The 144,179-nt window shown below is 40.5% G+C and overlaps 1 protein-coding gene and 3 pseudogenes across 2 annotated transcripts; all 4 read left to right on the top strand.

The window, feature by feature from the left end:
• Positions 1 to 14,748: 14,748 nt before the first annotated feature.
• Positions 14,749 to 81,641, top strand: ATP2A2 (ATPase sarcoplasmic/endoplasmic reticulum Ca2+ transporting 2). Of its 2 annotated transcripts, none has more exons than XR_011646492.1 (21): positions 14,749 to 14,975; positions 15,718 to 15,735; positions 15,819 to 15,901; positions 23,601 to 23,705; positions 28,911 to 29,049; positions 49,800 to 49,880; positions 52,102 to 52,187; positions 53,306 to 53,770; positions 62,833 to 62,921; positions 64,208 to 64,310; positions 65,033 to 65,164; positions 70,608 to 70,730; positions 70,824 to 71,042; positions 71,861 to 72,196; positions 73,301 to 73,521; positions 74,005 to 74,207; positions 75,584 to 75,669; positions 75,906 to 76,039; positions 76,699 to 76,816; positions 76,922 to 78,486; positions 80,823 to 81,641. XR_011646492.1 is itself a non-coding variant. In XM_004475486.5 (21 exons), exons 1-21 carry the CDS (start codon positions 14,858 to 14,860, stop codon positions 80,834 to 80,836), a joined length of 2,994 nt encoding a protein of 997 aa, XP_004475543.1. In that variant the 5' UTR covers positions 14,759 to 14,857; the 3' UTR covers positions 80,837 to 81,641. The 2 variants fall into 2 exon arrangements, 1 of the variants encoding a protein (XP_004475543.1); XM_004475486.5 differs by having other exon boundaries at positions 14,759 to 14,975; positions 76,922 to 77,042.
• Positions 81,642 to 88,010: 6,369 nt separating this feature from the next.
• LOC101412472 (ras-related protein Rap-1A pseudogene) lies at positions 88,011 to 88,651 on the top strand (annotated as a pseudogene).
• A 21,076-nt stretch (positions 88,652 to 109,727) lies between these two features.
• Positions 109,728 to 111,852, top strand: LOC101412906 (calcium uptake protein 3, mitochondrial-like; annotated as a pseudogene).
• Positions 111,853 to 133,763: 21,911 nt separating this feature from the next.
• Positions 133,764 to 134,862, top strand: LOC101413330 (mitoferrin-2 pseudogene; annotated as a pseudogene).
• The last annotated feature ends 9,317 nt before the right edge of the window (positions 134,863 to 144,179 follow it).

A 144,179-nucleotide genomic window follows, 5' to 3' on the forward strand; every position in this document is an offset into this window, starting at 1 on the left:
CAGGGCCAGCGGGGAGCCAGCTTCCCTACTGGTGCCAAGGCTGTACAGAAGGAAAGGCTAGAGCTTTATTTTCTGAGGCGAGCTTAAGGGGTGAGCTGAGCGAGGACACCAGCCTTCTGGGACTTAGGACTTGGATTGTGCCTTTCCCTTTAAGAGCTTGGCGCTCTCAAACCCTTGGAACCACAGGGGACCCTGAGGAGTGAGGGAACTGGGAAGAAGGTTCTACTAAAGATGGAGCTCCTGTGCACCAGGGCCCTCTGAGCACCCCACCCGCCCCTGTCATCCCCTGCCGTGGCCTCCAGGGTACAAGAATGACAGAATGAGGCCGGCAACTCCTGGAAACTACATCTTCCTCCCTAGAAGAAAGGAGAATAAGAACAAGCGGCAAAGCTTCCTAGATTTAGGAAGTGAAAAATAGTGGCTATGGAATCTGAGCTGGCTCTGTGACTGGGGACCCTCATTCTTTAACAGCAGGGGCTGAGCCCCAAGGGGGCCAGGCAGAGCCCAGAGCACCTGGTGTAGCTGGAGAGTGGAATCAGCAGGGTGGAGGGCAAGCAGTGGAAGGAGGGCTCACCAACAGAGAGGAGCACACCCAAGGGGCAACGCAGGATGTTACACAAGGATCACAATGAGGTGAGCCATGGTAAGAGAGCCCAGCAATGAATCTTGGGCTGGAAGCCTATGCACTGTGGCAGTATACCCCAGCCATGTGGGCTGGACAGGCCTTTAGCAGGCCACCGGAGCACATGACCTAGAAGGCCCAAAGTGTCGTGAACATGGCCATTTCCTGTGATGCCCCTGATGTGATTGTGTTCTTCTAATATACTTGCAAATCAGCTTTGCACTTCGTCTCTTTAATAATAATAACTAGCATTTATTGAGCATTTGCTACAAAGGAATTACTTCAAACCTGACAAGTAAGGTGAAAATTAACTAGAGTCAAAACAACCCTGAAAGTCCCTTAAATTACCAGCAAAATACAGAATATATGATTTAGTGGAGACAACCCCAAACAGTAATTCTCAGGCAAACTGAAGTCTTAGAGTGACGAGGTAACTCAGAGGAAGGACCAAAAGGAAAGTTCAAATGCAGATGCCTGGGCATTCTGACCCTTCTGCCTTTAAGACAAAATGGAATATTCCTACAGGGGGTGGGGAGTGGATGAAAAAGCCCTCCTGACCTGCAGGTTTTACTCCACTCTCTTACAATATTAAGGCTCTATCAAAAATCTGACAATTGGGAAATTGTCACCAGCCAGTACCCCCCACAGTGCCAGCCCCCGTGGCACTGCCAGCCTCAGCATCCTTCAAGTCAGAGCAGCAGTGAAGTCTGGCTAAGAACCAGGACCTGAATGACACACGAAGATCAAGCCCGTGGAGTGCAAGCCAGACAACCTGTTACAGGTGCCTGCAACCCTAAAAGACAAATAGAAGACTATGATTGCGGGGCATGGGGAGTCAGTGCTTAGTGGGTACAGGGTGTCTGTTTGGGGAGATGGAAAAGCCTCGGTAATGGATGGTGGTGAGGGAAGCAGGACATTGTGACTATAATTAACGCCACTGACTTGTATACCTGAAAGTGGTGAAAATGGGATTTTTTTTGGTATATATGTTGCCCCAATAAAAAAATTAAACAAAAATACAGCCAAGTCTTTGAGGGAAGAGAGAGAAAATGAAATCCTATCTTTGATTCTATCTGGGAAACCCAACATGGTAAGGTGGTTAAAACATAGACTACAGAAGGAAGAAAACAATCAGGATTTCAGCCTTTTCTGTTGTTTTTTACTTATTCACTTTTAAAATATATGTAAATGGTTAGCAACAAAAGGAATTAACTAGAACTAACTACCTGTGTTCCCGTAGATAAATCTTTTTAAAAGCACCTAAAGGATAGTGGTGAGTAAAAAAGGTAAGATGTGGGATATGCACAGAATTGGTGCTGTTTATATAAAGCTAGAAAAATGCAAAACAATAGTTTGTGAAATTTTTTATGGATCTGTACATAACGGAGTAAAAATCTACATAAGAATGATAAGCCCCAAATTCAGGATGGAGGGAAAGAAGGGAAGGGAAGGAAATCAAGGAATTTCAATTGTACCAGGAATGTTTTTTTCTCTGGGGTTAGATGGTGGGTATGAGCAGTTATTTTATCCTTATTGTACGTTTTTCTATGCCTGAAATGTTTCTTACTGAAAAAAGGGGGGTAGGGAGTATGAAACTTCCGTATCCTCAAGATGTGTTTGTTGCTGGGAGAGGAAACCAATGCCTTAAGTTTCAGGGGGCTGGGCTCAGCCTAAAATAAAGATAAACCTCTGTCTCTACTTCTGTGAAGGATTGCACAGGATTGCAAAAGTGCTTCTCTGGTGCCTTATCTCATTTAACCCTGAGGTAATTTACATGGGGTAGATTCTGATACCTCCATTTTACAGATGAGAAAACCCGGAAGCCCGGAAGTTGCTTGCCTAAGGTCCTGCAGTCATTACCTGGTGACTGTAATTCTCTGAATTTTTTTCCCAGCCCTTTCCAAAAGGCAACATTTTGAAGAGCCGTGATAACTTCGAATCAGGTAGCTGGAAGAACAGGGCACATCACAGGTTAAAAACGCACCTAAAATCTAGCATGTGGAGAGCACTCCCTAGGGAGTAGCAATAGCCTGAGGTCTAGCTCTGAGGCCCTAAATCCTTTCCCTTCCCTCCGGGCTCAGTCCGTCTCTAATTGACTTTGACCTGCCGGCAGTCAGGTTTCTTTCAATCCCTTTGCCGCCGGCGCCTGATCTTGGGGGAATCTCGGCGCTAGACCTGTCTTTCCCTAGACTCCCACTGCCTTGTCACTAAGCTGTCACTCCTTGTGGTGATGGACTCCATTCCTGTCTCCTTTATTTCCCTTTTAGTGTGCACACCCAGTTAACTGGGCAGTCCTCTCTCCCAGTGTCATTGGTGGGGAAGTAAATAATCAAGCTCTCCATTTTAAACTTTGCGAAGATGAGGTCAGCAAGACTGTGCGGTATTGAGATGGCACCCCGCGAAGGAAAACGACTCGCAGTAGCTCACGTTGTTTTGTGGCTTGTTTGCGTTGCCGTGCAGTTGTAATGGAAAACGAATAAAAATAAAAATCCCGGGGCCCATTTTGGCTAGCGCTGTGGAAGTTAATCCCACTGTCCTGGCAGGATTCCAGCTCAGGTCACCGCAGTCTGCAGGCGAAAATCGCCTCTTGCAGTTTCCAGTGGCTCTAACTTTCTGCTTTGCCTCTTGCTCTCTGCTCCACGTCCAGGAAAGTAAACAGCTGCTCCTTTCTCACCCTGGGGAGGGCTCCCTGTCGGTGGGACTCAGAGCAGCCCTCTCTCGACCAGCCACAGTGGGGAATAGGGACGGATCCGGGACCAGGAAATTACCGGGCTCCAAAGCCAGAGAGCTGTTTGCTCTACTCCAGATCTACGTGCATGTGTCTGTCAGTGCTTTAGGTGACCGTAGAATCCCAAGCACCTAGCATTAGAAGTGTTTTTCAGGAATCATCTAGTTTGTTTCCAAAACTCTCTGCATTTTCCCCCTCTCCGTTTGTTTTGTAATATTTTGTTATGCAAATGAAGAATGTTTCTTTTTCCGAAGTACTTAGAAATTTATCTCCCCTTCATCACACCTCTGCTTTTGTTGATTCTTTTGTTTTAAAGGCACATGTTTTTTGTTTGGTTTTGTCCTTTTTATGTTTAACTCTTTCCCATACAGAATCTATTGCATTTTAAGCTACAGAGGATCTACTTTTCCCATTAAAAACATTTATTTTTGAATAGTGATTTCTAATTGTGTGACTTCGGCAAATGACTTAATCTCTCCCTGGAATCAGTTTTCTGTATCTGGAAAAATAGGACCGATGATGATGATATCTACCAGACAGGTTTATCCAAGGATGGAATGAGACAACACACGAAGAGTGCCCAGCACATTGTTTGCATGGCAAATAAGTGTTTAATAAGTGTCTTCCGCACCCCCATCTTCCTTTTTATCTCCATCAGCCTATTTTTTCTAGAACCCTTTTTTGTACCATTGAAATCAAAGCCCAGCTGAAATGACCCAGAAGTTGTCTATCCCATCCCAGGTTTTTTTGCTTTTGTTTTTTGAGGTATTGGTGCCAGCGATTGGACCCGGGACCTTGTCTGTGGGAATCTGTCACTCAGCCACATCATCTCCCCTGAGTTGGTTTTTTTATCTGTTTTGCTTGTTTGTTTGTTTTTAGGAGGCACTGGGAACTGAACCCGGGGCTTCCCATGTGAGAAGCAGGCACTCAACCGCTTGAGCCACATCCACTTCCATCATCCCAGGTTTTAAATAAGAAAGCTACTAAGTAGAAAGGTGGAGGAAGAGAGGGAGCTGAAGTGCTTTTCTTGAAGACCCGTCCTAACACAGCCCCTTTCTTGGGGAATAACTCAGCTCTTTCTGCAGCCCCCTTTCTACCCAGGCCAGAAAATGCTCTTAGAGATTCTTTTTTCTGTGGCCTCAAAATGCTCCCCTCCCCAACTCGTCACATCAGACCTTATGGGGGCATTTGATTTTTGAGGACAAAGCTCTATGTATGGGTTGTTTTATTTGGGGGGGGGGGGAGGGGTGCTTGGCAGGAGTTGACAATGGGTTTGCTGCATTCCAGGAAGAGGGAGGACTCTTCAGCAACCCTCTGATGAGTCATGGAAGAGAAACGTCTAATGTTTGCAAATATCCCCAGCCAAACCTCTGCTTTCTTGTACTCCAGCCATCCCCCATCTGTGCAGATTGAACCCACCTGAGAAGATTAAAATGTTCAGCCTGAAGTCTAAACGAAAGGCCTTGGGCTCTGCCACCTTTTAAGATGGAAAGTGGCTGAGAGAAGGGGAGACAGTTGTCCTGTACCTCTGGCCTCAGCGCGTGAGTGCCAGGACGGGACCTTAGAATGTGAATGTCTGCCTCCAGATCCGGGTGCTGCCTGCCAGGCAGGCGCAGAGGCTCGAGGAGGCGCAGGAGCGCTGAGGGGAAGAACAGGGCTTTCCCAAGGCTTGGGAGAGAGAGGGACCCTGCCCTGGGGCACTTTCTATCAAACTTCCCCCCCCCCCGCCCCACGTCTGCAGAGACCGAGGAGCCGAGGGGGCTGAGGGAAAGACGACAAAGGCCGGGCGTCCAGTGGTTGAGCTGCTGTTTTCAGGGGAAGCTGGAGGCTGAGTGGGCTCAAGAGGCCCCGGGCGGGGCGTGCCGGGAGGGGACCCCGGGAGGCCCCGCAGACGGCCAGAGCCAGGTTGGGGCGCAGAGGCGTCCTCCCAGAGGGAAGGGATCGGGATGTCAGGCATGCTTCTGGTAGGATACACAGTGTTCCCCACCCCACCACCGGCCCAGCTCAGCAGAGAATCACAAGGTGACTTGGGAGGGCAGCCAACCTCCTGGGATCTTTTGTCACCTATCAGGTAACTACAGCAGGATCACAATAGGAGACCTAAACATGCCTCCACCCCCTTACCCCCACTGTTTTCTATTGTGGGACATCAAGGGAGCGCCCTGTCAGCTTGGGAACAAAGATCCTGTTCTAGGAATTCGTCCACTGCAACCCTACCCTTTGCATTCACAGTCCTTGGATTTCTGCCCCACTGAAACCCTACCTGCTCCCACTGTTACCGCCACAGCTAGAGCAACAAGCTGGTCCCCCGCAGGGAAGGAAAAATCTGAGCAACTCGTCATTTAAAATTAAAATCACACTTAATCACTGTTAATTTTTGTAGTAGGCTCACAAGGCCATGTTAGCTCTGCATTTTAAGTATTTCACTGTGAAAGGCCTAAGCACCTTGGGGGGTGAAGAAGGAGGGCAGTGGAGAAGAACTTTTGAAATCTTTCCACAAAAATCAAAGAACAAACCGACTGGGAAAAATAGCTGCTATATTTAAACTACATTATCCCATCAGGGAGCTATGGCTTTGAAAACCATTCCACAGTACTTTGCTTGACACTGCAAAAGGGGGTTCATTTTCTTTTTCTTTTTCTTCTTTAAGGTGAAGTTACCATAGCTTGGCAGCATTTTTTTTTTCAAAGGAGTAATTGCAAAGGGAGTAAAGGGCTTCATTAATTAATTGGGTTGATATTTACCGAGTACCTAATGAGGACCCAGCACTGTGCTAGATACAGGGACACAAAGTAAATAAGGGAGCCCTCTTGGTGCCCGGTGCAAGTAAATATCACACCTCCATTCAGTCACTTTCTATTGCATAGGATCCCTGTTCTCTGGGAGTTTATAATCTGGTGGCAGAAGACAGACAATAAGCAAGTGACTTCTGGGGCTAAGGGCCCATTTGCTGTTCCTTCTGCGCAACAGGTTCAGCTCTTTGAATATTTAAATTGCTCTCCAGCATTCTTGGCTCACTTTCTTCAGAGGGCTGTAACCACCCTGCTGTGCCCCCACTGGTCATTCCTACCTGATGTGAGCATCCAGGACACACTCCCGTGGTGACGTCAGGAGGGCAGTTGGGTGTATGAGTCTGGCCATGTAAATGTGCGTGGCATCAATGTTTAGGTGGTGTTTAACGCACTGCCTCAGGAAGAATGGAGGTAGGCAAGAACTTGGAATCCTGGGCCCTGGGATGCTCCACATTTCAAATTTGAGCACAAGAGCCAGACGTGCCTGCAAACTAGACTTGTAAAGGATCAGCCAGAGAAGTAGCAGGAAAACATGAGCTACTGAACTGTAGTGGGGTAATACACAAAGTGCTGTGGGCACAGAAGAAAGAGCAACTAATCTCTTGAGTGGTGGGGATGGCAGTGATGGGGAAGGCCGTTATCAGGGAAGGTTTCCAACATGGGATGGAATATGAGCCTTTATGTTGAAGGATGATTAAGAGTTCACCAGGCAGATTCAAACAGAAGGAAGCACCTGAACAAAAGCACTGAGGCGTGGATGATGGCTCATTGAGGCAACTGTTTAGAAATGGAGGGAGAGTTGGGTAGCTACTAATATATGGCAGGTGAGACTGAAAACAACAATGGAGGAGTCCAAGGCATCGCCAAACTTTCCTGTGTTTATTGCTTCCTCCAAACCAGGTTGGATCTTTGACTTTCCTCCGTAAAGTGGAAATCTGTTGTTTTGCTGGCCCAATATTCATCCCATTTTTTTCTGGTAATACAGCACCATGATTTTCCTTTGGGGCATTATTTTCCCGGACTAACTGAATCAACATCATCTGGGAACTTGTTAGAAATGCAAATTCTTGGGCTTCTCCCTAGACCTCCTGAATCAGGATTCCGGAAGCAGAGCCCAGCAAACTGTTTTCACAAGCCCTCCAGGTGTTTTTTTAAAAAAGGCATTTGGTATAATCATCACTTCAATCAATGTTAGAGCATTTTCATTACTCCACAAAAAAAAAGAAAAGAAAAGAAAAAGAAGGAAAACACAAAAAACAACCAAAAACCCTACCCCTTAGTAGTCAACTCCCAATCTCTCAATCTGTCCTTCTGCATGATTGCTAATCTGTTTCCTTCTCTATAATTTATTTTAACATTTTGTATAAGTGGAGTCAAACAATATGCAGTATTTTTTGTCTAGCTTCTTAGCATAGTTCCTTGTTGTTTTATTAACCACTGCTGGGAGATTATTAATATATTACTACACACTACTGTCCATAGTTTGCTTTGGTTGTATTTTTGCCCTGATGTTAATATCTTGTAACATTAATGTACATTACCGTTATGTACATTTGTTCTGTTTCAGAGAAGAACATTCTTATATATGCACTATTAACTGTACTCATTTTTCAGAAGAGGGTTCACTACGCTATATAGTCCCATGTTTCATTTTTCAGCTTTCCTTTTTTTATTTTTAATTTTTTAAAGCTTTATTGAGATATAATTCACATATCATACAATTCACCCATTTAAAATGTACAATTCAGTGTTTTTAAAATAAATTCACAGGACTGTATAACCATCAACACAATCAAATTTTAAAACATTTTTGTGCCCCTCAAAAAAACCCTTTACCCATTGGCAATCACTCTTCAGTCCTTCTGCCCCCAGGTCCTAAGCAACCACTAATATATTTTCTGTTTAACTGTCCTTCTAATGATATACTCGACCTTAGACTTTCCCTTTCAACTTCTATCATACCCAAATATTAGCACTGCTAATTACAAACACTATAATGTGCTTTCACCATTTCTATTCATTTCCAAATAGCCTTTTTACCAATTCCACACAGATTAAACATCAGATTTCCATTCTCTAACATCCTTCTGTTTTCTAGTGACGTATATTGTAGCTATTAACTCCATGAGTGTGCTCATTTTATTCCATTTGTAATAGCAAACTCATACAATAGTTGTTCTTTTGTGTCTGGCTTGCTTCACTCAACATAATGTCCACCAGGTTCATCCATGTTGTCTTGCTTCACAACTTCATTTCTTCTTACAGCTGCATAATATTCCATCATGTGTATACAACACAATTTGTTTATCCATTCACCAGTTGATGGACACCTGGGTTGTTTCCATCTTTTGGCAAATGTGAATAATGCCATTATGAACATTGGTGAGCAGATGTCTGTTCATGTCACTGCTTTTGGTTCTGGGTATATACCCAGTAGTGGTATTGCTGGGTTACATCCTCCAGGAGATTTTGATGTAAGTGGAAGTTTGAAAACCACAGCTTTGAAGAACCACTCCCCACCCCCACCTCCTTGGTCAGGACTGACCACAGTCCCTATTTGCGGGGCGGGCCCAAGGCCCTGGTAAAATCTTGGGCTTTTTATAGGAATTGTTGTGAAAGAAGCTCTCTCCATTGGAATGGAGAAACTAGTAGATTGTAAAGGAGAGATGTGGAAGACCGTGTTTGCCTGCTCCAGAATGAAAAGCAAAGGAGAGATGCAGAACCAAGAGATGGAGAGACTTTTCAACTAACTTTGCTTGAGCACCTGGATCAAGCTGTTCTGCATTTGGAGTGTCCTCCAAAAAGTCCCTTTTCTGTGTAAGCTAGTGAGTTGGGTTTGACACTTTATCCTTACAAAGAGTACTTACTAATTGGGGACAGGGGGAGGGGACAAATTCTGGAAAAAGACATTCTGTTGAGTTTGGCAAATTCTCGGATAAAGTTATAGTTTGTCTGGGGAGTGGGTAAAACTCAAGTGGTTGAGTGCCTCCTTCCCATGTACAAGGTCCTGGGTTCAATCCCGGTAACTCCTTAAAAAAAAAAGTAATAGATTTGGGGCATGTAGGAAAAGCACTGGTTATCAGATTCTGGCAAGTGTCCAGTGACACAAGCCATATCAAATGGAACATATTTTTGTGAAAAGAAATCACTAGAATGTGGATTTAGAGATTTGTAGACAATGTATTTGGATCTTAGCACTGCATTTGATGGAATCTTCCCATTACATTCTTATAGGTAAAGTAGACACAAGTGGACTAGATAATAGTACAGTGGACTGGCATCTGCATAATCACCCTGAAGTGACTTAATTTATATGGCAAAGAATTTAAATAATACAGGCAAATCTGCCTATCATTCCATTCACCCAAGCATGTGCCTCAGAGTAAGAGATGGTGGATGTTAGTTGGATGCCCTTAGTTCCCACCCGCCTCTGAGTATAAACATCTTACTGTCCCAATTCTGATTCTACTGCGTAAATAAGTATTTTTGATATAACATGACCCTTAAGTCAAAGTGACTACATCAAGTGCTCAACTATAATGCTGTATAATGAAGTGTTATGGAAGGTTGTGTGGGAGTAGGGAGTGCATTTTAAAAGATTTTTCACTTTACTGACTTTGGAACCTGTAGTCAAGTTGATTTATAGCAGTTCACAATTAAATTCAGTTGATTAGTTATTTTTCAGTCTGGAACGACTCTAGATGTTCTATTGGATAAAGACATAGAAGTCAGGCTTATTCATCCCAGGGTCCTCAGGATGGAGGAATAAAATATGGATTAGAGTGGACTTACTGGTATTCTACTACAGAATTATTGCGACTCTAGCAATACAAGAAATTATATCATTGATGTGAGACAGTGGTTGTGGGATTTGCTGAAGGCAGGGAGAGGGAAAAAGAGGTGTGATATTGGGGCATTTTCAGGACTTGGAGTTATCCTCAATGATATTGCAGGGACAGATGCAGGACATTATATATCCTGCCATAACCCACTAAATGGATTGGGAGAGAGTGTAAACTACAACATAAAGTATAATCCATGCTGTGTAGCAGTGCTCCAAAATGTACTCATCAAATGCAATGAATGTACCATGCTAATGAAAGAAGTTGTTGATGTAGAAGGAGTGGGGGGTGTGGATAGGGGTATATGGGACCCTCTTATATTTTTTAATGTAACATTTTGTGTGATTTATGTATCTTTAAAGAAAAAGTCACGCTTCTCAAATTTGGATAACTCACAGCTGGGCAAGATAGCTAAAGCATCACTTGACACATGAAGACTCCAAAAGACTACCACAGACTGCAAAGATGGGCCAATATGAACCCACTAACATTCAATTACAGGCAAAGTGCAGTGTCTGGGTTAAAAAGAATCGGTGCAAGTACGTAATGGGAAGATTTAACTTGACTGCAGCTTACTTATAAAAGACTCAGTTTTTAGTTGACTGTTGACACAAATCATCAATATGCAGGGGGAAAGATCCAGAACAAAGGTGGACAGTGATAATCCTACTATAAGACCATGCCCAGAGTTCTGTGTTCCATATCAAGTAGCCTCCAAAATTGGATGCAAGGATGCTGACGTTTTGCAAAATCATGCTATAGGAGAATCAGCTCAGAGACCAAGCTGTTCTTTCCAGCTGGGAAAAGAAACTAAAACAATAAATATCTTTAAATACTTATCGTGGTTTGGAGTTATATACCCCAGAAAAATCATGTCCTTAATCCATTCCTGTGGGTGTGAACTCGTTGTAAATAGGCCCTTTTGATGAGGTTGCTTCAGTTAAGGTATGGCCCTACTGAATCAAGGTGGGTCTTAATCCTGTTACTGGAGGCCTTATAGAGAAGGCCACAGAGCAGCCACAGAGAGAAGAAGCTAGAAGTCACCGGACCCTGGAAGATAATGGAGAAGATGCCACCATGTCAATCGCCATGCAATGGAAAAGCCAAGGACCAAGGACCAAGGACTACAGGCAGTCAACCCCAGCATGTCACAGTCTTCCGGGAGAAAGCATCACTTTGCTGACACCTAAGTTTTGGGTTTCACCAAGCCTCAAAACTGAGAGCCAATAAATTCCTGTTTTGAAGCCAACCCATTGTATGGCATTTGTTTTAGCAGCTAGGAAACTAAAACAATACTCAAAAGAGTTATCACACAGAAGGGGGCTTAAAATTATTCAGAGAGGCTCCAGAGGGGAAAATAAGGGCCAGTGTCTAGAAGAAGTTAATGGGAGGTGGATTCAGCACCAATGAGACTGCTTTAATGATTAGAGCTTTCCAAAGATGGATCTGGCTGCCTTTTGCAATCTCCGTCGCTATACTGGAGGGCTGGCAGAGAGTTGCGAAGTTGGCTGGGGCCTATTTTGCAAGTCACTCTTTTCTACTGGACCTTTTTAGTCTGCTTCATTTTTTTGTGTTGTTGTTTTTAATCAGCCTGCCTTTACCAGCTAATGTTCTCCTTATTGATGCCTTTAGTCAAATCATGCATCTTTCTGAATCACAGTTTTTCTTCCTTTTCTCTCTCTGTCCTCAATTGAATATAGTTGCAATCCTTGGAGAAAGATAAAACCCATTCTTGCTTCTAACAAGAAGCAAGTGTAGTTTAATACATAAAATAGATTGAGCACAACTTTATTTCTACTTAAGAGAAACTAGATCCTTCTGCCTTTGGGAGGCTGGGTTTATGGTAAATTTTGGCAGCTATAAGCAACATGTTTCAGTATTTCCAATGCAGAGACATGAACAGGCTGAGGAAACTTGGGCATAATTGGTATGGTAATATAAAACGGGCTAACCCCGGGTTAAAAATCACAGTTTCAATAGAAAGATTGCAAAGAACAGTCAAGGAGGATGACAGCAAGGTGGTAGCAGCATCTTGTGAACTTGTACTTTATTCATCTCTGAGCAACCTCTCATGCTGTTTTTGTGTGCTTTAAACCTGACTAAATCTTCACAACCATTCCCGTGAGTCAAATAGTTCAGAGATTCTTCCTGTTTATTTCATCAATTGGAAATCAATGAACATCAATTCAGCAAAGATTGATTGAGGTCCTCCCATGGGCAAGGCCCATTGCAAGTCTCTGATAGGTTGGGGGTGGTGGGACCCATTCATTCGTTCAAAAAGAAGGCTTTGAATAAATAGTGTATACCAGAGACTGTTCTACACACTATGAATGGGCAAGATAGACAAGAACCTTGTTCTCCTGGAACTTATATCCTAACAGAGGGGTGGGGAAAAGGGAGGGGATCAGGCAGTAAACAGCTAAACAAAGATACAATATCAGGAAAAAAAATACAATATCAGAGGTAAGTGCTGTTGAGAAAACAAAACTGAACAGTGATTAGCCCTGAGGAATGAGAAGATGGAACTAGGTAGTGAAGATCTGGGGACAAGCACTCAGGCTCTTCCTTAAGTACAAAGACCTAAGGTCTGAAACCTCTTTGAAAGCTCGTAATTGCACCCGGGGGTGCTTACTACCCCAAGCAGAGGGGCGGGGGTGGGGGGGTGGGGGACACAGAACAGAGATGTAAAGTCAACTTCCTAGGATAATTTCCAGGCTGGGAAGGAAACAATATCCCTGCCTACAGTGCTTGTATCTGTGCTGAAAGAGATGAGGTGAGGCAAAATTGTTAAGAAATGGCGCAGACTTGGTCTAGGAAAAGAACCATTACCACACTCACAGGAAGCTGCCCGTGTGTGCCCCTACTGGAAGAGGCACCCATCCTGTGACCCAATCATTTTCCACCTTGCTTCTCAGTGCGTTGCCATACATTAGAGGTTTTTTTTTCTTCTTTGGTTCTTTTCCAAGTAGCAATCAAAACTGCATGCCAACCTCCACTCCTTGGAAATAATTAAATGACGTGCCTGATTTTTTTCGGCTGGGTAATACACTGTGATTTGCATCTGCTAAAGGGATGTATCTTAAATCCTGAGGCTGAGCATTCTGGGGCAACTGAAGTGGTTTGTGCTCTGCTTTTGCTCTTGTGAATGGTATACTATTGCCAAAACACTGAAGTGGACTAAATAATTCGTTCTGCAAAATGCTTCCTTAAGAAAGCTGCTCTTTGTGAAGCTAATATGCTCAGGTTTTGTTCATGAATTCAACGCAAAGGTCGTTGACCTGTTAAGTAGTGTAACTCTATATTGGCGAAATTTCCTTTATCTTATCTGTTATCTGGTGGGGTTTGTACAGACCAGGAGCAAAGTATCTGTGGTTTCAGAATAGGTTTAGGACTAAAGTCCCTCCTCCTATTGGGGAAACTGGGAGTCTAGAAAATAGGCTTCATCATCTTAATACAGAGCAAAGTCCCCTATGCAGTTTTAGCTGCTATTTAGCAGTTACAGTAGCAAACATAACCCGTGGCCTCTAGCAGACATGTGTTACAGCCTATGTGGCTCTTAAAAATGAAATAAAAGCTACTCCTCCCTCCCCACTACCCCACCCCGCAGACTGGGATTCCCTCAGTCAGGGCACGGAGTGCGCTGCGGAAGGGCTGACGTTTGCGTGCAATGGCGCTCTCGGCTGGGGTGTGGGATGCGGCGTTCCTGAGGCGACAGATGAGGGATTTGGGCGGTGTGGGAAGAGAACTGCGGAATTCCTCCCCTTGTTTCCTAATGGGGACTCTGAAAGAGAGAAATTAGGATGCAGAGTGCAGTACTGGAGACAGGGCGAGGAGCGAAGCCAAGGACACCGACCCGAGGGCGCTTGGGGGAAGCCCTGGTGGACTGAGCGCCTCGGTTCTTCGGCCTCGCCCTCGCGGCCACCCACCCCGGCTCGAGGCAGACACCAAAGGGCAGCTCTCTTGGGGTCGCGAGTGCAGGGGGCCCGCGGTGACCCCAGTCACGCGCCCCACTCCGGTTTCTCCCGGGACAGCGGGGACGGGGAACAGCTGCAGCTGCCGAGCCAGCCTAACACCGCCCGCGGGGCCTAGCGCGCTTTGCGCGGGCGCGACGCGCGCCGGCCTCGATCCGGGTTCCTCCGGGCGGCGCGCGGGAGGGGGCGGGGCCTGCGCGGCGGCGTGGGCGCGAGTCGCGCGGGAGGGCGGAGGGAGCCGGGGGGCGGGGGCGGGGGCGGGGCCGCGCCGCCCGCGCCGCGCTGGGCCCTCTCGGCCAATGAGCGGCGTCCACATGCCGCGGCGGCGGCGAGAGGGGAGGCAGCGGCCGATAAATGCTATTAGAGCAGCCGCCGCGGAGCCGTGCCCGACGCCACCTTCTCCGCCGCAGTTTCCCCCGCTGCTGTCGGGGGCGCGGAGCTGAGGGAGCAGGGCGAGCGCGCCGCGCACCACCCCGCCGGCTTGCCTTCCCCGCTCCGCTCTGAGGGGTCGACCCAGCGCCCCCTCCTCGGGCCCGGCGGGGCCGCGGATCACCTCAGGAGAGCGGAGAGGGGACTCCGGCGCCGCGGCCTGCGCTCCCGGCGGGCAGTTAAGGGCGAAGGAGGCCCTCCCTTCTGCCGAGGGGCGGGAGGGTCGGGCGCCCCCCACCCCGCCCAGCGGAGCCCGGGGCGGGCGCCGGCGAGGGCCGGGCAGCAAGAGGGGCGGTTGTCCGGGGGAGGGGGCGCGGGGTGATTCAGCGCCCGGCGAGGCGGAAGCGGCTGGAGGCGGCGACCGGCCAGTGCGCGCCTGGGCGCCCGGGTGGCACGAGCCCGCGGCCCGGGGGCGAGGCCGAGGCGAGGAGGCCGCGGGGACGGGAGGCGAGGCCGGCCGGACCCCCGCAGCCATGGAAAACGCGCACACAAAGACGGTGGAGGAGGTGCTGGGTCACTTCGGCGTCAACGAGAGCACGGGGCTGAGCCTGGAGCAGGTCAAGAAGCTCAAGGAGAGATGGGGCTCCAACGGTAGGTGTCCCGGGCTGCAGGGGCGCCGCGCCGCGCGGGCGCGAGAGCAGGGAAGATGGCTGACCGGGCTCCACCTCGTGGGGCTCGGCTCGGCGCCCGCCGACGGCTGCTGGCGCCGGGGTCCAGCCCGCGTGCTCGCCCCTCGGGTGCGGGTTGCCTGCGGGGGCCGCCAGGGTGGGACCGCGCCGCGTGAAGGGTCCGAGTCCCCGCGCGACCCTGGGCGTCTTAAGCCCTTGACCTTCCCTGCACGCAGCTTGCTCGGGGGCTTCTCAGCAGCAGCTGACCGTGGCGGAGGGAGGGACGAGGCGAGGCTCCTGCAGTAGGGTTGAGTCCTCCGAGACGTTTTTTTTTTTCCGTCCCCAGCCGGTTTGTGAGGCATCGTTGTAATTGTGAAAGCTTCTCCTTCTGACCATTCTTGTACTACCCAAACTTACACATCGGGGAGAAGTGATGACATAGCTGAAATGCCTCCTTATTTTAGGAACCCAGTTTAGGTTAGAGGACAGATGATTTTCGTCTTCGGGGTAGATGTGTAAGGTAATTGATTTTAAAAGTGGTGCATGGTGCATGGGGTACCATTTTAGTATGCTTTTTATTAAAAGACTGATGAATGGTCCGTACAGCTAAGTCTTGCTTTCAAAGACTGCTGCTTATAATTTTGGCAATTCTCTTTAGAAGGGCAGAGTGCTAAATTTTTTTTTTTCTCTCGACACGTTGCCTGGCGAATTTCTACATCCTACAGAGTTACCGGCTGAGGAAGGTAAGTAGTCTTAAGATTTTTTTTGCTCCTTTTTTGTGTTGATGTTAATATGGCAATTGCTACAAACTGTTTGTTTCTAACAGGAAAAACCTTGCTGGAACTTGTGATTGAGCAGTTTGAAGACTTACTAGTTAGAATTTTATTGCTGGCAGCATGTATATCTTTTGTAAGTATAAAGAAATTTACTTTCTCTCTCTCAAAAAAAAAAAAACTGGGAATGTTCCATGGATGAAAACCCAGAAAATAAATGGGGTTGGACCATTAGATAAAAACATTCTTTTTGGAGATTGTTGCTGTGTCCATGTTAGAAATACAAACACCAAACAACCTAGGTATTTTCAAATTAAAGCAAAGCACTGGAAGACATTTTTATTCAAAAAATGAATGACTGACATTTACAGTACAATTAGAAATTATTCCTTTATGCTGCAGGGCTTTTACAAATTAATGTGGTTTAGTCAGCTTTTAGAACCAGAAAGTTCTTCATTGGGAGATCTTTGCTGTCTTGTGTTCTTCATTTTGTAAGATCATAGATGATTTTGGGCTCTCTGTAGTCTGTAAATAGAACTTACAAAAGGAATATTCCAGCTGATTTCCCTTCCTGGTAATGGCAAGGTGACAGTTGTTCCTGACAGTGACAAGAATGATGACGGCCATGATGGCACCACAGTTGACCAAATTTGGTCACTGACCTTTAGGGTGGTATATTTATCTAAATTGGACCCCTGTCTTGAGTGACTCGTAGGTTGAGAGAACAAGGTGCAATACAGTTGATTCTGTATCTTAAGAAAAAACCCAGCAATATTGTATGTTTTTTCTGTTATGTTCCTATCTGAGCCCTTTATGGTTGCTAAGAAACTGGTGAAATGTAAAGAACTATAGCAGAAGAAAGGTGATGGGGAGGAGTGAGGAGGTGAGGATATTTCTAGGTTATTAAAATTTTTTTCAGTTCAGAACTAATTTTTCATGATTTTTCTCCCTTTTTGGTGGAGTTCCTAAAAATGGTTGTGAATAGGACACAGATGTTCTTAATCCTAATAGAATTGGAAATGCCTTTTGTTCTAGAGTATTTTATTACAAAAACCATGATGGGAAACGAAATTCATCTAGTGCAATACTTTTTCTAGGCTTGTAAAATTGCTACAGCGTTAGGGTTTTCTTTTTGTATGTTTGTATGCAAGCCCCAGGGATCTATCTCACTCAGTCTTAAGACAACTTTACCATAGAGGGCTATTTTGAGAACTAAATAAACCAAGTAATTCGGGTAAGAGAAAAGATTAATTTTATGCCTATCTTTTAAGTAGATAGTGTGGCAAGAGATGAACATTTGGTGTAATTTTGTGCAAAAGTTCTTCCATGAGACTTTAATACATCATACCAAGTGATATGAAGCCATTTATCAGTCTCCAATACAAGATTTTTTTCTCTGAATTACATTGAATGCAATTAGAGTGTGTCACATAGCAAATCATTCGGCATACTGAATCACTTAGTACTACTGACATTTCTTTCCTTGATTTAATCTTTTAAAAAATTTCCCTAGCCAGTAAATGGCTGTTTCTTTACTAACCAGTTAAGATTAATGAGTAGAACCATTTGATAGACTAGAGTTTCGATACATTGCCTTGGGACAAAACAAATGTTATTTTTAGATTAGTGTAATATTTCTGTCTATGCTGGCTACATAATTCATTCTGAAATAGTCTGTTTGCTTTGACTGGCAAGCCCTGGGGTCCGGTAAGAGCATCAGGGTCTCCTTAGAAGTTAATCTGCTGGTATATACAAACCAGAGATAAAATAAATTTTACTAAGTTAGTCTGTGTTGTAACTGCAAGCAGTGTTGGAAATAGTGATGTCACAATAAACAGGCTGTTGGCTTTTTTGGATTGTGTTGAGTCTCTTTGGCCAATTTGAGTGACACATTAGTTTGGAATTAATGATGTATGTGATTTTTTACTTTGAAATAATTGAGAGTTTGTAGTTTATAGGCATTTTCAAATATGTTTTAAAATGCTTTAATTTTGCTGTAAGGTAGGACATTGGCTTTTTAGAGCTTTATATAGCTTTATTTTGAAGTCAAAAATTTGAGGTACCTTTGTGGTAACTACCTGGAGTTATTACTCAGGAAATGAGCTACGTTACAGTTTTAGTTCTGTGGGTTGATAGATAGCAAAAGTGATAAGTGTTTAGGAAGTAGTTTTATAATAGAAATCACTTATTTTGCTTTGGTTTGATCAAGAAGTTGTAGATAGAAAACCCTGTTTTATTATTTTCTTCATGCAGGGTTGGCATCGCTACAGCGTACTTCACTTTTTCATTTCTCATTTCTTTATCTTTTGAAGGAGCACAGTCTTTTTTATGGTAGTCTATTCCTGTTTAACAGGAAAACAGAATATTCAGGTTCTTTTGGAGAAATGAATAGGCAGCTCTGTTCATACGTGATACATCCTCAGGTATACTCAAGCTAAAAAGAAATAGGCTTCAGTGATTTATTTCAAATCTCAAACTCAGTAGTAAACTGTTAACCATAGTTAATATTTTGCTGTAGCAGAAGGTAGGAAGCTACATTAATGTTTCACACTTGTGACCCGTGGGGATAAACTTTAATTTGTAATATTCCCCAAAATAGTTTTTAAAAAGATCATTTGAGTTGAAAAAAGTGAGATATCCATTTTGTTGAATATGCAGTAATATTAGAAATCTTAATTTGACATCATTTCACTTGGTCTTTCCACCCTTTTCTCGAAGGTTACTAACTTTGCCCTTCATCTGACACATCATGTTAGTTGATTAACTGGAGGGTCTGTCCTCCATCCCTCCTTCCTGCTTTGTCAGGTATTTATTGAGCACCTATTTATACAGCATAGGCACTGAGGCTACAACAGCGAACAGTGTGGACTGAGTCACTGACCTAGAACTTACATGCTAGTGGAGACAGGTGATAAGCGAGTAAAATATATAATCTTGTAGGTGGTGAGTGTTATGGAGGAAAAGCTGGGATGGGGATAAAGTCATAGGGAGGAGAGTATAGTTTTTAATGAAGGGTGATCAGGAAAGTCCTCGGAGGTGGCATTTGAGAAAAGACCTGAAAGAGGTGAACAGTAGGGCCATACTTGCTTTACTCCCGTCTGTCTGCATCTCAAGGCCCTCTCTGATAATGGTTTGAACATGTTTTCTCTACTCTCCACTCCTCTTCCCCAAACTCCACCACTTAGATTGACCTTAAAATGTTAATAAACCTTTTCTAGATTTTGGCTTTTTTCTTGACTTATATTTGAATAATTTATATGTCCTACTGAATCCCTTGAAAGGGATTCTTTATTCTTTATAGAGCCTAGGTTAGTACTTTCGATGTAACAGGCACTTAAATGTTCGGATGAGTTTGTGTAGATAGTGTTTTCAAAATATACAGGACCCATTTATTTTGTTTTCTCAGAACTATATTCAGGAAGCATTGATGTTACTGTGTAGTGCATCTAAAATTTATCTTTACTGTGTTTCAATTTTTTTTTAAGGGATAATGGGCAATTTACAAATTAGCTTTCCTAATTTATTTAGAACCTTCCTTAAAGTATGGTTTGAAGAGAAATGTATTTTGCTTTTTTTTTTTTTTAGGATTGCATTTTTAAGTCTGAAAAAATTCAAGAGTTAATTTTGACATAAGTATTTGGTCTCTGCATCAGAAAAGAATGAAGTAATTCATAATGTTCTTTTTTTTATTTTCATGGCTTAAAGAATTTTTGTTTCTTTAAACCAGGTAATTTCTATAACACTTCTTGGTGATCTATTTTTTATTTTTGTAAAGTGTTTGATTTCTGTTTCTTAATTATTTTTCAGTGACTTTTTTCATTCATTGAACAAATGTTTGAGTGCACAAAGGTACCAAGCAAGTTTCTGAGGCTAGTGGGGAGCAAGATGTGGTGCTCTCATTCTCACAAATAGGCTTACAATCTCAGTTTCACTTCTTTGGTATTTCTTAAGAGTTCATTCCATTGTCCCAACCTGTAAAGAAGGAAACTGAGTCACAGTATCATGACTTTCTTCCAGTTTACACCAGAACACATCTTTTACCTTGAATTAAAATTTGCCTTATTCATGAAACTCTACTAACCTGACTCTCCTGTTAGACATTAAGTGCTGTATTGAGATCAGGCTTAGGGATAGCCGTTGGAAGATAACCCTACCTAAGCTGTTTAAATTGTAGTTTAGTGTTCACTTCGCATATGGTTACTTTGAATACAGTTGGCAAGTGTGAAACTTTGAAGTTGCTGGTTAAGGGAAGCTCCAGTAACAATAACTGTTGTTACTGTATTAATTGTGCAAAGAGAAGAAGTAACTGTTTAATTTGTGCTTAAAATTATACTACAGAAATATTTTCCTTTGATATTGTTTATGAAGTTGTTAACCTAACAAGTTCATAAACTGCCACTTAGGGTTTTATACCTTAGAGAGTGTATGAGATCTTGTTTTATTCTTTCATGCATTCAGTAAATACATATTAAACATCAGCTATATGCTAGAAACTCTTCTGGCTTCCTAGGGATACAGTAGTGAAAAAAACAAAACAGTTAATCTTTATGTTCAACCTGTTCTCATTAAAGTCCTTTAGAAGCACTGTCCTGTTCCTCCCCTCTCCATAAACTTAACCTAACTTCTGCTAAGCTAATATTATGAACTGACTGTACTGTAATGCTAATAAGGCATCTTGCATTTTGGTAATAATGTGTCACACCCAATTTCCCTCCCTATTTGACTGCCTCCCCATCTCATGGAGTCTAATTTATTAGCATCTTTGTACCTATACAACACAAGAGAAGTGTTCTTATCAATAAAACAAAACTGAAGGATTGTAAAATTGATCTGAACATACCCGATTGCTTTGTTTTTTTGTTGGTATTGTTTTCTGTTTGTTTTGAGGTACCGGTACTGGGGATTGAACCCAGGACCTCTTATATGAGGAGCCAGTGCTCAACCACTGAGCCACTTCAGCTCCCCTGAGTTGTTTTTTTCATTTGTTTGCTTGCTTGTTTTTGTTTTAAGGAGTCACCAGGAACCAATCCTAGGACCTCCCTTATGGGAAGCACAGCTCAAATGCTTCAGGCACATCCACTCCCTGATTGGTTCTTCCCAGTTAAAGATTGGTTGACCTTCATTTAGGCTATAACATTTTAATTCTTGGCTATGTTTTTGGTTTCAAAACAGGCATTTTAAAAAATATTCAAGAAATTGGTGGTTGTCCATTTTAAATAGGTTCAGACTGTCCTTCCATCTTAAAAGGTTTGTCCACAGTAGTTTCTCATCAGGCAGTATTTAGTAGATTATATATCACTATAGAAACTTTAAATAAAAATATGAATGCTTGTGTTTATTGCACATAAATGTTTGAAGTCATATAGTAGAAGAAAAGACCAGATCATTGTACACATTAGGATTATTACATTATTAATAAATACCATTTGTGAAAAGGAAACATATGTTTCTGAAAGGTTGAGGTTTACTCCGATAGTCCCGTTGCTGCTTGCCTTAGTCTTTTTCTATGTCCTGGCTCTTCTGGGATATTGCTCTGAGTTTGTTCCTTGTGCCTAGCTGCCAAGAGGAAAATTCATACCAGCTTTAACAAGGTGTGAAGCTTATCTTACAGTTGCTAATGCTTCACTGACCTTTTGGAAAGGTCATTGTTATTCTTGAAGTTGAGCAATTTTTCTCCCCTAAGAGCTAATTAAGTTTCTTATTTCTGATATGCTCTCATTGGCAAATGTTTGAAAAGCTAGTTTCAGAACAGCTGTGATCTTGCTTCTATCAAAATTTATAACTTCCTAGAGAAGTTTTCATTCTGGCATTAGGCCTGGCCTTAATATTAACACCAGGAATGTCCTGTTGAAAGCTTACAGCTGCATTACCATATTCATTCTGGTTTTCTGCCTGCCCTAGTTTACTAGAGGTCAGTGGTGGGCATCTGTCAGAAAGCCCCTATGTCCTGGTGCCTCCTGGTTGGTATTTGTCATTAATTCATTGCTATTCTTTTAATTGCAAAATGTTTATTTTTAATTTTTTAATTAGCTTTGATTACATAAATGTTATATCAAAAATATAGGAGAGGGAGCTGATGTGGCTTAGTGGTTGAGTGCTTCCCACATACTAGATCCCTGGTTCAGTCCCTGGCCCTGGTGCCTCACAAAAGTGTGTGTGTGTGTGTGTGTGTATAGGGGTTTCTCATATACTGCACTCCTCCCCCACTTTCTCCCATTAACATCTTTCATTAGCGTGGTACATTTGTTAAAATTGATAAATACATATTGAAGCCTTGCTACCCATGGTCTGTAGTTTACATTATAGTTTATACTTTGCACTGCACAATTTTATATGTTTTGACAAAATGTATAATGGCCTCTATCATTGCAGTGTCATGCAGGATAATTGTGATCTTCCAAATATGTCCCATGTGACACCTATTCTTCCCCCTCCCTCCCCTCAGAACTTCTGGTGGCCACTGCTTTTATATCAATGGTAGAACTTCTTCCATTGCTAGAATAATAATAAAAAGTCTACTTTAGTCCATAGTTGCATTCCCCACTTATGTTTGTTCATTCCTCAATCTTGAGGATGTTGGGGTGGTGATGCTTACCCTGTTTCTGATAGGGGGCACAAAATAAGATTTTCCTGGTGTTTGCTATTTCTGTAAGACTATTCATAGTATTCTTCTAGGTACAAAGTTACATAGCGTGTAGTAAGATAGTTTCATTTTCCCATAAAAACATATCTGAGAACAAACAAAGGTATATCTAAGAAGAATGTATTCACTGTTCACTAAATCTTCTAAAGAAAAGACATTTTCTTGTGAAATACGTAAACATTAAAAAAAAACCAAAACTCACAAACCCCACCAACCAGATTGAATCAATAGATCTTTTTAACACCTTTTCTGTATTGGCAGTTATTCCACAAAAAATTGGTTGTTAAATTTTTAGCATTTAGACTCACTCTATTATTATTATAAGATTCATTGTGTTGGATTCTCTTTTTATCACCTTATGGTGCTCAATTATGAAATACAGTGTTGTTCATTTTATTTGCAGCTTTTAAATCTTAACAGGGTTGTGGTTACAAACTAAAACTCTAATCCTCTGCTCATTTTTGGGTGGACAGTGCTTTGCCCATTTATAATATTTTTGGACTTAGGTAATCTCTGAAGTGCTGCTTTAATGTAATGGATGTCATATGGAGGATAACCTTTAAAATACATACCTGATTGCAGAACAGCCTTGCAGTAACTTGGAGGACCTTCAGTAATGCAGCTGAGAATAAGCTGGGGATTAACAGTTAAAATACTCTAAAATTTGAGTCAGGTATCAGTGTGTACTATTAGGCGACATATGACTATTATTTGGTATAAATATGAAGCAAGTTAACCTAGTTGATGATAAAATCAAGAATTTAAGTTTTATTTCTTCTGAATACATGAAAAATGAATGGGATTTATTTCCCCCACAAAAGTATTTTATGTGGATTATAGTGTGGAATTATTATGAAACCAAAAAATAAAGTAAGGCTTTTGTTAAGTAAGAGATTGTATAGTTTTGACTCCTCAGAATTCTTTTGAGGTACCAGCGCCAGGGCTTGAACCTGTGACCTCCTATGTGGGAAGCCAGCACTCAAACTGCTGAGCCACATTCACTTCCCTCCTCAGAATTATTATGAACAAGATGTAAGTTTATTTATATCATTACATTCTGCCATCATTTGTTTCTAGGGAAGGTAAGAAGAAAAGAGATTTCATATATTGTAATTCATTTAGTGCCAGCCACTTTAGTAAAACTAAGCCTAAAAACAAAAAACAATTTTGACACCTGCCATTTCTCTTTTAGGTTTTGGCTTGGTTTGAAGAAGGTGAAGAAACAATTACAGCCTTTGTAGAGCCCTTTGTAATTTTACTTATATTAGTAGCCAATGCAATTGTGGGTGTGTGGCAGGTAAGCAAAAATTCTTGTACTGCTGAATTTTAGTAATGATATAATCAATATAAAACTGTGTTAATCTTTCTGGTATATTTTTTTCCTGGTGTACTATACTGAGTAGAAATATCTGTGGAACGTCTACATGTAATTTTTTTGTTTTGTTTTATTTTTTTGGTCCATTCTTAAATGGCAAAATTTCACATCTCATGCCTATATTCTTTGCTGTTAAAATCATTCATCCTTCTTGGTAGCATGGGGTTGAAGAATAATGGGTGGGGAAAGCTACTTAACAGAAACCAGAAGACCTGAGAACCAGAATCTGTCTTTGTATTTTCTGGCTGCTTCCTGAGACAAATTTCATAAATTCAGTATCATGTTTATTTTTGGATTTTGTGTGTGGGGTGGGTCTAGCTATGAATATTGTTAAAATCCTAAATTGTTCCCCCTGCAGAGCATACTTCTGGCTACTTTCCCTCAGAAAGGCCTTTCTTACAGAACGGAAGCTAATTTTACTACAGAAACATAGAGGGATTTCTTTTTCCCCACTCACATAATTGTTCTACTGTGGATAACTAGTCCAAGACTTTTTTTATGCTGTTGATTTGTTTGATTTTTGGATAGACTGTAACAGACTTTGAGACCAATACTTCGAATTCATCTTGAGTAGTGATCTTAAGTTTAGGTTTTTGATGAATATAGTTACCCTTTTTTTTTTTTTTTTAAGATTTATTTATTTATTTAATTTCCCCCCTCCCCCGGTTGTCTGTTCTCTGTGTCCATTCGCTGGTTCTTGTTTCTTTGTCCGCTTCTGTTGTCGTCAGCAGCACGGGAAGTGCGGGCGGGAAGTGCGGGCGGCGCCATTCCTGGGCAGGCTGCACTTCCTTTGGCGCTGGACGGCTCTCCTCACGGGCGCACTCCTTGCGCGTGGGGCTCCCCCACGCGGGGGACACCCCTGCGTGGCACGGCACTCCTTGCGCGCATCAGCACTGCGCATGGGCCAGCTCCACACGGGTCAAGGAGGCCCGGGGCCCGAACTGCGGACCTCTCATGTGGTAGACAGACACCCTAACCACTGGGCCAAAGTCCGTTTCCCAGGTTTTTGATGAATATAGTCACTCTTTGAGGACTAAAATATATTTATCATTTGTACATCTGGACAAACCTACTTTGCCCAATCAGTTGTAAATTTCTAATCTTGTTAGTCAACTTGAAGACCTTGTGGGGGGCCATATAGAAAGTTAGCCTACTTGGAAGATCTTCATTGTGCTTTATTTCCTCACTTTTTTCTACAAAAGATAAATTTTATATTTAAGTGAAAATAATCCTTTTTAATCTTTTTAATTAAGGCAGGTGATAATCCCCTTTATTAGGTGTGACATTGAGGTTCACAGCAATTCAGTGCCTTTATCAAGGGCCATATAGCTTGGTACATAAAAGTGATTTGAACCCAGGTCCAGATTTGTCTTAGCACCTTTTTTTTTTAAAAACCTCTGCGGTCCATGGTTTACAGTTTACATTAGGGTTCCTCCTTGTGTTGCATAGTCCTATGGTGTTTTGTTCGTTTGTTTGTTTTTGAGAAGTGTGTGAGTTAACAGAATAATTATGCATACCATACAGGATTCCCTTTACTTTACCCCCCTACCACCTTACATTGTTGTGACACAAATGTTACAAATGATGAAAGAACATCTTCCTAACATTACTGCTGTCTGTAGTCTATAGCTTACATTTGGTGTGTGTTTCTCACAAACCATCCCATTTCCAAAGTATGCAGAATGGTATGAGCAATACCTGAATGTTTTTGCCTTTTGGAATTAAGGGAAATTATAATTGTAATGTAAGATAGCATTGGGTTGGGATAGGTATTGTTTCTGAACAGTGTTGTCAAGGAAAGCTCCTTAAAGGAGGTGGCAAGATGGGCCTGTAGAGAAATGGAGTTTTGGGGAGGCTGGGGAGAATACTCCAGAGTGAGTGGCATGAGCAGGAAAGTACAAGGTGTGTTTGAGGGAAGACATTTACAACAATTTGGCTAGAAGCTTTGAGTAGGAGATATAAGTGGAAGGGGTGGAGATTATAAAATATTAGAACTAAACAAAGCTTAGTAATCCTCTAAGTTATCCTCTTGTTTCTAGCAAGGTAGGTATGTTGGTATTTTCCCAAGCTGACCTGTTTTTGGTGTAGCATATTTGAATCATTCATTTTTCTTTCCTGCTCCCTACAGTAAATATTTCTTTTGATAGTTCGAATCAGGGGAGGGGGTTGGTTTTGTTTGTTTTAATTAGAGAAGTAAGTTTATGAAAAAATCATGCAGAAAATAGAGTTCCCATATACTTAACACCCACAGTTTTCCCTATAATTTCCCTATAATTAACAGTTTGAATTGGTGTGGCACCTTTGTTACAATTGATGAAACAGCGTTATAATAATTAAACACTATTAACTGTAGTCCATAGTTTACATTGGGGTTCAAAGGTTGTGTTTTACAGTTCTATGGTTTGTTTTTTTAATTTTTCATTCTAGTAGCATACAACCTAAAATGTCCCCTTTTAACCACTTTCACATGTATCATACTTCGTTGGTAATTATGTTCACAGTATTGTGATGCCATCAGTGCACCATCTATAACTAAAACTTTTCTATCACCCCAAACAGAAACTCTACCAATTAGGGGAGACTTAAAGTGATTTTGATTGGCCATCATTGTCCTCAGTGTCTGAGGTACTTTATCTTTTAAGTGTATGCTGTTAATGTAAATGTCTTTGCTAATTTTTGGTAGGAGCAAAATAGTTTCCTTTGTGAGTTAGTGCTCTTGGGACATCTTCCTAACCTTGAGCAATGCAGGAAAACTACCTGATCTGAACTTGAAGGGGCGAAAAGGAAGTAAAATTGCCACAATTCCTAAATTTGGGGGGGAAATTCTGTGAAAAAAAGTAAGTTTCAAATTTGAATAGCAATAACCTTAGAATTCAAAAAGATGACAGGCCATCAGTGACCTTTGAGAGCAGTTTAGATGATAAAAGAAGTGGTAGAGGGAAGCAGAAATGAGATTACTGGGCTACAAGAGAGAGTGGGTGGGAAAAATGGCAAAGCAGCAGTAGAGCCTGCTTTTTGGAGATAACAACAGTAAAAAGTCTGCACTGTTGATAACATTTGAACTTAATCCGAAGGACTTTTATACCAGTGAGATTAATTACGTTTAAATATTTTAGCAATTCTGTGTCAGGCATACCTCAGACATACTGTGGGTTTGGATCCAGACCACCACATTAAAGCAAATATTGCATTAAAAAGCAAGTCACACTCATTTTTAGGTTTCCCAGTACACATGAAAGTTATGTTTATACCATACTGTAGTCTATTAAGTGCGCAATAAATAACATATTTTAGAAAAATGCACATACATTAATTAGAATGTGGCATAGAGATATAAAGTGAGTGCATGCTGTTGGAAAAATGGTGCCCATAGACCTGCTCATTGGAGAGTTGTCACAAACTTTCAACTTGTTTTAAAAAAAAAACAAAAAACAATATCAGCAAGGCACAATAAAACAAAATATCCTTGTACGAGGCTATGCAGACATACTTATTGTCTAAGAATATTTGATATGGGGTTGAAATTATGTTAATTATGAATTTTCCAAATTTAAGGTTTCCTTTATTTTTCACGGATGCACTCTGAAAAAGTGAGGCACATGCTATTAGCCATCAATTTTGTATCATTTAATTCACTTTAAGTAGGTTTAGGGATTTTTTAGTAACATAATTTTAGCAAAATGAAAAAAATGAGAACACATAGTATTGACCATAAATTCTATCCCAGTAAAGGTTGAATTAAAGAACTTGTGACTGAAAGGCAAAAACGTGAGAAAAAGTGTAAGATTCCTTTTCCAATGAATAACCTCTCCTGGGTGTGTACTTTGTAGCTTCACTCTATGGCTTCTAGTTGATTAATCTCTAAAAAGGAGAGAAGATAAATTTGTCACATAAACTTTTCTTTTCTTCCTTTCTGGCATCTTTTTATTTTTCTTTAAAGATTTATTTATTTCTCTCCCCTTCCCTCCCCCCAGTTGTCTGCTCTCTGTGTCCGTTCGCTGTGTGTTCTTCTGTGACCACTTCTCTCCTTTTCAACAGCACCAAGAATCTGTTTCTTTTTTGTTGTTGTTGCGTCATCTTGTGTTAGCTCTCCGTGTGTGCAGCACCATTCTTGGGCAGGCTGCACTTCCTTCCGCGCTGGGTGGCTATCCTTATGGGGCGCACTCCTTGCGCATGGGGCTCCCCTATGCGGGGGGCACCCCTGCGTGGCACAGCACTCCTTGCGCGCATCAGCACTGCACATGGGCCAGCTCCACACGGGTCAAGGAGGCCCGGCGTTTGAACCGTGGACCTCCCATGTGGTAGGCGGATGCCCTATCCATTTTGCCAAGTCCGCTTCCCTCAACTCGTTTCATTTTGATTCTACCTCTTTCATTTTGAAATTAGGAATGAAAAACTTTGCATGACTAAGTCTCTCATATATTTATTTTCATATATTAATATCATATATTTATGGTATTACAGTACACATGGTATATGGCTGCCAGTGCTATGATGAGATTCCAAACTAACCAATGATATCTACCACTGGAGGAAATAGTCTTAGAACTTGTGAGACATAACTTATTATCTTAATATGCCACTCGTAGTATTGTGAGTGATATATATTTACTCTGTGCCAAACACAGTTCTAAGTGTTTTAGATTAACTTGTAATTCTTAACAAAACTTGAGCATATGTGCTATTCTTAATCTTGTATTGAGGCATTAAACCTGTGTCTTGTGTAACTTATCCACAGTCACCTAGCTGTTAAGTGGAGAGCTTGGATTGAACCCAGGAAATCTAGCCCCAGACCATTATTCTTTACTCTCTGTCATGTGAGACAGTATCAACTTAATTGGTGTGGGTATGGATGAATGGAGGTGAGGGCCATGTTTTACATTGTGCTTACGGACAGGAGATTTTTATATGATTTTATTACCTTATTTTTCTTGGGGTGTTTTATCCAAGTGTATTTGGACCATGCTTATTACCTTAAAATGTGAATTATTTGACCCTACAAATGTCATTCTCTTGTGTCTTTTTTAGTTTAGATTAGAACTCTAAAATTTGATTCTTTGGACTAGAAATACTTGCAGTGGCAGATAGATGTTTTAATACTTTTGTTTTCTATTTGCTTTTTCACAGGAAAGAAATGCTGAAAATGCAATTGAAGCCCTTAAAGAGTATGAACCTGAAATGGGCAAAGTGTATCGACAGGACAGAAAGAGTGTACAGCGGATTAAAGCTAAAGACATTGTTCCTGGTGATATTGTGGAAATTGCTGGTGAGTTTGGTTTGTCATCTTATTTTATTCTAGGTCATATATTTGAATTGTCATTTTCTCAAGGCCCATTACTTAAAATAATTGTCTTCTTATGTATAAATTATATTAACATTTGATTTTAGTTCCATGCAAACAAATGGTGTTTTTCTGTAAAATTATTTTGAAGTGTTTGGGCATCTCCCTTTATGTATGTTTGTTTTTCAGCAAGATGTTTTGAATTACTGTATTTACTAGTCTCTTTACCAGTGAGAATGCTAGCACTAGAGGGGTGATGACTTTAATCTTGACTTGACTTTTACTTGTAAAAAGCAGTTTGTTAGGATACTAGTTTAATGACTTACAGAGTATTTTATTTTGGTTCTTGGCATGTATGTTTAGTCATATTTCTAACAAATTAAGTTGATGGTTAAGGGTAATTTCATGACTCTTAACTAAAGCTATGCTTAAAAATACTTTCCAGCAATGTACTGTGCCATGGGTCTTAGCCTGGGCTTTATAGATGAACTTCAAAAATTCAGTGAATCCCTTGCAAATTTAGAGCCCTCAACAAATCTCAAAGGGTCAGTATTCTCACTGCTGTAGATCAGTGCCTACTTTCAGAAAGTGCAGAATGCCCACTGGAACCAACCAGACCCATCTTTTTTTTCTTTTTCCCTTGCAGGGAGTCATTAAGTTGGACTGTAGTGTTCATGTCTTCATAGCTTTTCACACCCTCCTGAGCGCAGAAATTTTTTTTAATTTTCTTTCTTTCTTGTTTTTTTTCTAAGATTTATTCCCCCTTGTCTGCTCTCTATGTCCATTCTTTATTTCTTTTTGTGAATTGTCTCATAATAACCCTGTTAACAACTGTAGGGAAGTGTGCTTTGTCTTTATTGTCTTAATTATTACAACGACGAGAATTCAAAGAACTGCCTGTCTTGGCTTGTGCACAAGATTTGGCTTCTGAAAGAAAAGTGCCTGTGTTGTAGGTATTCTCAGTAATTTTTGTTGTCCTTCAAGAAAAAATAGTGTTGCATACACACCAATAAATTGATGGCCCAGGATGGCAAAGTGTGTGTGTATAAATGATATAATAGTTTAAGAATATTGTAACAGAAATACAAGTCAGAATGAAGTGTTTTAGCCATTGGATTTTTTTAACTTTTTATTAATATAATTTCAGACTTAAAGTTAGAAGAATAGTAAGAGAATTCCCCTGTAGCCTTTACCTAGATTCTACTCATGTTAACATTTTATCAAATGTGCATTATCATCTGTCTATCTGTACCTAACATTTTAGTCTGAACTATTTTAAGGTTGCAGACATGATACCTTTTTTACTCCAAAATACAGTGCTTATTACCTAAAATTGAGAACAGTCTCTTATATAACTCCAGTACAATGATTAAAATCAGGAAATTGATATACTATAATCTAACTTATAGACCTTATTCATATTTTCCCAATCTTCCCAGTGTTTCCTTTTTTTAAACTTTGAAATGATTTCATTGTTACAGGAAACTTGCAAAAATAATGCAAAACCAATATAGAAAACTCCATTGTACCCCTACCTACCATTTACCAACTTTTTAACATTCTGCCACATTTGTTTTCTCTTTCTATCAGTTCATCTATCCATTTTCGGAACATTTGAATATAGGTTGTATATGTCATGTTCCTTGAATACTTTAATATACTGTCATATATATTTCTGAAACATATATGTAATCACATTCAGTACAGCTGTCAAGGTCAGGAAATTTAGCATTGATTATGAAGCATACAATCTATATTCTAAAGTATTTTTTTGTTTTTTAAATTTCTCATCCCACCCGACTCGCGTTGTCTGCTCTCTGTGTCCATTCGCTGTGTGTTCTTCTGTGTCCGTTTGCATTCTTGTCAACGGCACTGGTAATCTGTGTCTCTTTTTGTTGCTTCATCTTGCTGTGTTAGCTTGCTCTCTCTGTGTGTGGTGCCACTCCTGGGCAGGCTGCACTTTTTTCACGCAGGGCGGCTCTCCTTGCACGTGGGGCTCTCCTGTGGTACTCCTTGTGTGCGTCAGCCCTGTGCATGCACCAGCTCACCACAGGGGTCAGGAGGCCCTTGGTTTGAACCCTGGACCTCCTATATGGTAGATGGACACTTTTATCAGTTGAGCCAAATCCGCTTCCCTCTACAGTGTTTTTTATCACAAAGAATATTTGTGTCAGAATTCTGGCAGTGATGTAGAAAATAGGTCTGAATGGGGATGACTCAAGATAGGGAGACTATTTTGATAGTTCAAACAAAAGAGGCTTGCCTTTCCTTTGACTTGTAGTTAATTTGCTGGAGAATGTACAGTGTACTTAATAAATGTATAGCTAGCATGTGTATCAATCAGTCTTTTTTCAGACCTTGGAGACCCAGGTCACAAATTTTTTTTTGAAACATTGCTTTATTGAGATATACATAAAATATACCCTTTTAAGGTGTACAATTCAATGGCTTTTAGTGCAGTCATCACTGCTGTATAATTCCAGAACATTTTCAACCCCCCTTCCCCCATCCAAAGAAATCTCATACCCGCTCGTAGTCACTTCCCACTGCACCCTCCAGCCAGACCCTGATCACTACTAATCTAGTTTCTTTCTCTATGGATTTGCCTCTTCTGGTCATTACATATGAATGCAATCATAAAATACGTGACCTTTTGAATTGGCTTCTTTCACTTAGCATACATTAAAGGTTGATCCATGTTATAGAATGTATCAGTATTTCATTCTGTTTTTTATAGCTGAATATAAACCTGTCCTACAAAGATCATGTATGATGTACCATATTTCATTTATCTATTCATCAGTTCATGAATATTTGGATTGTTTCCACTTTTCGGCTATTAATGAGTAATGCTGCTATGAACATTAATGCATAGATTTTTGGGTGGACATGTTTTCATTTCTCTTGTGTTCATACTTAGGTATGGAGTTGCTGGAATGAATGGTGACTCTTTAACTTTTTTTTTTTTTTTTAAAGATTTTATTATTTATTTATTTAATTCCCTCCCCTCCCCCGGTTGTCTGTTCTCTGTGTCTATTTGCTGCGTCTTGTTTCTTTGTCCGCTTCTGTTGTCATTAGCATCAGTAGCACGGGAAGTGTGGGCGGCGCCATTCCTGGGCAGGCTGCACTTTCTTTCGCACTGGGTGGCTCTCCTTACTGGGCGCGCCGGGGACACCCCTGGGTGGCAGGCACTCCTTGCACGCATCAGCGCTGCGCGTGGGCCAGCTCCACACGGGTCAAGGAGGCCCGGGGTTTGAACCGCGGACCTCCCATGTGGTAGACGGACGCCCTAACCACTGGGCCAAGTCCGTTTCCCTCTTTAACGTTTGAATGAACTGCCAAACTGTTTTCTAAAGTGGTTGACTCCTTTTACATTTCTACCAGCATGTATGAGGGTTCCAGATTTCTCCACATTCTTGTCAACACTTACTAGTCCTTTCTTTTTTTGAAAAGTACATTTATAGAACGATCATGCATGAAATACAGGATTGCCATTTGCCCACCCTATTATTAACACCTTGCATTGGTGTGGAACATTTTTTTCAGTTGATGATAACACATGTTTATAATTGTACTTTTTTTTTTTTTTTTTTTTTTTTTTAATAAAGAAGGCATGGGAACCAAACCTGGGACCTCCCGATGTGGAAAGCAGGCACTCAACTGCTTCAGCCACATCCATTCCCTATAATTATACTATCAACTCTAGTCCATGGTTTAATTTAGAGTTCAATTTGTTTAGTTATATGGATTTTTTTTATTATCATACTGTCTAACATTTCTCCTTTTAATTACATTCAGATGTATATTTAAGTGCAATTAGTTACATTCTCAATGTATATCAACATTACCAAAACCTTCCATCATTCTAAATGTGTCTTTTTTTTTTTTTTAAGATTTATTTATTTCTCTCCCCTCCCCTCCCCGCCACGTTGTCTGTTCTGTGTCCGTTTCCTGTGCGGTGTTCTTTGTCCACTTCTGTTGTTGTCAGCGGCACGGGAATCTGTGTCTCTTTTTGTTGCGTCATCTTGCTGCGTCAGTTCTCTGTGTGTGCGGTGCCATTCCTTGGCAGGCTGCACTTTATTTCGTGCTCGGTGGCTCTCCATACGGGGTGCAGTCCTTGCACATGGGGCTCCCCTATGCGGGGACACCCCTGTGTGGCACGGCACTCCTTGTGCACATCAGCACTGCACATGGGCCAGCTGCACACGGGTCAAGGAGGCCCGAGGTTTGAACCACAGACCTCCCATGTGGTAGACGGATGCCCTAACCACTGGGCCAAGTCCTCTTCCCAGTGTGTTTCTTTTTATTTTAGCCATCAACTGGTACCTCATTATGGTTTTGAGTTCCCCAATTTCCTAATGATGAGCATCTTTTCATGTGCTTATTGGCTATTTGTGTGTCATCTTTGTAGAAATGGCTATTGAAATTCATTACCTATTTTAGGTTGTCTTTTTAATGTTGAGTTGTAAAAATTCTTTTATCTATATCCTGGCTGTAAGTCCCTTATCAGATATCTCATTTGCAAAAATTTCCTCCCATTCTGTTAACTGTCTTTTCATTTTCTTTCTGGTGATCTTTGTAGCACAACAGGTTTTAATTTTGATTAATTTGTTTGTTTATTCTTTGTTGCTTGTGCTTGTAGTATCATATCTAAGAAACTGTTTCCTACTCTTAGCACATGAAGATTTTATATATGGCCTGAGGTTAGGGATCCAGTTTCATTCTTTCTGCAGTTTCTCAACATCATTTGTTGAGAAGACTGTTCTTTCTTCATTGAATTTTCCTAGCATCCATGTCAAATCAAATAACCATAAAAGTATTTCTAGATTCTAAATTGTTGCATTTACCTGCATTTCTGACCTTATGCCAGTACCATCCTGTCTTGATTACTGAAGATGGTGTGTAGTAAGTTTTGAAACCTGGAAAAATAACTTCCCAATATTTTTCTTTTTCATGATTGCTTTGGCTGTTGTGGGTCCCTTTCATTTCCACATGAATTTTAAAGTTAGCATGTCAACCTCTGCAGGGAAAAAAATCAGCTAGGATTTTGGTAAGAATTGTGGGGAACTGATGGGCTCAAATGGTTGAGCACCTGCTTCCCACATGGGACATCCCAGTTTCTGTTCCCAGTGCCTCCTTAAAACGAAAAAAAGCAACTCGGGAGCTGGTGTGGCTTGGTGGTTGAGCACCAGCTTCCCACTTAATGAGGTCCCCAGATTCAGTCCTCGGCCCCTGTACCTAAAAAAAAAAGGAAGTATTGAATCTGTAGATCAGTTTGGGTAATATTGCCACCATAATATCTTAATGATGTCTTCTGATTCATGAACATGGGATATCTTTCCACTTACTTAGATCTGTCATTTTTTCCTACAGTTTTTGTTGTTTTCAGTGTACAAGTCTTGTACTTTTGCGAAATGTATTCCTAAGTATTTTTTCCTCAATTTTGCTGATTTTGAAACTTGTAAATAGAATTATTTTCTTGATTTCATTTTTGGAATGTTGTATGCTAGTGTATAGAAATACAGTTGATTTCCTTGCACTGATTTTTTTGTATCCTGTAGTCTTTGCTGAACGCATTTATTCAAAGTTTTTTTGTGGATTCCTTAGGATCCTGTTTTCTATGTGCATGATCATATTATTTGCAGATAGAAGTAGTTCTTCTACTTCTTTCCAATCTGGATGCCTTTTATTTTTATTGCATAATTGTCCTGACTAAAATCTTTAGTATAGGGTTGAAGAGAAGTGGGGAGAGTGGACAGCCTTGTTTTGTTTTTGATTTTAGTGGGGAAAGCATTCATTCTTTGATTTACTATTACATATGATGTTAGCTGTGGGTTCCATTAATGCCCTTTATTATGATGAGGAACCTGGGTCACAATTTAAATTTTCAGGTTGTCAGTATGTTCTGTGCGGTCTGTTTTTTTTGGCTCATCATGGTGATTGTAAATTTATATACAAGTATAGATTACCAGTAGGTCATTGAATTGGATAAGATACAATGCTTAAGGCATTTACAGTGAAATTTTATGCAACTCTTGGGGGAAAATATACTGTGATTATGTGACCTGGACCAGATAAATGGGTGTTTATTAAGATTTTTTAAGATTATGTGTGTTGAGGTTTTTCATTTAGATTCCACTTATATTAGGATTCATAATCTAATTAACCCAATAATTCAATTCTGTGAAACTATAGGCATGAGCTTCAATTCTAAATCAGATTTTTTTTTTGTCAGTAGAATTCTTATTCTCTACACAGCCCAAGGGATAATTAAATAGTATGAACTGTGCTTTTTAGATCTATAACTTATATTTTTATTTAAATTATGAAGTGGGGGTGGGGAGGTCTTTCTGAGAGCTAGAAAAATGGTAGAATATTGTGCATTTTTTTAAAAAATGGAAACAAATATTGATTTCCTATTTTGACACTTAGAGAAAGGGACAGACTTTTTGTAGTCATTGTTTGGGATATAAGGGTCAATTTCTGATTTTAGATGATAAAGTTCTTTTTGTCAGCATTTTGAAAGCATGGTTTCTGATATGATGTTCTACCGAATTTCTTGAAGGCTAGACTGGATTGGATGTTTTGTGTTTTTTGAGGGGGTGGCAATACAGGGAGTTAAGCAAATTAAATTTTAGGTGTTGCTCTACCAGCTAAAACCTTTCCAAGGGGCAAGCGTGCACAGCAAATGCTATGTAAACCTTGGAATTGGTAGAACTCAGGAGCCTAATAAAATTGATTTGACAAATAAAAATATAGAGACAGTGACCCACATGTTTATCTTTCAAGCTGTGGTAATTTTGCATTATCTTAATCCCAAGAAAATATTTCTCTGGTTGCATGAAAACCTAAAATAGTAAAATTAGTTATAATTTTATGAGAAATGAACATCATCATTTTAAGCTTTCTGGATTATCTGCTGATACTATAAAAGTAAATCCAGAGAGTGGATGTAGCTCAAGTGGTCTGAGCACCTGTTTCCTGTGTATGAGGTACCAGGTTTGATCCTTGTTACCTCCTAAAAACAAATAATAAAACCAGCTCTCATTGAGGAGCAGATGTATGTAGCTCAAGTGGTTGAGCACTTGCTTCCCATAAACAAGGTCCTGGGTTCATTCTCTACCCAGTATCTCAAAAAAAAAAAAAAAGTAAATCAATCTATGATAGCCTTTAAGAGTCCAATTTTAGAATTTTGGAAGTTTTGGTATACGCCCCAGGGGGTTATTTACTGATTTCTCAAGGGCATGGTTCTCAGGATTGTGTAAAACAAACTTCATGTATCTTGGTAACCCAGAGTTGAATAACATGAGGACATAAATATCCTCAAATGACTTTTGTCCTGTAGTATACTCTGGAACAAATCATATTTTAAGAGTATATAAGTGATGGAGGTGACACAAAAATTTTGCTTATTGTTTTTTATTAGAGAAGGTGTAGGTTTACAGAAAAATCATACAGAATTCCTTTGTACCTGCCCCCTTTATTGACATTTGGCATTAGTGTGTTCCCTTTATTACAATTGATAAGAGAATGTTATAGTTGTACTACTATGGTCCATATTTTATATTAGAGTTCATTGTGTTGTACAGTCCTATGCATTTGATTTTGTTTTTTAATTTTTATTCTAGTAATATATACAACCTAAAATGTCCTGTTTGAGCCACTTTCAAGTATACAATTCAGTGGTGCTGATTGTATATTCACAGTGTTGTGCTCCTGTCACCACCATCCATCACCCCAAATAAAAATTCTGTACCAATTAAGCATTAACTCCACATTCTTGACTCCTGCCTGGGCCACTGATAATCCGTATTCTAGTTTCTGATTCTATGAATTTCCTTGTTATAATTTTTTCATATCCATGAGATCATTTAATATTTGTCCCCTTGTGCCTGCCTTTTTTCACGTGACACGATGTCTTCATCATGTTCTGATAGTCAACTTGCCATAATGAGATTTAGTAACATACGTGAAGTTGAACTAGCTTTTCCAAGCAGTTGTGGACTAGGAAGAGGAAAGACAAAGCTGTGAAATAGAAGGAAGACGCAATTCATTTGGGAAAACCCGGATTGTTACTCTAATTCTGCATGACACGGGACAAGTAAATTAGCCACCACAGAATCGGATAATTGGACTAGACTCTCTCAAGGAGCTTTCCAGAAGATGTCACATACAAATAATGTGGCCATATGTCATTTATTTGTTTTTAGAAAACTGTTGTGATTGGAGAGGCTTAGTTTTCAGCATTCCGCATTTAATCCATACCTGCCAGCCTCCCTCACAATATTTAAGAAGTCATTTCTGTGTTGTAGAGCAGGGGTCTGTATACTCTTTCTGTCCTGGGCCAGCAAGTAAGTATTTTCTTTTTTTAAATATATTTATTTCTCTCCCCTCATTCCCCCCCCCCCCAATTGTCTGCTCTCTCTGTCCATTTGCTGTGTGTTCTTCTGTGTGTGCTTGAATTCTTGTCAGCAGCACTGGGAATCTGTGTCTCTTTTTGTTGCGTTGTCTTGCTATGTCAGCTCTCTGTGTGTATGGCACCACTCGCGGGCAGGCTGCGCTTTTCTCCCTGTGGGGCGGCTCTCCTTGCAGGGTGCACTTCTTGCACGTGGGGCTTCCCTATGCAGGAGACACCCCTGTGTGGCATGACACTCCTTGCGTGCGGCAGCACCGCATGTGGGCCAGCTCACCACATGGGTCAGGTGGCCCTGGTTTGAACCCTGGACCTCCCATATGGTAGGTGGACGCTCTAGCAGTTGAGCCAAATCCACTTCCCAACAAGTATTTTCATTCTCAGTAGTTCTAGGAATGTTTAAAACAACACAAATGAAAAACAGGCCTCAGATTTGCCTTGTAGATTTGGCCCTCTAGCCACTGTAGTTTGTCAGCTAGTTTAGAGCACTGCTTCTATAATTTCATGTCCCTAGGAAGCCCCCTGGGAATCTTGTTAAAGTGCAGATTTTGGTTCTTTAGGTCTGGGATTGGGTCTGAGATCCTGCATTGTTAAACTTCTAGGTAGAATAATATTGAAAGTATCAAGGTTCTCAAGCAATAGTTCTAAATCATTTCTAGATCTCAGACCCTTTAAGGTTTAATGAAATCCAAGGACCCTCCCCAAAGACATTCAAAAATTTTTATACAGTTTGAGGGGTTTGTTTCATTTGTCCTCTTCCTCAGAAGTTAGGCTTCTGGTTTTTTGTTTTTCTTTAATGCAGTATAGCTGAACAGTGTAATTTAGTTTAAAAAAAATTCTGGTTTAATCATTTTCCATAGTGTTCATACTATGTCACTACAGTTTTCACCTGTTCTTAAAATAAGTGTATTAGTTAGCCGAAGGGGTGCTGATGCAAAATACTAGAAATCTGTTGACTTTTATAAAGGATTGAAGCTTACAGTTACCAGGCCATAAAGCATAAGTTACTTCTCTCATCAAAGTCTTTTGCCATGTGTCGGGGCAAGATGACTGCCAACATCTGCCAAGAGTTCGGGCTTCTTAGGTTCTTCTCTTCCTGGGGCTCCTTTTCCCTCCAGGCTCAGCTGCTGTGCTCTCTCCACAAGGCCACCTGTAGACTATCAAGCAAATGGCTCTGCCTTTTTCCCTGGGGCCTCATGTCTAAGGAGCTGTCTCTGTTCCTCTGTGTTCTTCTCCTGTGTGTTCACTTCCTGGGCTCCAGCTCAGAACTCCCAACTCTGTCCTTTGCCATGTCTTTTCTTTGTGAGTCCCCTCCCGCCAATCAAAGTCCTAATCATAATTTAATCAATTAAAGTGATAACTGACAGACCAGTTTACAAACATAATCTAATAACTATTATTGGAATTCATAAACAAAGCCAAACTGCTACAATAAACGTAGACTAGAAAAGTGGAAGCAAAAAGGAATGACCAGATATGGTGTTGAGCATGTTTTTTCTTTTCTTCCTTCTCACTGTGTGGAGTTGTTTCTCAATGGGAAAGACAGGAGAGTAGGGCTAGTTAGAAAGGCATGTCTAAGACTAACAGAGGTCATTATTTTAGTTGAGTTCCTGGAAGTTCATGTAGAAAACAGAACAGAAATATAAGTTCTTAAACTTAAGAACTTCCTTATAAGTGGAAAAATTCTGTGTGGGTATATTAAAAACCGAAGTTTTGAGACTAGGGCCATTCAGCTTTGCCGGGTAGCTAAGAACCATGAGAAATGAACTCTGGGAGGTCTCCCCAACCATTAGGTCATGATGGACCAGTTGATCTTAAAACCTGATCTGATATTCAAAGGACTGGCATTTCATAATCTCCTGGAATCACCGCTTTTCCCCATAATTATTGTCACAGTACCAGTAAGTACCAATCCTTACATCCATGCCACTGTGATTTAAGATTTTGGAATGACTAGAAGAGACCTCATTGAAATATCGGACTGTAAAAATCTAAAATGACTGATGTTGAAGGTGATAGAAAAATTAAATAAAACTTGTACATCAAAGGACAGTGTATTTATTTGGAGAAAATATTTGAAGACCACATCCAATAAGGTTGTTTTTTAAAAGATAGATTTATTTATTTCCCCCCATGCCCTTGTTGTTTGCACTTGCCATGTCTGTTCATCCTCCTTGTTTTTCAGGGAGGCACTGGCTACCAAACCTAGACCTCTAATGTGGGAGGGAAGTGCCTAACTGCTTGAGCCACCACTGCTCCCTGCCTTGTTTTGCCTCTCATTTTGTTTTCCTCCTTGTGTCTCTGTTGCATCATCTTTTTGCACCAGCTTGCCATGCCTCCCCATTGTGTCAGCTTGCTGTTCTGCTTGTCTCCTTTAGGAAGAACAGGGAACTGAACCTAGGACTTCCCATATGGTAGGCGGAAGCTCAATCACTTGATTTACATCCACTTTCCGTGTTGTTTTTTGGGAAGTTGTATGTGGGAAGCTGGCATTCAACTGAGCCACATAAGCCCCCCTAAGTTGGTTTTTTCTTTTGTTTGCTTGTTATTGGTTGTTTCTGGAGGAAAATGGAACCAAAACCCAACCTCTTATGTGGGAAGCAGGGACTCAACCATTTATCAGCATCTTCAGATATGGTTTTTATTCCCTCCTGAGATGGCTTCCTTCTCTGTTTGCTTGTTATTTTTGCTCCTTATTTTATTTATTTATTTTTATTCATTGCTTATTTGGTTTGCAGGTTTGTTTTTTGGGTTTTGTTTTTGTTTTTGTTTTTGTTTTTTGGTTTTTTTTTGCTAGTTGTCAGATTTTTTTTCTTTAGGAGACACTGGAACCCACCGCCCATGTGGGAAGCGGGCACTCATCTGCTTGGGCCACATCTGTTCCCCTCCAATAAGTTTTTTTTTTTTCCCCTAAAGATTTATTTTATTTCTGCCCCCCTTCATTGTTTGTGCTTGCCGTGTGCTCTTCGTTGGCTATTTGCACTCTGTCTGTGTCTGCTCATCATCTTTTAGGAGGTACCGAGAACCAAACCTGGGACCTCCCTTGTAGGTGGGAGGCATCTAGTTGCTTGAGCCACATCAGCTCCCTATTGTTGTCTTCTAGGTGTGTCGTCTAGTTGTATCATCTAGTTATGCCAGCTTGCTGTGTCAGTCTGTCGCATCAACTTGCTGTCTTGCTCATCTTTTTTTTTTTTTTAAAGGCTTATTTCCTTCCCCCTCCCTCGTTGTTTTGTGCTTGCTGTGTGTTCTTCTGTGTCTGCTTGTCTTCTGTTTAGGTGGCACCAGGAACCAACCCTGGGACATCCTAGAGTGGGAGAGAGGCGCTTAATCTCTTACACCACCTCATCTCCCTGGTCTGCTGGGTCTCTTATTGTCTCTCCTGTGTGTCTCTCTCTGTTGCATCATCTTGTTGCACCAGCTTTCCATGTGGGCCAGCACTCCTGCATGGGCCAGCTTGTCTTCACCGGGAGACCCTGGGAATCGAACCCTGGACCTCCTATTGCCCATTTTCTTTAGGAGTGCTGGGAACTGGACCTGGGACCTTCCTTGTGGTAGCCAGATGCCCAACTGCTTGAGCCTCACCTGTTACCCTCTAATAAGGTTTTAATATTTAGAATATATAAACTTGCCAATAAAAAAGATAACCCATTTTTAAAATGGGCAAAAGTCTTGAATAGGGAGCGGATGTGGCTCAAGTGGCTAGGCACCCGCCTCCCACATGAAAGATTCCGGGTTCAGTTCCTCATGGTGCCTCCTGAGAATACAAAAGCAGGTTGCAGATGTGGTTCAGTGGTTGAGCACCAGCTTCCCATATGCAACAGCCCAGTTTCATTACCCAGCTCTGGTACTTCAAAAAAATTCATGGGAACCAAATCAGGGAAACTGATGTCGCTTGGCGGTTGGTTGCTGGCTTCCCACATGCGACGTCCTGGGTTCATTTTCCAGCCCCTGGTACCTCAAAATAAAAAATAAAGACTTAAATAGACATTTCTTCAAAGAAAAAGCACAAATGGCCTTAAAGCATATGGAATAGATGTTCAACATCACTAGTTATTAGGGAATGCAAAATAAAACCACAAAGAGATAACATCTCACATCCACTAGAATGAACTACTATGAATAAAACAAGTGTAGGAGAGGATTTGGAGAAATAGGAACTCTCATTCATTGCTGGTGGCAAGGTAAATCATGCAGCCACTGTGGAAGACAGTTTGGCAATTCCTCAGAAAGTTAAGTTTGGAATTACTGTATGACCAGCAATACCACTTCCTAGTATATATCCAAACTAATTGAAAGCAGGGATTCAAACAGATATATGCACACCAATGTTCACAGCAGCAGCATTCACAATTGCCGAAAGATGGAAGCAACCTAAGTGTCCTTTAGCAGATAAGTGGAAAAAAGAAATGTGTTCTACATATACAATGGAATGCTATTTAGCTGTAAAATGAAATGATGTTCTGATGCATGTGACAACATGGATGAACCTTGAAGACATCAATCTGAGTAAAATTAAGCTGGACACAGAAGTACAAATACTATCATTGTAATGAAATATGAAAGAATAACCAAACTCAGAGTTGGAATCTGGAATGTAGGTTACCAGTGGCCAGGATGGGGGTAAGGAATGGGGACTTATTCTTGACTTGTATAGAGTTTCTGTATGGGTAGATTGTAAAGTTTTAATTATGAATGGTGGTGACGATAGCACAACATTGTGAGCATAATTAACTGCACTGAGTTATATGTGAGTGTGGTTAAATGGGGATATTTTAGGGTATATGTATATTACTAGAATAAAGAATAAGGCAGGACTGTACAATTGAAACAGTGAACCCTATTTAAATGATGGGATATTTAGTTAATAGTATAATTACAAAAATATTCTTTACATGAATTGTAACAAGTGTCCCATGTTAATGCAAGGTGTTAAGAAAAGGGCAGTATATAAGAACTTTGTATCTTATGCATGATTTTTCTGTAAACTACAACTTTGCTAATAAAAGGTATATGTATAAACTTTAAAAATATGTATTACTTTAGTAATCAAAAAAAGACTGCAGTCTGTCTTGGTAGGAATGCCAGGTTCTGTGTCCTCTACCCTAGTTTAATGCCCAGGCTGCCTCTACATCATCTAAGAAGCGATTGACCTGCTACCTCTAGTAACTGGAAACTCACCAACTTTGGCCAGCTGTGTCATTTTTAATCAGTTTTTAAATAAAATAATTGCATATAAGCTAAAATATACTTCTGTTGTATATGTTAGTTTTTTATTTGGAGCCATATAGAAGTCTAATTTCTTTTCAGAAGATGTTCTGTTAGATATTTGAAGGTAAATCAGTTGTTTTAGAGCTGGAGGAAGGACACACAAATCCTTACTTTAGAGCATGGACAAGTCTTGGTAGAACTCAGTATGATGTATCCTAAAATTTTTATGGCCAAATTAGACTTTTACTTGATCTTCTAATTATTTTCAAATCCTTCTTTGGATCCTGATTTTTCTTTGTTCCTAGTTTTTTGACATTCTTCAACTAGATAATTACCATCATAAGTCTTTGATGGCTTGTGTATTAAAGAAAATAAAGCATGCACATCTTCATTCATTGATACATTTTGTTGTGTGCTCATTCTGTGCCAGGCTTGCTGCTAGGGGCTAGGAAAACAGTGGTGATTGAGACGCTTTGCTTTCTGAGTGGAATTTTTGTTCTAGTGGGGGGAAGACAGGTCAAGTAGAATGTTCTGAGTGTCAAAAGGCAATCCTTTGTAAACAGTTGTAAGGGATACACAAATCTGATCTCGGAGTTGAAGGAGAGCCTTCCTATATGGAGAGGGAGGAGAAGTGAGTATGGGAAGAAATTTGAGGATTTTGAGGAACTGAAGGACATTGTGTCTGAAGTTTGGAGGGGAGAAGAGTGGTGAGCTGCAGTTAGTTGGTTCTTGGAGGGCATTAACCATGGCAGGGAGATCAGATGTTATCTCAAGTCTAGTAGGAGAGGCCATGAAAAGAGTTTAAACTGGAGGATGATATATTTGCATTTTTAAAAGATAAAGAGGGGAGCAGGTGTGGCTCAGTGGTTGAGCACCAGCTGAGAAGGTGTCTCAGGTTCAATCTCTGGTCCCAGTATCCTAAAAAAAAAAAAAAAGGACTATTAAAGATAATACTCCCCAAAATAGATTGGGAAAAAATGTACTGTACTATGGCAATCTGTAATATCCCTTCCCTGCTCACCCTGAGGCCTGAAAATAGTTTTAAGTAAGCAATAGGACTTCTCAAGTGAAGAATTTCATTCATTTTGCCTGACTACAAAATTTATGACTCAAATTGGAAATACAGTGAAAATGTTCTGAGTTGCAGTTAAATGTTTAAGTAATTTAGCTTAACTGATTTCTATTATGGTTTACTTTTCCTCGGAAACATTTAAGCTAAAAAACTTTAGTGGTTTTTTGGAGGCAATTTCTATTCTTACATACAGTTTATAGTTTCCATTTAGAGAATAACTCTGGTGGGATTTGCCATGATAAATTAGATTTAAAAAATTTTTTTTAACTACAACTTGCACTCTTCCCCCACCCTCTCCCCTCTTGTATGTGGCTCCCTCGTCTTCTATTTGTTTGTTGTCTGTTTTTTCTTTAGGAGGCTTAGAGAACTGAACCCACAGCCTCCATTGTGGGAGGCAGGCATTCATTTGCTTGAGCCACATCTGCTCCCTCTTCTTGCACTCTTCGTAACCCCTAAAGTTTTACTCTGAGGATTTTGTTCAAAGTCTAAATAATCTGTTTATTGTGATACCAGGTTAAAGAGCTCTGGACTTAAAAGAGCCAACAGATAAGTTTGGAAAGTGTCAGATATCATCCAGATATAGTAGAGTATAACTCTTATTACACCTGACTAAACCCAAAGAGACAGTGAAAAAATTTTTTTGGAGTAAGAAATTGCAAAGCATTGCCTTAGCAAGAGAAAGAATTTTCCACTATCATTTACCCTCAGGGCAATGACACGCCCTGTTAGGGAACTATTACTGGATGTGATCATGAGAACAGTGCGACCTGCTCCTTGTGCACAAAACCACTATCTGGAATTCACTGAAGCCTGCAGACAAAGGAACATTGTTAATGCCTTAGCATAAAAGGTATTGCAGGGAAGCGAATTTGGCTCAACGGATAGAGTGTCTGCCTACCATATGGGAGGTCCAGGGTTCAAACCCAGGGCCTCCTGACCCATGTGACGAACTGGCCTATGCGCAGTGCTGATGTACGCAAGGAGCGCTGTGCCACGCAGAGGTGTCCTCCATGTAAGGGAGCCCTACATGCAAGGAGTGTGCCCCGTAAGGAGATCTGCCCAGCACGAAAAAAGTGCAGCCTGCCCATGAGTGGCGCCATACACGTGGACAGCTGACGCAGCAAGATGATGCAACAAAAAGAGACACAGATTTCCTGGTGCCACTGACAAGAACGCAAGCGGATACAGAAGAACACATAGCGAATGAACACACAGAGCAGACAACTGGAGGGGGGAGGGCGGGGCAGAGGAGAGAAATAAAAATTTTTTAAAAAGGTGTTGTGTAGATCTTTACTTTCATGAATCGTGTATTAGAGAGTGCTGCCTAATAGATTGAAATCTTAAGTTGAATCTTAGAAATAAAAAATATTAAGTAGAGGCACACAGCAAATTAAGTCTTTCATTCATTGAGGATGCCGAGGCAGACTCCTTTTACTCTCTAGTTTTAATTTCCTGTCTGTAAAGTGAGGATATAGTTGGTCAAGATGATAGGAGGGTCCCTTTAGCAAAGAGAATACTGTATATAATACGGCAGGTTTTTAAAGCCATTTTGGATATGCTTTTAATGCCTTTCTATAAAGAGATCAGTTTCTAGGAAGCACATGAAAGGTAAAATCTTAAGGTACATTTCAGTGTTGTGAGGCTTAGGGGTCCTCTTGACCAGGTGTGGCAGCTTGGTAAAGGCTATTCTAATTGACTAAGCCCTTCACAGGATCTAGGGCCCTCATTGTCAGGGAGTTTTTCCTTGTATTGAATTTTTTAAAAAATTTTAAATTGTGGTAGCGTATATACAACATAACATTTCCCATTTTAACATAAGATTTAATGTAATGATATCCACAATGTTGTACTACCATCACCATTATCCATTACCCCAAACAAAGTCTTTATTCACCTTTCATCCCCTCATTTCCCTTTCTCCCTTAGTAACCTATAATCTCTTTTCTGTCCCTATGAATTTGTCTATTCTAATTATTTCATACATGTGAAATTATACAAATCTGTTCTTTTGTGTCTGACTTCTTTCATTCAACATGATGTGTTCCAGGTTCATCCATGTATTAGTTTCACTTTTTATTATGGCTTAGTAATATTCCATTGTTTGGATATACCACATTTTGTTTATCCATTCATCTGGTGTTTTGTTTTTTTTTTCTTTCTGTATTTTCTTTATTTTCTACCTATCATTTGTTGATGGATACTTGGGTAGCTTCTACCTTTTAGCTATTGTGAATACTGCCATGGACATTGGTATACAGCTATCTCTTGACTTCCTGCTTTCAGAAAGTTCTTTTGAGTATACACCTAAGAGTGAGTGTATTAATTCTTTTAGAACATTGGGGGGACTTTTAAAAATGGATTCCTAGGGAAATGGACTTGGCCCAGTGGTTAGGGCGTCTGTCTACCACATGGGAGGTCCGCAGTTCAAACCCCGGGCCTCCTTGACCCCTGTGGAGCTGGCCCATGCGCAGTGCTGATGCGCGCAAGGAGTGCCGTGCCACGCAGGGGTGTCCCCCGCGTAGGGGAGCCCCACGCGCAAGGAGTGTGCCTGTAAGGAGAGCCGCCCAGCGCGAAAGAAAGTGGAGCCTGCCCAGGAATGGTGCCGCCCACACTTCCGGTGCTGCTGAGGACAACAGAAGCGGACAAAAGAAACAAGACACAGCAAATAGACACAAAGAACAGACAACCGGGGGAGGGGAGGGGATTAAATAAAATAAAAATAAATCTTTAAAAAAAAAAATGAATTCCTAGATCCCACCTCAAATATACTGAACCAGACTCTCGTTATTATGAGAATCTGTATATTTAAAAGGCCCCCAGATTAACTTTTCTTTTTAATTTCCTTCCAATTATAGAATGACAGTTTTAAAACAAGGAGAGCTGAAGAGAGCTTGAAGTCAGTTTTTAAGGACTTTTTCCAAGTCATTTGCTTAACTAGCATTTTATATTTGAAACATTACCTATTAGCTGACCAAATATTAAATGTGTAGCCATAAAATTTCTATATGACCAGGAGAGAACCCTCATAGATTCATATAGACTTTTAAGTATTTAAAAAGTAGTTGGTTTTTTAGAATTTTTAATGTAGCCCATGTATAGTATGGTCTCAAATAGCTAGTATATTAGTTGTGTTTACCTAGAAACAAAGTAGGCTTGATATTTATTGCATCAAAATACATTTTCCATCAATTTCAAATCCTCCGAGCTTCTACTGAAACACAGCAAAATAAATGCCAATACATTGCTTTTGTATCATCTTGTAGTTTGTCCTCATTTGTATGCAAATACGAGCTATAATTTATATATGGAATTAAGTAGATAAATCAGTATAAAATCAGACCTCGTATTGCTTTAGAATTGCTGGTATAAGCTCATCTGAAGTGCCACCGTGTGATAGTGTTTATAGATTGTGGAGACCTCTTTACTGGACAGAAATCTTGTCTTCTGCTCCTGTAGGATTGTGACCTAAATCTCCTCAAACATCAGATATAAATGTTGAAGTAATTTTTCCATTTATCTTGTTCTATTTTCTTTTCATGTTCAGGGACTCACAAGATCAGGCTAATTGTGACAAGCAAAAAGAATAAACTTTTTTTTTTAATTTGGGAAAAGATTTAGCTGTTGAAAGCCATTAAAGTTTGGAATATGGTTACTTATTCTATTGTCTGTTAGATATGCTTCTTCATTGTAGTATGAGCAGAATACATTAAAACGAAAGGTTCTGTTTTTTTCAGGTTTGAATATTGCTGTTCATTGCATAAGCATTTCCAGCAGGAATTTTACAACTTAATGTGTCCCTACAGTCAAATGCAAGGATGATCTTTGCCTCTGGAGATTATATGCTGATCATCTCTTTTTCTGTGCTGTCTTGTGACCACATTGTCTACAGGGTTGTTTGATGAACTAGAGTTATAAAAGCAAACCATACTCGCCCTGAAAAGTTCTGAAATGCAGTAAAATGGGAACTAAATTGAAGGTTTAACGAGTGAACTAAATCTGCTGCTTTTGGCAGAATGTCCATTTTGCCAATGTGTATGTAACCAGTGACAGTGTTGTGGCTCAGTGTGTAGTCTAGAAAATGAAGACTTACAGTATCATCTGCAATTCTAGGGAGAATTTACTTTTTATCTACTCTAAATGTTAGCTGTCCTTGCATAAGACTTCCAAAACCACCTTTGTTACCTTTTGGAAAGCTGTGGAAAGTTGTTGTGTGCTTTTTTTAAAAAAAAAAGAAAAAAGACTTATTTATTCTTCCCTCACCCCACCCATTGTTTGCACTTTCTCTGTCTGTTCATTGTGTGCTTGTCTTCCTTTCAGTAGGCACTGGGAACCAAACCTGGGACCTCCTATGTGGGAGGGAGTGTCCTAATTTAATTGCTTGAGCCACCTCTGTTCCCTGCTTTGTTTTGTCTCTCATTGTGTTTTCCTCCTTGTGTCTCTTGTTGCATTAGCTCACCATGTCATCTCGCTGCATCAGTTCACTGTCCTGCTCCTCTTCTTTAGGAGGCACAGGGAACCAAACCCAGGAGCTCTCATGTGGTTTGGTTGCTTGAGCCACATCTGCTTCCTATATACTTAGTTTTAATGTCCAGTTGCTGTGGTACAGGTGTCTGTCCACCCATTCAACGGTATTTGAACACGTACAAGTGAAACTTGGCTCTATCTGTTATCCAGTCTGCATAGGTGGCATTTTATTTCATTCATATCTAGGAAAGGGGCTAAGAAGTAGGCACTTAAAGAGCAATTAAAGTGGGGAGTAGATGTGGCTCAAGCAGTTGAGTGCCTGCTTCCCACATGGGTTCAGGAACTTCCCACAGGTTCAGTTCCTGGTGCCTCCTAGAAACAAGTAAAAAATAAGCAAATGAAAAAACCAACTTAGGGGAGCTGCTTTGGCTCAGTGGTTGAGCGCTGGCTTCCCACTTACGAGGTCCGAGGTTGAATCCCTGGTCCCAGTACCTTAAAAAAAAAAAAAAATCCCATTAAAGGAACTGTTTGGCCTAGAAAAGATCTTCTAGAAATTATGCAAGAATCATTCATTTATTTTGATCATTCATAGTTCAAAGGATTTCAAAAGGTATAAAGTAAAAAGTCTTTCCCACCTGTGCTCCAGCTACCCATTATTACCAGTTTGTGTTATCCCTTCCCAGATGAATTTCTTTCTATAGTATATCATACAGAAAATTTTACTTTAGTATGAAGAGAGATGTTCATTTTTCTGTTAACAAAAAAATATACATGCTGTGAATAACCATATTGTGTGAGCATATCTATAGAATAAGTTTCTCAAAATGGAAATTAATGCTTCCACAATTTTGATAAATACTGCCACAATGCTTCTGGTGAGTTTGTAACAATTTACCTTTATACTCAGCAACATATTCAGGGTGGCTATAAAGACTGGAAGGATAGATGAATTATAAATACTTTTTACAAGGCATGATATGTTTAGTGACATTGCATATATTTATTTAACATTTGTTCCCTTGTTAGCAGCGCATTGACAAAGAATTCTTGTCAATCTCTATACCTGTACCTACCTGATGCAGCCAGTTACTTGCCTCTGCTGATTTTTGCCTTTGATGTTTTTGCTGAATATAAAAGCACCACGTTTTCAGACTATGGTCACCCTGCATAAGAATTTCTCTTTTTAAACATGGGGCATTTTCTCAATCCAGATGTTTGTCGGTTTATTTTGCATCTCTGCCATCTGTTTCCTAGACATTGTTATTTATACTTAATATTGATAAATAGGAAAGTATTATTTAAAGTAAGCATATGTAGCTACACTTTTTAAAATAATGTGTACTGGGAAGTTTTCCTAAGCGTGACATGTTTTTCTTTCCTATACAATTCAGATCTATATTTGTCTAGTCATGAAGGTATAAACCTGAGATAAGTTGACCATCTTGCTTGTTTTAACAAAGTTTGTATATTTATGCTGATACCGGCTTTTCATTTTCTTCAAAAATTGTGTTTGATTTGGAGAAAAGTTCATCTTTTGTATCATCGCTTATTTTAGTTGTGTTTTTTCCCCCTAATTAGTTGGAGACAAAGTTCCTGCTGATATAAGGCTTACTTCCATCAAATCAACAACTCTCAGAGTAGACCAGTCAATTCTCACAGGTAAATATAATATTGGAAGGTCATTGAGTTTCTGAAGCCCCTCTGCTATTGTGAGTAGTAGAGTTGACTACTGTCCTGCTGTCTCTTAATGGTATCCCATCTTAATCTTCTCTAAGATACCTATTTCTTAGAGCTTTTTCAGTTTAGACTTTTTGCCATTATATTGGGTTTAATGCCTTAATGGGGGTGGGGAGACCACGCCCATGAGATTAAAAACAAATCAAACTTGGTCTTGGCCTACATTTCATAAGGCTCCTATTTTTAATTTTTCCTAAAACTAGTTTTGATTTAAAAGAAATAAAACAAACCACCATTGTTTTCTTTTTTTTTTTTTTTAAGATTACAAATTCCTTTATTAGCAAGGGTGGTCATCCTAAGGTTAAAGTGTTAAGTCTTCCCTTTTGTGTAAAAGATAAATTACTTTTTCAGGGTCTTTTTTTGTAGACAGTTATAGGCTCCAGTCTGTAATTTTTTTGAATTGAAAGAATGCTAATTTCATGTCTAGCATACTTTGCAATAATCAAATGTACACTTAAACAAAAGTTAGCTACCAAAAAAAAAAAATGTTGTAACTACCTGGAGTTACACATTTAGATTTGGGATTGTTTGGAACATTTTCCCACCTTTGTTTGATAAAGGCACAGTCTAGGGTGGAGGATGCATATTAACTGGAAGTAAGGTTGTCAGAAGATTAACTTAAGTACAATGCTAACCTGAATAAATAGTGAGTAAATATAAAATTTAAAGGTTATCAAGATTTTCTAGTTGATTATCAGTTTTTTAAAGCAGCTAATGTTACAGTGGTAGTGATGTGAGTCATCTGGGTTCTCTATTTCTTTGTGAATAGCTTGTCTATTAAAACTTCCATTAGCAGCAACAAACTGGAAGCTTATAAAATATTGGGGAAATTAGCAGGGTTTTGTGTGTGTGTGTGTGTGTGAGATTTTCATTGTGTGCCTGCAGAAATAATTGCTACTTTAAAACTCTTCATGAAAGTTCTTGAGTTATATGTTTTGTTTTTTATCATATTGTTTTTTAGGCTAGATTGAAAAATCAGATTATTTCATCAGATATTTAGAGTTTGCTACTTGCAACTTAAAATGAACAGTAGGAAACATTTCAGATAAGTCAAATTCATCCTGTGTATTTCATAAGTGATGTTTAATGAAGTTGAAAACCAAGTTTCAACATTTTAAAGTTTTTAAAAAGTAATCCCATAAAAAACCATGTGATTGTTTCAGTGCAACTGCAGATTGCTTTATTGAAATGGAATGGTCTGATTTTGCTTGCAGATATTCTTAATACTGTGTTTTCATTACTTCATTGGCATTATTGAGCAAAATGGCACTCTATTGCTTAATATTATGTTGTGTATACAATTTGGTTCAGTCTCGGAAAAGTAACTATATTTTCACATCTTACAGCTGTTAGAGTATATATGTATGTCTAGTAATTATATATATACACAACACACCTATTTGTTCAGTGTTTGAGTATAAAAATGATACTGAAAATAAACTAAATTTGAATGGGTTCTCCAGAAAACAAAGATGATTGATAGTGGAGGCAGTAGCTACTGAAGGTTCTTAGGGGAGGGAGAGGGAAAAACAGGTGTAATATGGGGGCGTTTTTGGAACATTGTACTGAATGACATTGCAATGATGGATACACAAGCCATTATGTATTTTGTCATAACTTACAGAATTGTGCAGGACAGAATATAAACTATAATGTAAACTCTAATCCATGCTTAGTGGCAGTGCTCCATTTTGTGTTCATCAATTGTAACAAATGTACCACACTAACAAAGGATGTTGTTAGTGTGGGAAAATGTGGGAGGTGTAGGGAGTGGGGCATATGGGAATCCCCTATATTTTTTATGTAACATTTATGTAATCTAAAGTATTTTTAAAATGTATTTAAAAATTAAATTTAAAAAAAGATAATTCACTAGAATTCTACTTGAAAATTGTTCCTTTATTTTATTTTTCTTTTTTTCCTTTATTTTAAAATTATGTTGATTTCAATCCTGACATTAGTTCTTTGATCTAGAATGAGCTTCTTTAAGGTTTGACAATGGCACCTGCTTTGGATGAGTTGAGTCTTGTCCTTTTTATGATATTTGACAATACACTGAAAGTGGTAATGAGTTGGCATGGATGCGGTTTTAGGTGTGGATAGCCCAACTCTAACCATCCCTTCTATGTTTCAACCTCCTTAGGTGAATCTGTCTCTGTCATCAAGCACACTGACCCTGTCCCTGACCCACGGGCTGTCAATCAAGATAAGAAGAACATGCTCTTTTCTGTAAGTACTTTTTATCAAATGAAGGGTTTTTGTTTTTCATGTAGAAAAGGAAAATTTATTTAACATTTTTTATTAGAGAAAAACAATCATATCTAAAATACATGAGTTTTATTTATGTATTGGCAAGTTTTCAGGACAAAAAAAAAATGACCAGATCAAATATCTTTAAACTCTTATATGTAAACATAGTTGAAAAGCAGATCTGTTTGGAAAAGCCATAGTCTATAATGATGTTTTCAAAAGTGGATGTCTGTCTTTATGTTTCACATACATATGAAAGTATGATTAGAGAAAATAAATATGGCAAAACAATAATTGATGAGTATAGGTGACAGGTATATGGATGTTCATGGTACTGTTTCTTTTCTATTGACATTTTTTAAAATAAAAAATCAGGGAGAGGATTTGTGGAGTTAAATTGTTTAGAGTTAAGAATGCCGTTTCAAATGGTGGGCTTTTATGGGTTAGCATGGGAGCCTTACCATCATAATAGTCCATAAAATGAAGGACTATATAGTTAGAATGATATTGCTTCATTATTTTCATTTTAACACTAGGGATTAATTAATTAAAGCAGAATAAGGGGAGAATATGCTTATATTTAACTTGATTTTCCCCCCCAGTATTGGTACATGAGTAGAGGTCTTCAAAATAGCCCCTGGGGCTGGCTGCTCCTCTTTTTTATAGATGACAAATGTAGGGGAGGTTGAACTATTGGAGCTAGATATGGAGAGGAATGCTTAAGATTGAGGGCTGAATGGAGTTTGAAAAATTGGAGAATGCAGAGTAATTAGAGTTGGTAACATCCAAAGTTGGTCTGCAAGAGAAGCTCAGTGTTGTGAAGCATAGAGTCCAGGGGGTTCAGTGAGTGCTGATGTGGGGTAGGTATCCACATGGAACTGGAGTCAGGGTAGATGCATACCATGTGCCTGCAGTTTTGGGGGGTCAATACCAAAGTTGTACGGCTGGTTGCCTGAATAGTAGCCACTGGAAGGCCCAGTAGACAGAAAATCTGGGTGCCCTAGTCAAAATCCATAAAGCCTGAGCTTATGAGTCCAGCATTTGAGTTGGGATGTGAGGTCAGTCGTATGACCAGTTCTCCTCCACTTTTGTCCTAGGGCACAAACATTGCTGCTGGAAAAGCCATGGGAGTCGTGGTGGCCACAGGAGTTAACACTGAAATTGGCAAGATCCGGGATGAAATGGTGGCAACAGAGCAGGAGAGAACACCACTCCAGCAAAAACTAGATGAGTTTGGGGAGCAGCTTTCCAAAGTCATCTCCCTTATTTGCATTGCAGTCTGGATCATAAATATTGGACATTTTAATGACCCAGTTCATGGAGGCTCCTGGATCAGAGGTGCTATCTACTACTTTAAAATTGCAGTGGCCCTGGCTGTCGCTGCCATTCCTGAAGGTCTGCCTGCTGTTATTACTACCTGCCTGGCTCTTGGAACTCGCAGAATGGCAAAGAAAAATGCCATTGTTCGAAGCCTCCCTTCTGTGGAAACCCTGGGTTGTACTTCTGTTATCTGCTCCGATAAGACTGGTACACTTACGACAAACCAGATGTCAGTCTGTAGGGTAAGAAGGAATAATTTAAGAATTTGTGTGTGTATGTGTGTGTGTGTGTGTTTGGTTTTTGTTTTTCTGTTTTTTTTTTTCTTCCTGGTGGTGTTTTAATTAATTAATCCTAAGAATATGCCCTTATGCCATCAAAACCTTTGCTTTATAATTTGATAACTTTTATGTGCCTTGAACAAATTGGGTATATTTGTGGTAGCCTGAGCCCATGATAATTTCTAGTACTAATGATTCAGGAATGATCATTCCTATTCAAAATCATTTCTTGAATGTGGCTGACATACTTGTATTAGGGAAATAACTATAGGAAATCTGTAAGTGTTTATGTGACTGCTCCCTTTTTTATTTCCCCTGCTCCTCATCTTTGGTATATGTATATAACAGAAAATCTGTAAAGGAAGAGTGTTCTATAAAGCAGCTAGTTACTTCATAACACTTTGAATGAAGCATGCTTGCTTCCTGGTGGAAAAAAGTCAACAGTTGCCTTTAATTTGCCTTATGTCGTTTGTTACTTGGGAGTAAAATTAAAACAATTTAAACCTGCCCTTAGAAAAACAAGAGCCAAGGAGATAATAATAATGCAACTGAATTAAGTCTTTTGTATAACTCAAATCTCCCGAGGTTTTATTTAAACAACTTTGTAGTGAAGTATAATTTTCCAAAAGGTACATATCATTCATCCAAATATAGAGATAACACATGTCAAAGACCTGGCTCACTAATAAGGGAAGCAAGATGTTAAAACTGGTTGGAGGGGGAGTGGATGTAGCTCAGTGGTTTCCATTGACCTCTTTCTCATGTACGAGGTCCCAGGTTCAATCCCTGGTACCTCCAAATGAATGAATGAATTTTTTAAAACATAGAAAGCTATAGGAGATCAGTTTTTTTAAAAAACTGGATGTAGGAATATTCAATAAATTTGGTATTTATAGGCCACAAAAAAATATTAGGATTCCTGGGTTAGATTTACAAAATAAGTTAATATCTTACAGGGCAATGCAATTCTAGGTAACCTTTAATATGAGCCCTTAATAGCACAGTCAAACAGATGTTAAATTTTCCCAGAAAACTAATCTTTGAGCCTGTTAAGCAGTGCTTCTGTCTGACATTGAAGTCCTCTTGACCTTACTTCCAGGTTTTGGATACTTTCTCATCTCTAGAAAGGATTTTGTTTTAATACAGTCAAACCTTCTGAATCTTTATCTTGTCAAGTTTAAATTCATGGTGATTTTGGAGGCACTTCCCTCGCCCCCTACCCCCACCCCCATTCTTTGTCTAGTCCAAAGCCAGATTTAGAATGGACAGACAGGTGTTTGAAAGTTCTCGCCTCTTAGAACCAAAAAAAAACTTAGACCAATTGGCTAAAATAGTTTTGTCATATTGGTTGTTCAGGAAAGAGAAAAGAGATTTTCTTAATGTTTGCTCTTTAATAGTGCCCTTACCCAGTCTCCCCCCCCCACCAGTAAATTGTTTAAACTTGGCCTGAAAGCTTTAATTCCTCACAATAGTCTTCATATCCATGAAACTAAGCCATGTGTAAAATTGTAACAATCTTATTAAAAATTTTAAATTTTAATTCTATAGTTGTGACATCAAATCTGATTTTTCAAACTATGAGAGAAATTGAATTCATTTTTGATAATTCATAGTAAAATCTTGGCTTTTTTTTTTTTCTAGGAGGTACCAGGGATTGAACCCAGGACCTCATACATGGGAAGCATGTGCTCAACCACTTGAGCTACATTGGCTCCCCTCTTATATTCTTTTATTCTCCCTTAAATATTTTTTTAATTTAAAAAAATGTTTTTTAATTTTCCCTCAATTGGTTTAATTTAAAATGTTTTCTTCTGTTAAAGAGAAACCTTGCCTGTTGTTCTACCTCAGCAACAGGAAGCTGGTGCTACTCAGTATTCCACAAGGGGCTTCTTGCAGTGGAATTGCATAACTGCCCTTGACTTAGGAAGACTTTCATCATGCAGACGAAAAGTGCCCACATACATTCAGATACTACCCTTGATCAGGCCAAGAAGCAATTGCATTCAGATTTGTTAGTGTGTATTAGAATTCGGAATGTCTTTTAGAATATTTTGGACTCTTTACTAAAAAAACTTTATGTACTAAAATATCATTAAAGAGATAGTGTTGGTGTAGTAACTAACAGTGCCAGCTTGCTTTGATATTATTTATTGTACCTGATTTGTTTTTTTGTTTTTTAAGATTTTTAAAATTTATTTCCCCCTTCCCCCCAGTCTTCTGTGTCCATTAATTTTGTGTTCTTCTGTGTCCACTTGCATTCTTGTCAGTGGCACCAGGAATCTGTGTCTCTTTTTGTGGTGTCATCTTGCTCCATCAGCTCTCTGTGTGTGCAGCGCCACTCCTGGGCAGGCAGTGCTTTTTTCACGTGGGGCGGCTCTCCTTGAGGGGCACACTCCTTGCATACATCAGCATTGTGCATGGGCCAGCTCACCACACGTCAGGAGGCCCTGGGTTTGAACCTTAGACCTCCCATATAGTAGGCTGACACTCTATTGGTTAAGCCAAATCTGCTTCCCCCTCATTTGTTTTAAGATATAACTTTAATATTATGGAAATATTACTCCAGAGGTAAAAATGACGAAGGATCTGAATCATGCCTGAGGGTCATACAATTTTTTTTTTTGGAGGTTCTGGGGATTGAACCCCAGAAACTCATACATGAAAAGCAGGTGCTCAATCACTGAGCCACATCCACTCTCCAGTAAGAGTTGGTATTTTTATTTGCTTTTAGGAGGTACTGGGGATCAAACCCGGGACCTCATAACGTGGGAAGCAGGCATGCAACCACTTGAGCTTCATGCGCTCCCCAAAACAACTTTTAATAAAAGGAAAAATTGGATTTTCTTAAAAGAAAGATTGGTAAACATGGTCCTCTTTCCTGCTGCAACTCCACATACCCCTGCCTTTTTTTCAACCTCTTTGGTCCTTTGTTTCCTCTTCTATAAAATGCTAAATATCTTTGGAAAGAACATTATTGACCAGTTTCAGTTTTTAGGTATTATGTGTGTTAGAAAAAATCTGTTAATCTTTGTGTCCTTGGACTTGAATCTTTGCCTCATTTGGCACAGTTGTTGTATGTGTTTGAACCAGAACCGTTATGTCAAGAGTCATCACATTTTAAATTCCCTTGTTTTTTATTTTTAGAAAAAAAGGTCTTGTATATCTCACTTAGATTTCATTCACTTCCAAGGTTTAGTTTTAAGGATGCTTTTGAAATGCAGCCTTTGGAGTTTCCATTATTTAAAAAGTATGTGCTATAGAACCAGAAAGATGGCAGAGTAAGGAGCAACTAGAGTCAGCTCTTGCTACAGGGCAGTTAGTATACATCCAGAGCTTTCTGGTGCTAGCTGAAATACCTGTTTGGGGTCCAGGAGACCAGAAGAGTATCCTGCAGCATACTTGAAGGAATGGAGGGAGGCGACTGCCCATCTGCAGAGAAGATTTGTAAGTAGAGTGCCCCATTCCATGGAGGCCAGTGCCCATCCTTCACTGGGGGCACAAGCTGCCTTGGGAGCTGTGCCGTGGCTGGAATTGAAAGCTCCACTTCCCAAAAGGGGGGCAGGGGGAGAGAAGGTTGGGCACCAATTTCAGCTATTGAAGAGTAAACTCAGGGGGCTAAAAAGTATAATCCTAAGAACAGCTAAAGTTTGAGCCTGTCCAAGTCAGAAAGAGGCCAGTAGCCACCATCTTACTCCACACCTGACACGAGGGGAAGCGGGGCAGACTTAAAATCACAGTGTTGGTAGGGACCGGCTTCTTTCCATCCAGATCAGATTGCAGCTCTAACCTAAGCCCCAGCCCCACCTCCAGCAGGAAGGAAGCTGGGGGGCCCTGCGCCAGCCTCTCCAGGAAATTACCAGCCAAGCCACGGAGGCCGGTGATTATCCTACTCTGGCAGCGCAAGCCCTGCCCAGGAGCTATTCTGTGGCTAAAATTGGAAGGTCCATTACCCAAAAACAGGAGAAGACAGTTGGCCACTGTTTTCAGCTACTGATGGTAGACTTGGCTGGCTAAGGTATAACCCTAGAAACAGCTAGGATATGAATCTGTCCAAGTAGGAAAAAGGCCGGTGGCTGCCATTTTGACTCTGCCGCCAGCATGAGGGGAAGCTGGGCTGACTAAAATCAGTGACAGTAGTAACCACTTCTTTCCCCCAGATCATCCTGCAGCCTAGGTTAGGCTTCAGCCCCACCTCTGGCAAGGAGGAGGTTGGTGGAACAGATACAGATGTCCCGGGAACTGCAGGTACCTTTCTGGCTGGCACAGACTGAAAAATTGGAAGTCTAGCGGGGAACTGCAGTCATCTTGAACCCACACTGCATAGATAGCTGCCCACATCTGCAGCTCCATCCCTGCCTGGGTCAGGGGAGAAAGGCATGAAGCTTCATCAGTCTCTCTGGGCAACTAGGCCTGCAGTCTAGGCCTGCACGACTTGGATTATTCCACACAGCTGTGACTCTCTTCCTACCCCTAGCAAAGGAGGACGTTGGGAGAAGCTGTATCAGTCCCTGGGGCAATGAAGGCAGCTTGAGCCTCCACAGTTTATAGGACCAACTACATCCTTGGCTCCTACTGCACTCAGAATAAATGCCGTAGTAAGCTAGATGCCAAAACACCAACAAAAAATTGCAGTCCACACCAAGAAATAGTAAGATTGGGGGCTCAGTTAAAAGAACAAGATAAGCCTCCAGGTGACATAAAGAAGTTAAGATAACTAATTATAGATGTTCGAACAAGTCTTCCTTAATAAATTTAATGAAATAGCTAAAGAGATTAAGGATTTTAAGAAGACACTGGATAAGCACAAAAGAAAAATTTGAAAGCATACATAGAAAAATAGCACATCTTATGGGAATGAAAGATGCAATAAATGAAATTTTAAAACCTTTGGAATCATATAATAGATTTGAGGAGGCAGAAGGAAGGATTGGTGAGCTTGAAGAAGTAGTCTCTGAAAGTCAACATAAGAAGAACAGATGAAAAGAATGGAAAAAATTGAACAAGGTCTCAAGGAACTAAATGACAGCACAAGGTGTATCATGGGTGTCCCAGAAGGAGAAGAGAAGGGAAAAGGGGCAGAAGGAATATTTGAAGAAATAATGGTAGAAAATTTTCCAACCCTATTGAAGGACATAGATATCCATATCCAAGAAGTACAACGTACTCCTAACTGAAAAAATCTGAATAGACCAACCCAATGAGATTAAGTGCTGATTTCTCACCAGAAACCATGGAGGCAAGAAAACAGTGGTATGATATATTTAAGATAGTGTGAGAGAAAAACTTCCAGACAAGAATCTTAAATAAGACTTTTTAAAAAATGAGGGTGAGATTAAAATATTCACAGATAAACAGACCGAGAGAATTTCTAAGCCAAAGACCAGATTTTCAGGAAATACTGAAGGATATGCTAGAGCCTGAAAAGAAGAGACAGGAGAGAGAGGCCTGGAAGAGAGTGTAGAAATGAAGATTATATCAATAAAAGTAACTAAAAGTGTCAAAAGAGTGGTGAAAATAAAATATGACAGATAAAACTCATCAGGAATAAACTTAACCAATGATGGAAAGCACTTGTATTCAGAAAACTGTGACTCAGTGTTAAATCAAAAAAGGCCTAAATAATTGGAAGGACATTCCATGCTCATGGATTGGAAGACTAAATATCATTAATATGTCAGTTTTACTCAAATTGATACACAGATTCAATGCAATCCTGATAAAAATTCCACCGGCATTTTTTTAAAAAATTGAAAACACAATTATCAAATTTATTTGGAAGGGTAATGAATGGGTCCTGAATAGCCAGAAACATCATAAAAAGGGAAAGCAAACCTCATCTCCATACTTTAAATCATATTACCTAGCTATAGTGGTAAAAATGGCATGGTACTGGCATAAAGACAGTCACTAGACCAGTGGAACCAAATTGATTCAGAAACAGACCCTCACATGTATGGTCTAGTGATTTTTTTTTTTTTTTAATTTTTTTTTTTTTTATTGACTTTGTAATAATATTACATTAAAAATATATATGTGAGGTCCCATTCAACCCCACCCCCCCACCCCCCCTCTCCCCCCCCCAGGTCTAGTGATTTTTGACTAGCCTGTCAAACCCACGTAGCTCGGGCAGAACAGTGCATTCAACAGTTGGTGCTGAAAGAACTGGATATCCATAGCCAAAAGAAGGAAAGAGGACCCCTAACCCATACCTTATCCAAAAATTAACTCAAAATGGGTCAAAAACCTAAATATAAAAGCAAGAACCATAAAGCTTCTAGAAGAAATTATAGGAAAATATCTTCAAGCCCTGATGGTAGGTGGTGGATTCTTAAAGGAGATAAGAGGAGGGCTGAGATGGACACTTGTTTAATGTATGTAGAAGTTTTAATTAGCTTTACTATAAAAATGTGCAAATTCTTGGAGTGGATAGTAAGAAATAGTGATTAACAGGTATTTTATAAAAGGGGATATGGCTAATAATGGTAGTCTAGGTATGTAAATGCCAATTGACAGAATGCTAGAGCATAATCTAGGAACTGAATAGCACAGTAAACCAAGAGGTGGATGAGAATTGTGGTTGATTTGGTACAGATGCAAGAGTGTCCTTTGTGAGCTAGTACAAATGTACATCTCTACTGCAGGGTGTTGGGAATGTGGAGAAGCATGGGAAAAATACAACTGGAGTGTATTTACATTATTAGCAGTAATAATGTAATATTCTTGCATCTATGCCAAAGATGTGCTGTGTTGCTAATCGGGCAGTATGGAAAATGTGAGCCAAATGTGGTATGGATGGTGGTAGCAATCAGATGATAGTTCCTTATCTGTAACAAATATTCCGCCACACAGTGTGGTGTGTTGATAGAGGTGTGTTGTTTGGGAATTCTGCACATGTGCCTGATTGTTTTGTGGGTTTACAATTTCTGTCATAAAAAATATATTTAAAAAATAATAGGGTAGATTGGGGGGAAAATAAGATAAGAAACTAAGATAAGGACTACAATTAGTGGTAAGAGTTTGACAATATTCTTTCATAATTTGTAACAAACGTCTCATGACAATGCAAGGTGTTGGTGGAAGGTTGAAGTATGGGACCCCTGTATGATGTTATGCATGTTTGCTTTATAAGTGCACAACTTTTACTATACATTTATTCTTTTTTTTTTTTTAAGATTTATTTATCTCCCCTCCCCCCCCCGGTTGTCTGTTCTCTGTGTCTATTTGCTGCATCTTCTTTGTCCACTTCTGTTGTCAGTGGCACGGGAATCTGTGTTTCTTTTTGTTGCGTCATCTTGTTGTGTCAGCTCTCCGCGTGTGCAGCACCAGTCCTGGGCAGGCTGCACTTTGTTTCACTGTGGGCGGCTCTCCTTCCTGGGTGCATTCCTTGCGTGTGGGGCTCCCCTACGCAGGGGACACCCCTGCGTGGCAGGGCACTCCTTGCGCGCATCAGCACTGCACATGGGCCAGCTCCACAGGGGTCACGGAGGCCCGGGGTTTGAACCGTGAACCTCCCATGTGGTAGACGGATACCCTAACCACTGGGCCAAGTCCGCTTCCCAAGATAGGTTTTTAAAGCATAACATGACCCTTTTTGACTTGGAGTTGGACATTTTTTAAATCCCTCATTGTAGAATGGTTTGATCACATTCTTAAGTGTACATACTTCATAGATTTTGACATGTAAAAGTACAGTTGAGGCATCACTTTTTTTTTTTCTGTTTTTGCAATGAAAACAAATTCTAAATCTTTTTCAAACTGGGCTTCTGCATTTTAATAAATAAATTTGAGAATAAATAAACTTTTTTTTTTTTTTTTTTGAGGTACCAGGGCTAGGGATTGAACGCAGGACTTCTTATGTGGGAAGCTGGTGCTCAACCATCGAGCCACACTGGTTTCCCTGTGTTGTTTTTTTGTTTGTTTGCTGCTTGTTTTGTTTTTATTTTTAAGGAGACATCAGGGTGGAACCCAGTACCTGTTTCCCTTCTCTTATTAAAAAATTTGATCATATCACAGTATATTCTACGCAATTAAGAATTCTTTTCTAAGCATGTTTAATCTGTGCTGTCTTGTGGGCATCAGTTTATTAAGTTGAGGGCTTCTTACTGTATACATGAAGAGATCCAGCTTCAAAGAAAATGAGCTCGTGCCACAAGAAAAAATAAATGGGAAGAGCAGAGAAGCAAATTTTTTTCCTTTATGAGATGTGAGTTCATTTTTCCCAGGATCTGGACTACCTACCATCATTTTCTCTAGCAACCATTTGGAATTTGGAATTTGGAATTCTGAGCATTCTTAGAAGTGATACCGAGTCTTTGAAATTGATGTTTTGCTGACTCAGAATCCTCTAATTGGGAAGCGGACTTGGCCCAATGGATAGGGCGTCCACCTACCACATGGGAGGTCCGCAGTTCAAACCCAGGTGGAGCTGGCCCATGTGCAGTGCTGATGTGCGCAAGGAGTGCCGTGCCGTGCAGGGGTGTCCTCCGCGTGGAGGAGCCCCACGCGCAAGGAGTGCACCCCATAAGGAGAGCCGCCCAGCGCGAAAGAAAGTGCAGCCTGCCCAGGAATGGCGCAGCACACGCAGACAGCTGACACAGCAAGTTGACACAACAAAGGGAAACATGGATTCCCGGTGCCGCTGATAAGGATAGAAGCTGTCACAGAAGAACACACAGCGAATGGACACAGAGAGCAGGCAACTGGGGGTGGAGGGTGGCGGGAAGGGGAGAGAAATAAAAAATAATCATCTTTTTAAAAAATCCTCTAATTCAAGTTTCATGGGGGTTGTCTTCTGTATTTTTGTCACTAATGCTGCTCATTTATTCACATTAAGGCTGTTCTTTCTCCAATTGTTAGACTATTAGGAACAATATTTCTGATGCTGCGCTTCAATTAACAAATTTCATTAAATTAAGTTTTTAAAATAAAGGCTTTTTTACCTTTATCTTAAGCTAGTAAACATGTATTTTTTTTTTCTATCAATATTTTTTATACCTTTTAAATACAGTAATGCTTTTTCTCTGCAGATGTTCATTCTGGATAAAGTTGAAGGTGATACTTGTTCTCTTAATGAGTTTACTATAACTGGATCAACATATGCACCTATTGGAGAAGTGTGAGTAACCTTCTTTAAATGATAAAACATCCACTTTGGCAGCTTTAATATTTGCATAGATTTATAGTGTATCTGAAAAGTTAAAGACCGCTTTCTGAATGTGGCTCATGTTGTCACCCATTAAAGTAGTTCTTTAAAGACAAAATATAGATTTGTATTGCACACTTCAAAAGAGAAACCCAGTTTATAAGTTTTTCCCTATTTAATGTCCTTTTGAAGCCCAGATTTTCATATGGGGTTTCTGTTTGTTCTTCATTGATAAGTGGTGGGAGAATTTTAGTAAGAATTACCGGTCTTCCCCAACCATTAATTCCCGATATTGTTTTGATATTGTCTAATACCAAGTATACTACCAGATTTCTAAGAGCCATCATTCATGTTCTTTTGAAGGCTTTTGCAAGTCTTGTCCCTAAGATTCTATTTATATTATTACATAATTAGAGGGAGTGGGGACTCAACAGAAATGTAACAAAGTGGGGGTGTATATGGGAATGCTCCATTTTTTTCCCAGTAAACCTGCAACTTTAATTATATAATTACATGTATATAAAATGGGTGACCTCAAGGAGGACCATACTGCACAGTTCAAGGAGGTCTTTCAGCTGTTTGAGTGAATAGGTGATGGCGAGATCCTGTACAGCCAGTGTTGGAATGTGATGCGATGAATATGGAGGTGTTGGACTTTGAGCACTCCCTGCCCATGCTGCAGAACGGCCAAGAACAAGGGCCAGGGCACCCCAGAGGAGGCTGAGAAGGAAGTGTGAATGGGTGCTGAAATCTGACATGTCCTATACTGGCGAGAAGATGGCAAAGGAAAAAGTAGAGAGGCTGGTGGCAGGACACAAGGACAGCACTGGTTTGACCAGCTGAATAGCTTGTCCATAAAGTGCTGACAGGATGAGGACGGCCCTTCCCATGTCTTTAGAGCCCATGCCTAAGTGTATGATTATATCTAGCCCTGAAGGCCTCCTAGGCTATCTTGTTCACAACACTTTTCCCATATTGTTTTTCTTGGATAGTATTTGCTCACAGCATTCACCAAGTAAATGTGCTTTCTGTAACACCTCCTCCCTGTCAGAAAGAATATCCATCATGACCAAGTAGAACTCTTGAGGAATACCAGATTGACAGCCAGTGCAATTTATGGATAAAAGAGCAGATTCTAGAGCCAGTGTGTTTGCCACTTCCTAGCTGTGTGTCCTTGGACAATATGTAAAGTACTTAGGGGGGAAATCAATAGAAATTATCCCACTGTGCTCTAAGGATCTGCCTTTTTCTTTTGACAGGCATAAAGATGATAAATCAGTGAAATGTCATCAATATGACGGTCTTGTAGAATTAGCAACAATTTGTGCTCTCTGTAATGACTCCGCTTTGGATTACAATGAGGTATGGTTCTTCTTTAGGAGAAATGAGACCTGGCTGTTTCTATTGAGGGATGGGGTGGGTGGAATGCAAATCCAACTTTCCTTCCTCCCTTTGGAAATTAAGGGTTCCTGATATTATTTTCCCATTCTATTCAGAGTACTATCTACATCAGGGCCAGCATGACCTAGCCAAAGAAAGCTGAGAACTTTTCATACATCTTAACAAAAAGTAGCAATGTACTTGATGCTCTGGTCTTTGTATAGTATGGTTGCTATAGATGAATAAAGCCCAGGATATTTATTATGCTTTTTTAAGATGGGTAGGATTTCATCTTCAGAACAGGCTTAAGGGAAATTTTTTTTTCTTATTATCTGTTTTCTATTATGTTATCATCAAAGCAACCTCTTATCTCAAGAGTCAAGTCAATTTCCATCAGTAACAGAATGTAAGCTCTTTAGAGCAAGAAGCAGTGAGAGTAATGAATATTGTTGTTGAGTATTTTTTAAACTGATTTGTTTCTTACATTTAAAGGAAATGAAAAAACTAAAGAAATGCATACCTGTGCTTATTTTTAATTATATTACATGATATATTCTGTAGTGGAATAAAACTGACCCTTAAAATAATGATGTACTGGAGGACAGGCTGTCCTTTTATGAAACTTCCATTACAAAAAAAGTTGTCTTTTTCTTTTAAAGAGAAATTTATTTCTTTCCCCCTTTCTATACCTTTAACCACTACAGGCAAAGGGTGTATATGAAAAAGTTGGAGAGGCTACAGAGACTGCTCTCACTTGCCTGGTAGAGAAGATGAATGTATTTGACACTGAATTGAAGGGTCTTTCTAAAATAGAACGTGCAAATGCCTGCAACTCGGTCAGTATTTGAGCTTATTGTGCTATTCATGCTGCCCATCAGTCATCCCGTAGCCCTAATTCATTCACTCACTCACTGTCTTAGCTAATTATACCTTATCTTCTTAAAGTTGCAATATCTCCTCACCCATATTCATTCTCAGGTAAAATGACCTTGCTATCTATTTGACCAAGAAAATAAAAGCAATCAATAGGTAATTTCCACAAGCAATTGCCCACAAGGTCTGCTTTCTTCGGTGTTGCTGTGAATGGACTGTACTTGCTCCTAGCAAAAGCCAGCTTCTTGTGCAGTAGGCCCCAACACTATCTCTTCTGGATCTTCATCAGCATAGGAGAAACAATAGTGTGTTTTTATCTTACAGCTTTCTTTTGACTTTATTTCCCCCTTGAGCACCCTACTTCTTTCCCTGCATAGTAAACCTCCTTGAAAGAGCTGTTTTCACACTCTATCTCTATACCTTTTCACTCCTCCCATTGCCTCTAGGCAAGCCTTTGCCAGTCTATCAAAACCGTTCTTCTGCTAAATCCACCAGTCACTTAATGTATGTCTATGTACCTAGTGACACATTTAAAGTACATGAAGCAAAAATTAATAGAAATGAAGGGGAAAAGACAAATCCACAGAGTTGGAGATTATAACATGACTGGTTCATTGGTTGATAGAACAAGTAGATAAATTAGTAAGGATATGGAAGATTTGAATAAACTGTAAATGCATGCATAAGCAATGTTTGCCAAAATACTTTTGTCCCATAAAGCAAGACTTAGTAAATTACACAAGGATTGAAATTATACAGACTTTACTGACCACAATGGAATTAATCTAGAAATCAATTAAAAAACAAAAACTAGCAGATTCCCCAAGTATTTGGAAGCTAAACACTATATTTTTAACTAGCTTAGGGGTCAAAGAAGAAATCAAAATGGAAAGTAGAAGATATTTGCACCTAATCAGTAGTGAAAACAAATCATATGAGAAATCAGAGGATACAGCTAGAACATTCCAAGAGAAGTTTATAGCTTTAAGTGCATATATTAGAAAAGTAGAAAGGTGTAAACCAATGAGATAAGTAGAAAACCAGCAAATTAAATAAATAGATTATTCTATCATCAGATAAGTTATGAACTGTACACTAATAAATTAGACAATTTAGAGGAAATTGACAAATCCCTTCATTATCACAACTTTCTAAATTGACACCAGAAGGAATTCTGCATAATCCTATCTCAGTTAAAAAAACAAAACAACTAAATAGGTATAAAAACTTTACCCCCACTTTAAAGTTTCCAGGCCCAGTTGATTTCACTGGCCAATTCTTTCAGACATTTGAGGAAATACAAATTCTACAAAAACTTAGATAATAAGAGAAAGAGGAAAAGGAAGCACTTTTCAACTGATTTGATGGGACCACCATATCTCTGATACCAAAACTTGACACAGACATAACAAGAAAAAGAAGTTACAGACTAATAATACTCTTCATAATACCAATGCACATAGCCTTAAGATGACACTGGCAAATTTAGTCTAACAATACATAAAAAGGGGGTAACAATCTCACCAAGTGGGATTACCTGAAATGCAAGGTTTAACAAAATTCAAGATGGTAGAGGACACAGCCATTGTTAGTTGGATGCAAGTCTGCCAAACTGGTGATCTCTTGGCCCCTTTCTCCTGTCAGCTTTAAACCAGGCTAAAGGCCACCGTACTGTATCTGTTCTACAATAAATTGACCACTGTTGGATTTGTGTGGGTTCACAAACTTGGGCGAAGCTAGACATGGATAGGAATAAGCTGCAGCAGCTGCCAACAGACTTAGACCATCTGGTAGTCACTCTCCCTGTCTTTCACTTTGCTCAGCTCAAGAATTTGAAGTGGGTGGGTAGACCTGAAAGATAACCCTGGTTATCCTGTTCTGGCTAAAATGGCAGGTGATTTGCTTACATGGGAAGCTGAGTACAAACAAAGGGTTACAGCACATGAAGGCTGAGGAGGCTGATCAGGCGCCAGAGAGGCAGCAGTGGCAGTAGCTGGAAGTAGGGGACAGGGGAAGGCAGAAGAGGAGCGTTGGATAAATGTTGTCAGGCAGAAGCAGGAGAAGAAACCAAGAAGGAGATATATCAGGCCTCTAGGCCAAAGCTGCTGCTGTCACTAGTTGCTCCAAGTAGCAGAGCTGCAGCAACAATGCCTCTGCATACTGTGAACACCATCTGTGTACACTCTGGCGTCCATGCAGCCCCAGGATCTTCCCATGGGCCTAGCAGACTGATTCTCAGCAGTGAGCATGTTCCTGACACCTGCTGCCTCCACAGTCTTGATGCTTGGATTCCTATGGAATTGGGTTCTTCTGGACACAACCTTCTTAGTGTCATACTTACCTGCTAATGGCCCAATGGCTGCCACTTGGTACATGAGACTTTGTATTTGTAGGATATCTTTGTTCTTTAAGGTTAAGGTTACTTGGTGGAATAAGGAAGAATGGGGCAGGTAGCAGGAAGCATTACATGGATTCCCTAAAGGAGTAGGCTTGGGGGTCAGGAGAGGTGAAAATAGCCTTTTCTAGTTGTTTATAGAGTCGTGTAAAGGCAAGGTTCGTTGTACTGCATGGTCAGCTGATACTATGTTTATTCTTTGATGTCACAGGCCCCTTCTTTCATCCCTCCATGGGTAGCCAGCACAGCTAAGAAGGCAGTGTGTGATTGGGGTCTTAAAGCAACGCCACACTCAGTAAATCCAGCCTGAATTGGGTGAGGGGGTGGTGTGCCTATTTTCTTGAGAATCTTTCATACATTGCAGTGACCACACAGAATCTCAGGTTGTGAAAGGGACTTAAGGACTATCCAGTCTAATGTGACACTTGGTAGCTGAGAAGCTGAGGAGGCCTTCCATGATGGGCCTACAGTCTCATAGCTAGTGCGAAGCAGAACCAGACTCCCAATTCGGTACCCTTATCCCACCCCACCCTACCCCCTTTTTTTTTTCTTCAGGAGATACCATGGATTGAATCCAGGATCTCACACATACGAAGCAGGTGCTCAACCACTGAGCTGTACCCACTCTGCTCCTTTCCTTTCCTTGATATCATTTTGTTTCCTCTATAATAGCTTGAGAAAACAAAATTCATACCAGAATTGATCATATCTCAGCCAAAGTGGAGAATCTTTTCACAGTTGTCAGACTCATGATTGACAGATAGAAACCTCATAGCCACAAGGATCTACAACCTGTGTGGGGCCCTCTCCCAACCTATGTGGTTCCCATAAAAGAAAGCAATTTCAGCTCTTTGCCTCAGTTATTCAGCATTAACTCCCTTGAGATCACCAGTAGCCAAAGAGGCAGAGCCCAACAAAGCCCCATTCTCTTTGACATTATTCAGGTGTGACTAACTCAGAGGCAACTAGGAACTTAGCTTCACAGATCCTAGGCTTAGAATTGTTTGGTTCTAGACGTGTTAATGTACCTCCTCAATGAAGGGAAACAAATTATCATCACAGAGTTTAGGCTGGTGCATTAGCTAATGACTAGCACAAATAAGGGTGCTATCCATTTTCTTGCCTGCCAGAATTAAGTTTTTCTTACTCTGTGGCCTCTTGGGCCTCATCTTTCTCACAGCAGCTAGATGAAGGGATCAGAAATAACTGTGTCCTGGCGCTCATTCACTGGAGAGATTCCTGATCGCAAAATCTTTACCTCTCCTCTGAGAAAGTCAAAAGAATCTGGCACAGTTTTGCAACAAAGAGCACAGGTTCCAGCTTTTTAGCCCCGGTGGCCCATTTGGATAGAACAACAACTTGTGACCATCCAGATGCTGAAATGACTTTGTTCTTTCTTCTCCTAGGGTAGCTCTGTCACACAGGCAGACCTTGCTCAGAGTTGCTGTATGCTTCTCTAGTCTCTGCTAAGCTCCAGAAACTAAATACAAGTGCTTAAGATCCAGATAATGTAGAAGTTATCCTACCCCATTCCTTTGCTGGTTGAGGCAGTTCATTGGGTACGAGATTGGCTGTAGTGCACTCAGCCTCGCTTATCAAGCCAACCCATAGATACTGGGTCACTTGAAACTTCCTGAATAGGTTGCTGTGGTTCTTCAGTATTTTTAGAGTTACTAATTAATGTAATTTGCCATATTCACCAAATAAAGTTGGAAAATGTTATATCTTGATTGATGCAGAAAAAGCATCTGGTAAAATTTATATAATTTCTGATTCTAATTAAAAATGCTGAACTGCCTATACTCGCATCCTTAACGGTGATAGGAGAACAACGGTGATAGGAGAAGAACTAGTATTCTCAGTATTTCTATTCAGTATTGATCTAGCAATCTTAGTTCAAGCAATCAGGGAAGAAAAAGAAACCAAAGTAAAACATCAGGAAGAAGTGCCTTTCTTTGTAGGTAACACAATTGTGACATAGCAGTTCGGTGAAGTCTAAATCTAATGGTTAATTCTCAGTGCTCACTTGACCTGATCTGTCACTTGATTCTGTGGCTGCTCCCTCCCTCCTGAAACTTTGCTTCTCTCGACTTCTAGAAGGCTATACTCTGATTCTCTTCATTGGCCTTTTCTCCTTTCACCAGGAGACAGTACAGCCCCTATCTCAGCCTTTTCTGCCTACAGTTCTTCCCAGGATCTCATCGGGTCTTGTGACTTTAAATGCCATCTTCTACCAGCCACACAGAGCTATTTAAAATGCTTTAAAACAGTTCCCCAGGCTCATGAGCCGTACTTGAAGTACTCAGTAGCTACGTTGAACACACAAATGGGATATATTTCCATCATTGTAGAAAATGTTAACCATTTCTTCCCACCTCCAGTCCTTTCACCCTGGTTTGAGTCACCATCATCTCTTGGATTACTTGGACAGAATGATGTCCCTCTGTCCCCCCACCTCCATTCTTAACAAAATAGCCAGAGTTCAGAACCCTTCCTTGTCTTCCATTTCACCTGTTAAAAAAGCAAAATGCTTTGCAGACCCTACAACATGCCGCTGCCACACCTCACTACTCTGACCTCTCTTTTTTCTAACCAGCTCTGCTCTAACTCCCTAACCATGCCAGGACACTCAAGCCTGCACTTGCTGCTCTCTCTTTCCAGGGGGTCTTTCCCACCTGTGTCCACAAGGCATCCTTGCATTGCCTTCATGTACTTATATGTTGCCTCAAGAAGGCTTTATTTAAATTATAAACCATGTATACACAAATCTTCTCTCCCCCTTCCCTGCTGACACTTATTCCTTCTATAATACTTATTAATATTGTATTTTCACATTCTGGTCTTCTTTCCCAAATTAGAGTATAATTTCCATGAGGGCAAGAACTTGTCTATTTGTCCACATCAGAGTATCCCTGATGCCCATCATGTCATATGTGTTGAGTAGATGCTTACTGCATGAGTGAAAGATTAAAGGTGTTGTCATCTAATACTACTCCATATTCTCTTTATAGGTCATTAAACAACTGATGAAAAAAGAATTCACCCTGGAGTTTTCTCGCGACAGAAAATCAATGTCAGTTTATTGTACACCAAACAAACCTAGCCGGACATCAATGAGCAAGATGTTTGTGAAGGCAAGTACAGCAAACTGAAATGGAACTGTTCTTAGCAGAGTTCTCATCTGGTTGAACCAGTAAATAAGATTGCTCATCCAACTCTGTTTTCAGGGTGCTCCTGAAGGTGTAATTGACAGGTGTACCCATATTCGAGTAGGAAGTACCAAGGTTCCTCTAACCCCTGGGGTCAAACAGAAGATCATGTCTGTTATTCGAGAATGGGGCAGTGGCAGCGACACACTGCGATGCCTGGCGTTGGCCACTCATGACAATCCACTGAGAAGAGAAGAAATGCACCTCGAGGACTCGGCCAACTTTATTAAATATGAGGTTAGCTAACAAACAGTTCTTTCAGCCACACCCTACACACTCATTGTGTTAGACTAGCACTCCTTGAAGTTAAAGGTCAAATGATGCCTGCTTTTGCCAAGAAAGAGGTGTGGCTATTTGTTTTTCTGCAGGGCAGTTGTGTCACTCTAACTTAGGCTGCTGTTTCAAAGAATCTTATTTTCAAAATAGAATAATCAGGCTTTGAGCTAAATGAAACTATTTTCCAATTCTCATGTAAATTAAGATTTTTTTAAATTAGGAAAATTTAAATATGACTCACAATATCCAAATTGAGGGATTATTTCTACTGTTTGCTCATAGTAGAATTCCGTCAAATCAGGGATGTTAACATCCTAAAACTTTGAATGAAAGAGGAGCAAGCTTTTGATGATACTGTGGTATGTCTAATGTAGCCAATTTCAAGATACCCTTATTCCATAGTATTGTTCAATAGTATTGTTATGAGAGTTAAAGAATGGTTTTGCTGATGGGTATGGTGGCATTTTTAATCCTTTCTGATTAGTTGGCATCAATACTATTCATCAATGGATTTATAACAAAATGTGAATATTGCAGAGTGGATATAGCTCAGTGGTTGAGCATCTGCCTTGGCATGTACGAGTTCCCAGATTTAATCCCTGGCACCTACTAAATAAATAATGTGAATATTAATTTTAGATTGATAAAGAGTCCGTGTAAAATAAAAAATGCAGACACTTTTGTTATTAATGTGTAACTGATCATGGTTCAGTCTGGGGGTGGGGGGCAAGTGACAGGGCAGTTAACTGTTTGAACATAAAATGTTTCTTTTCCTGTAGACAAACCTGACTTTTGTTGGCTGTGTGGGCATGCTGGACCCTCCCAGGGTAGAGGTGGCTTCATCTGTGAAGCTGTGTAGACAGGCTGGCATCCGGGTCATCATGATCACGGGGGACAACAAGGGCACTGCTGTGGCCATCTGCCGCCGCATTGGCATCTTTGGGCAGGACGAGGATGTGACATCAAAGGCTTTTACAGGCCGGGAGTTTGATGAACTTAGTCCCTCAGGTCAGAGGGATGCCTGCATGAGCGCCCGCTGTTTTGCCCGTGTTGAACCTTCCCACAAGTCTAAAATCGTAGAATTTCTTCAGTCTTTTGATGAGATTACAGCTATGGTAAGTTTCTTTGCACATATACGGGTGATGACCCTTGAATTTTTAGTAATAGCTCCCTAATTTGGAATTTTAATTTTTTCATGATTTGGGCCACTTTGGCAAAATAGATGTTGCTTTCAGGGAAGATCCTGGGGTAATTTAAGACCCAGAAGGGCTTTCTGAGTCAGGAAATATTTGGTGATTAGATGGTCTTTGTCTTGGTTAAAGTATACTTGTTTACATCTTAAGTTTTCTAAAATTTTACTTAGGAGATAATCCGCCTTGTTATCATCTCGTCTATGGACAACTTTAAATGTACAAACCAAATTGTATGTCCAGGTGAATGTTCTGTAAGAGATGTCTGTTCATGAAGCATTTCCCTGTCTTCTTCCTCTCTTCTGGGTTTCACCCAGAATTAACATTAACACTTGGTTCTGTGTGCTTTTTTAACTTAAAATTTTTTTTTAAGCCAGGCATTACAGTTGTCCTCCTCCTTGCCCTACTCCCTCTCTCTCACAGAGGTAACCCAACATTCTGAATTTGGTTATTTAGAAAAAATATTTTTAAATTTCACCAATGATACCTATATATGTATGTATGATATTTAGCATTTTTTGCATGTTTTTGAGTTTCGTAATGATATAATTTACATCTTTTTGGGGTCTGCAGCTATTCTACTTGAGATTGTCTGTGTGAATACAAGTATTATAAGTATTTCAATCTTGATGCTATATGGGGTTTTTATTTTGTGTACTTTTTTGGTAAAAAATACAGATAATTTTGAAGTCCTCTTTGTTACACTCCCCTCTGAAGTAGCTTTTGTAGGCTCATTTAGCAATTTTACATTTCCCAGGTAAAATTTGCTTTATGCCATTGGCTTATAAAAATGAATTTTAGGGGAGCAAGTTTAGCTCAGTGGTTGAGCACCTTCTTCCTATGTACGAGGTCCTAGGTTCAATTCTTGGTATCTCCTTAAAAAGGAAAAGAAAAGAAAATTTTAGTGTAACTCCTCCCTGAGATACCCGGCTCTCGTTTTCTCTTTGCTCCAGAATCAGTGAGCCTTCTCCAAGGCATGTAAGTGCTCCATTGCAGGTGTCTATAAACCACTTCTCGATTTCCTTTCAGACTGGGGATGGTGTGAATGATGCTCCTGCTCTGAAGAAATCCGAGATAGGCATTGCAATGGGCTCTGGCACGGCAGTGGCTAAAACCGCCTCTGAGATGGTCCTGGCCGATGACAACTTCTCCACCATCGTGGCTGCTGTTGAGGAGGGACGGGCCATCTACAACAATATGAAGCAGTTCATCCGCTACCTCATCTCTTCAAATGTGGGGGAGGTTGTGTGGTAGGTTTTTGTGATGACAGCACTTGATTCTTTTATCTAAAATCATGGGTTGCTGTCATCACCAGTTTCCCAAATTTGCTCTTCATGTTACAGCAGCTTTTGGTCTTTGTGCATAAGTTGGGAGAGAGAGGAGGGCAAGACAGGGATCCTGGTGCAGGTGGTGGTGCTTAGGCCCTCAGAACGGTCATCCATGGCTGCCCAGTGTGCAAAGAGCTTTTCTCTAAGGAATAAGTGTTCAAATTAACCATGTTAAGTGGCATAAAATCCTTGGCCCTCTAAACAGCAACTTTAATTTGAAATTGGGTATAATCAATGTTTTATGATTGACTAAAAAAGTTACTTCAAAAGTTACTGAAAAATAGTTTCAACCAATCATTGTTGCTGTCCTTTAGTTTGATGAGGGAAGGGAGCATATTGATGCTATTTTAAATAGTGGTCATCAATAATTTTGGGTCTTTCTGTTCTTTCCTTGGGTGGCAACAGTATTTTCCTGACAGCAGCGCTTGGTTTTCCTGAGGCTCTTATTCCTGTCCAGTTGCTCTGGGTCAATCTGGTGACTGATGGCCTGCCAGCCACTGCTCTGGGATTTAACCCTCCCGACCTGGACATCATGAACAAGCCGCCGCGGAACCCAAAGGAGCCACTGATAAGCGGGTGGCTCTTCTTCCGTTACCTGGCTATTGGCTGTGAGTACAATTTTTAACAATGAGGGCCTAAAATTTTTAAATTCATCCGTTAAAACCACACTGCTCTTCTCCCTTGTTTGGGTAGCAAAAAGGTAGGATGGCCATGCCCTCTTGCAGTTTAACGAACAGTGCCTCTTTACCTTCAGATCTCTTCACAATTAGTCCCCTGTTTTAGCATCCCCTGTCCTTCCTTGAGCTTTGTGAATGAGCAGTTCAGCATATAAAGTTTTCAGATCTCATGTGCAAAGGGATACAGAGATCCTGCCCTCTTAGTTACGTTGGGAACAGATGAATAACCAAGCTATCAGAATAAGTACCCATTTCCATAATTATATAAGGAAAGGGAACTCTAATTTAATCATCAAGGGCCGGTCTATTCAGAGCTCATCCTTGAGACGCTTAGGAAAGTGAAGCTCAGAGAGGTTAAATAGCATCCAAAGAGGACAAAGATGAGTAAAAGGGAAGGCACTCAGCCAGTTAGATCCCCTCCTGGTGTAGACAGTTCGTTATGTACCTTTCCAGAGATATTCTGTCATATGGTGGTGGTTTTTTTGTTGTTGTTGTAGTGTTTCCCCAAAAGTGGCATGTGATACACACCACATGCTGAAACCTGTCTTTTTTATTTCTCAGGAGTTGTTATAATTCTGCATCAGTACGTACAACTGCCACATCCTTGTAGCCAGCTGCCTGATGCTCAACTGTAATTGCTAGAGATTGTTTGCGCTTGTAATTTTTGGTGTATGTTAACAAATAATGTGACATTCTTTCATCCTAAAGTCTATTTTCTCCACTATACCTCACTGCTTCTTTATTGTTAGCTTCCTGAATTTAAACGAAATAGGGGGGAATTAGTCCCAGAATCTGCTTCAGGAAATGCCGTATTGTCCCCTGCCCTGTGCTAACTGCACCAACAGTGCTTGCACATAAAAGCGCTGCTCAGCCATCAATGGAGTAAATCAGTGTATAACCAGCAACGTCAGTCTGCCTAGAAGTCATGGCATGAGCTGGTCCTCCAATATCATGATGCCTTATGTGGATGACACATAACACCTTCAGCCTTAAAACATTAATTTGATCAGAAAATGTCATGGCTTGTGCAAAGGTTGAAAGAGTCCCATGGGTGGTACTTTTCACAAATTCCGGAGAAAAGATTGGCTGACTGGCTTCTCTGTACCAAAAACATCCCGTTGTCTCAGAAAACCCTCTGGCTGTTTGATAAACTTGAGCAGTTGCTAGGAGCACAGGCTTCACTCACCATCCATTTTTTCTGTCCTTCAATTTTGCCCTCATGGGGACTGATCCCTTTGGCAGCACCTACTTTGAACGCTGCGGGTGCAGACCCCTTGTTTGTAAGCATCGTGACATTTTGTTTCCAGGTTACGTGGGTGCTGCTACCGTGGGTGCTGCTGCATGGTGGTTCATCGCTGCTGACGGCGGTCCAAGAGTGACCTTCTACCAGCTGGTATTTAGCCACCTCTCTTCCCACACCTCAGAGGCAAAGCTTTGCAAGCCTTTATGCACAAAGTTCTCCTTAATCTTTGCTATAGTTTGGGGGCACCTACCAAGTCACCTTGAGGCTTGTTCACTAAGCAGGTTGCATCTAAGGTTATTCTGAAGAACAAGGGCAGGTCTGGCTTCTGGGCTTGGGGTACAAACACACTTGCCTGGGCAGGAAACTTATTTGGATTTTTGTTGCAGAGTCATTTCCTACAATGTAAAGAGGACAACCCTGACTTTGAAGGGGTGGATTGTGCAGTCTTTGAATCCCCATACCCGATGACAATGGCGCTCTCTGTTCTCGTAACCATAGAGATGTGTAACGCCCTCAACAGGTGAGTCTTCCCGGCAAGCCAGGGCTAGAACTTGGACTGCAAGGGCACTGAGGGAGGGATTGTGAGTCATGGTTGATTGAGGATTACAGGAAAGCTCTCCTCCTGCCACCACCACCACCCCACCCCCCCACCCCCGAAAAAAAAAAACAGGCAGCACTAGTTTTAAAGCTTAAACCGTCATCACCTCCAGGAAGTAGTGGGAGTGCTTAAGCCATGTGTTTCATAAGTCTTCCTTTAAAGAGAAGACAACAGTTGCCCAAAATAGGAACTTCTCTACTCCTATCTGCCAGGGCCTTTATGGAAATCACTCCTGCCCTTTACCATTGAGACAAATGGTATCATCCAATTAAGCCAGTGATAAAAATGGAAATTTCTAAATAGCCTTAAGTGTCAAGGGAAATTGAAATCAGCTTTGCGCCTACTGAAATGAAATCATCCTACCTGAACCTAGATTTTAAAATTGGAAGTTTGCCCTACATCTCAACATTCTCTTCCTTAATATTACCACAGTAGAAACTTTACTCAGTTAAATTAGGTCAGCAGCCAAAGCAAAGCTAGCAGCTGCCTTTTTGGAGTGTACTTACAGACTATCTAGAACTAGCCCTGTGGGCTGTGGGTTTGTGTGTGTGTGAGCTCATGTACCCTTCCTCCTTCTGAAGCTTATCCGAAAACCAGTCCTTGCTGAGGATGCCCCCGTGGGAGAACATCTGGCTTGTGGGGTCCATCTGCTTGTCCATGTCGCTCCATTTCCTAATCCTTTACGTAGAACCCCTGCCGGTAAGTGGGCATGTTCTGGGTCCAGGTGGCAGGGGGTGGAAGGGGCTTTTGTGCAGCTTCTCCCTGGCAAGTCTTGATGCTTGATAAGATCTCTTTGTGTTACAGCTTATCTTCCAAATCACACCATTGAACTTGACCCAGTGGCTGATGGTGCTGAAAATCTCCTTGCCTGTGATACTAATGGACGAGACACTCAAGTTTGTGGCCCGCAACTACCTGGAACCTGGTAAAGAGTGTGTGCGGCCTGCCACCAAACCGTGCTCGTTCTCAGCATGCACCGATGGAATTTCCTGGCCGTTTGTGCTGCTCATAGCGCCCCTGGTGGTATGGGTCTATAGCACAGACACTAACTTTAGTGACATGTTCTGGTCTTGACTGACAGTTTTACGTAAAGAAGATGTCTAACTTAATCAATTACTTTTTTTATCGTTTAAAGCAACTGTCTATTTCTGCTGAATTTTCACATGAACATATTGGCTGGTGAAGGAGGTTTCATACTCTAGATTTTGTTTTGCTTTTTCTGACTCCAGTGGGGCAAGATTTTCCTTTTTTATATACATAATTAAAGTGTCCATTGACATGTACAGAGAACTAACACTATTTTATGCAAATATTTTTTTGTAGATGAAAAAGCATGTACAGTGTTCTGTTTAATACTCATCCTTGTATAAAAATAGTTGAGCCAGCAGACATTGTCAGCAAATTAATTGGCAGCAGATTTTAGGAAATGAATGTGTGTGGTTTTTGCTAAAACTCAATAGCATGTATTGTGTCTTTTGCATGATCATCTGGATTTAGTTTGATATCACAGTCTAATTTTTATTCATAAGCCAATTTTTCTGCACTGAGCAGAGTACTGCTACCTCAGTCAGTATTTTTTGGTTTGCCACTTCCCTCACCCTCCTCTTGCCCCGTTCACCTCCACCTTCACCTCCCTTACTCCCCACCCCGCTCGGCTTCCTCCCCTGTAGGGCTTTGACGGTTTTGTTTACATCAGTCTTAATAAGAGGTATGCCTGTTCTCGCTTGTGCAGAAAACATTGTTCAGATTCATTCCTGGGTTTTGTGTGCCCTCACGTAGTTTTTAAGGTTATTTATTTAAATGTCTAATGTATTTTATTGTAACAGACATTGTTTTGCCAACATTGCCTATTTCAGTGGCACTTCACAATCTAGTTTAAAAAGAAAAATAAAACATTTTAAATGGGCAGAAAAATAACTGTCTTGGTTTTAACTCTTAAATGGCTTAGCTTTTACCTGTCTGATAGATGTGTCCAACTTTCCTTTAAGTTCTTAGCTTTACTGTGCTCCAGGAGGAAGGAGCTATTCTTGCTGCCGTCAGGTGTAGGGATTTTATTTTTTCATGTCTAGGCACAGGTTGTCCTTTGTGATCTACATTTTATGCAGGTTCCTGCTGGCCTGCTTTAGCGTGGTGTAGAGCACATAAGGCCGTGTGTGCGTGGGTGTGTTTTGTAAAACCTGTAAATATCACATGACCAATGAACATATTGTATAGAACTTTTTATTTTCATGTGGCGCTAACCACCACCACCATTCCTATGACAAATGTTTGCGCATGTTTCACGATCAGTCTGACCAACAGTGTATAAGTCATTAACAGTCCTAACTGTGGTGTTTTTCTCCAATGCCTTCCAACATTCATCAACTAAAGTGAGTATTTTCTTTCGTGCAGTTCGGATGCTTTGGCCTAAAGTTACCGTCACAAAATGAGATAGCTCATGACGCTAATGAATAAACATTAGCTGTCTTAATTCCCAGCACCCTTGTGTCCAATTCTGTGTGCTCCGTGCCTGCCTCTGTGGACCTCAGGTCCACGTGCTATGGGCACAAAGGATCAGACCCCACCGAGCCGGAGTAGTTGGCTTTAGCAGGCGGGTAGCTTGGGGGAACTCAGGCACAGCATTTGCTGACGTAGAAGGGTGAGTCCAGTAGGCAAGATGTCGGGGAGGCCCATGGCAGGTGAAAAAGCCTAACAAGCCACGGGAGCTGTGCCTGGCCCAGTCCTGGGATGAGGGTACCCAAAAATGTCTTAGGGTTCTTCTGATCTTTTCTGACTGCACAGAATTGTCCCAGAACCCTTCTAACCTTGTTCATTAGAAAGCGAAAGGCTAGTAAAGTAACCGAGCCAGTGAGCTCACTGAATCACTAGGTTTGTTTTTTCTGCCCTTCTGGGTCATGTCTTTGGCAGCTGGGACTTGTCTTAGCTCTCCAGGGATGTTAAAGCACAGTTATTAGGGCATGGCTCTGCCCAGCTCAAAACCAGCCCATCATTAGCTCCTTCACTTTCTGGCAGTTTTCTTATGAAAACACATCTGGTTTTGGGCCAGCCAGAAGATCAGCAAAAAGATGTGGTATAAATGCTTAGAGTGGCTTGGAGGTGGGACATGGGTGTGGCTATCAAGCAGGACGTGGTTCTGTAAAGTTCAGAGGTCAGAGTTTAAGGGAGATAAAAATGGAACCTAGAAGCTGGCTGTAAATGCATGATCTGGCCCCATGCTCTGAGGTTGTCCAAGGTTGTTTACAGGGCATTATGGCTTTGAGCAGGAAAGGCAGCTTATTTGCCTAGCAGAGAATGTGGGGGAGGGTTTTTGCCAACTCTAGCATCATGACATAGAAATTAGTAGGTTGAGCAGATCAAATACATATTTTGGTTGTAAATTGAAATATGATGTGAGTTTACCAAGTGGGTGCATTAAATGAAAATGATACCAACTAGGCAAGGTTTCCTGGCTCATTTCCTAGATTTAGTGGCCTTTACAAAAGATAACAGATGGGCCACTTTAGGACATGTGGGCCAGCTGTGGCCTCGCTATTCATCAGCTTGGGCCTATTGAGGTGGTTTGGGCACCTGCTTGCCCAGCCCAGAGAGCAGGAAAGAACCGCTTAGGCTTGGCTGGTTCGGCAAATGGCAGTGTCTAGTCCTCAGTGGCATAGATGAGGGGGGTTCCAGAGAGGTGGCAGGTGCCCAGCCACATTCTCACCCAGCTCCTGCTTTCGCTCCCCAGCAAGCAAGCGGAAGAGACAGGTCATCCTCAGATGCACCACACACCTGCATCCAGCAGCCATGGCCTGCAGCTGGGCTCCAGGTTCTTTCCTGATGCGCAGGCAGGTCAAAGGCCATCCTGTCAGAGCACTGTGCTTTATGCCTCCCGTACCTCACCTGGCCCCTTGTCAGGAAGACAAAGCAGTCTCACATCCCCTCACTGGGCTGCCATTCGAGCATCGAGGGAATGGGGACTTGGTCCATGTGCAAAGGCAGGCCAACTGGCCAGCCTCCTGCAAGCAGCTGCCGCTACACCAGCCTCAAGGTGCGGCCTCCACACAGTGAGCGTTGGTGTGGTGGGCAGGCCACAGGTATTAGGCTCAGCATCTGCTGACCCACCCCACTGCCAGGAGCTGTAACACACTGCGCCTATGGTGCTGACACCCTTTTACCTAAGCCACTGAATTCTGTCACCCCACCATCCTGCAGTTAATGATAAAGGGAGTCATCAAAAGGGAAAGTTGATAATCAGCCCTGGTCCAGCAGTTTCCCCCTCCTAGGACTGGGCAGGCATGGCTGCCCCTGGAGCAGGAAGGGGAGAGAGCTAGAAGGCTGTGCTTGGATTGCTACACTGCTTCCTTTTGCTTTATTTTTCTTACCCTTTGCACCGCTAACCAGTAACCTTTCCTTCTCATGCCCATCTTACACCTGAAATAATGTCCCGTAAGTGTCTGCCTGGTGGGGTTCTCCTGAAATCCAGGGGTGGCTTTGGCTCTGTAGCCAAACTACACCCCGTCTGTGTTGCTCAGTCATTCTCTCAGATATTACCTAGCTATGTCGCGTCTCAGGGACAGTTAATCAGGAATGCTGGTCTCAGAATCTTTGAAGATCAAACTGAATATTCCTTTTCATCTGTCACTTTTTATCTTAGCCTCAAATAAAGTTATTCTAACATTTCTTACCGTATTTCATAAAGCTGATTTCCTCTCTCTTTCCTTTTCAGCAATACTGGAGTAACCGCTTCCTAAACCATTTTGCAGCAATGTAAGGGTGTTCGGTTGCGTGCATGTCCATTTTTAGCAACACATCTACCAGCCCTCTGCATGATTGATGTTGGGGAAAAAGAAAAGTAGGAAAAAGTTCCCCCAACTCATTGTGTGTTATATGGAGGAAATGTGTATTATCAATGGGGTTTTTAGCTTTTAAATCAAAATAATAATTACAAATGTACAATTTAGCTTAACAAATCAGAAAGCTTCTACAGAGAACTTTGGTTTCTTTGCTGCAAGAAGAATGAGGTTCTGAAACCTTATCCAAGAACTTAGAAGCCATCAGCCAAGTCTCCATATTTCTCTGTGCGAAATTTCATAGCTTATATAAATGTACAATATTCAATATTTGATTGTAATGCATGCCTTCAGTGTAAGTAGCCAGATTTCTCTACGGTGTCATTGGAACATGCTACTTTTTAACTGGCCCTGTACAGTTTGCTTATTTATAAATTCAGAGAAAACACTACAGGTATTGAATGGTTAAAATGTAGGCCCTCCAGTTCATAACTTCAGTTATTTTTTGAGTGTGCAATCAGCTTTTTTGCACTGTATTAAATGTAACTTATTTAATGAAATCAGAAGCAGTAGACAGATGTTGGTGCAGTACAAAAATTGTGACGCATTTATCTTAATAAAATGCTAAACAACAATTTATCACAACGCATGTTTGACTTTAGACTGTAAATAGAGATCCATTGTTTATTTCTGTGCTGGTAACAAGACACACTGCACAGACATTGTTTCAGGTAAATAAATCTATTCTACGATAAGCCCTTGGTGTGGTGTTGACTCTTCTGTGTTAGGATGTTGTGCACTGAGGGTCTCATGCTGAGGGGAAGCAGGATGAAGGCTGTAGGTACTGCAGAAGGAAGCTCTGCCCTTGTGTTAAGATAAGGAGAACCACAAGTTCTTGGCCTTGCCTTTCTAGGTGGGAGAGCAAAGTGGTAGGAGGCATGCTGGTGCAAAACAAGACCTGTCACCCCCACCCCCAGATGCAGGGAAGGCCAAGTGTGTCATCAGGGTGGTTTGCAGAATGCCAGAAGAAACAAAACAATCCCACTCTTGAGCACAATAAAGAATGCTGAGACCGCACTTCCAAAGTTGTCAGTAACCTTTGAAAAATTTGGCAATGGACAGGTGTTTCTAATTATACATGCCCTCATTAACAAATAGATGCAGAAAAGACGTGAAATAAACCCAAACAGGTATTGGAATTAATCCATTTGATGACTGGTCCTTATTTGCCAGGTGTGGGTTTCCAATCTCCATAAGATACTTCTTTTATCACCAAAAAAAAAAAAAAAAAAGGGAAGTAAGGATAATTGGATGATTCTGTAAATCTAGTAAATCAATAGAAGTCCTATCAACTCTACAGATGTGGAAAAGGCATTTGGTAAAATAACATTCATTTATTATAGCATAATGAAAAAATAAACTAGGGAATGTTGAGACATCAGAATCATTCAAAGTCCACTACTGTTGTGGAGATAATAGTCATTACAATTAGACAAGAAGTAATGTGAGGGAGAAAAATTCCTGAAAAAGCAAGAGAGGGTACCAAACCACTAAACTTTATTAACTTAGGTGATAGTAACTAAAGGCATTATTTGAAGAAAGTTTGCGTTTCAGCTTAGTATATTGGATTACTCATTATGTGGGTGATCCTTGAAAAAAATGGTTCTGTAAAGTTTAAAATACGTAAAACAATACCATGTAATAGAATTATACTGCTACTCTAAAATAGGTCCCATGAACAAGGGCCAATCTATGATGAGTTTAGATGTACCTGCACCAAAATACAAACCACAGTTTCTTTCATGAGAAAGTCTCATACAAAAAAGTCTGCTAACTAGTGATGAGGTAGATTTTCGTTCTGGCACAAGGTCCTAATCGCACGGGCTAGTAACAGCAGATCAGTAATGAGTTTACGGACAACAGCCGTAGTGACCTGAAACACTCAGTAGCCAGCTCTGAGGGGGAGGAAGATGGAGAGGAAAGCCAGGGCACCACTGGACTAGTGATATTTGGACAGTTTGTCATTCCTTTTTGCATGCCTGGGATTTCTCTCTCTCCTTTTTCTCAACCATGAAAGTAATAGGAGGGAAGCGGATTTGGCTCAAATGATACTGTGTCCACCTACCACATGGGAGGTGCAGGGTTCAAATGCAGGGCCTCCTGGCCCAAGTGATGAGCTGGCCCATGCGCAGCACTGATGCACACAAGGAATGCCGTACCATGCAGGGGTGTCCCCCGTGTAGGGGTGCCCCACGTGCAAGGAGTGAGCCCCGTAAGGAGAATAGCCCTGCACGGAAAAAAGTGCAGTCTGCCCAGGAGTGGCGCCACACACGGAGAACTGACGCAGCAAGATGATACAACAAGAAGAGACACATTTCCAGTGTAAGCGGACACAAGAACACAGCAGACAACTTGGGGGGTAAGGGTAGGGAGAAATAAAAAAATAATAGAAATTGTGGAATATGGAAAGTCTAATCATGACTAATCTGCAAAGTGATAAATTACTAAAAATGTCAAGTGAGGGAAATTTTGTTACATGTTACCACAATCTAAATTTTAAAGTAAACATAAGAATTTAAGATCTATATAGAATACACCTCTCTAGAATCAGGAAAAGATTTGCAGTGCAAATGACAGACAATAGGATAATCTCTTTAGAAACTGATGGGCAAAGATAAAGTCAGTCCCAGCCAAGATAGTGGTGTGACACTTCAGGGCCCCAGACCCTTTGAACAACTTACAAGAACAAGCAGAAACCTCTTTCTCAGAGCTCCAGAGAACAGTTAAAGGATTACAGTGAAAAAGGGAGTACAGAATCAAGAAAGTCTTGAAAGCAGTAGGATGTGGGAAGATGACGGAGTAGGAAGCATAACCAAAAATTCTGAACTGACCAGGAACTATCTGAATCAACTATTTTGAAACTGGAATCCAGTGGAATACTGTGCAGTATCCAGGTAGGAGTGGGAGAAACGATGGATGGTACACTGCAGTAAGTACCACTGACTTGCACCCTCCCTGCAGCAGATAGACTCCCCCAGCCCCCAGCCTTTTGCTGGGCAGCAGTGTAGACTGCAGCTTGGGCTCCTGGCACAACTTGCTGGTGCCGGGGTGGGACATAAAGATCTAACTTGAGGGAGTATGGTCTGATCATTGATCAATGCTATTGATGAGCTACTTAAGATGATTGGGACAGGCTCTCTGGCAAACGTGACAGAGGAATCTTAAAGACAGTTATCTGGAAGCGGATGTGGCACAGTGAAGTGCCTGCTTCCCACATGTGAGGTCTTGGGTTCAGTCCCTAGTGCCTCCTAAAAACAAAAAAAAACAGCAAGCAAAACAAATGAAAAAACCAATTCAGGGGAGCTGATGTGGCTCAGTGGTTGAGCACTGGCTTCCCACATGCAAGGTCCTAGTTCAATCCCCAATCCTGGTATCTCAAAATGAATAAATGGAAATTTAAAAAAACTGCAGAAGCTATAGGAGCAACTCTTAGCATCTTGCTGGCCCCTCCCTAACCCCTTCTACAATGTAGGGTGAACCCAGTTTGCACTCCCATTATATGTCCCTGGCCCTGATCCAAAGGGAGTAGAGTGGCTCCTGTGCACATACTGGGGTGCATGCATGTCAGTGCCAATCTCCCGGGTGGAATTCTGAGAGACTGAGCTGGGGAACTTGTGGCTGACTTGTTCTAGAGTTAGTGTGGAGGGCACAGAATCCACTTCCAGACAGTGTGGGACAGTGTGATAAACAAGCTGAAGTAGCCTGAGGCAAAGGACTTACCTGCATTAAGTCACACAAGGAAGGGATAAAAATCTATTTCACAGAGAGTAGAGGTGAGGTTCACTTAAACTCCCGTAAACGGGAGTTCCTAAAGCCATGAGGAAGCAAAAGCCCAGGAAAAGAAGCAGTCTTTGCAGCTCCATGCCCAAGAAAACAAGGCTTCATGGTTCCACCCAGGTTAATTAAGACTGCTGCACTTAACAGCTGCCTCAAGCTGATCTTCATAAGAGGGCTAAGTTGTGGAAGTGACAACCAGCCAAAGCAGAGCCAGTTTGCAAATACAGTGAAAGGTGCTTTTTGCCTTGGTTTGTTTGGATTAACTCCTACCATTCAAGAAAGTTTCTGTCATATCATTAGCTGGATACAAACTTAAGAAAAGACAGTTTGGAGACTAAATCCCAGAATTAGCACTTTAAAATAGTCATATGTTCAGTGTGCAATAAAAGATTGATTCTAAGACAAAGAAATAGGAAATGATGGCATATCCCAAAGAAAAAGTTGAAGTCAAGAAACAGTTAATGAAGAGGACCAGCCTTTGGGCTTACCAGACAAAGACGTTAGAAAAAATGATCCTCAGTATGCTCAAGGAGATAAATGAAAACAGAAAAAGAAATAAATGATACGAGGAAAACAATGACTGTACAATACAGGACTCCCTTTGAGATTCTCAATAGGAACTAAATACTGGAGTTGAAGAACACAAAAATTTAAATGAAAAATTCCTTAGATGATTTTAATAGCAGATTGGAGTTGGCAGAAGAAAGAATCAGTGATCTCAAAGACAAGACAATTTAAATGATTCAGGCTGAGGAGCAGAAGGAAAGAATTTTTAAAAAGCAAAACAGCATAAGGACTATAGGACACTATCAGGCATGCCAATATTTGTATTATGGGAGTCCTAGAGGGAGAAGAGAGAAAGGAATGTTCAATGAAATAATGACAGAGAACTTCCCAATTTTAACAAAAGATGTGAATATGCACATTCAAAAAGCACAACAGGGAAGTGGTTAGGGCATCTGTCTACCACATGGGAGGTCCATGGTTCAAATCCCAGGTCTCCTTGACCCGTATGGAGCTGGCCCATGCGCAGTGCTGAGGCGCAGAAGGAGTGCCATGCCACGCAGGGGTGTCCCCGCATAGGGGAGCCCCACGCACAAGGAGTGCGCCCCGTAAGGAGAGCCACCCAGTGCGAAAGAAAGTGCAGCCTGCCCAGGAATGGTGCCACACACATGGAAAGCTGACACAACAAGATGATGCAACAAAAAGAAATACAGATTCCCGTGTCGCTGACAACAACAGAAGTGGACAAAGAAGAACACACAGCAAATGGACACAGAGAACAGACAAATGGGGGGTGGGGGGGGTAGAATGGGAGAGAAATAAATAAATCTTTAAAAAAAATGCACAACAAACCTCAAACAGGATAAACTCAAAAGATGACTACACTCAGGCACATAGTAATCAAATTGTCCAATGCCAAAGACAAGGTGACAATTCTTAAAGCTGCAAGAGAAAAGCAATGAGCTATGTACAAGAGAATCCCAGTAAGATTTAGTGTGGATTTCTCATTAGAAACCATGGAGGCAAGATAACAGTAGTATGAAATATTTAAAATGCTGATTAAAAAAAACAACAACCAGACTTTTGGGAAGATGGAGGATTAGAGAGGTAGAGGGGTCACTTCTTCCCCAGAAAAAATAGCTAAAGGACAGGCAGAGACTGTCTGGAGGGCTGCTCTGGGGTCAGGACATTAGGGGAAGGTGAGACACCATCCAGAAGAGAGAGGGATGAAGGAAAGGAGTGTCAGCTGGCTGTAAAATCCTGTGAGTAAGGCTGCAGAAGCAGCAGCAGGTATCCATCCCCCCACTTCAGAACAAACCGCAGTGTGCAGACTACAGTGGCTGTGGATAGCAGTGGCTGCAGACTGAGAGGCTTGCAGGGGTCCTCTTCCCCCAAGAAAGGGGAAAGGGAGGGAAATAGCCTACAGCAAATTCAGATTTCAGTCAGCCAACTTGATCTGCTGCATTGGAGGGGTCTCAAACTTCCATGCAGGATGGAGCCATGACATTGTTTACACCTAGAGATAGCAGGGAGCTAAAGATATTTCCCTACTCAAACACTGTACTAACTGTCCCAGGCTGGTTGCTGAGAAGGCAGAAGGAGGGAGGGAATGGCTGGCCAAGGAAGGAGAACAGCTTATGAGAAAATTTTGTTTGTGAGGCTTGGCCAGACCTGAATATATTGCTTCATGGGCCCACAGTCCATGCACCCACGGAGTTAAACTAGCACCTGGGATCTGCATTGAGAAGTCTGTCAAAGAGTGCCATCTGCTGGCTGGAATAGAAAAATGCATGAAAGAGGAAAAAATTAATGAGGCAAGCAGGTGTCTTTACTGCCCCCCTTTCCAAGGCCCTTAGAAACTGCATTACTGGGTCCTTACCCTGGTTTGATCAGTTATAGAGGGGCAATCCTAAATATCTAGAACAAGTTAAACCAAGAGTCAAAAAAGAGTGGTAGCACAGAGCTACTTATCAGTAAATTCCAGACAAGAGAGAGAAACTGAACATCATAGTAAACTCAGCATCAGAATCAGATGCCTAGACATCAGCAAAAGATTACAAGCCATTCTAAGAAAAAGGAAGCTATGACTCAAGCAAAGAGACTAAGCTCCAAGTGAGACACAGGTCTTGAAACAGCTAATAAATGAGGTTCATACAAATCTAATCAAATCATGGAGTTGAAGGGCAATATGGCTAAAGAAATAAAAGACTTTATTAAGAAGACAATGGGGAAGCAGATGTGGCTCAAGCAATTGGGCTCCCATCTGCCATATAGGAGAGGTCCAGGGTTCCATGCCTATGGCCTCCAGGTGAAGGTGAGCTGGGCCACGTGGAGTGCTGACCTGTGCAGAGTACTGCCCTGTGCAGGAGTGCTGGCCCATGCAGAGAGCTGGTGCAGCAAGATGACGCAACAAAAAGAGACATAGAGAAGAGATAATAACAGACACGGCAGATCAGGAAGCTGAGGTGGCACAAGAGAATGATCGCCTCTCTCCCACTCCAGAAGGTCCCAGGATTGGTTCTCAGAGCTGCCTAATGAGAATACAAGCAGACACAGAAGAACATGTAGTGAATGGACACTGACAGCAGACAACGGGGGTGGGGGGGTAAATAAATAAATCTTAAAAAAAAAAAATGAAGACAGTGGGCAAGGCTGCTGCCACACAGAGCCAGAGCAGGATCCATGGCAGGGAGGAGGAGGAGGAGGAGGAGGAGGAGGAGGAGGAGGAGGAGGAGGAAGAGGCGCCGGATCAGGGAGATTGTCAGTATTTAACAGACCACACCATGCATGTGTACAGGCTAGTGAACCTTGGTTCAGAAGGTGTGGGGAAATCTGCTTTGACAGTTCAATTTGCTCATGGAATTTTTGTTGAAAAATATAATCTAATGATAGAAGATTCCTACAGAGAGCAAGTTGAAGTAGATTGCCAACAGCGTATGTTCAAAATCCTGGATATAGCAGGGACAGAGCAATTTACAGTGATGAGGGATCTGTATATGAAGAATGGCCAAGAGTTTGCACTACTATATTCTATTACAGCTCAGTCCACATTTAATGGCTTACAGGACCTGAGGAGACAGATTTTATGAGTTAAGGACACAGAAGATGATTTGGGTTGGCAATAAACGTGGCCTGGAAGATGAGCGAGTTGTTGGCAAAGAGCAGGGTCAGAATTTAGCAAGACAGTTGTGTAACTTTGCCTTCTTAGAATCTTCTACAAAGTCAAAAATCAACATTAATGAGATATTTTACTACCTGGTCAGGCAAATAAATAAAAAAACATCAGTGGGATAGAAGCCTAAAAAGAAATCATGTCTGCTACTCGAGGCCCACAGTAAGCAGCAGTTCTGGGCCAGATGACAGAAATGAAGAACTGTTGCCTAAATGGAAAGTGCGGCATTCTAGACTTCAAAAAATAAATCTGAAGAGGCTTCTCCTGTTTCATATATTATGTGAAGAATTTAGATCTTATATTGGTTTTCACAAGTTCCCTAGAGAAAAAAATTGCACTGTGTATATCTCTTGGGAAGTAAAACAATAGTATTTCTCCTTTGCAATAGCAGTTATAACATGTGAAAATGAATATACTTGACTCTAATAAGATCATACAAAAGAGCATGGATGCATTTCAAATGTTAGATACTGCTTCTATAATCAAATGATTTCATATTGACCTTTTTGTCATGATTCTTCCCTATCAAGCACTAAAAAGTGAACCATTATACTTTATATCTGTTATGATATAGATTATGAAATTTCCCCTCAACTCATTGCAGCTGACAACTTTTTTGAGTCATTGACTTCATTCTATATTTTTTAAAAATATGAAATATCGTTGTCATTATATTCTAATTAAAATTGTGCATAATGCTTTGGAAAAATGGGTCTTTTATAGGGAAAAAACCTTGGATAACTGATTTCTATGGCTTTCAAAGCTAAAATATATAACATACTAAACCAACTCTATATTGCTTTTTGTGTTTTACTGTCAGATTAAATTACAGTTTTTATGGATGATTAAACTAGTAGTTTGGGTTTTTTTTAAAGACAGTGGGTGAGAACAAAGAAAAATTTTAAATCTTGGGTGGAAAAATAACAGTACATGGAAATGAAAGACACAATAAGTGAGATTTAAAATACAATTGGGGCACACAACAGATCACTGAAGAAAGGATCAGTGATGTAGAGGAAAGGACAAATTAAATTGTAAAGAGAGAAGAACAGAAAGAAAATGGGAAAACTTGAGCATGGCCTCAGGGAATTGAAAGGTAACACAGAGCACACCAACATATGTGTTGTTATAGGAGTTCTGGAAGGCGATGAGAAGGGATAAGGGGTAGAAAGAGTATTTGAGGAAATAATGGCTGAAAATTTCCCAACTCTCAAGAAAGACTTGGATATACATGTCCAGGAAACACGCTGTACTGTAATTAGTAATAGAATAAATAAATCCAGGGAAGCAGATGCAGCTGAAGCAATTGAGCTCCTGCCTACCACATGGGAGGTCCTGGGTTTGGTTCCCAGTGCCTGCTGGAGAAGATGAGAAAGACAGCAAGCTGGCACAATGGCCTGGTGCAGTGAGCTGATACAAAAAGGTGATTCAACAAAGAGACACAAAGAGGAAAGGCAATGAGAGACACAAAGCAGAGAGCTGAGGTGGCTTAAGCAATTGAGCACCTCTCTTCCACATGGGAGGTCCCAACTTTGGTTCCTGGTGCCTCCTAAAGAGAAGATGAGCAGACAGAGAGAGCACACTACAAATGGTCACTGAGCAGACAGCAAGCACAAACAATGGTGGGGGGTGGGGCATAAATAAATCTTTTTTAAAAAATCATTTAAAAAAGAGAATAAATCCAAATCGATCTAACCCAAGTTGTGTGATATTCAGAATGCCAAAAATAAAGAGAAAATTCTGAGAGCAGCAAGGGAAAAGCAAAACATCACATACAAGGGATTTCCAGTAAGATTTACTGTGGATTTCCCTTCAGAAACCATGGAAGTGAGAAAGCAGTGGTATGACATAATTACGGTACTGAAAGAAAAGTTACCAGCCAAGAATTCTTTTGTTATTGTTGTTGTTGAGGTAGCGGAGGTCAGGGACTGAACCCGGGACCTCATCTGTGGGAAGCCAGCTACTCAATCACTGAGCCACATGGGCTTCCCTGAGTTGGTCTTTCTGTTTGTTTTGTTTATAGTTTTTGTTTTTTCAGGATACCGGAAACCAAACCCAGGACCTCCTATGTGGGAGGTGGGAGCTCGACTGCTTGAGACACATCTGCTCCCAGCCAAGAATTCTTTATCCATCAAAACTGTCCTTCAAGTCTTATAATGAGCTTTAAATACTCACAGATAAACAGAAACAGAGTACATAAACAAGAATCCAGCTCTGTAGGAAACACTAAAGGAAATTCTGCAACCAGAAAAGAGAAGAGAAGAGAGAGGAGCTTGGAGGAGAGTGTAGAAATGAAGAGAAACAGAAAGGGTAGTCAAAAAAAGGTAAAAAGGTAGACAAAAATAAGAAATGACATATGAAATCCAAAAGATAAAATGGTTGAAGTAATGCCTGTATAGTAATAACAATGATTGTTAGTTAATGGATTAAATTCCCCCCCAAAAAGACATAGTCTGACAGAATGGATAAGAAAACATGAGTCATCCACATGCTGTCTGCAGGGCTTACCTTAGAGCCAAGGATGCACTTGAAAGTGAAAAGTTGGAAAAAGATGTTTCACCCAAATAGTAATCAAAGGAGAATAGTGGTAGCTATACTTGTGCCAGACCTTAAATGCAAAAAAGTGATAACAGATACAGAAGGCCAATATATATTAATAAAAGGGACAACCCACCAGGAAGAATTAACAGTCATCAATATCTATGCACCTAACCAGGGTGCCCCAAAATACATGAAGCAAACTCTGACAACACAGAAAGGAAAAATAGACATCTCTACATTAGCAGTTGGAGACTTCGACATGCCACTCACATCAATAGATAGAATAACCAGACAAAAGATCAACAAGGAGACAGACAACTTGAACAATATGATGAGCTGGATCTGACAGACATATACAGAACACTGCACTGCAAATCAGTGGGTTATACATTCTTCTCAAGTGCTTATGGATCTTTCTCCATCAGACGACATGCTGGGTCACAAGGCAGGTTTCATTAAATTTAAGAAGACTGAAATTATTCAAAGCACCTTCTCAGATAACAATGGAATGAAGCTGGAAATCGATAATCGGTGGGAAAGGGGGAAATTTGCAAATATATGGAGGCTAAACAACACACTCCTGAACAATCCTTTGGTCAAAGAAGAATTGCCAGAGAAATTATTGAATATATTGAGATGAATGAAAACAAGAACATGAGAGAGAGAAAGAGAGAGAGAGAGAGAGCTAAAATCAAAGGTGCAACTGAACAAGTGGAGAACAAGAAAAGGAACAGCAAAGCAAGCAGAAGTCAAGAAATAATAAAGATTAGAGCAGAAATAAAATGAGGAAAACAATAAAAAGAAACAGGTGCAGCTCAGTGGGTTGAGCACCTGTTCATATATGAGGTTCCAGGTTCAATCCCTGGTACTTTCTAAAAATCAACAAACTAAACAAACCAAACACTGGTTCTTTGAGAAAATCAATAAAATCAACAAACCCTCAGAAAGACTAATAAAGAAAAAAAGAGAGAGAAGATGCAATAAATAAAATCTAGAACAAAAGGGGGGACATTAAGACTGACTCCACAGAAATAAAAAGTATCATAAGACAATATTATGAAAAGTTGTATGCAACAAATTCGATAGCCTAGATGAAATGGACAAATTCCTAGGAATGTGCAAACAATCTACTTTGACTCTACAAGAAATATAGGAAATCAACAAACCAATCACAAGTAAAGAGATTGCATCAGTCATTAAAAATCTTCCAAGAAAGAAAAGCCCAGGACCAGATGGCTTCACAGGTAAACTCTACCAAACATTTTGAGAATAATTAATACCAATCCTGTTCAAACTCTTTCAAAAAATTGAAAAGGAGGGAAAATTACCCAACACATTTTATGAAGCCGACATCACCCTATTACCAAAGCCAGATAAAGACATGAAAGAAAATTAGACTAATCTCTCTAATGAACATAGATCCAAAAATTCTCAACAAAATTCTTGCAGATTGAATCCAACAGCATATAAAAAGAAATACACATCACTATCAAGTGGTTCTTATTCCTAAAAATGAAAGTGTGGTTCCACATAAGAAAATCAATTAACATAATAAATCATATTAAAAAATAGAAGGGAAAAAAACATATGATCATCTTGATCAATGCAGAAAAGGCATTTGACAAAATCCAGCATCCTTTTTTGATAAAAAAAAAACACTTCAAAAGATAGGTATAGGCGGCAGACTTGGCCCAGTGGTTAGGGCATCCGTCTACCACATGGGAGATCGGCGGTTCAAACCCCGGGCCTCCTTGACCCATGTGGAGCTGGCCCATGCACAGTGCTGATGTGCCAAGGAGTGCCCCCCCCACGCAGGGTGTCCCCCGTATAGGGGAGCCCCATGTGCAAGGAGTGCGCCCCGTAAGGAGAGCCGCCCAGCGCGAAAGAAAGTGCAGCCTACCCAGGAGTAGCACCGCATACACGGAGAGCTGACGCAGCAAGATGACGCAACGAAAAGAAACACAGATTCCCATGCCGCTGACAACAATAGAAGCGGACAAAGAAGACGCAGCAAATAGACACAGAGAACAGACGGGGGGTGCGGGCAGGGCGGGGGGGGATAAATAATCTTTTTTTTTTTTAAAGAGGCATAGGGAAGCAGACATGGTTCAACTGATAGAGCATCTGTCTTCCATATGGAGGGTCCAGGGTTCAATCCCCAGGGCCTCCTGACCTGTGTGGTGAGCTGGCCTATGAGCAGTGCTGCTGCGCACAAGGAGTGCCATGTCAGGCAGGGGTGCCCCTGCGTAGGAGTGCCCCACTCAAGGAGTGCACCCTGTAAGGAGAACCATTCCACATGTGTCACTGCACACACAGAGAGCTGATGCAGCAAGATGATACAACAAAAAAGAGATGCAGTTTCCCAGTGCTGCCAGATAATGCAAGCAAAGCAGAAGAACACACAGTGAATGGACACAGAGGGCAGACAATGGGGGAAGGAGAGAGAAATAAAAAATAAATCTTAAAAAAAATAGGTATAGAAGGAAAATTCCTGAACAAAATAAAGGGCATATATCAAAATACCACAGCCAACCTCATACTCAATGGGGAGAGGTTGAAAACTTTCCCTCTAAGATTAGAAACAAGACAAGGATGCCCAATGTCACCACTGTTTTTCAACATTGGGCTAGAAAGTTCTACCTAGAGAAAGTAGGCAAGAAAAAAAAATAAAAGGCATCCAAATTGAAAAATACAAAGTTAAACTCTCACTATTCACAGAACATATGATCCACTATTTAGAAATCCAGAAATATCTACAACAAAGCTATTAGAATTAATAAATGATTTCAGCAGTGGCATGATGAGATGAACATGAAAAAAAAATCTGTAGCATTTCTATACACTAGTAACGAGCAAGTTGAGGGGAAAATCAAGAAAAATTTTCATTTACAATAGTAACAAAAAGATGCAAATAACTAGGAATTAATTTAACCAGGGATGTAAAGGATCTGTATTCAGAAAACTACGAAACATTGCTAAAAGAAATCAAAGAAGACCTAAACAAATGGAAGGACATTCTGTGTTCATGGATTTGAAGACTAAACATCATGAAGATGTCAGTTATACCTCAATTAATTTATAGACTCAATGCAATACCAATCAAAATTCCAACAGTCTACTTTACAGAAATAGAAAAGGCAATTACCAAATTTATTTGGAAGGGAAAGAGGTCCCAAAAGGCCAAAAACTTCCTAAAAATGAAGGGTGAATTTGGAGGACTCATACTTCCTGACCTTGAAGTGTATTATAAAACTAAAGTGGTCAAACAGCATGATACTGGCATAAAGATAGACACATAGATCAATGGAAAATAATTGAGAGTTGAGAACTAGACCCTTATCTCTGGTCAACTGATATTTGATAAGCCTACCAGGTCTACTTTTCTGAGACAGAACAGTCTCTTCAACAAATGGTGCTGGGAGAATAGCATATCCATATCTAAAAGAAAGATAAAGGACCTATATCTCACACCTTATACAAAAATTAACTCAAAATAAAGGAGTTGAGGCAACTAATCATAGATGTTCAAATCTCCTTAATAAATTCAATGAGATGGTTAAAAAGATTAAAGACATCAAGAAGACACTAGGTGAGCACAAAGAAGAATTTGAAGGCATTCATAGAAAAATAACAGCTTTTATGGGAATGAAAGTCATAAAAAGTGAAATTAAAAATATACCAAGTCAGGGAAGTGGTTCAAGCAGTTGGTCACCCACCTACCACATGGGAGGTCCTGGTTTCAGTTCCTGGTGCCTCCTAAAGAAGATGAGCAAGACAGTGAACCAACACAGCAGGCTGGTGCAGCAAGCCAACACAAGGAGATGCAACAAGCAGGGAGCATTGCAGCTCAAGTGATTGGGTACCTCCCTCCCACATGAGAGGTCCCGGGCTTGATTTCTGGTGTCTCCTAAAAAGAAGATGAGCAGACACAGAGAGCACACATCAAATACAAAGAACAGACAGCAAGTGCAAACAATGGGGGAGGGGAGAAATAAATAAAATAAATCTTTTATACATACACACACTAGCTCATATAACAGTAGATTTGAAAAGTCAGAAGAAAGGATCAGTGAGCTTGAAGACATGGCCCCTGCAAACTAACATACAAAACAACAGATAAAGAAAAGTTTGGGAATAAACTCAACATGGTCTCAGGTAACTAAATGCTGGCAAGAGACGTGCAAACATACATATCATGAGTGTCCCAGAAGGAGAAAAGAACAGAAAAGGGGCAGGAGGAATATTTGAGGAAATAACAGCAGAATATTTCCCAACCCTATTGAAGGACTTAGATTATGTGTTCAAGAAACACAACACACTCCCATCCAAATAAATCCAAATAGACCTACTCTGAGGCACATACTAATTAGAATGTCAAATGCACATGATAAAGAGTGAATCCTGAGAGGACTAAGAGAAAAGAGGTTCATCATATACAAATGATGCCCAGTAAAATTAAATGCTGATTTCTCACCAGAAACCATGGAGGCAAGAAGGCAGTGGTAATTTATACTTAAGATACTGCAGAAAAAAAACTGCCAGCCAAGAATCTTATATCCAGCAAGATTGTCTTTTGAAAATGGTGAGCTTAGAATATTCACAAATAAGCAGAAACATAGCATTTGTAACTAAGAGATTGGCTTTGCAGGAAACTCTAAGTGGAATGCTACAGCCTGAAAAGGACAGACAGGAGGGAAGTGGATGTGGCTCAAGAGATAAGGCCTCTGCCTACCATATGGGAGTGCCCGGGTTCAATCCCTGGGGCCTCCTCATGAAAAAGAAGAGAAAGCATGCCTATGCAGCAAGCCAGTACCTGTGTGGCTAGCCGAGTGCCTATATGTTGAGCCAAGTGCCCACATGATGAGCCCAGTGCCTGTGTGGTGAGCCAAGTGCCCAGATGGGTGCCCATGTGGTGAGCTCAGTGCCCACACAGTAAGCTGAGTGCCTGCATGAGTGCCTGTGCAATGAGCCAGTGGCCATGTGGTGAGCTGACTGCCCGTGTGGTGTGCTGAGTGCCCATGTGAATGTCTGAGCAGTGAGTCAGTGCCCACATGGAGAGCTGAGTGCCGGCATGGTGAGCCAGTGCCCATGCAAGTGAATCACACAGCAAGATGATGACACAACAAGAGAGACAAAGGGAAGAGTTAAGGTGAAGCTCAGGAGAGACCAGGAACTGAAGTGGTACAATTGATAGGAAACCTCTCTCCACATCAGAGGTCCCCAGGATCAAATCCCAGTGAATCCTAGAGGAGAAAGACAAGAGAAAGACAAAAAGATAAATAGATACAGAAGATCACACAGAAAATGGATATAGACAGCAAAAACAGCAGGGAGGGGGAAGGGGAAAAAGGACAGGAGAGAAAGGCTTGGAAGAGAGTCTAGAAATGAAGATTATATCAGTAAAACTAAAAGTGTAAAAAGAATGGTGAAAAGAAGATATAACAGATAAAACCCAAAGATCATAATGGGTGAAGAATTGCCTTTACAGTAATAACATTGAATGTTAATAGATTAAACTCCCCCAATCAAAAGACACAGACTGGTGGAATGGATAAGAAAATATCAGCCATCTATATGTTATCTACAAGAGTCTCACCTTAGACCCCAGGATACAAATGGATTGAAAGTGAAAGGCAGGAAAAAGATATCCCATGCATGCAGTAAAAACAATAATAACAACAAAACTGGAATAGCTATACCTATATCAGATGAAATAGACTTAAAAGCAAAGCAGAGGAGCAGATGCGGCTCAACCAGTTGAGTGCCCGCCTACCCAGGTTCAGGTCCTGGTGCCTCCTTAAAGAAGATGATAGATACCACCAGCACTGCAATGAGCTAGATGCTGCCCCCACCAGAATATTGAGCTAGATGTTGCCCCCACCAGAAAAACAAGCTAGATGCTACCCCCACCACAACAAACAGATGCCGCAAACCAACAGATGCTGCAGCCTGTGAGAAGTGGACATGACTCAGGCTATTGGGCCCTCGCCTCTCCTGTGGGAAGTCCCAGATTTGGTTCCCAGTGCCTCCTGGAGAAGGTGAGCAAACAATGAGAAGACAATTGTGAGAACCATCTGGGGGAGGTGGGTAAAGAAAAATAAATAAATCTTAAAAAAAAAAAAGAAAGAAAAGTGGTTATTAGAGACAAGGAAGGTTATTATATAATAATAAAAGGGGCAATTCACCAGGGGGAAGAAACAATCAGTTTATATGCACCTAACCAGGATGCCCCAAATTACATGAGGCAAACACTGGCAAAACTGAAGAGAAAAATAGATGTGTCTATACAATAATAGTAGGAGACTTCTATATAACACTCTCATCACTGGATAGATTGTCTTGGCAGAGAATCAATAAAGAACCAGAGAGATTGAATAATACAATAAATGAACTAGACCTAATAGACATATACAGAGCATTACATTCCAAAACAGCAGGAAATACATTCCTCTCAAGTGCCCATGGATCTTTCTCCAGGAGAGACCATATGTTGTGTCACAAAGCAGATCTCAGTAAATTTAAGACTGAAATTACACAAAGAACTTTCTCTGATTATAATGGAATAAAGTTGGAAATCAACAAGAGGCAGACAAAGGGAAATTTCACAAATACATGAAGATTAAACAACACTATTAAATAATCAGTGGGTCAAAGAATAAAGAATAAATTGCAAGAGAAATCACTATCTCGAGATGAATGAAAATGAGAATAAAACATGTCAGAATCTATAGGATGCAGCAAAAGCAGTGCTAAGAGGGAAATTTATAGCCTCAGTGCTTACATTAAAAACAAAAAAAAGAGCTAAAATCAACAACCTAACTACTTAACTGGAGGAACTAGAAAAAGAACAGAAAACTATGTCCAAAGCAAGCAGGAAGAATGAAAATAACAAAGATCAGAGCAGAAATAAATGGACTGAGAACAACAACAAAAAAAATAGAATCACCAAAACCAAAAGATGGTTCTTCCAGAAGATCAAAGCCCATGACCAGATGGCTCCACAGGTGAGTTCTACCAAGCATTCAAAGATTTAATACCAATCTTACTCAAACTCCTTCAAAAAATTGAACAGGAAGGAATACTTCCAAACTCATTCTATGAAGCCAATATCACTCTAATACTAAAGCTGGATAAGAGATATTATTTTAAAAAAATTAAAGACCCATTTCCCTAATGAATATGAAAGCAAAATTCCTCAAAAAATACTTGTTAATCAAATCTAACAATACCTTAAGAGAATTATATGTCATGAACAAGTGGGTTTTATCCCAGGCATGCAAGGGTGGTTCAACATAAGAAAATCAATCAACAAAATATACCACATCAGTAAACCAAAGAAGAAAAATCACATGATCATCTTGATTAATGCCGAAAAGGCATTTGACAAAATCCTGCATCCTCTCAATAAAAAACATTCCAAAAGATAGGAATTGAAGGAAACTTTTTCAACATGATAAAGAGCATATATAAAAAAGTCCTACTTGCTCAAGCAATTGAGTTCTCATTTGCCATATGGAAGACCCAGGTTCAATCCCTGGGACGTTGTATTAGCCAAAGGGGTGCTGATGCAAAATACCAGAAATTGGTTGTTTTTTATAAAGGGTATTTATGTCAGGGTGGAGCTTACAGATCCCAGGCCATAAAGCATAAGTTACTTCCCTCACCAAAGTCTGTTTTCACATGTTGGAGCAAGATGGCTACCAACATAGGTGAGGGTTCAGGCTTCCTGGGTTCCTCTTTTCCAGGGTCCTGCTTCTCTCTGGGCTCAGGTCCTCTGTTTTCTCCACAAGGTCAGCTGTAAACTATCAGGCAAATGACTGTCTCTCTCCCTGGGGTTTCTGCGTGTCTAAGGAGCCATCTCTATTCCCCTGTGTTCTTCTCCTGGTTCCAGCTTAAGGCTTCAGCATCAAACTCCAACATCAAAACTCCAACATCAAAAACCCTCAACTCTGTCCTTTGCCATGCCTTTTATCTGTGAGTCCCCAACCACCAAGGGGTGGGGACCCAATGCCCTAATGACATGGCCCAATCAAAGCCATAATCATAACTTGATCATGCCCAGGTTCAGACCAGTTTGCAAACATAATCCAACTGCTATTTTTGGAATTTATAACCATATCAAACTGCTACACACCTCCAGGTAAAACAAACAAACAAAAAACAAAAAAACCACAGCTAACATTTACTCAGTGGTAAAAGATTGAAAGCTTTCCCATAGAGATTGGGAACAAGAGAAGGATGCCCACTGTCACCACTGTTCAGTAGTGCTAGAGGTTCTAGCTAGAATAATCAGTCAAGAAAAAGAAATAACAGGTATCCAAATTGGAATAGAAGAAGCAAAACAAACATATGCTATTCACAGGTGATTTGACCCTATACCTAGAAAGTCCCCCAAAAAAATTTACAACAAAGCTACTAGAGCTAATAAACGAATAGAGCAGAATGGCAGGATACAAGATTAATACACAAAAGCCAGTAGTGTTTCTATACACAAGTAATGAGCACCCTGAGGAGGAAGATGGGTGTAGCAGTTTGATATTATTGATGAATTCCAAAAAGAAATACTGGGTTATGTTTGTAAACTGGTCTTTTCCTCTGGGCATATGAGATTATATTGGCATCAGTAGGACATTGAGCACCCACCACTTGGTGGGTGGGGACTCACAGATAAAAGGCATGGCAAAGGACAGAGTTGAGGGTTTTTGATGTTGGAGTTTGATGCTGAAGCCTTTAGCTGGAGCCCCAGGAAGTAAGCACACAGAAGAAAGAGAAGCAAGCCCCAGGAAGGGAGGAACCCAGGAAATCTGAACCCTCGCAGATGTCAGCAGTCATTCTGCTCCAACACATGAAAATAGACTTTGGTGAGGGAAGTAACTTAGGCTTTATGGCCTGGTATCTGTAAGCTCCTACCCCAAATAAATGTCCTTATAAAAATCAACCAATTTCTGGTATTTTGCATCAGCACCCCTTTGGCTGACTAATGGGAAAAATTTTCATTTATATAAAAGACAAAAAGAATCCAATATTTAGGAGTAAACTTAACCAAGGATGTAAAGCACTTGTATTCATAAAACTATTAATACAATGCATAGCTAAAGAAAATAAAAGAAAACCTAAATACATGGAAGAACATTCCGTGTTCATGGATAGGAAGTCTAAATATCTTTAAGATGTCAATTCTACCCAAAGTGATATACAATTTCTATGCAATCCTGATAAAAATTCCAACGGCCTTATTTAATGAAATGGGAAACCAAATCATCAAATTTATTTGGAAGGGTAAGGGCTCTCGAATAGCCAGAAACATCTTAAAAACAAAGAACATAGTAGGAGGTCTCTCATTTCTGAACTTTAAATTATATTACCTAGCTACATTGGTAAAAACAAAACAAAACAAAACAAAACAAAAACCCAGCATGGCACCGGCATAAATATAGACATATAGATCAATGGAACCAAACTGATGGTTCAGAAACAGACCCTCACATCTGTGGTCAAATGAATTTTGACAAGGCTGTCAAATCCACCAAACAGGGTCAGAACAGTCTATTTAACAAATCCTGGTGGGAGAACGGGATATCCATATCCAAAAGACAGAAAAAGGACCCCTACCCTCACATCTTATACAAAAATTAACACAAAATGGATCAAAGACCTAAATATAAAAGTGAGAACCATAAAACTCCTAGAAGAAAATGTAGGGAAACATCTTAAGACCTGGTAGTTGGTGGGGGTTTCTTAAACCTTACGCTGAAAGCATGAGCAATAAAAGAAAAAAAATAGATAAATGGGATCTCCTCAAATTTAGATACTTTTGTACTTCAAAGGACTTTGTCAAGAAGGTGAAAAGGCAACCCACTCAATGGGAGAAAATTTTTGGAAATCATATATCCAATAAGGGTTTGATTTCCATGCTATATAAAGAGGTTATACAATTAAACAAGAAAAGAGCAATTAATCCAATTTAAAAATGAGCAAAAGACTTAGACATTTCTCCCAAAAGAAAATACAAATGGCAAAAAAACACATGAAAAAAATGTTCACTACTAGCTATTAGGAAAATGCAAATCAAAACTACAATGAGATATCTCACACTTCATAGAATGACCATTATTGAGGGAAAAAAAAACACACAGAAAATAAGTGTCAGAGAAGATGTGGGAAAATAGGGACACTCCTTCACTGTTAGTGGGAATGTAGAATGGTGCAGCCTCTTGGAAGATAGTTTGGCGGTTCCTCAGGAAGTTAAATATAGAACTGCTATATGATCCAGCAATCCTTAATCTGTTCAGAAGAACTGAAAACAGTGATGCAAACAGATGTTTGCACACCGGTGTTCACAGAAGTGTTATTCACAATTGCCAAAAGATGGAAACAACCCAAGTGTCCATCAACCAAGAATAAACAAAATGTGGTATATACATACGATGGAATACTATGCTGTATGGACAAATGAAATTGGGACACATATGATAACATGGATGAAATTCGAAGGCGTTATGCTCAAATAAGCCAGATACAAAAGGATAAATATTGGACTAAATATGAATAATAAACGCATGGTGTTAAAACCTAGACTATAGGTCACTAGGAGATAGAATGAGGACTGAGAAGGGGTACTGATGCTTAATGTAGATAGAATTTTCAATCAGCTTGACTGTAAAAGTATGGAAATGGATAGAGTTGATGGTAACATACAGTGAGTATAACTAACATGGCAGGTTTATAAATGGGATTGTGGCTGAAAGGGATAGTCTAGGGATGTAAATGTCAACTGAAAGAAAGCTAGAAAATAATCTAGGGACTGAATAACAGAGAACCTGGAAGTGGATGAGGAATTGTGGTTAATAGACATATACAAGAATGTTTTTCTATGACCTAGAACAAATGCATGTCACTATTTCAAGGTGGTAAGAATATAATGATGCATGGGGGAAATGCAATTAATATAACTTATGGACTATACTTAATGGCAATATTGTAATATTCTTGCATCAATGTCAAAGAAGGTACTGTATCAACACTAAGTGTCAGTAATAAAGGGGTTTGGGATTTTTTTCTTTTAGACTAAGGAAAATGTTCAAAGGTTTACTGGAGTGATGACTGCAGAGCTCTGTGATGAAAGTGAGAGCCACTGAGTGTACACTTTGGACAGAATGTACAAGGCACGGGACTAACACATGGACCATGCAGTAGAATATGGACTGTGGTTAACAGTACAAATATGTGAGTGTTCTCTCATGAGCTATAACAAATGTATAATACTAACACATAGTGTTAGTCATAGGGGGTGTATGGAAAAAATATACCAAGTGTATGCTATGGACCACAGTTAGTGGTAATAGTCTGGTCATGTTCTTTCATAATCTGTAAGAAATGACCCACAACAATGTAAGGATTTGATGAAGGGGTGATGTATAGGAATTCTGCACATTATGCATTATTTTTTTAAGATTTATTTTTATTTATTTCTCTCCCCTCCCCCCCCCCCCCCATTGTCTGCCCTCTGTGTCCATTTGCTGTGTGTTCTTTTGTGTCCACTTGCATTATCTGGCGGCACTGGGAAACTGGGTCTCTTTTTTGTTGCGTCATCTTGCTGCGTCAGCTCTCCATGTGTATGGTGCCACTTCTGGGCAGGCTGCGCTTTTTTTCATGTGGGGCGGCTCTCCTTGCAGGGCACACTCCTTGTGCATGAGGCACCCCTGCGTGGCGCGGCATTCCTTGAGCGCAGCAGCACTGTGCGTGGGCCAGTTTACCACACGGGTCAGGAGGTCCTGGGGATCGAAACTTGGACCCTCCATATGGTACATGGACACTCTCTCAGTTGAGCCACGTCTGCTTCCCGTGAATTTTTAAGCTCACAACTTCTCTAATAAAAGATATCTTTTTAAAAAATCTAGATAGATCAATATGGAAATAGACTTGGACAATACTCTAAACCAAAAAGCCCTAGCAGACATATATAGAACATTTCTGCCAACAGCAGTAGAGTGCACATTCTTTTCTAGTGCATATAGCCCATTCTCCAGGATAGACCATATGTTAGGTCACAAAACAAGTCTCAATATGTCAAAAAATATTGAAGTCATACAATGTCTCTTCTTTCATCACAATGGAATAAATGTAGAAATCACTAAGATAGAGAAATGGAAAATTCACAACTATGTGGAAATTAAGCAATGTGCTCTTAAATAACCCATGTGTCAAAGAAGAAATCACAAAGGAAATTAAGAAATATCTTGAGGTGAATGAAAATGAAAACACAATACACCAAAAAATTACAGTATACAGCAAAAGCAGTGCTAAGAAATTTATAGCTCTAAATGCTTATATTAAAAAAAAGGAAAGATTTCAAATTGGAGACAAAAGGATATACAAAAAAGAGCAGCAAACTAAACCCAAAACAAGCAGAAGAAAGGAAATGATGATTGCAGCAGAGACAAATGAAATAAAGAATTAAAAAAACAATAGAGAGAATCAACAAAAACAAATGTTGGTTCTTCGAAAAAATCAAACTGACAAAACTTTAGCTAGACTGACACATGAAAAAAGAGGATACAAATAAATAAAATCAGAAATGAAATGGGGGACCTTACTACCAGCCCCACAGCAAAGTGGCAGAGTATAAGATCATGAGGCAAAAATCAGTAATGTTTCTATATGCTAGTAAAGAAGAATGAGAAGAAAAAAATCAAGAAAAGATTCCAATTATAGTAACAGCTAAAAGAATCAAGTATCTATGAATAAATCTAACCAAGGATGTAAAGGACTAATACATGGAAAACTAAAACATTGCTAGAAGAAATCAAAGAATACCAAATAAGTGAAATGACATTCTATGATCATGGGTTGGAAGACTAAATATTGTTAAGATGTCAATTCTATCCAAAGCAATTTACAGACTCAATGCAATCCCACTCAAAATTTCAACAGCCTTTTCTGTAGACGTGGAAAAATAAATCATCAAAATTATATGGAATTGGAAATAAACAGAACTAAAATAGATATCAATATGATTAAAGGGGTAATGTTAGACCGTATCTATGGTAACAAATATTTTTTTAAAAACCCATGGAACTACACTACGCAGTAAACCCTAAGTTAACTATGGACTTTAATTAATATAATTATAAAAATATGCTATCATCAATCATAACAAATGTTCCACACCAAGGTAAGCTGTTGGCAGTGTGGTGGATGTAGCTCCATGGTTGAGCGATTCCATATATGACGTCCTGGGTTCAATCCCCGGTACCTCCAAAAAAAGAAAAAGACTTAAAATGAGAACCAGGACTATCAAACTCCTAGAAGTAAATGTAGGGAAGCATCTTTAGGACCTTGTGTTAGGTAATGGTTTCTTAGACTTTACACCTAAAGCACAAGCAACAAAAGAAAAAAAAACAGACAAATGAGACTGCATCAAAATTAAAAACCTTTGTGTATCAAATGACTTTTTCATAAAAGTAAAATTTAACCTACACAGTGGGAAAACATATTTGGAAACTATGTATCTGATAAGGGCTTAATATTAAGACTATATAAAGAGATGCTTTAACTCAATGACAATAACAAAAAGGCAACCCCATTAAAAATGTGCAAAAGACTTGAATAGACATTTTTCCAAAGAGACCAAAAACACATGAAAAGATGCTCAACATCATTAACCATTAGGACAACGTAAATCAAAACCACAATGGAATACCATTTTACATCCACTAGAATGACTACTATTTAAAAAAAAAACAAACAGAGAAATAATAGGAACACTCATTCATTGGTGGTGGGAATGTAAAATTTTGCTACTGCTCTGGAAGACAGTTTGGCAGTTCCTCAGAAAGTTTAAAATTACCATATGACCTCTAATAGGTATATACCCAAAAGAATTGAAAGCAGGGACTTAAACTGATATCTGCACACTATGTTCATAGCAATATTATTTATAATTGCCAAAAGATGGAAGCAATCCAAGTGTGCATCAGTGGATGAACGGGTAAATAAAATGTGGTATATACATATAATGGAATTATTCATCTGTAAAAGGAATGAAGTTTTGAAACATGCTACTACCTAGACGAAACTTCAAGACATCATATTGAGTGAAATAAATCAGGGACAAAAGAACAAATATTGTATGATCTCGCTGATATGAAATAATTGAATAAGTAAACATATAGGACAGAAACTAGAATACACTTTACCAGGGGCTGGGTGGGAGTAAGGAAGGTGGAGTTAATTCTTAAATTTTATAGTTTCTATTTGGGGTAATGGATGGTGGTGATGTTAGCACAACATTGCGAATGTAATTAACAATACTGAATTATATATTTGAATGTGGTTATAAGGGGGATATTTTAGGTTGTATATATGTTACTAGAATAAAATTTTTTAAAAAACCATTGAACAATACAATGAACCTAATGGAAATTATGTACTAATAGTTGATAGTGCAATCATAAAATAGTGCAATTATAAAAATGCTCTTTCATCAATATTGTCACAAGTGTACTACACTGATGTACGGTGTTAATTATAGAGTGGTGTATGGGAAGTCTATTTTCTGCATAACTTTTTTGTAAACCTACCTTTCAAATAAATATATAAATAGTGAATTACACATATTGAAAGAAAAGTCCAATTCCTCACCACCTCAGTGGAGAGCTGCCCTGCACTCCCAGTGAGTGTCCCTGTTCAGGAGAGAGCAGAGGGGTCCTCATGCACATGCTGGGAGCATATGTCTGGCCCAATATTTCTGGTGGTGGCTTGAGGGAATTCACCATCCCAGAACTTGTCTGCATGTAGAAGCAGCTCAGAGAGCTCTCCTATAGAATGCTGTGGGATAGCAGTGAATTTATGCTGCCAGGGACAAAGGATTGCTGGCTGTAGAACATACAGTGCAGTTCCTGGGACTATGACAAAACTGTTTCCTAGGGAAGAGGGGACATTTGTAATTGTGTAAAGGGAGAATTCCCAGGGCCACACACACACATGTCCCATACAAGACCCATTCACAGAGAGGTCTGTATGTTTTACCCTAAAACTATTCTTATACAACCCATTGTATGGGTAAGCCCTGAAGGAGAGAACTTGCAGAGGTCAACCTACAAAGACTGGGAAGGATGTTTACTTTTTTTCTTCCTTCTTTTTTATTGTTAACTCCTTGCATTCAAGGAAAACTTGGTCATAACATTAGCTGGATACAAGTTTAAGGAACAGATACCACAGAGTCTAAATTTCATGGATAACACTTAAAATATCAAAGTGTCCAGCTTTCAACAAAAATCAGGAAGTGATGGCCCAGGCAAAGAAGATTAAAGCATTAGAAACCATTAAAAAGGAGGATGAAACCTGGGACATACCAGACCAAGACTTTTAAAAAATGGCCTTAACTATGTTTAAAGAGCTAAAGGAAAACACTGAAAAAGAACTAAAGGAAATCAGGAAAACAATAAATGAACACAAAAAGAATATCGATGGAGTTATAGAAATTATGAAAATCAGCCAAATATTAACAAAAATTCCCCAGAGGGATCCAAGAGCAGATTGGAGCTGACAGAAGAAAGAATCAGTGAACTAGAAGATAACAAATTGTAATCATTCCATCTGAGGAGCAGAAGAATTAAGAAAAGTGAGCAAAGCCTGAGGAACCTGTGAGACATCATCATGCATACCAATATAGACATTTCTTCTCCCTGAAGGAGAGAGAAAGAGGCAGAGTGAATATTCAAGGAAATAATGTCTGAACACTTCCAAAATTTAACAAAAGACATGAATATATATCTCCATTACATGCAATGAACTCCAAACAGGTTAAACCCAAATAGATCCACACCATGGTATATTATAAACAGACTGTCAAATGCCAAAGATAAAGACAGAATACTGAAAGCCACAAGAGAAAAGTTACATGTCACATACAAGGGCCTCAATAATATTAAGTGCCAATTTTTCATTGGCATTGAGGCAAGAAGGCAGTGGAATGACATATTTAAAATGCTGAAAGCAAAAAAATTGCTGACAAAGAATTGGATATTGGCAAAATTGTCTTTCAAAAATAAGGAAGGGTTTAAGACATTCCCAGATAAACAAAAAGCTGAGGAATTTCATTATGACTAGATTGGCCCTAAAAGAAATGCTAAAGGGAGTTTTGCAGGTTGAAGGGAAAAGACAATAGTCAATAGATCAAAGCTGTATGAAGAAACAAAGATCTCTGGTGAGGGCTTAGATAAATATAAATGCCAATACTATTGAACTTTTGGTTTGTAACTCTACTTTTTACTTCCTATAGGATCTAAAAGACAAATTCATTAAGTATAATGTGCACTGAGGTGGTGCATAAAATATAATGAAACTAAGTGACATAATAAATACGTGTTTGTACTCTCATATACATAAATGTGGAGGGACAGAGGGGTATGGGAACATAGTTTGTATATACTATTGAAGTTAAGTTGGTAGCAAAGCAAAGGAGAATATTATGGATTTAGGATATTAAGTTTAAGTCCCTTGGTAACTACAAAAAATATATTGGAAAATATGCAAGCTCACAGAGAAAGAAATAAGAATCATGTTGCCAGGGGAAATAGGGAATTAATACATAATGGTTATAAGGTTTCTGTTTGAGGATATGGGAAAGTTTTAGTAATGGAAAGTGGTGAGGGTACCTCAATAATGCGAATGTGACTAATCCCACTGAATGGTAAGCTTCAGAAAGGTTGGGATGGGAAAGTTTATGTTGTATCTATGTTGAAGGAAGCGAGGGAGGGAGGGAGGAAGGGAGGAACTAAAGGGATAATGACAATTAAATGCAATATAAAAACCTGGGCGGGATCTAGCAAGGGAGGAGAAAAGGCTCAAAGGGACATTAATGGGACATTTGAAAAATTGGAATATAGGCTTTAAGCTTTATACCAATGTTAAATGTATTGAACTTGATAACTGCATTAAGGGGGTTACATAAGTGAAAATCCTGGTTCTTAGGAAATGTATGTGATGGAATTAAATGTTCAAGGAGCATGATATATGCCACCTACACTCAATTGCTCAGAAAATGGATAAATAGACAGATGGATAGATAGATAAAATGATATGGGCAATTGTGACAGAATGTTAAAATTGGGTGTTCTGGCAAGCCCTTCCAAGCCAGATGGAACCATGCTATTTTTTGCTGTGGGAGCTGGCAAGGGATGAAAGAGATCTAATGGTCTCGAATATCCAACCTACTGACCAGGACTGGTGACTGAAGATGTGAGAGGCTTTTTCAGGACTCTACAGCCTCCCTACCCAAGGCTGTAGGAAGTGGGTCTGCAACCCATTACTGAGCCCATGGCCCAGATTTGAGAAACTAAGCAGGGACAATCCTAAAGAGCTAGAACAGGTTAAACCAAGAATCAAAGAATGGCAGTAACACACAACCTCCCACCACTAAATCCCTATTCAAGAGAGAGAAATTGAGCATCAGAGTAAACTCACCATCATGATCAGATGCTTAGATATCAGCAAAAATTACAAGCTATACCAAGAAAATGGAAAATATGGCTCAAACTAAGGAATATATCAAAGCCCCAGATGAGACATAGGATTTGAGACAACTAATCAACAAGGTTCATACAAAATTCCTAAATCAGTTCAACAAGTTGAAAGACAATATGGCTAGAGATAAAGGACATCAAGAGAACACTGGGTGAGCATAAAGAATAATTTGAAAACCTGAATAGAAAAACAACAGAGATTATGGTAATGAAAGATACAATTAGTGAGATAAAAAATACATTAGGGGAATACAACAGTAGACTCAAAATGATAGAAGAAAGAATAAGTGATGCAGAAGACAACAGCTCAAATTGAAAAGAGGTAACAGAGAGAAAATGGAAAAAACTTAGCAGTGGCTCGAGGAGTTGAATGACAACATTCAATGCAATATTGTGTCATGTGAATTCTAGAAGGAGAAGAGAAGGGAAAGGAAGCAGAAAGAATATTTGAGGAAATAATGGCTGAAAATTTCCCAACTTTCATGAAAGAAATAAATTTACATACCCAAAAAGCACAGGGTACCTCAATCAGAATAAATGGGAATAGACCTACTCCAAGACACATACTACTCATAATGTCAAATGCCAAATATAAAGAGAAAATCTTGAAGGCAGAAAGGAAGAAGGAAACCATCACATACAAGGGACACACAGTAAGACTTAGTGAGGATTTCTGGTCAGAAACCATGGAGGTGAGTAGACAGTGATATGATATAATTAGGATACAGAAAGAGAAAAATTGTCAGCTGAGAGTTCTCTATCCAGAAAAATTGTCCTTCAAATATGAAGGTGAGTTTAAAATATTCACAAATAATCAGAAACTAAGTGAACTCATGAAAAAAGAATCTGGCTTTGCAGGAAGCATTAAAGGGAGGCTTACAGACCAAAATCAAAAGAAAGGAGAGAGGGCTTGGAGGAGAGTATAGAAGGGAAGACAATCAGAAAGGATAACCAAAAGAGTAAAAAAAACAGTCCAAACTAAGATATGACATATGAAAGCCAAAGAATAAAGTGGTGAATGTAAATAATGCCTTTATTTACAGTAATATAGAATGTGAATGGACTCAACTGTTCATTCAAAATATATAGGCTGAGCCTCCCCCTCTCCTGCCCCTTGCAAGCACCCAGGTGGGTGGTGGGGACAGCTGCCCCTATGGTTACACTATGGAGGCTCCTGTGGTCACTGAGTGAGTCTCTTCTTCCACTCTCTCTTATTAGGCCTTTCCTGGGCCTTGGGGCAGCCCACAGGGACAATCTCCATGTCTCCTGGCTGACCCTTCTCCTGCCAGAAGGACAAGGAGGCTGTGGCAGAGGTGGGTTGGAGTTGGCGGTGGTGCTGGGGGGAGCTGAGCTTTGTGATGGCAGCCACCAGGGGTCTGGTTGGTCTTGTGTGCTACTAGCTGTATGGGGATCTCAGGATGCCAGCACCAGGATGCCCCTCCAGGAGCACAGTGGCAGAGCCCAAGGGCCTGCCCCATGGCCAGGGGCTGCTCCCCATCCAGGTCATGGCTGCAAAGGTGATGGCTGTTATAAGCAAAACAGACATGGAAGACTTAGACTTCTTTGCAACATCTAAGGAGAGATTTCATTTATTTGCTTCTATAGAATGTGAAAGGCAGTTGTTCATGACTCCATATGATTTTATTTCAGCTGTTACAACAGATGAGCTCAAACATGCTAAAACGTGGAAATCACTTTCCAAGCAGGAATTAAATCATATGCTCTCAGAAATTCCACCAGTTTGGAAAGGATCATCAAAGCTAACTTGAAATCTTAAAGAAAGAGGTGTGATTTCTTATACAAAATATCCTTTTAGAATAGCTGTCAACATGTTTGACACTGATGGCAATGAGATGGGGGATAAAAAGGAATTTTTGGTGCTTCAAGAGATATTCAGTGGTATGCGTATTCCGAAGTCGAGGAAGGGCGGCCCGCGGTACCTCTCTCCCTAGAGGCTGGAGGGGCGTGGGGAAATCAGGTGCCCTGGCCCACCAACCTGAAAACGTTCGCTGCCAGCCTCCTGCTAATGTGGCTGGGGGCCCAAGTGGTGCATAGATACTACCGGCCTGACCTGACAATACCTGAAATTCCACCAAAACCTGGAGAACTCAAAACGGAGCTTTGGGAACGAAAGGAAAGACAACACAAACCTCAAATTTCTCAGCAGTAGAAACCTCAAAATTCAACTATGCCAAGAATTCTGTGAATAATATTGTAAATCTTCAATATATATATATTTTTTTAATTTATTGAAAGTCAAAGTACTTGTCCTTAAGTATGTAATACAATGTTAACTGCAAGAGGAAGTGTTCAGTAGATATTAATGGATACAATGAGATTTAATTATTTTTTGGCCAGTATTTCTTGGAAACTGCCAAAGCTTGTATCATCAGCTTCTGAATGTGGCTTGGAAGTTAGTCTTGTCTATTATCTGAGATAGAGTATTTACAAAGTTTTCTATCTTTATAATTCTGGTTTATTATTCTGAATAAGCTTTGAATGTAATGGTGAAATGGAAATTATAAATTAACTGTAATAAATGACATTGACAATGAAAAAAAAGAGATATTCAGGGGAAAAAAATGAAAAGAGAAACTAAAGGAGATAAAGAAGAGCATGCAATGCTGCATCTTCAACTGTATGGATACCATTCGCCTGCTAATAGTGTACTTAAAACAAGTGGAGAGAAACTTGTCTCCAGGAACTACTGGGATACACTAAGATGTAGCACATGCCAAGCCCTGTCTTCAGACCTCGCAGAGCATCCTGATGACCTTAGAAGTTTAGTAGCAGATACTATGCTTCTTGTACACTTTTTTTGGAATGAAAGGAAAAGCTGAATTCAATTCTGAAGATTTTATAGATTCACAGATAACCTCCAAACAGAAGTTCTAGAAATAGAATTCCTTCCTTACTTTAATGGGATGAATACTATCAGTGAAGATTTGCTCATATTCTTTTACAACATACAAATGTGGAAAACACAAATATTTTTGGAAAATGTGTGTTACAGAATATCTGAAGAAAAGGGCATCACATTCAATCAATTCAAGTCATTTTTCCAGATTTTGAACAACCTAGAAGATTTGCAATAGCCTTGGATATGTAAAACTTTGCAAGCCATTCTATAGAGCAAGACGAATTTAAGTGTGCCATCTATGCAGCTATTGGCCTCAAACTTTCACCATATTTAGTAGACACTGTTGCCAAGATTTTTGGCGCTGACAAAGATGGTCAGTTAAGTTATAAAGAATTTATTGGAATTATGAAAGACAGACTCCATAGAGGATTCTGGGGTAATAAATCAGTTCAGAAGTATCCCACTTTCAATCCTGTCTGAAAAAGGAACTTCATAGCAGAAAAGTACTTTTAAAACAAAGTTAAAGGATTACTATCTACGTGACAAATACAAGGAAAAATTTCAGAGAGTTATGGAATTAAGTCTCAGAGCAGTACATGTAGAAATGAAGGAAAAGTGTAACACTATTAAAATTATATTGTTTCCTTGAACTGAATCTCAAACATAAGTCAGATAAAGGATATCTTTTTACTAACTACAAATGTTATTATTTTGAGCTTTTGCCTAGATTTCATTGAACTCTGCACTTTCTCATTTCCTTCAGAATTATACAGATACTTCCAGTGACTATAAGAGAATGTATTTATTTATTAAAATTGCTTTATTTCAGAATAATTTATGACTCATGGAATACAGATCACTTAAAAATCAGTGACTATACATTATTTTCTTTGGTTTTGGACTCTGAACTTATTTTCAGAAAACAAATATTGGCAGAGATTTACCTTAGGGCCCTTAAAATTGTTAATAAATTTCTATTATTTATCAGGTTCTTAACCACATTGAAAAAAATTTAACAAATAGAAATTGGGCTACTTTATAACATGATGGTTTACATTGTACTTTTACTTTTAAAAGTACTTAATTAACATATATTGTTTTGAATTATGTAAAGTTAAAAAAAATTTTTTTTGTTCAATTTCCAAAGTCAACAGAATGTCTGGTATTCTTTTATGTATAAGGTAAACAAATTTTAAATTTTGATTTTTTTCCCAAAAAAAACAGAAAATACATATTGAAGATAGAAATAGTCATAGTTATTAACAGTAATCACTGTCACTGTCATTATTGTCTTAAACATGATGCTGCTCCTAATTACAGGTAGTTTATGTTAGTAACTCTAGTAAAAATAGTATCAAAAAGCTCTGCAACTTATTGCATATTGTTTTAATATATGTCTATAGTGTCAAAGAGCATTATAGGAACCTAATACAAAAGGGTTTAAAAGACTGATGTATATATTGGGTAAATGTTAATAGTTTACTTCTTGTAAAAGGACCACATGCAAAAGTGATCAAACATCCAGTGTTCAGAGTAATTATGAATAATTTTAAAACAAATTCAAATGTCTTGAAAAAAAGAAAAACTTTTATTGAAAAACAACAAAATTAGATTTTTACTTGGAGAAAATTTTATAATACTTAATAGAAATCTGTTCAGTTAAAAAAAAGTAGAGTTTATATAAGGATACTATACAAAAAAAGAACAGCGACTTTAAATATATTTATTTATTGTACATGGATAATATTCATTTATCTTCCCTTCTAAGACATTTTTTTTAAGATTTTTTTTTTCTTTCCCCTTCCCCCCCAGTTGTCTGCTCTCTGTGTCCATTTGCTGTGCGTTCTTCTGTGACTGCTTCTATCCTTATCAGCGGCACTGGGAATCTGTGTTTCTTTTTGTTGTATCATCTTGTTGTGTCAGTTCTCCGTGTGGGTGGCGCCATTCTTGGGCAGGCTGCACTTTCTTTCGCGCTGGGTGGTTCTTACAGGGTGCACTCCTTGCGCGTGGGGCTCCCCTACGCCGGGAGGACCCCTGCGTGGCACGGCACTCCTTGTGCACATCAGCACTGCGCATGGGCCAACTCCACGCGGGTCAGGGAGGCCCAGGGTTTGAACCATGGACCTCCCATGTGGTAGGCAGACGCCCTATCCATTGGGCCAAGTCTGCTTCCCTCTAAGACATTTAATTTACTCACACTTCAACTTTTACTTTGCTTTTGTATATAAAAAGTAGGAAACACTGACTTTTTTGTTACTAAATGTGAACTTGATCAACATATTTATAAAAGTAATGCTACTTCTAAGAAAAGGCTATTAGCCTTGACTGTTTGTTAGACTTTATGTTCTTTATCTAGTATTGTTTATTACACTGATATAGAAATAAATTATGAATAGAAAGATCCCATAAAGCATAAATTAATATGACCTGTTTACAACATTGATTCAATTGAGCATCTCGTAAGACTGACTAAATGAAAAGTGCCTGTATACTCATTTAATATGTCTCAGGTACAGTTTACCTTACATTGAATGTCCTCAATGTTAATTATTTGCTATCTAAAGTAATCAAAAGATGTAATTTAATTTAATCTTTGACTAAGTTATATTATCTTGCATACACAGAAAAACTGCTTTTTAAAACAGCCTGTGGATAAAAAATTACCTAATTAAAATCCTTTATAATTCTACAACGCTTCCAAGGAAGAACACTATACTACATATACAAATTTATTCTTTATTCTTTATTGCTTATCTTAGTGGATGAATATCTGCTTATAAGGCTGCAGCATAATATTAAAATATGAATAAATTAAATACTCTGATCAATTAAATGTAAAAGAATAGTAAATTACAGTAATTCTTTGTATTATCATTCTTTATCTTCTATAAAATGGAAAATAAAAATATCTCACTGTATTATTTCCATAGATTTAAAAAGTTAAATACCTTGTAAAGGTAATGTAATAAATACATGTTTGCTAGAATTCACTATTTCCTTTTACAAACAACTGTTTGAAAAGATGGTACATAAAACTTTAGTATCATAATTTTTACAAAAAGTCTACGTGGGGAAGCGGCTGTGGCTCAATCAGTTGAGCTCCTGTCAACCATATGGGAGGCCCTGGGTTTGCGTCCTGGGCCTCGTTGTGAAGCCCAGGCTCGCCCACACACTGCAGAGAGCCACTAGCCCGCGATTGTGGCAGAGTGCTGACTCGGCAAGGTGATGCAACAAACAAAAGGGAGACAAGAAAAAGCACAGAAGAGCGTGCAGCAAATGGACACAGAGAACAGACAACAAGCAAGCCAGAAGTGGGAAATAAAATAAAAAATACAGAAACAGAAGAATGCATAGCGAATGGACACAAAGAGCAGACAGCAAGCAAAAAGCTGCAAGGGGGAGGTGATTAAAAAAAGTCTATGTGAGGGAAGTAAATGTGGCTCAGGTGAACAGGCTCCTACCTGCCACATGAGAGGTCACTGGTTCAGATCTCGGTGCCTCCTAAAAAAGAGACACAAGAAGAGGGAACATAATGAGAGACACAACAAAGTGGGAAGCAGAGGTTCTCAGTGCCTCCTATAAAGACAATGAGCCAATGTGGCAGGTAGGCATGGCGAGCTGACGTGACAAGATGACACAAGAGATGCAGAGAAGAAAAACAATGAGAGGCATAACAAAGCAGGGAATGGAGGTGGCTCAAGTGATTAGGCACCTCCCTCCACATTGGAGGTCCCTGGTTTGACTCCCTGCACCTCCTAAAAAGAAACAAGGAAGACAGACACAGCAAGTGCAAACAAGAGGGGGTGGGGAGAAATAAATAAAAAAATCTTTCTAAAAAATGTCTATGTGATAAAAGGCTTATGGTACTTCTCAGAATAATTTCACAGTAAGAAATTTGTTTATGTTCCAATTTATTCTTATTATATAATGTAATTGTAAAGCAACCTGACTTGCATTCTTATACTATCTTTTTTTCCCCATACATTTACTTTACATTGAATTTGTTAATGTTACAGAGTTTCTGCACCACTAAAACCATGCCTGAGAATTCAAAGAAACAAATAGTACAATGGGAAGCCTCTTCTACCCATCTTATAGTATATTGATTCATGTGCACTTTGATAATTTCATAATCTTTTAAAAAGTTGTAACAAGAGTTGGAATTTTAAATCTGCTGCAGGGCTTCAGATTTCTAGTATAGCATGATATTAAATAGCATTTCCACATATTCATTTAAGTCCTCAAAAACATAACACCCAACAAGATTTTGCTGGAAAAGCATATTTGCAGGGAAAACATGTGGCTCAATGTCCAAGAGATTATTTAAGAATTTTGGTTCCCAAATGAAGTAAGTCTTCAGTTTAACCAAGAATCCCTTGCGTTCTTCCATCATCCATCCTCTCCTAGGCTCAGCTTCTCACCCAAATAGATTAGAAGGCAGGCTTCCTTCTTGCCATCTCAAATAATACCAACATTATTGCCCAGAAGTGGTTGGTAGGTCCTGTCAGGAGAAACTGTAACTCTCCTACAGTCCAATTACTACACTGACACTTTCATCAAGACTGAAATCCTATAGGAAAATGCTCCCACATCAGGATGGTTTTATTCACCCATTTGCTTTACTCTTACCAGTAGCAAATAACTAAATATACCTGCCCTTATATAAAAATTTTTTAAAAAGACATAGGTTGAGAAAATGGGTTAAGAACAAACAAACATGAGCCAACATATGCTGCCTACAAGAGACTCATATTAGACCCAGGGATACAAATCAGCTGGGAGTGAAAAGTTGGAAAAAGATACTCCATGCAAACAGTAACCAAAACAGAACAGGGGTAGTGTGATGGGTAGGCTATTGTGTCAACTCGGCCAGGTAATTGTACCCAGCTGTTTAGTCAAGCAAGCACTGGGCTAACTGCAATACAAGGGCATTTATGAACTTTAGTCACCACGGACTTTACTATAGTGGTAAATCATAGATAGCTGATTACAATTACATCCATCAGGGAGACGGCCATCAGCAATGAGTGTACACTTTGTCGAATCAGTTGAATGCCTTAAAAGGGGAAGTGATTCCAGCATTGAGAGAATTTCCCAGCTCATCTTTAGACAGCCAATGTCTCCCAGAAGTCATCAAGGACCTTCAGTGGACTTTCATTGGGGCCCCTGGCTGCAGCCTGCCTGTGGAGCCTGGACTTGTGAATCCCCACAGCTGCGTGAGAGACTCATATAAAATCATATACTATTGACAGATCTCTTTTGTTGATTCTGTTTCCCTAGAGAACCCTAACACAGGTAGCTATACCAATATTGAACAAAACAGACTTTAAATGCAAGAACGTTATAAGAGATACAGGTCATTATATATTAATAAAAGGAACTGTAAGCCAGGAAGAAATAAGTCATAAATATCCGTTCACCTAACCAGGGTGCCCCAAAATACATGAAGCAAACTCTGGCAAAACCGAAGGGAAAAAATAGACATCTCTATAATAATAGGCACAGACTTCAACACACCACTTACATTATTAGACAGAACTAGACAGAAGATAAACAAGGAAACAGACAACTTGAGCAACGTAACTGAGCTAGAACTAACAAACATATACAGAACAGTGCATCCCAAATCGGTGGGTTAAACATTATTCTCAAGTGCTCATGGATCGTTCTCCAGGATAGACCACGTGTTGGGTCACAAAGCAGAACTCACTAAATATAAAAAGACTGAAATTATACAAACACCTTCTCATAATGGAACGAAGCTGTAAATCAATAAGAGATGGGAAAGGGGAAAATTCACAAATGTGGAGAGGCTGAACAACACACTCCTAAGCTATCAGTGGGTCAAAGAGGAAACCATAAGACAAATTAGTAAATATCCTGAGATGAATGAAAGCAAAAATGTAACTTACCAAAATTACGGAAGAGACAGAACTTCCAGGAAGACGGCAGACTAGAAAGACACGGGACTCTCTTCTCCTCCAGAAAAATAGCTAGAGGACAGGCTGAAACAGCCTAGAAAAAGATCTTCTAAGGTTTAGGACACCAGGCGAAGGCTGGACACTGTCCAGAGGAGAGAGGAACGAAGGAGGGAAATCACAATGATGGAACTGTGAGTTGAAACCCACGGCAGCTGCTGGCAGCGCCATCGCCCACACTAAAGACACTTCAGAATTCTCAGGCCTCTAGGCCTGTGGCTACAGACAAAGGGGGCTTCAAGGATCTATCACCCCAGGAAAGGGGAGAGAGAAGGACACAATCTAAGCCTGACTTTGCTTTTGACTCACAAATTTGGTCTGCTGTCCCAGGAGCCTTTCCAGCCAGGTAGGGCTGTATCGTGTTGGCTTTGGGAGCCCACCAGGCACTAAAGATATACAACCCTCCCAGTCTCCTTTTCTACTAACAGGACTGATTGTTGAGGACTCAGAGGGGAGTGGAAATATTTCCTAGCCAGAAAAAGGAAGAGGGCTGCCAGAAAAGGCTGGAGAACTGTCTCAAAGAAAGTTTGAATTACAAGGCTCTTAGCCTGCAGCAAGGAAGCTCTATCACAGTGATCCGGTCTGTGTTGCGACAAATACCAGGCAGGACTGAGAGCGGCCAAAGAGCAGCTGCTGGCAGACCAAGGAAGTGCATATGAGAAAATTAAAAATAAGTAGGAGAGGCTTTCTCCAGTCTCTATAACCTCCTACCCAAGGCCCTAGGAAGTGAGTCTACAACCAATTACTGGATCCAGTGCCCAGTTTTGAGCAACCAGCAGGACAATCCTAAAAAAATCCAGGTTGAGCCAAGAAACAAAGAACAGTGGTAACAGTGCCTCCTGCCACTAAATTCCTACAAAAGAGAAAGAAATTGAGCATCTCAGTAAACTACATCCTAATCAGACACCTAGACATCAGCAAAAAAAATGAGGCATACTAAGAAAATAGAAGACATGGCCCAAGGAAAGGAAGATATCAAAGCCCCAGAAGAGATGCAGGATTTTAGAGATGCACACAAGTGGGAGTGAAAGACACAGCAGATGAAATAAAAAACACATTAGAGGGGAGCAGATTAGGCCCAATGGATAGGGTGTCTGCCTACCACATGGGATCCAAAGTTCAAACCCAGGGCCTCCTGACCCGTGTGATTAGTTGGCCCACGCACAAGGAGTGCCGTGCCACGCAGGGGTGGCCCCCGCATAGGGGAGTCCCACACACAAGGAATGCGCCTCATAAGGAGAGCCACCCAGTGCAAAAAAAGCGCAGCCTGCCCAGGAGTGGTGCCGCACACACAGAGAGCTGACACAGCAAGATGATGCAACAAAGAGAGACACAGATTCCGGGTGCCACTGACAGGAATACTAGCGGACACAGAACACACAGTGAATGGACATAGAGATCACACAACTGGGGGGGATGGGGGGGGGCGGAGAAATAAATAAAAAATAAATCTTAAAAAAAAATACATTAGGGGGAAGTGGATGTGGCTCAACTGATAGACCGTCCATCTACCATATGTGAGGTCCAGAGTTCAAACCCAGGGCCTCCTGACCCATGTGGTGAGCTGGCCCACGCGAAGCGCTGCCACACGCAAGGAGTGCCGTGCCACACAGGGGTGTCCCCCGCATAGGGGCGCCCCATGCGTAAGGACTGCGCCCACATTGAACCGCCCAGTGTGAAGAAAGCGCAGTCCACCCAGAAGGCACTGCACACACTGAGAGCTGATGCAGCAAGATGATGCAACTCAAAGAGACATAGATTCCTGATGTCACAAGAATGCAAGAGAACACAGAAGAACACACCGCAAATGGACACAAAAGAGCAGACAACGGTGGGGGTGGGGGAAATAAATAAAATAAAAATCTTTTAAAAAACCCCAACACATTAGAGATGTACAACAGCAAATTCAAAATGATAGAAGAAAGAATAAGTAATACTAAAGACAGAACAGCTAAAATTGGAGAGAGAAAAGATTGGAAATAATTGAGCAGGGGCTCAGAGAGGTGAATGACAATACAAAACGCAACAACATTTGTGTCATGGGTACTCCAGAAAGGTTGGAAAAAGATAGTCCATGTGAATAGTAACCAAAAAAAAGGAGCAAGGGTCGCTATATTAATATCAGACAAAGCAGATTTTAAATGAAAAAAAGTTATGAGAGATACAGAGAGCCATTACATACTAATAAGAGGGACAATCCACCAGGAAGATATAACAGTCATAAATATCTATGCACCTGTATTAGTTACCCAAAAAGGTGTTGATGCAAAATACCAGAAATTGGTTGATTTTTATAAAGGATATTTATTTGGGGTAGGAGCGTACAGATACCAGATCATAAAACCTAAGTTACTTCCCTCACCAAAGTCTATTTTCATGTGTTGGAGCAAGATGGCTGCCAACAGCTGTGAGGGTTCAGGATTCCTGGGTTCCTCCCTTCCAGGGTCTTGCTTCTCTCTGAGTTCAAGGTTCCTCTCTTCCTGGGACTGGCTTCTCTTTCCTCTGTGAGCTTACTTCCCAGGGCTCCAGCTTAAGTCTTCAGCATCAAAATCCAACACCAAAACTCCAACATCAGAAACCCTCAGCTCTGTCCTTTGCCATGCCTTTTATCTGTGAGTCCCCACCCATTGATGGGTGGGAACTCAATGTCCTAATGATGTGGCCCAATCAAAGCCCCAATCATAACTCAGTCATACCCAGGTACAAACCAGATTACAAACATAATCCAATATCTATTTTTGGAATTCATAACCATATCAAACTGCTACAGCACCTAACCAGGATGCCCCAAAATACAAGAGACTAACTCTGGCAAAACTGAAGGAAGAAATAGATACTGCTACAATAATCATTGGAGAATTCAACCCCCCACTCACATCATTCGATAGAACAACTAGATAGAAGATCAACAAGGAAAGAGAGAACTTGAACAATATGATAAACAAGTTCAGTCTAACAGACATAAACAGAACACTGCATCCAAACTCAGTGAGTTACACATTCTTCTCAAGTGCTCATGCATCTTTCTCCAGGATAGACCACATGTTAGGGCACAACACGGTTCTCAATAAATATAAGAAGGGAAGTGGATTTGGCTCAACGGATAGAGTGTTTGCCTACCATATGGGAGGCTCAGGGTTCAAACCCAGGGCCTCCTGACCCATGTGCAGCTGGCCCATGCACAGTGCTGACACATGCAAGGAGTGCCGTGCCACTCAGGGCTGTCCCCTGCATAGGGGAGCCCCATGCACAAGGAGTGTACCCCGTAAGGAGAGCCGCCATGCGTGAAAAAAGTGCAGCCTGCCCAGGAGTGGCACTGCACACATGGAGAGCTGACACAGCAAGATGATGCAACAAAAAGAGACACAGATTTCCAGTGCTGCTGACAAGAATATAAGCAGACACAGAAGAATACACAGCTAATGGACAGAGAGAGCAGACAAATGGGGGCGGGGGGAGAGAAATAAATCTTTAACACACATAAATAAATAAATAAAGATAGAAATTATACAAAACACCTTCTCAGGTCATAATGGAATGAAACTGGAAATCAATAATAGGAAAAAAAAGTAAATCTGCAAATGTGTGGAGGCTGACCAACAAACTCCTAAATAATCAGTGGGTCAAAGAAGAAACTGCAAGTGAAATTGGTAAATACTTTGAGACAAATGAAAACAAGAACACAGCTTATCAAAACTTATGGGGTAAAGCAGATGTGGCTCAAGCGATTGGGCGCCCATCTACCATATGGGGCCTTCTGGTGAAGGCAAGCTGGCCCACAATGCAGAGAGCTGGCCCATGCCATGGAAAGCTGGCCTATACTGTAGAGACCTGGCCCACAATGCAAACTGATGCAACAAGGTGATGCAACAAAAAAGACACACAGAGGAAAGACAATGAGAGACACAACAAAACCAAATAGCTGAGGTGGCTCAAACAATTGAGTGTCCCACATTGAAGGTACCAGGATCAATTCCTGGTGCCTTCTTTTTTTTTTTTTTTTTAATGCCTCAGTTATTTATTTTTTTATCCCAGTGCCTTCTAAAGAGAAGATGAGCAGAGAAGACAAGCAGTCTTTTGTAGACTAGTATTGAACAATCTGAGGAGGAAATCAGGAAAATAAATTCCATTTACAATAGCAACACAAGACTCAAATAAGAATCAATTTAACCAAAGAAGTATAGGAACTATATGCAGAAAACTACAAAACAATGCTAAAGAAATTTTAAAAGACCTAAACAAATGGAAAGATATTCCATGATCATGAATTGGAAGAATAAATATCGTAAAGAGGTCAATCTTACCCAATCTGGTTTATAGATTCAATTCAGTACCAGTCAAAATCCCAATAGCTTACTTTACAGAATTATAAAAGGCAATTACCATATTCATTTGGAAGGAAAATTGCACCTGAATAGCCAAAAGCATTCTGAAAAAGAAGAGTGACATGGGAGGAATTTCACTGCTTGACCTTGGAACATATTATGAAGCTACAGTGGTCAAAACAGCATGGTATTGGCATAAAGATAGACACATCAATTAGTGGAATAGAATTGAGAACCCAGAAATAAACCCTCACCTATACAGTAAAATGTTTTTTGACAAACCTACTAAGTTAATGTTAACAGAACAAAACAGTCTTTTCAACAAATGGTATTGGGAAAGCTTCATATCTATAACCAAAAGAATGAAAGAGGAACCCTACCTCACTCCCTATACATGAATCAACTCAAGATGGATCAAAGACCTAAATATAAAAGACAGGATCATAAAACTACTAGAAGAAAATGTAGGGAAACATCTTAAAGACCTTGTAGTAGGTGGTGGTTTCTTGGACCTTACACCCAAAGCATGTGCAACAATAGAAAAAATAGATAAATGGGACCTCCTCAAAAGAAAACACTTACTAAAAAAAAAGATTTATTTATTATTTCTCTCCCCTTCCCCCAGCCTAGTTGTCTGTTCTGTCTGTCTATTTGCTGCATGTTCTTCTTTGTCCGCTTCTGTTGTTGTCAGCAGCACAGGAATCTATGTTTCTTTTTGTTGCATCATCTTGTTGTGTCAGCTCGCCAGCTCTCTGTGTGTGCGGTGCCATTCTTGAGCAGGCTGCACTTTCTTCCACACTGGGCAGTTTTCCTTATGGGGCGCACTCCTTGCGCGTGGGGCTCCCCTACGCAGGGGACACCCCTGCATGGAATGGCTCTCCTTGTGCGCATCAGCACTGCACATGAGCCAGCTCCACACGGGTCAAGGAGGCCCGGGGTTTGAACTACAGATCTCCCATGTGGTAGATGGATGCCTTAACCACTGGGTCAAGTCCACTTCCCAAAAGAAAACACTTTTGTACCTCACTGGACCTTTGGCTGTGAAAAGGCAGCCAACTCAATGGGAGAAAATATTTGGAAATCACATATCCAATAAGGGTTTCATATCCATGACATAGAAAAAGATACTACAATTCAACAGTAAAAAAACAAATGACCCAATTAAAAAAGGGCGAAAGACTTGAATAGATATTTGTCCAAAGAAGAAATACAAATGGCAAAAAAACACACAAAGAAATGCTCAACATCACTAACGATTAGGGAAATGCTAATCAAAGCTACAATGAGATGTCATTTCACACCTGTTAGATGGCCACTATTAAAAAGTCAGAAAATGACATCTGTTGGAGAGGATATGGAGAGATAGGAATGCTTATTCACTACTGGTGGGAATGTAGAATGGTACAATCACTGTGAAGGACTGTTTGGCAGTTCCTAAAGAAGTTGAATATAGACTTGCCACGTGACCCTGCAATACCCCTACTGGGTATATGCCCAGAAGAACTTAGAGCAGTCACCTGAACTAACATCTACACAGCAATATTTACAGTGGCATTATTCAAAATTGCCAAAAGATGGGAGCAACCCAGGTGTCCATCAACTGACAAATGGATAAACAAACTCGGTACATACACATGATGTAATATTATGCAGCTGTAAGAGAATTGAAGTGATAAAGCATATGACAACATGGATCAACCTGGAGGACATTATGTTGAGCAAAGCAAGTCAGACACAAAAGGGTAAATACTGTTTGATTGCACTATTATGAAATAAATATATTGTGTAAACTCATGTAGTCAATAACTAGAATATAGCTTACCAGAATATATTTTAGAATGAGGTTAGAGAATGGAAAGCTGAGGGGTTAATCTGTGCAGAATTGGTAAAAAAAAAAAAAAAAAAAAAAAAAAAAAGGTTGTAAATCTTTGGAAATGAATAGAAATGGTGAAAGTACATCATAGTGTTTGTAACTAGCAGTGCTATTATATAGTGTAGCAGTTTGATATAGTTACGAATTCCAAAAAGATATTGGATTATGTTTGTAAACTGGTCTGCACCTGGGCATGATTAAACTATGATTAGGGCTTTTATTGGACCACACCAGTAGGGTGTCGAGTCCGTGGTGAGGATTCACAGGTAAAAGACATGGCAAAGGACAGAGTCAGAGATTTTTGATGTTGGAGTTTTGATGTTGGAATTTGATGCTGGAGTCTTGAGCTGGAGCTCCAGGAAGTAAGCACACAGAAGAAAGAGAAGCAAGCCCCAGGAAGAGAGGAACCCTGAGCTCAGAGAGAAGCAACATCTGGAAGAGAGGAACCCAGGAAGCCTACCATATAGGAGGTCCAGGGTTCGATTCCCAGGGCCTCCTGGTGAAGGCAAGCTGGCTTGAGCTGTGAGCTGGCCCATGCAGGAATGCTGGCCCATGCAAAGAGCTGGCACAACAAGATGCAAGAGATTGAGAGCCTCTACACCACTCTGGAAGGTTCCAGGATTGGTTTCCAGTGCCATCTAGAGAGAAGACAAGCGAACACAGAAGACACAGCAAATGGACATAGAGATCAGACCACTAGCACAAAACAATGGGGGGGGGGGGTGGAAAATAAATAAATCTTTAAACAACTACAACAACAAAAAAAAAAACCAAACAGATCAGATTAGGATACCTGGAGAAGGAACAGAGGAAAGAAAGCTTTCTTCTGGAGGTGAAATGATTGTACATAAAAGGGCAATCTTAAAAGTTGTTCTGCATATCCAGGGCAAGAATCAGGTAAAGAAGACCTGAGAAAATTTGAACATGGGCTACTCTAAAAGCCCAGTCATCAACAAAGAGCCTTAACACACAGCTAATCTATAATAAAACCCTAGTAAAGAGGGAGAAACTGACCTTTAGAGTTAGCGCATAAAAATTACCATATGTACAGACATCAGCAAAAAAACCCCACAACTGTATAAGAAACAGGAAGCTACGGCTCAGTCAAGGGAACAAATTAGAACTTCATCAAGGAGACAAAGGAAAATATGGATAGAAATAAATTAATGGTGGATTATAGAGCTAAAGGATATTAAGAAAACAATGTGTGAACAAAAAGACTTAGAAATTTTAAGAAGAACCATACCAAATTATGAGGGTGAAAGGTGCAATAATGGAGATTAAAAATACTAAGTCACTCAACAGGAGATTTGAACAGGCAGAAAAAAGAATCAGTGAACTATAAGACAGTACAATCAAAATCATAGTCAGGGAAACGGACTTGGCCCAGTGGTTAGGGCATCCATCTACCACATGGGAGGTCCGTGGTTCAAGCCCCGGGCCTCCTTGATCCGTGTGGAGCTGGCCCATGCACAGTGCTGATGCGAGCAAGGAGAGCTGTGCCATGCAGGGGTGTCCCCTGCGTAGGGGAGCCCCACGTGCAAGGAGTGCGCCCCATAAGGAGAGCCACCTAGCGCGAAAGAAAGTGCAGCCTGCCTAAGAATGGCACCACCCACATGGAGAGCTGACGCAACAAGATGATGCAACAAAGAGAGACAGATTCCTGTGCCGTTAACAACAACAGAAGCAGACAAAGAAACAAGATGCAGCAAACAGACACAGAGAACAGACAATTGGGGTCGGGGGGAGAGGGGAGAGAAATAATTAAATAAATAAATCTTTGTTAAAAATCATACAGTCAGAAAAACAGATGGAGAAAAGAATAGAAAAAATTAAGCAGAGTCTAAGGAACTTAAGCAGCACCATGAAGTATATAACATATGCATCACGGGAGTCCCAGAAGGAGAAGAGAAGGGAAAAGAAGCAGAAAGAATATTTTAAGATAATGGCTAAACATTTTCAACTCTTATGAAAGGCATAAATATACATGTCCAAGAAGCATAACACACGCCAAACAGAATAAATCTTAATAGACCTACCCTGAGACACCTATTAGTCAGAATGTCAGATCCCAAAGATAGAGAATTCTGAAAGCAGTAAGAAAAATAAATTCATCATATACAAGGGATTGCCAATAAAAGCTAATTTCTCATCAGAAACCATGGAGGTGAGAAGGCATATATTAAAAATGAGTTATTTAAGGTACTAAAAGAGAAAACTGTCAGCCACAAATTCTTTATCTGGCAAAATTGTCCTTCAAAAATGAGAGAGAGGGAAGCAGTTTTGGCCCAACAGATAGGAAGTCGACCTACCACACGGGAGGTCCAAAGTTCAAACCCAGGGCCTCCTGACCCATGTGATGACCCCTGGCCCACATGCAGTGCTGCTGCATGCAAGGAGTGCCGTGCCACACACGGGTGCCCCCGCATAGGGGAGCCCATGCACAAGGAGTGCACTCCATAAGGAGAGCCACCCAACACGAAAAAAGCACAGCCTGCCCAGGAATGGCACCACACACACGGAGAGCTGACGCAGCAAGATGGCACAACAAAATGAGATACAGGTTCTGGGTGCTACTGACAAGAATACAAGTGGACACAAGAAGAACGCACAGCAAATGGACACAGAGAGCAGACAACTGGGGGTGGGGCAGGGAAGGGGAGAGAAATAAATTAAAAAATAAATCTTAAAAAATAAATAAAATGTCAAAAAAAATGAGAGAGAGTTTAAAATATTCACAGATAAAACAGAAATAGAGACTTCATCAACAAAAGACCTGTCCCACAAAAATTGCTAAAGGGAGTTCTTCAGGTTGAAATTAAAAGACAGGAGATGGTGGCTTGAAACAGTGTGAAAAAAATGAAAATTTTCGGCGGCGGACTTGGCCAAGTGGTTAGGGCGTCCGTCTACCACATGGGAGGTCTGCGGTTCAAACCCCAGGCCTCCTTGACCCATGTGGAGCTGGCCCATGCACAGTGCTGATGCGCACAAGGAGTGCCATGCCACACAGTGGTGTCCCAGCATAGAGGAGCCCCACGCGCAAGGAGTATGTCCTGTAAGGAGAGTTGCCCAGCGTGAAAGAAAGTGCAGCCTGCCCGGGAATGGTGCCGCACACACGGAGAGGTGACACAACAAGATGATGCAACAAAAAGAAACACAGATTCCTGTGCCGCTGACAACAACAGCAGTGGACAAAGAAGATGCAGTAAAACAGAGAACAGACAACCGGGGTGGGGTGGGGAAAGGGGAGAGAAATAAATAAATAAATCTTAAAAAAAAGAAAAAGAAAATTTTCAGTAAAGGTATCTAAAAGGGTAAATGCAAAAGCCAATAGCATTGCACCTTCTAATACAACTCTGCTTTTTAACTCCTGTAAGAGTAGAAAACAATTGAACAAGAAAAAGACATATTTCCTGATAATGAACACACAAAATATAAAGATGTAATGTGGGATGAAAACAACAGAAAGAGAGGAAACAAAGGGATATGGTAGCAGAGAATGTGTAAGCTATTGAAGCTAAGTAGGTATCTGTAGCAGTTTGATATGGTTATGAATTCCAAAAATAGATATTGGATTATGTTTGTAATCTGGTGTGTACCTGGGAGTGATTGAGTTGTGACTGGGGCTTTGATTGGGCCACATCATTAGGGTGTTGAGTCCCCACCCCTTGGTAGGTGGGGACTCATAGATAAAAGGCATGGCAAAGGAGAGAGTGGAGAGTTTTTGATGTTGGAGTTTGATGCTGATGTCTTAAGCTGGAGTCCCAGGAAGTAAGCACACAGAGGAAAGAGAAGCAAGCACCGGGAAGAGAGGACCTGAGCCAGGAGAAGAACACAGAGGAATAGAGACAGCATCTTAGACATGGCAGAAACCCCAAGGAGAAAGACAGAGCCATTCATCTGAAAGTCTACAGCTGACTTTGTGGAAAGAGGCAAAGTCTAGAGAGGCTGATCATCTACAGCAGACCTTGTTGAGAAAACAGAGACGCTGAACCCTCACAGACTTCAGCAGCCATCTTACTCCAACACATGAAAATAGATTTTGGTGAGGGAAGTAACTTATACTTTATGACCTGGTAACTATAAGTTCCAATCCCAAATAAATACCCTTTATAAAAACCAACAAATTTCTGGTATTTTGCATCAGCACCCCTTTGGCTGACTAATACAGTATCTTTTCAAATTAGTAGCTTATAGATATAGGTTATGTAATACAAATCCCAAGGTAACTACAAAGAAATATTTTTAAAATACACAGAAGCAAAAAATGAGAAAGGATCAGTCAGCTACATTACAAAAGATTAACTGTACAGAAAAGGAGGTTGCAATAAAGGAAGAGAGACCAAAAAAAAAAAAAAAAAAAGATATAATGCATAAAAACCAAGGAAGAAATAGCTGAAGTTATACCTTAACAGTAATAACACTGAATGCTAATGGATTAAACTCCCCAATCAAAAGACACAGACTTGCAGAAAGGACAAAACACATGATCCAACTATATGTTGTTTACAAGAGACTCACCTTAGACCCAATACAAATAGACTGAAAGTGAAAGGATGGAAAAAGATAATCCATGCAACTAGTAAGCAAAAGAGAACTGGGGTAATTATACTACTATCAGACAAATTATACTTTAAGTCAGAAGTTGTTACAAGAGATAAATAAAAACACGACATATTTATAAAAGGATCAATCTACCAAGAAGAAATAACAATCATAAATATTTATGCACCCAATCATGGTATCCCAAAATACATGAGGCAAATACTGCAAAACTGAAGGTAGAAATAGAAACCTCTACAATAAGGGTTGGAGACTTCAATATGGCACTCTCATCAATAGAAAAAACATGTAGACAGAAGATCAATAAGGAAACAGAGAACTTGAATATGATAAAGGAACAACACCTAACAGACATGTATAGAACATTGTACCGCAAAAGAGCAGACTATACACTGTTCTCAAATGAATATGGATTGTTTTCCAGGATAGACCACTTGTTCGTTCACAGAACAAGTCTCAATAAATTAAAAAAGATTGAAATTATATAAAAGCACTTTCTCTGACCACAGTGGAATGAAGCTGGATATCAGTAGGAAGCAGAGAACTGGAAAACCCATAAATATATAGAAGTTAAACAACACACTCTTAAATAGTCTATGCATCAAAGAGGAAATCACAAGGGAAATCAGTAAATATCTTGAGACAAATGAAATCAAGACCACAACATATTGAAATTTATGAGATATGGTGAGGACAGTACTCAGAGGGGCATTTATGACCCGAAATGCTTATATTAAAGAGAAGACCTAAAATCAAAGACCTACAAGCACACATGAAGGAACTAGAAACAGAACAGCAAACTAAACCCAATGCAAGCAAAAGGAAAGAAATAACAAAGAGCAGAAATGAGAGAGAATAATTTTTAAATAGAATTAACAAAACCAAAAGTTGGTTCTTTAAAAAGATCAATAAAATTGACAAACTTTTAGCTAGACTCACAAAGAAAATAAAGAGAGAGGACACAAATAAAACCAGAAATGAGAGGGGGGCATTACTACAGACCCCACAGAAATTTAAAAAGATCATAAGAGAACACTATGAAAAACTGTAGGTCAACAAATAAGACAACCTACATGAAATGGACAAATTTCTAGAAACATACAAACAACCTACACTAAGTCTAGAATTCAGAGAAGATCTCGACAAGCAAATTACAAGTAAAGGGAGTGAATCAGTCATCAAGAACTTACCACCAATGTAAAGTTCATGACCAGATGGCTTCACTGGTGAATTGTTCCAAGTGTTCCAAGAAGAATGAATACCAATCCTTCTCAAACTCTTCCAAAAAAAAAAAAAAAGTGAAAGAGGAGTGAACACTACCTAACTCATTCTATGAGGTCACTAACACTAAAGCCAGATAAAGACATTATAAGTAAAGAAAATTATAGACCAATTTCTCTTATGAATATAGATGTAAAAATCCTCAACAAAATTGAAGCAAATTTAATCCAACAGTACATTAAAAGAATTATACACCATGATCAAGTGGTATTTTTTTTAAATATTTATTTTATTTCTCTCCCCTTCCCCCGCCCCCCCCGCCCCAGTTGTCAGTTCTCTGTATCTATTCGCTGCGTGTTCTTCTTTTTGTCCACTTCTGTCGTTGTCAGTGGCACGGGAATCTGTGTTTCTTTTTGTTGTGTCACTTTGCTGTGTCAGCTCTCCGTGTGTGCGGCGCCATTCTTGGGCAGGCTGCACTTTCTTTCACGCTGGGTGGCTCTCCCTACAGGCTGCACTCTGTGCGCGTGGGGCTCCCCTACGCAGGGGATACCCCTGCATAGCAGGGCACTCCCTGCGCACATCAGCACTGCACGTGGGCCAGTTCCACATGGGTCAAGGAGGCCCCAGGTTTGAACTGCGGACCTCCCATGTGGTAGGCGGATGCCCTTACCACTGGGCCAAGTCCACTTCCTCAAGCGGTATTTATCTCAGGTATGCAAGGGTGAATCAACATAAAATATCAACTAATTAATATACCACATTAACAAAATGCAGGAGGGAAAACACATGATCATCTCAATTAATGAAGAAAAGGCATTTGACAAAATCCAGCATCCTTTTTTGATAAAAACACTTAGAAAAATAGGAATAGAAGGAAACTTCTTTAACATGACAAAGAGCATATGGTAAAAAATCCACTGCTAATATCATACTCAATGGTGAAAGACTAAAAGCTTTCACTCCAAGATCTGGAGCAAGATAAGGATGCTGACTGTCGCCTGTTATTCCACATTGTAGTGGAAGTTCTAGCAAAACAATTAGGCAAAAGAAAGTATCCAATTTGGAAAGGAAGAAGTGAAACTTTCACTATTTGCAGATAACATGATTCAGTATATAGAAAGGCCCCCAAATTCTACAACAAAGTTACTAGAGCTATAAATGAATTCAGCAAAGAGGCAGGGTACAGGATCAACAAGAAGAAATCAGTAGTGTTTCTATATGCTAGTAATGTGCAATCTGAGGAGGAAATCTAGAGAAAAATTCCATTTACAATAGCAACTAAAAGAGCCAAATATTTAGGAATAAATTTAACCAAGGGTATCAAGGCCTTATACATAGGAAACTATAAAACTTTGCTAAAAGAAATCAAAGCAGATCTAAATAAATGGAAGGATATTCCATGCTCATGGATTTGGAAGTTTAAATACTGTTATGATGTCAATTCTACCCAAAGTGATGTAAAGATTCAATGCAATCCCAATCAATATTCCAACACCCTTCTCTGTTGAAATGGAAAAGACAATCATCATACTTATTTGGAAGGATAAGGAGCTCCAAATAGCTAAAACCATCTTGATAAAGAAGAAGTAAGTTGGAGGACTTATACTTCCTGACTTTAAAACTTATTACAGGGAAGTCCAGATGTGGCGCAAGTGATTGAGCACCCACCTACCACATGGGAGGTCCCAAGTTCAGTCCGTGATGCCTCCTAGAGAAGATGAGCAAGACAGTGAGCAGACACAAGAGGCTGGCACAGTGAGCTGATGCAACAAGATGACACAACAAAGAGACACAAAGAGGAAAGACAATGAGAGACACAACAAACAAGGGAGCTGAGGTGGCTTAAGTGATGGAGCACTTCTCTCCCACATGGGAGGTCCCAGGTTTGGTTCCCAGTGCCTCCTAAAGAGAAGATGAGGGAAGTGGATGTGGCTGGGAAGCAGATGTGGCTCAAGTGATTGGGCTCCCATCTACCATATAGGAGGTCCAGGGTTCAGTTCCCAGGGCCTCCCGGTGAAGGCAAGCTGATCAATGCAGAGAGCTGGTCCACACGGAGTGCAGGCCCATGCAGGAGTGCTGGTACAAGCAGAGAGCTGGTGGAGCAAGATGATGTAACAAAAAGAGACACAGAGAAGAGACAATATGAGATACAGCAGACCAGGGAGCTGAAGTGGTGCAAGAAGTTGAGCACCTCTCTCCCACTCCAAAAGGTCCCAGGATCAGTTCTCAGTGCTGCCTAAAGAGAAGACAAACTGACACAAAGAGCACACGGCGAATGGACAGAAAGGAGACAGCAAGTGCAAAACAATTGGGGGACAGGGGGATAAATAAATAAATCTCTAAAAAAAAAAAAAGATGAGAAGACACAGTGAGTGGACAGAGAGAGCAATCAGCAAGCACAAACAATGAGAGGGTGGGGAATAAAGTAAATAAAATAAATCTTTTAAAAAAACTTATTACAAAGCTAGTGGCACTGGCACAAGGACAGATATATAAATCAATGGAATTGAATTGAGAGTTCAGAAATAGACCATCAAATTTATGGCCAATTGAATTTTGACAAGGCAGCCAAGACAATTGGAAAAAAAATAGACTTTTCAACAAATGGTGCAGAGAGAACTGGATATCCATATGCAAAAGAATGAAGGAGGATCCCTATCTCACATCATTTACAAAAATGAACTCAAAATGGATCAAAGACCTAAATATAAGAACAAGGACTATCAAACTCCTAGAATCCTAGAAGAAAATGCAGGGAAGCAACTTTAGGATCTTGTGTTAGGCAATGGTGTTTTAGACTTTATACCCGATGCACAAGGAACAAAAGAAAAAAATAGATCAATGGGACCTCATCAAAATTTAAAAAGAACTTTTGTGCAAAGGACTTTATTGTAAAAGGTTAAAAAGACAACCTATTCAGTGGGAAAAAATATTTGGAAACCACATATCAAATAAGGGCTTAATCTCCAGAATATATATAGAAATCCTACAAGTCAACAATAAAAAGACAGTCTAATTACAAAATGGGCAAAAGACTTAAACATTTTTCCAAAAAGTATATACAAACGGCCAAAAAGTATACAAAACCCTGAGCCTGGAGAGAAGCAAGACCTGGAAAGAGAGGAACCCAGGAAGCCTGAACCCTGGCAGATGTTAGCAGCCATCTTGCTCCAACACGTGAAAATAGACTTTGGTGAGGGAAGTAACTTATACTTGATGGCCTGGTATCATAAGCTCCTACCCCAAATAAATACCCTTTATAAAAGCCAACAGATTCTGGTATTTTGCATCAGTACTCCTTTGGCTCATATAAGATGGAAGCAACCCAAGTGTCCATCAACTGCTGAATGGATAAATAAAATGTGGTATATACATATAATGGATTATTCAGTGGTGTGGTGAGCTGTGTACATCTGTGTCCTCTGCTTTACCACTTCCACTGGACTCATGGCTGCACTGTGAAGTAATGTGCCCACATACCCAGCTGCACCATTGGCAGCACAGCTCCTGCCCCCAGGGTGGAGTACATCACTCAGTGTTGGTCTTAACTTTTTTTTTTTTTTTTTTAAAGATTTATTTATTTATTTAATTCCCCCCCTCCCCTGGTTGTCTGGTTGTCTGTTCTTGGTGTCTATTTGCTGCGTCTTGTTTCTTTGTCCGCTTCTGTTGTCATCAGCGGTACGGGAAGTGTGGGCGGCGCCATTCCTGGGCAGGCTGCACTTTCTTTCACGCTGGGCGGCTTTCCTCACGGGCGCACTCCTTGCGCGTGGGGTTCCCCCACACGGGGGACACCCTTGCGTGGCAGGGCACTCCTTGCGCGCATCAGCGCTGCGCATGGCCAGCTCCACACGGGTCAAGGAGGCCCGGGGTTTGAACCGCGGACCTCCCATATGGTAGACGGACGCCCTAACCACTGGGCCAAAGTCCGTTTCCCGGTCTTAACTTTTAATAGCTGGAAAAACAGAGGGCATGGGCAGGACCTGCGCCTGGTGCTGAGATGTTCAGGCCCTCTGTTCTTCTAACCCCCCAGAGGGCCTCCAACATACAAAGGTATGAAGTTTCAATACATGCAGCAACACAGAAAAACCTTGAAGACATCACATTGAATGAAAAAAGCCAGACAAATATTGTATGAGCTTATGGATCTTATGGATATCAAATAATCAGAATAAGCAAACTCATAGAGTCAGAATCTGAAGCATAGGTTACCAGTGGCCAGGTTGGTTAATGAGAATAGGGGATTAATGCTCAAGTGGCATAGAGTTTCTATATGGGTTGACTGTAAAGTTTTAATAATGGATGGTGGTGATGTTAGCACAAGATTGTGAACATAATTAACAGCACTGAATTATACATGTGAATGTGGTTAAAAGGGGAATTTTAGGTTATATATACATTACTAGAATAAAAGTTAAAAAAAAAAAAGACTATACAACGCAGAGAACTCTACTGTAAACAATGGACTCTTATTAATTATGGGGGTGGAAGGAGGGGTGGAGCAGTGGCCAGGGTGGGCACTGCAGCTGGATAGATGGATTGGAGCAGCGGTGTGGCTGGGGTGGAGGGGAGAGTGGGCCTGGGCCAAGGTGGGGCAGGGGTGGTTGCAGCAGAGCGTGGGCCAGAGGGCCGGCAGCAGGGAGGCAAGGCCTGCTGGCCCCCTGCATGGCAGGATCTAGACTCCAGGAGGACAACGAGGCACTGCCCACTGGAGTCATTCTCCCTACACACATGGTGGCGGGCGCCAAGGCAAGGAAGGATCTTGGAGCACTCTGTGATGTACCTGGTGCCCGATCACCTGCATCAAGACCTGGATATGGAGCTTAAAGCCTGACCCGGCCACTGCCATCACAATGTGTTGGAGGCCCTCTGGGGGGTTAGAAGAACGGAGGGCCTGAACATCTCAGCACCAGGCGCAGGTCCTGCCCATGCCCTCTGTTTTTCCAGCTATTAAAAGTTAAGACCGACACTGAGTGATGTACTCCACCCTGGGGGCAGGAGCTATGCTGCCAATGGTGCAGCTGGGTATGTGGGCACATTACTTCATGGTGCAGCCATGAGTCCAGTGGAAGTGGTAAAGCAGAGGACACAGATGTACACAGCTCACCATACCACTGAGCAACAGAGTGTCTATGGGCAAGGTGCCAAAACGAAGGGGCCGGGGCCTTTCACTGCAGGTACACCACCCAGCTCACCATGAACGTTCCCTTCCAAGCCACTCACTTCTTGACCCGTGAATTCCTGCAGGAGCACTTTAAGCCCCCAAGACGTACACCCCAGCTCCCATGTCCTCTCTGGAGCCTGTGCACAAGCTGTAGCTGCTGCTGCCACAACTCCACTGGACATCTGCAAAACACTGCTCAACACCCAGAAATCCCCAGCTTTGAGCTCAAACATGACAGGACACATCAGAGGCATGGCTGGTGCCTTCCAAGTAGGTGGGGTGACAGTCTACTTCCAAGGGTGCAGGCTAGAGTAATTTACCAAATCCCCTCCATGGCCATTGAATGGGCTGTATATTAGTTTTTCAAATACCTAATCACTAAACGGCAAAAAGAGTGGGAGGCAGGCAAGTGAAGTAGCACTCAGTGAAGACAGGGGTTCAGGCAGCGCTGCCGTGCCCTGCCCCACTCTAACGACATTCTCTGTCCTGGCATGCTGCAGCCTCAGGGAGAGGTAGAGGGGAGGTGGAGGGCTCTTCTCCAGGCTCTTGGTGTTTTGGTGACATCAGTTCCTACCAGTCTCCGTTGCCTTTCCTTCTAGGCCTAAGCAAGTGCAGCCAAGCACGCCACAGTGCCACTGACAGCCTCTCCCCCTCCTGGGCCTGATGACCTACTCTGGACTGTTAGAGAGGAATAAGCAGCTAACTCTCCTGCTTCCTAATAAAAACCTTCAAATTTAAAAAATACATAGTAAAATTATAAAAATGTTCTTTCATGAATTTTAACAAATGTACCACAGTAATGCAAGGTATTAATAATAGGGTGGTATGACAGTTTGAAATTATTTATGACTCCCAAAAAGAGAAAGATTGTTTATAAACTAATCTATTCCTCTGAGTGTGAGAATCTATGATTACTTTAAATCCAGTTGAGGCAAGTGGTAGGAAGTGGGCCTACCACATAGGAGGTCCTGGGTTCAGTTCCTGGTACCTCCTAAAGAAGACAAGCAAGACAGCGAACTGACATGATGGGCTGGCACGCCGAGCTGATGCAACAAGATGATGCAACAAGAGACACAAGAAGGGAAAACATAATGACAGACACAACAAAGCAGGGAGTGGAGGAGGCTGAAGTGATTAGGTGCCTCCCTCCCACACAGGAGGTCCTGGGTTCGGTGCTCAGTGTCTCCTAAAAAGAAGACAAGCACACAATGGACAGACACAGCAAATGCAAACAACAACAAGGGGGTAGGCAGAAATTAATAAATCTTTAAAAAAATAAAAAATACATCCAGTTAAGGGGTCTTTGAGTAGATTACCTGTTAAAATTGCGTTGAGGGCTTTACCTATTAAGATCTGTTTTTTTTTTAAGATTTATTTTTATTTATTCTCTCTCCTTCCCCCCCCCCACCCCCGTTGTCTGTTCTCTGTGTCAACTTCCTGTGTGCTCTTCTGTGCCCACTTGCACCCTTGGTGGCACCAGAAAATTGCATCTCTTTTTTGTTACGTCATCTTACTGCGATGCTCTTCATGTATGCACCACCACTCCTGGGCGAGCTGCGCTTTTTTTCACGCAGGGTGGCTCTCCTTGCAGGGCACACTCCTTGCATGTGGGGCACCCCCAAGCAGGGGCGCCCCTGCGTGGCATGGCACTCCTTGCATATGGCAGCTCTGTATGTGGGCCAGCTCACCACACAGGTCTGGAGGGCCTGGGGCTCAAACCCTGGACCTCCCATATGGTAAGCAGATGCTCTATCAGCTGAGCCATGTCTGCTTCCCTGCTTTTTAAGGTTTGTTTTTTTTTTACTTTATTTTGTATATTTAATAATTGAAAATATAAACAAAAATTTTTTAAAAACACAGTTGAATAAAGAGATACATTTCTCAATTAAATGTAATGGATACATATAAAAATTTTTGAATCATACAATACGTTACACAATATATTTGGTTCATTTTTTTTTTAAGATTTGTTTTATTTCTCTCCCCTTCCCTCTTCCCCCCTCCTCCCTCCCCGCCCCCACCCCAGTTGTCTGTTCTCTGTGTCTATTTGCTGTGTATTTTTCTTTGTCCACTTCTGTTGTTGTCAGCGGCTCGGGAATCTGTGTTTCTTTTTGTGTGTCAGCTCTCTGTGTGTGTGGCGCCATTCCTGGGCAGGCTGCACTTTCTTTCACACTGGGCGGCTCTCCTTACGGGGCGCACTCCTTGCACGTGGTGCTCCCCTATGTGGGGACACCTCTGCGTGGCATGGCACTCCTTGCGCGCATCAGCACTGCGCATGGGCCAGCTCCACTCAGGTCAAGGAGGCCCGGGGTTTGAACCCTGGACCTCCCATGTGGTAGACGGACGCCCTAACCACTGGACCAAGTGTGCTTCCCATATTTGGTTCATAGTAATGCAATCATACAGTATTTGTATGACTCAGATGGAATCCCCACTTGCTTGGTGGGTCTGATATAAATGGAAACTCATAGGGATGCACAGGAAGAGAGAGTTCATTTTTGATCCTGCCATGTGACAGGAGAAAGTACAAATAGCTGAAGCCCTGGGGAGAGAGGAGCCATTTCGCCTGATAGCTTACTGCTGAGATTTGGAAGAAACCAGGACAACCAAGACTGATATGAGAGACCCAGAGAGAAAAAAAGCCCTATGCCAGGAGAGAAAGGACTTCACTTAAGCCTGAAGTCTCAACAGGCTGGGTCCACAGCGCCTCAAGAGGTAGAGAAGGGAAGAGGACTTGGCTCAGTGGTTAGAGCGTCCGCCTACCACATGGGAGGTCCAGGGTTCAAACCCTGGGCCTCCCTGACCCATGTGGAGCTGGCCCATGCTCAGTGCTGATGTGTGCAAGGATTGCCGTGCCATGCAGGGGTGTCCCCCGTGTAGGGGAGCCCCACGCGCAAGGAGTGCACCCCGTAAGGAAAGCCGCCCAACACAAAAGAAAGTGCAGCCTGCCCAGGAATTGTGCCAAGCACACAAATAGCTGACACAGCAAGATGATGCAACAAGACGAGATACAGGTTTCGGGTGCTGCTGACACAAGTGGACACAGAACAACACACAGCGAATGGACAGAGAGAGCAGACAACTGGCAGGGGGGGCGGGAAGGGGAGAGAAATAAATAAAAAGTAAATCTTTAAAAAAAAAAAAGGTAGAGAAAGGCCAGAAGGGCAGAGATGAGATTGGCGACCATCTTGCTTCAACACATGGCAACTGACTTTAGTGAGAGAGCAACCTTGAGTTGGACTTTTTATGGCCTTATAACTGTGAGCTTTTACCCCAAGTAAATACTCTTTATAAAAACCAACAGGAGAAGCGGGTGTAGCTCAGTGGTCGAGTGCCTGCTTCCCAAGGACAAGGTCCCAGGTTCAATCCCTGGAGCATCCTTTAAAAAAAAAAAAAAGGCCAGCAGATTTATGGTACTTTGCGTTGACAGCCCCTTGGCAGACTAATACAGGTGGTAAACGGGAACTCTGTATTTTATGTGTTTTATGCATGATTTTTCTGTGAACCTATAACTTCTCTGGTAAGAAAAAAATCACTATGTCACCGCATACCTGTTATATTGGCAAAAATTAAGGTTGGAGGATATCAGATGCCAGCGAGCAAGTGGACCAAAGTGCTACAGGTGAGCATGTAAATCGGTAAAACCTCTTTGGAAAAGTTTGACAGTATCTAGTAAAATTGAACATGTGCATTTGGGTATAAGTTGAATTGTGTGCTTAGAAACACTAGGAGACACATACAAAAATGTATGTAACATGTTTGTCTGGTTTTTGTTATTAGTAAATAATGAAAATGCTCTAATAAGGATTGAAGTGATTAATGCACAACTATATGATTATACCAAATACCACTGATTGTATATTTTGGATGAATTGTGTGCTTTATCAATAAGTATCAATAAAATTGATTTGTTAAAAAACTGTGTACAGCAGCACTCTGTTCAAAACAAAAAAACTTAGAAATAACTTAAATGTCCATCAATGGCAGAATTAAGAAAATGGGTGTTATAGCCAGACCATGGAATACTGTGCAGCAATGAAAAACGAATGAGTCATAGCAGCCTTAAATATGGATCAATTTTGAAAATAATGTTAAGAAAAAGATATCATGGGAGACTACAGACGGCACGACTCCCCTTAAAGCTCAGGAGCAAGCAAGTAAATGTGTGGCTTAGGATAAAAAATGAAAGAACTTTAAAAACAAAACAAGGGAACGACAGTATTATCTTGCAGGTGAGATGGCGGAGGCCATTATTTGCCTAAGGCTCTCACAACTTCCAGGGTCAAAAAATAAAGGAGGGGAGCAGAAGTAGCTCAGTGGTTGAGCACCTGCTTCCCATGTACGAGGTCCTGGGTTCAATCCCCAATACTGCCTAAAAAATAATAATAAAGAAAAGATAAACACAAAATTCAGAATAGTGCTTACCTTGGTGTGGGAGAGGATGGGGAGAGAGGGACCCAAGATGCAACTGGGTTTGAACAAACAGGCGCTTCCGCGGTAGCAGAGATGTTCTATTTCATGACCAGGGGTCTACACACGTGTGCTTGTGATCCGAGTCTTTAAACACTGTTTTCATATACTTCTCTTTGTTTGCTGTATTTCACACATTTAAATTTTTTATTGAAAAAGGAATCAGACTTCTGGAAAGGTGGAAGAGTAGAGAGATACAGGACTTACCTCTGTCCCATAAAAATAGCTAGAAGGCAGGCAGAAATGGTCTGGAAAAGGGGCACCAGGGGAAGACTGGACACCACCCAGGAGAGAGAGGGGCGAAGGAGAAGAATCTTGATCGGAAAACTGAGTAAAAGTTGCAGCTGCCAGCATCCTCCCCTCATCCTTGGAGCAGACAGCTTTGAATTCTTTGACTGGTGGCTACAGACAGCAGGCTGCAGGGGTCCGCCTTCCCAGGAAAGGGGAGAGAGAGGGATGCAACCTAAGACTGATTCCACTTTTGACCAACGAATTTGGTCTGCTGTGTCTCACCAGCCCTTCCAGGCTGGGAGCTGGCAGGGGAAAAACAGAGGTCCAACTCACAAATACCCTCCCTACTGACCACTACTGGTTGCTATTTTTTCGTTTTTTAAAAAAATATTTATTTAAATTTATTTCCCTTCCCGTTTCACCCTACCTCCTGTTGTCTGCTCTCTGTGTCCATTTGCTGTGTGTTCTTCTGTGTCCACTTGGATTCTTGTCAGCAGCACTGGGAATCTGTGTCTCTTTGTTGTTGTATCATCTTGCTGCATCAGCTCTCCATGTGTACGGCACCACTCCTGGGCAGGTTGCAGGGTGGCTCTCCTTAAGGGGCACACTCCTTGCATGTGGGGCTCCCGTACGCGAGGGACACCCCTGCATGGCACGGCACTCCTTGCTTACATCAGCACTGTGCGTGGGCCAGCTCACCACATGAGTCAGGAGGCCCTGGGTTTGAACCCTGGATCTCCCATGTGGTAGGCGGACACCCTATCAGTTGAACCAAATCCACTCCCCCACTACTGATTGTTGTTGACACAGAGGGGAATGGAATTATTTCCTACCAAGAAAAAAGGAGCAGGCTGCTGGCAAAGGTTGGAGGATAGCCTCTGATAAAGTTTGATTTGGGAGACTCAATAGCTTTGAGGCAGGATTCTCTGTCACATTGCTGCAGTCAGTGTTGCAGCAAACACATTCTGACCAGGGTTTGAACTGAGAGGGCTGCCGAATAACACCATCTGCTGGTGGACCACAGAACTGCATGCGAGGAAATTAAAAGTAAATTAAAAAGGAGGCTTTCTCAGACCTTTACAGTCTCCCTCCCCAAGGCTCTTGAGAGCAAGTCTGCAACCCATTACTGGGTTCATGGTCCAGATTTGAGCAACAGAAATAGTCCTAAAGACCTAGAACAGGTTGAACCAAGAATCAAAGAATGGCAGTAACACAGCCTCCCACCATTAAATCCCTGTGAAAGAGGGGGCAGTTGAGCATCAAAGTAAATGTGCCATCATAATCAGATGCCAAGACATCAGTCAAAAGTTACAAGCCATACTAAGAAAATGGAAGATATGGCCCAAACAAAGGAATATATTAAAGCCTCAGATGAAACACAGTATTTGAGACAACTAATCAACAAGGTTCTTACAAATCTCCTAAATCAATTCAATGAAGTGAAAGCAATATAACTTCAATAAAGGACTTTAAGAGGACACTGGGCAAAAATTAATTTAAAAAAAGAAAAAGAAAAAGAGGACACTGGGTGAGCACAAAGAATTTGAAAATCTGAATAGAAAAATAAAGGAACTTATGGGAATAAGAGACAATAGATGAGAACATCCATTATTAGAAGGGAGTCAATATGACTCAGTGGTTGAGCACCAGCTTCCCACATATGAGGTCCGGAGTTCAATCCCCAACTCTGGCACCAAAATAAACAAAAGGCAGGAAAAAAAAAAAAAAAATAGAAAAAGAGGCATACAACTGCAGGCTTGAAATGATAGGAGAAAGAATTAGTGATGCAGAAGACAAAACAGATCAAATTGGAGAGAGAGGTGAACAGAGAGGAAATGGAAAAAAAACTGAGCAGGGTCTCAGGGAGTTGAATGATAACACAAAATGTAAATACATATGTGTCATGGGAGTTTCTGAAAGGAGAAGGGAAAAAGAGAAGAGTATTTGAGGAAATAATGGCTGAAAATTTCCCAACTCTCAATAAAGAAATGAACTTAAATGTCCAAGAAGTGCACTGTACCCCCATCAGAATAAATCTGAATAGATCTATCTACTCCAAGACACATACTACTCAGAATGTCAAACACCAAGATAAACAGAAAATTCTGAGAGCAGTAAGGGAGAATCAAACCATCATATACAAGGGACACACAGTAAGAATTAGGATTTCTGGTCAGAAAAGATGGAGGTGAGAAGACAGTGATATAATTAAGATACAGAAAAAGAAAAACTGCCAAAAGAGAATTCTCTATTCAGTAAAATTGTCCTTCAAATATGAAGATGAGTTTAAAATATTCACAAATAAACAGAAACTAAGTGAATTTGTTAAAAAAAAAAAAAATCTGGCTCTACAGGAAGCACTAAAGGGAGCCTTATAGACCAAAAGAAAGACAGGAGAGAGAAGTTTGGAGGAAGTATAGAAGGGAAGAATATCAGAAAGGATAACCAAGAGTAAGAGGACAGATGAAAATAAGATATGACATATGAAAGCCAAAGAATAAAATAGAAGTACATAATGCATTTACAGTAATATCACTGTGAATGGAATAAACTCCCCAATCAAAAGATATATACTGACAGAATGGATTTAAAAAAAAAAAAATGAGCCAACCATATACTGTCTATAAGAGACTCACCCTAGATCCAAGGATACAAATTGGCTGAAAGTCAAAGGTTGGAAAAAGATATTCCATACAAACAGCAACCAGAAAAGAGCAGGGGTATCTATACTAATATTGGACAAAACAGATTTTACATGCGAAAAAGTTATAAGAGATACAGAAGGCCAGTATATATTAGTAAAAAGGAAAATCCGCCAGGAAGAAGTAACAGTCATAAATATCTATGCACCTAACCAGGGTGCCCCAAAATACATGGCACAAACTATGGCAAAACTGAAGGGAGAAATAGACATCTCTATAATAATAGTTGGAAATTTCAACACACCACTCATATTATTAGATAGAACTAGACAGAAGATCAACAAGGAAACAGAGAACTTGAACAATATGATAAATGAGCTAGACCTAACAGACATACAGAATGTCGCATCCCAAGTCAGCGGGTTATACATTCTTCTCAAGTGCATGTGGATCTTTCTCCAGGGTAGACCATGTGTTGGGTTAGAAAGGAGGTCCCAATAAATATAAGAAGATTGAAACAAAGCACCTTCTCAGACCACAATGGAATGAAGCTGGAAGTAAAAAACAGACAAGAGAAGGGAAAATTCACAAATGTATGGAGCCTAAACAACATACTCCTAAAGAATCAGTGGATCAAAAAGAAACTGTAGGGAAGCAGACTTGGCCCAATGGAAAGGGCGTCCGCCTACCACATGGGAGGGCCGCGGTTCAAACCCCGGGCCTCCTAGACCCCTGTGGAGCTGGGCCATGCGCAGTGCTCATGCGTGGAAGGAGTGCCGTGCCACGCAGGGGTGTCCCCAGCGTAAGGGAGCCCCACTCGCAAGGAGTGCACCCTATAAGGAGAGCCACCCAGTGTGAAAGGAAGTGCAGCCTGCCCAAGAATGGTGGTGCACACACGGAGAGCTGACACAACAAGACGACGCAACAAAAAAAGAAACACAGATTCCCAGTGCTGCTGATAAGGATAAAAGGGGTCACAGAAGAACACACAGCGAATGGACAGAAAGAGCAGACAACTGGGGGGGAGGGGGAGAGAAAAATAAATAAACTGTAAGAGAAACTAGTGAATATCTCTAGACAAATGAAAATGAGAACACAAGTTATCAAAACTTATAAAAAAGAAAAAAAGAAAAAAACAACTTACAAGATACAGCAAAGGCAGTGCTGAGAGGGAAATGTATAGCCCTAAATGCCTATGTTAAAAAATAATAATAATAAGAGGGAGCAGATGTAGGTCCAATAGTTGACTGCCTGCTTCCCATGTGTGAAGTCCTGGGTTCAATCTCTGGTACCTCCTTTAAAAAAAGGGGGAAAAAAGGAGCTAATATCAAAGACCTAACCAAACATCTTAAGGAATTAGAAAAAGAACAGCAAACTAATCCCAAAGCAAGCAGAAGGAAAGAAATAATAAAGATTAAAGGAGAAGTAAATGAAATTGAGAACAAAAAAAAAAAAAAAAAGAGAAAATCAACAAAACCAAAAACTGGTTCTTTGTGAAGATCAAAAAATTGACAAACCCCTAGCTAAACTAACAAAGGTAAAAAGAGAGAAGATGCCAATAAATACAAACAAAAACAAGAGGGGGGATGTTATGCGTGACCCCATAGAAATAAAATAGATCATAAGAGGATATTATTAGACACTGTATGCCAACAAACTAGATGACCTAGATAAATGGACAAATTCCTAGAAATACACAAACAACCTACATAGCCTTTACAAGAAATACAAAAACTCAACAAACAAATAACATCTAAAGAAACTGAATCAGTCATCAAAAATCTCCCAATAGTGGATATGGCTCAACCAGTTGGGCATCTGCCTTCCACACAGGAGGTCCTGGGTTTGGTCCCAATGCCTCCTAAAAGAACCAAAGACATGCAGATGCCACCCTGGCGGCAACAAGTTAGACACCACCCCCACTGCAAAAAGCAGATGCCACAAGCCAGCAGACACCACAGCCCATGGGGAGTGGTTGTGGCTCAGGCCTTTGGGCACTAGCCTCTCATGTGGGAGGTCCTGGTTTTGGTTCCTGGTGCTTCCTGGAGAAGGCAAGCAAACAATGAACAGACAGGCGAGAAAACCATCTGGGGAGCAGGGAATAAAATCAATCAATCAATCTTTAAAAAAAAAAATTTCCAGCAAAGAAAAGTCCGGGACCAAATGGCTTCACAGGAAAATTCTACCAAGCATTTTGAGAAGAATTAATACCAATCCTATTTAAACTCTTCCAAAAAATTGAAAAGGAGGGAAAATTACCCACACATGTTATGAAGCCAATATCACCCTAATAAAAGTCAGATAAAGATACAAGAAAATTACTGACCAACTTATCCAATGAACATAGATGCAAAAATTCTCAACAAAATGCTTGCGAATAAAATCCA

Source organism: Dasypus novemcinctus, chromosome 19, assembly GCF_030445035.2.
Source record: "Dasypus novemcinctus isolate mDasNov1 chromosome 19, mDasNov1.1.hap2, whole genome shotgun sequence".
In the NCBI taxonomy this organism is placed as follows: Eukaryota; Metazoa; Chordata; class Mammalia; order Cingulata; family Dasypodidae; genus Dasypus; species Dasypus novemcinctus.

Bases quoted from the DNA above. Each gene is read 5' to 3' on its own strand.
- ATP2A2 (XM_004475486.5), top strand. From the start codon at position 14,858: ATGGAAAACGCGCACACAAAGACGGTGGAGGAGGTGCTGGGTCACTTC. The intron at 53,771-62,832 runs GTAAGAAGGAAT...TTTTCTCTGCAG, and splicing joins ACCAGATGTCAGTCTGTAGG to ATGTTCATTCTGGATAAAGT. The intron at 70,731-70,823 runs GCAAGTACAGCA...CTCTGTTTTCAG, and splicing joins TGAGCAAGATGTTTGTGAAG to GGTGCTCCTGAAGGTGTAAT.